Source organism: Diceros bicornis, chromosome 25, assembly GCF_020826845.1.
Source record: "Diceros bicornis minor isolate mBicDic1 chromosome 25, mDicBic1.mat.cur, whole genome shotgun sequence".
Taxonomy (NCBI): Eukaryota; Metazoa; Chordata; class Mammalia; order Perissodactyla; family Rhinocerotidae; genus Diceros; species Diceros bicornis.
Window position 1 is genome coordinate 19,605,581 of NC_080764.1, and position 144,179 is coordinate 19,749,759.

A 144,179-nucleotide genomic window follows, 5' to 3' on the forward strand; every position below is an offset into this window, starting at 1 on the left:
TGTTGAAACGGGACAATTTTGTCTTTTTTAATGGCTGAGTAGTATTCCATGGTATATATATGTGTGTGGTTATGTTTTTTAAAAGAGTCCTTATCTTTTAGAAATACATGTTGAAATATTTACAAACGAAATGATAGGCTGTCTGGGATTTTTTTCAAAATAATCCTGGGCTGGGGGCAGGGGAATGGGTAGAGGTGTAGATGAAACAAGAGTAGCTGTGAATTGATAATTGTTGAAACTGAGTGAAAAGTCCATGCAGTTCATTACACTATTTTCTTTACGTTGGTATTTTATTGACAAAACTTTTTAAGAAATTCTTTGGAATGAGTTTTATAATTTTGCTTTTGAAATACTTAAGTGTAAGTGACTCATTTAATTTGGCTATAATTTCTTAGAAATTAGTTTATATTTTGGAATTCTTTCTAAGTGAGAAAGTAATGATAACAACAACAGTTAGTACACATCTAGTTCTTAGGATGTGCCAAGCACTATTCTAAGTGTTTTGCTCATTTAATCTTTTCAACAGTCTTTAAGGTTAATGGTATAATTATCCCCATTTTATATATGGGATTACAGAAGATGAGGAAACTGAAGCTCAGAGAGATTGAATAACTTGCTGGAAGTAACACAGTAAATGGAGGAGCCGGAATTTGAACACAGGCAGTTTGGCTTCACCGTCCATGCTCTCAACCACTATGTAAATCTACAAATCATTTTCCAATACAAGGAAATTTTTGTGAATACTAGACGGAACAATTAATGAAGTTGACATAAGGGGATGCTTCATACTCATTTAACATTTATTAACTTACGTTTTGAGATTTTTCTCTCTGTATTTTAGAGCGATACTTTTTTGCAAGGTCCCAAATATGTTCATAGGACCCAAATATCTCACAGGCCCTATGTCCGGGGCCTCTCCTGTCCAGTGTATAAAATAGCCCGAGACCTAGGGCAGGAAATGGGTGAGTTCTCAGGTGTTACTCAAGTCTGATCCTCTGTCTCTGCCCTCTCTTACCAAACTTGCTGAATTTCGGTCCTTGACCCGTCCTGCAGATCTCCAGATTTGGTCAACTTTTGCTGTCCGTCCTGGTTGTTTCTATCTGTCTGCTTCAGTGTGTCCATGGCTCATCTTCTGCAGTGGACTGCAGTCCATTTTGATCCTTGATTCTATCTTGATCAGCTGATATCTCTTTGCCCCTAAGGAATGTGCTTTCTCAGTCCCCACCCCCCACCCCCACCCCCAGCTCACAGGGTTGGCTGGCCATCCTTTGGTCAGAATTCACAGAATCCAGCCCAAAGAAATGTCATGAGATGGACAGGGCACCTGTCACCTCAAACTTTCTTCCCAATCCCTATTTATCAGCTTAGTTTATGCCTGAGGACTTTGAAAGTTTCTATCCAATGGGATTCCTGGAGCTAGCTTCTGTGTAGTGATCACTGGGTGTGGCAATAGTTTAACTAGTTGGCAATAGAAAAAACAGAAAGACCTGAACACAGTCAGCTGGTGAGCTCCTCCAATACTGGAGGCAGGCGGGTTCCAGGACAGTGGGCTCCCTCGTGCTCCCCAGTCATTTTGTCGTGTGTCTTATTTTCCACTTCAGGCTGTTCTTGGCATTAATTTTGATATCACATAATCTGCCCTAAACCTTTTGAGCCAGGGGGAAAGGACAGAGTATCATTTGCCCTGGGCCCTCACCTGCTGGGGAGAGCTCCTAGCCATGAATCCTCCCCAAAGATAACTCTGAACATAGGCTAAGCATGCATTCCAAGCATTGTTAATGAGAATTCTGTAGGTACCAAGAAATTAAAAGATAATTATGGACTGACTCAAAGATCAAAAGAGCAGAAGAACTTTGAATTTCCAAATCAATTTTTCCTCCAAAGTATATATTTAAAAAAATCTTTATTGGCAGCAAGCCTGAAGGGTTTTGGTTTTGTGGTCTCATGTGTAAGCATATAGCCAACTCCAAAGGCTAAGCTCTGGTAGCATTGGTTCCATCTTTCCGTAGTGAATAAATAAAGTGCCACTTGTTGAATTGCCTCTATTGGTCTCTGCATTGCTCCTTTATCCTTGGAAGTCTCTGGAATTCAAGAGTTGGCCTATTCGATCCTATCTAGTTTAGGAAATTTAAAAATGGCCTAAGGCAAATAAGACCCAGAGCCAGAAACACAGCCTGATATCTTAGCTTGTGAATGTTCTTGTTCCTATTTGCATCATTCCAATGAATAGAGGGCTGGTACACCCACGAAGTTTCCTACAGCTGTTGTGATGTGAAATAGTTCAGGATTGTGCTAGGCAAGGGTTTTCTGAGCCTGGTGGTGGTGTGGGATGGTGGCGGATGAGTTAAAATGGAGAATAAGGTATGACAGGTGTGTGAAGTGGACTGAGCCACCATGATGCACGACTTCAGTCTAAGTAGATGGTGCTCCCTGGTGCACCACCTGTGCCCTGGGGTCTAGGAGAGTGAGGGAGCTGTCACCTCACCGGCCCTGTTGAGTAATGTCCTGGCAAAAAGATGAGCAGTCTTTACCCATTTCGTCTACCCAGTGAGTGACGGCTTCTTTAATTTTCAGGATCTGTTTCATTGTCCCATCCTCCCTGAAGCTTTCCCTAACACCACACCTCACCTTGGAGAGAGTTAACAGCATCATCTTCCGTGTTGCATCTCTCCTCTCAACACAATTTGTTCATTGCATGTACCATACTGAAATTGTAAGAATTAGGTGCTGTCTCCCTCGCTAAATCATTTTTTGAAGGCAGGAAACAGAGCTTGCTTTATTCATATTTGTAATCCCAGTGCCTGGCACATAGTAGGCACAAAGTAAATGTTTGTTCAACTGCACCAAACGCAAAGGATGGTTTCATCATTTCTTCCATTCAGATCTAGAGACAAGACAAGCATTTCCTAAAGTGTGGCCCACAGAACAGCAGTCCTAGAGAAATGCTGCAACCAAATTATCCCCGTCATGAGAATCACAATGCACGTTACATACTTCAGGCTCTACGAAGTCCTGCAATTAAAAAAATTTTTTTCAACTTAGTTTTGAACTCAGAATTTCCAAATTCATTCAAGCATGGGATCCCCCTTCCCTCCATTTTTTGGTAACATAACATTTCTACAGACACTTAAGAAACATGGTACCAGAGCATCTCAATGTGTGTGAACCAAGCTCTGTTCATGATCCTCAAATCCAAATTTGAAGGCTGTCTTTTTAGTTTGCCCCTAGAAAAAACCATTTTATTTATTTATATATTCATTTAACCAACATTTATGGAGTATCTGTTTGTGGGTCATATGCTGGAGATAACAAAAGATGCCCTAGTCTTCCAAGAATTCAAGGTCAAGATAAGGAGACAGAACTAAACAAAAAATTACAACTCCACCTTGATGGCCGATGCCACTACTTCACACTATTCCAGGTCATTATTCACGTTGAAGTCTACATCAGCTGGCAGGGAGTGGGGAGAATTCACCTGGCCAGGCTGTCTCAGGCTGTTTGTGGTGAAGAACCAGTTGGTTTTTGTGATATTGTGATTTATAATTAGAAATATATATTTGGTCTTTCTAAAACTCTTAGAATTTCCTAAGTCATAAGAGGATAAATGTGTCTTGATATTCACAACAAACCCCTTTCAACCACACCTGAGTTTATGTCAATGAGGTGACTTTTGGAAAGCCCCTAAGGATGGGGGCTTGTGAACCCACCAGGTGATTAGAGGGTTGGAACTCTCAGTTCCCCACCCCCTCGTACCCCTACTTCAACCTCCAGAGAGGGGAGAGGGGCTGGAGACTGCGTTCAATCCCTAACGGCCAATGATTTAATCAATCATGCCTGTGTAATGAAGCCTCCATAAAAACCCAAAAGGACAGGGTTCGGAGAGCTTCCAGGTGGGTGAACATGGAGATGTGGGGACAGTGGTGCTCTCGGCGAGGTCATGGGCGCTCCACGCACCGTCCCACATGCTTTGCCTTGTGCTTCTCTTCTATCTGGCTGTTCATCTGCTCCCTTTACAATATCCTTTACAATAAACTGGTAAATGCAAGCAAATGTTTCACCGAGTTCTATTGCTCCAGCAAGTTAGTTGAACCCAAGGAGGGAGTTGTGGGAACCTCAGATCTATAGCCTGGGGTCAGAAGCCCCAGTGACAACCTGGACTTGAGATTGGCGTCTTGAAGGAGGGGGGCAGCTTTGCAGGACTGAGCCCTTAGCGTGTGGGATCTGACACTATCTCTAGGTAGACAGTGTCAGAATTGAGTTGAACGACATTTGAGAATTGCTTGTTGGTGTTGGAAAAAAACACACAATGGAGTTTTTCTTTTTCAATCCATTGTGAATTGATACCTTTGCAAAATATATTAGAAATGCATTACTAAGACAATGTGATAACTGACATAAAGAAAGACATATAGATCAATGGAACAGAACTGAGAGTAAACCTTCATAGTTATGGTTAATTGAGTTTCAACAAGGATGCCAAGACAATTCAATGGGGGAAGTAGTACTCAACAAACGGTGCTGGACCAACTGGGTATTTACATATAAAAGAATGAGGCTGGATCCCTTGCTTATACCACACACAAAAATTAATTCAAAATTGATCACAGACCTAAATGTAAAAGTTATTCTTAGAAAAAAAATATAGGAGTACATTTTTGGAACCTTGGGTTAGGCAAAGCCTTCTTAGATAACACCACCAAAAGCACCAGTGACAGAAGAAAAAAAGTAGATAATTGTATTTCATTAAAATGAAAAACTTTTGTGTTTCAAAGGACATCATCAAGAAACTAAAAAGACAACCCATAGAATGCGAGAAGATATTTGCAAATCATATACATCAGATAAGGGACTTATACCCAGAATATAAAAAGAACTCTTACAACTCAATGATAAAAAAAGAAAAATAACCCAATTAAAACATGGGCAAAGAGTCTGAATAGACATTTCTCCAAAGAAGATACACAGATGGCCAAAGATGTGAGCAGGGTTTAGGAAAGCCAGGAGACAGTGTAGTTGCCGTGGGGTTATCAACAGCAGGAAAGCATTAGCACCCCTAGGTCTGAAGGAGCAAGAGGAAGACTCTCCAGAGTCTATGGAGAGAAGCTGAACGGAGAGGGCTGCCCAGAAAGGACTGTGGCCTTTGGTAGAGATAGGTAGCCAACCCACAGCTTCCAGCAGGAAAGGAGCCAGGGAAATAAATACCCCAACCCTACTCTCTTCCCATCTTTGATCTCCTGCTGGCACCTCCCCCCATTGGCCAAACCCCAGAGTAGAGAGCTTGAGTTCCAGAGTTAGAAGAAATTGGTGGAGACAGGTCTGGGCAGAGGGGAATACAGTCGTCCCTCGGTATCCTCAGGGGATTGGTTCCAGAACCCCGGCAGATACCAAAATCCAAGGACGCTCAAGTCTCTTCCATAAAATGTTATAGTACATGCATATAACCTATGCACACCCTCAGCATACTTTAACTCATGTCTAGATTACTTATAATACCTAACACAATGTAAATGATATGTAAATAGTTGTTATACAGTATTGTTTACGGAATAATGACAAGAAAAAAGTCTGTATGTGTTCAGTACAGACACAACCATTGTAAGCCTTTCTGCTTGTGACTGGTTGACTCCACATCATATGGAGGGCTGACTGTATGTGATTTAGGGAGCAGGAGGCAGAGCTAAGATTTGTGCTGTGGGCTACGGGCATGGAAAAATCAAAAACATTAAGGTGAGTAGGAGGGTAGGAACAGGGAAGTTGTGGGTGGGGAACAAGACGTACTGCTGATTTAGATATAAGGTTGCTCATTGAGCACCAGAATGTTCTCCGCTGGGCAGATCCAAGGTGTAGTTCAGCTGGGAGCAAAAGTGGTTTAAAAACTGTTATGCTGGCTCTTGACTGCTTTGCTTCAAGTCTTGCCCTAGGTCAGAGGTCAGCAAACTTTTTCCTAAAGAGACAGTTAGTACGTATTTTAAGTTTTGTATCGCAACTACTCCACTGCCATTATAGTGGGAAAGCAGCCATAGACAATAAATAAATGAACTGTGTGGCTGTGGTAAACACAACTGTAGTTCTAAAAACAGGCAGCAGGCCTGTGGGTCACAGTTGGCCAACCCCTACCCTAGACACTTAAGAATTTTTTCATCATTTTGCCTTCAGACAGACTTCTGATGTATCTATTCGAATGGGCCTTTCCCCAATTCTGGCTTCTAACAGATAAACAATCTGGTCCCCTTTCAGAGTACCTGGCATGAATGAGTCAGCAGATTCTGCTTTAATTCCTACAGACATCCAAGAAAGAATGCATGTGAAGCTGACTAACCACTAATAAGGGATACGGGGCAGGAATTTCCAGCTCCAACATCTTGATTTCAAATATTTTCCTGAAAATATGTTAGGTTAAAGGAAGGTTTCCTGGGGCTGGCCCGGTGGCATAGCCATTAAGTTCGCGCGCTCCGCTTCGGTGGCTGGAGTTCACAGGTTTAGATCCTGGGTGTGGACCTACGCACTGCTCATCAAGCCATGCTATGGCAGGCCTCCCACCTATAAAGTAGAGGAAGATGGGCACGGATGTTAGCCCAGAGCCAATCTTCCTCAGGAAAAAGAGAAGGATTGGGAATCAATGTTAGGTCAGGGCTAATCTTCCTCACCAAAAAAAAAAAAAAAGGAAGGTTTCCATTTCATGCCAGGATCATACCCTAGTCTAGGGAAAAGCAGATTGAGCTTTGAAATCATAAAGACCAAGTTCAAAAACTGCCACTTACTAGCTATTTGGACTTGCTGAGTCAGTTTACTCACCTGTAAAATGGAGATAATACTTACCTCATAGGAAATGATAGCGATTATTATTACAAAGGATGACAAAGTATGCTCATACTTACTTTTTTTCTGGCTCATTCTGTTCTACTCTCCTTTTGAAGACTATTGGTTCTTAAAGTTTGTTCCCAGTCTACAGGCTTTTCATTTGGGTTCTCTAAATGCTCCTCAGGAAATCCAAAGTGGATCCCAGACCGTTTATATATTCATTAGGACTCTGATTGCAAGCAACCGAAACTGAATTCAAAGTAATGCAAGGGGAAAAATAGAAAGGTGGGGTGACTTATCGGGTACTGGAGTGGTTCTCAGAATTGAAGAGCAACGATTCAGCCTCAGGAAAGCAGGAACTATGTAAATTCAGGGATTTCAGAGACTGAACTCATATTCTCTCTCTCGCTCTCTCTCTCTCCTTTTCTCTGCATTTCTTTTCTATGTGGATAAGTATTTTTCTATACTTCAAGGGAGGTGCCAGTTGAGAACTCTGGGTCCCAGCATGGCTTCACCACCTAAGAGGAAAGGAAAGTCCTTTACTTCTTCTTCCCCTCTAACTAGATTTTAAAACCCCATGAAGTGATCCTGTCTGTCCTGATTTGGGTCACATGCCTACTCCTCGAGCTAATTACTGTGGCTGTGGAGGTGTGGTACCATGATCTGCTTAGCTTGTGTCACGTACCCACATAATATGATTGGCTCCACCCACTGGTTGGAGTGGGGAAGAGTAATTGCCCCAAAGAAGGAGCGTGACGTTAGCTGAAGAAGGGTGGAATGGCAGACAGATACGAGCTATATTCATAAGCGATGTCTGCTCTATTAACCATACTGACGTCACAGTTTTTCCAAGTGTCTGCTGTGACTGTAGCACTAAGGTCCTTAGAATCGTCTACAGGACAAACACAGCCACCTGACTCCTGCCTTGTGGTTGGGGGCAGTGGGGAAGGTTGTCAGAGGAGGGGGCCCTGAACAGGCCATCTGGAATTAACTTTGGGTAAGGTACAAAGTCGAGATTCCACCTAATAGTTTTCCAAATGACCAGGCTAGACCTGTAAAAGTTTGATTCTAGTACCATAAAAAAAAATTTCTTCAGCTGAAAATGTTAAAAATGAAGGTCCAGTTCACAGCGTCTCCCTTTTTTGACCTCCTCTTACAGTGTCTCTCACTCTCTCTGTACCTCCCCCTTCCTTGGCTCTCTCTTGCATACTAGCCTCATCTCCCTAATTATAAGCTTTGTACTGATTTCTTTTGTACTGCGTATCACCTGGGGTTGGGGAGAGGTGGGTATGTCTATTAACTCAGGTGAAAAGAGATGGCAAGCGGGATCGCAATGGACAAAATTAACTTCCGCTTGGTGGTTGCTATGTCTGGGACCGTACTAGACACAGGATATGTTACTCAGGACTTCAAGGAACGAAAACTCAACTAGTCCCAGCTCAGGCAAAATGGAGAACCAGAGACCAGAACTCTGCAAAGACTCTCCTCCGTCTCTCCTCTCTGCTTCTCTCTGTGTGCTGGCTTTCTCCCCAGGGCTGGTGGCCAGGCCGGCCACAGCCACCAGGCAGGCTCCTCCCAGCCTTGACACCAGAGAGACTGACACTTGCTCTCCTTGGCGTCAAGTTTACAATCCTGGGAAAGGGTTCTCACTTGGGATGGGTTGGAAAATGAACCAGCATCAGTGGCCAAAACTCAGATCCGTCTTCAGAGGTCAGGCAGGTCACATAAATGTGAGAGATAGCCTGGGAGAAGCCAAGGGTTGGGAGGCTGGGGCAAATGAAAGTCATGACTCTCCAGAGACTTAAACTCCTCCCTCCCCACTCCAAATCTTATATAAGTGAAATAAAAATATGCGTGCTGCCTTCACAAACCACACTGGCTGGGTAGGGGTTTGTAACCTTTAAACAGGAAGATCTCAAGAATTTCTTAGCAATTCTGCGAATGAATCTGTGACTTTGATTATACGCAAACAAAGGTGGGAGAAGTCTTTCCTTCCAGAAAGACTCTGTTTCAGAAGGATAATTAAGGGGGGGACGTGCCATGTTGGGAGCAGCAGTTTGCAAGGCATCCTCTACTACATTTCATAAAACTCAGCGACTTCTCAGAGTGAGGTCATAAATGACTTTTTTTTTTTTTTGTGAGGAAGATTAGCCCTGAGCTGACATCTGTTGCCAATCCTCCTCTTTTTGCTGAGGAAGATTGGCCCTGGGCTAACATCCGTGCCCATCTTCCTCTACTTTATATGAGACGCCACCACAGCATGGCCTGACAAGCAGTGTGTAGGTCCGCGCCAGGGATCCGAACCTGTGAACCCCGGGCCGCTGAAGCAGAGCACGTGCACTTAACCGCTATGCCACCAGGCCGGTCCCCACAAATGCCTTTTTTAAAAACTTTATCACAGGGCCGGCCCCGTGGCTTAGCGGTTAAGTGTGCGTGCTCCGCTGCGGGCGGCCCGGGTTCGGATCCCGGGTGGGCACCAATGCACCACTTGTCGGGCCATGCTGAGGCCGCGTCCCACATACAGCAACTAGACGGATGTGCAGCTATGACATACAACTATCTACTGGGGCTTTGGGGGAAAAATAAATAAATAAATAAATTATTAAAAAAAAACTTTATCACAGTCATGTAAATTCAGTCTGTGCTTAAAATTTTGTATCCTTTGATTGGATTGGGTTCTCATTGGACTCAATCAGTGTCAGTCACAGGCAGGCTGGTGGGAGGGTCCCTAACTCCGAGGCAGAGGAGGTATGGGGGTCCTGGAGGTCCAGAGTGACCTCCACAGAGCTGGCCGGATAACTTTGTCCAGGTGCTTGTTGGAAGTTGGAGTCGGGGGGTGGGGGCCACTCATTTGATAATTCATTCATTCCGTAAACTTTCACTCAGCTTTGAGCCAGGCACTGTTAGGTGCAGAGGGTGCAGTGATGAACAAGATAGACCTAGTCCAGCTCTCACAGAATCTACATTCCAGAGGAGGATGTGCTTTAGTGAACAAGACGGATGTGATTCTAAGGCTTGGACTTGGAGGATTAGGGAGGGCTTCCTGGAGGGGGTGATATCTAAATTCTGAAGGATGTGTAAGTGTCAGCCAGGCAAATGGCAAGGGGTGAGGGGTCAGTGGCCAAAACTTCCCAGGTGGAATTACCTATTATGCAAACCAGGAATGTGCTTAGGGACCAGCAAAGTAGGGATATGAGAAAATGAGGGGAAATTCTTTTGGAAAGAATTTGATATTGAAAAATATATCAGAGTTCCCATTTTGGAGAAAGCCAGAACTTTGTGGGACTTCCATCCATGTATTTTGCAGTGAAGCATCCTTTTTATTTTGAAGTACATATGGGAGAAGCAGCATCATATAATCTTTTCGGTACTTAAAGCCACTAAAAATCCTCAGGAGCTGTCCTGGACCCAGAGGTGGGAGGGAGGTCTGTGGCTTCCCATTTCCTCCCCTCTAGGTAACTCCCTCAGCAGTTCCTTCTCCTCCAGGGCTCAGCCTGCCTCATCACACCTCCCTTGTAGGACTATTCCCTAGAGTCCCTATTAAAATTTACTGCCTTGTTACGCCTTCCCCCAGGCACCTCTAATTCACAGTGAGATGGGTGTTAATGATCACATAGCATATAAATTACTCCCATAACTGGGTAAACCAGATAACCTTCAAAGATGGCATGATTCCACTGTAATAAAAAAATTAATAACTGTTACACTTCCTAAGTACTCTCAATCATTCTTAATTTTGATTTCTTTTTCAGTCATCCCCATCTCAATAATTATAACCACGACAATAATGGCTAACAATTTTGGCCATTTTTCAATGTGCTGGGCACTCTTCTAAGCTCTTTATACTAACTCATGCCTCTCAACAACCCTATGGGTTAGACTGTTATCTCCAAAATGGATGAGGAAAGCCATCACTTCGCAGATACAGAGACTGGGCCATGCAGAGACTATGTAGCCTGTGAACCCAAGGTCATTCAGCCGGTAGTTGATTGCACCAGGATTTCATACCAAGCAGTCTAGCTCTAGAGTCCATCCCACTCTCCACTCAAGTTACCCAAGCCAACCACCCAAGAGTACACCTTATTTCTTCACTATTCCTTTTGGCACCAAAGTGTTCTAGCTCTAAAATGTATCGCCAATCCATCCACCACTCTCCATCTCTCTAACTCAAGCACTAGGAGAGAAGAAACCACCCATGAGATCTCATCAAGAAATGAGTTCCGTGAGAGCAGGGACCTGGTTTGATTCCCCACTGTCTCCCCAGGGCTGGCTGACACATTGTAGATATTCAGTAAAAATGGACTGAATGAATGATTTCCTGACTGAAATCAACAAGCATGCATTGAGCACCTATTCTGTTTCTCAGAGAAAACTGTTGACTTTCAACAGATTTGCTTACAGGTTTTCTCTGTAAGTATTCATATAAACATAAACTTACAAAATTGGGGTCATATTATATACCTTTTTGTAGTTTGCTTTATTCTCAACACTCTATTCTGAACATCTTCCCATGTTATTAAAAATTCTTTAAGATTTTTAATAGCAGCATAATATTCTATTTCATAACATACTTTAACCATTTTCAAATTTTTAGACAATTAGGTTGTATTAGTTATCTATTGCTGGGTAACAAATTACCCCAAAACTCAGTGGCTTAAAATGACAAACATTTATTATCTCATAGTTTCTGTGGGGCAGGAATTGGGGAGTGGCTTTGGCTCAGGCTGCAACCAAGGTATTGGGTGGGCTGCAGTCACCTCAAGGTTCAAGTGGGGGAGACTCACTTCCAAGCTTACTTGGCTGTTGGCAGAATTCAGTTCCTTGCTGGCTGTTAGCTAGAGACATCAGTTTCTTTCTCTCTAGTTAGATAGATGATTGATTGATAGATAGATAGATAGATAGATAGATAGATAGATAGATCTATAGACATACCTATAGACATATCTATATGTATATCTATTTATTTGTATCTCTCTCTACATATCTCTGTATCTATCATCTATCGATCTGTCTATCAAGAAAGGGTACCCAAGACAGAATTCATAGTCTTTTCATGATCTAACTTTGCATGGCGTACTTTATTCACTAGAAGTGAGTCAATAAGTCCTCACTCCAGGGGGGGTGATTACACAAAGATGTGAATACCAGGAGGCGGGGATCATTGGGGACCATTTTGGAGGCTGCTTACCACACAATTTTCCCCCCAATTTCTCTACTACTAACAGTGCTCTTCTGAATATCTTATTACCTAATTATTATCTTGCTACCTGCATTACAAATTACTTCCTTATGATACATTTATTGACTAGAAGGGTAAGAGCATTTTAAAGTCTGCTAACGCACACCGACTAATTGCTTTCTAGAAAGCTTCCCATCCTCAGGGTATGGGAACACCCATCTCACCACATCTTCATCTTTGTCGTAAAATTCTTTGTGTATTTGATAGATTTCTCCTTCTTTTGATTTGCATTCGAGGGTAAACCTTTTTTCCCCCACATGTTTATTAGCCATTTGTATTTTTTTCTTGTACGAGTTTTCTATTTTATGTTCTTTGCTCATTTTTCTATTGGAGATTTATTGTTTCCCTTATCAATATGTATATGCTTCACACATAAAGATATTAACAATAGGTAGAATTTTTTGGGTAACAGTTTTATCGAGGTATCATTTACATACCATACTATTTACCCATTTAAAGCTTATAATTTGGTGTTTGGTTTTTTTCCAGTGGCTTTTAGTATATTGACAGATTTGTGCAACCATAGCCACAATTTTAGAACATTTTCATCACCTGCAAAAGAAACGCCATGCCCTACAGCTGTTACCCCCTACTCTCCCATCTTCTTCCCCAGCCCTAAGCTGACCACTAGTCGACTTTCTATCTCTATGGATTTGCTTATTCTAGACATTTAATATAAACGAAATCACATCCTGTATGGTCTTTTGTGTCTGGCTTCTTTCATTTGGATAATGTTTTCAGGGCTCATTCATGTTGCAGCATGTATCAGAACTTCATTCCTTTTGATGGCTGAATAATGTTTCATTGTATGGATATACCACATGCGTTTATCCACTCATCAGTTGATGGACAGTTGAGTTATTAATACTTTTTGGCTATACGAATAATGCTGCTTTCAACCTTGTACAAGTTTTTGTGTGGATATATTGTTTTCATTTTTGGGGGTATATACCTAGGAGCAGAATTGTGGTGTCAAATGGCAATTCTATGTTCAACTCTTTGAGGAACTGCCAAACTGTTTTCCACAACGGCTGCCTCATTTTACATTCCCACCAGCAGTGTGTGAGGTTCTGATTTCTCCAGGTTCTCAATGCTTGTTATTATCGGTCTTTTTTATTATAGCCAAACTAGTGGGTGTGAAGTAGTGTTTCACTGTGGTTTTCATTTGGATTTCCCTTATGATTGATGATGGTGAGCATCTTTTCAAGTACTTATTGGCATCTGTATATCTTCTTAGAGAAACGTCTATTCAGATCTTGTGAATGGTAGGATTTTTATTAAAGAGATTGGAGCCAGAAGGAACCCGTCATGGGACGAGATTGAGGGAGTCCTAGGTTTGGGACTTGGCTCCTCCCCTACTAGCGGGGTTATTTCTGGGTTTCTTAAACTCTGAGCCTGTTTTCAAGTCTTTTAAATGGAGATAGTGACACCCACTTCATAAGGTCATTGCATAGCCGAAATGAGAAAACATGTGTGTAGCATTTAGCAGACCACCTGATACACAGTAAACACGCATTAAAGGGAGCTATTTTATTTATTTAAAAGGTAATAACATGATAAGAACTATTTTTTCAGGAAGATTAATCTGGCCATATTATATTAATAGATTAAAGAGAGATTGCAGACACGGGCACCAGTTCAGAGAAGACCCAACAGTTTAAACAAAAAGCAAATGAAAGGAGAAAAGAATTTTTTCTGACATTCTTTCCTATTAAAGATAAGTTTTTCCTCCGGTCTTTGGCCTGAGCAGCTCTAGAAAGGAAAGTGAGGGGCTGGCCCTGTGGTGTAGTGGTTAAGTGTGCACGCTCCACTGCTGGCGGCCCAGGTTCGGATCCCGGGCGTGCACCGACGCACCGCTTGTCAGGCCATGCTGTGGCGGCATCCCATATAAAGTGGAGGAAAATGGGCACAGATGTTAGCTCAGGGCCAATCTTCCTCACAAAAAAAAAAAAAGAAAAGAAAGGAAAGTGATCCTGTTCCTTTTTTAGGTCAATCAATATTTTAATCATCTTTGGATATTAACTCATCTAATCCATGGGGAAATAGTGATGAATATATTTTGAATATTTTGATTAACACTTCATAATAACTTGAGGAATTTTAAATATATTTATTAACTCTGTTTCCCTGGAGAAAGATGACACACAAGGCTTTGGTAATTTCAAGGTCATTTATATTATCAATTAAAATATGTATAGTTTTATCCAGTGCCTGCTCATGCAGTCATTCCATCCACGTCTATGGAGCTCCTACCGTGTGAGAGGCACTGTTCCAGGCACTGAGTATACAGTGGTGAACACAAGGTCTTTGCACTCAAGGAGTTTATATCCTAATAAGGTGAAATATTAAAAATCCATTCATTCAACAAATATTTATTGAGTACCTACTATGTGCTTGGGATACATTGGTGAACAAAATAAGCAAAATTCTTATCCTTATAAAGCTTACATTCTAGTGGGAAGAGACAGACGATAAACCATAAACAAAATAAGTAAAGAACTCTACAGTTTGTTAGAAGGTGATAAGTGTTGTTGAAAAATAAAATAAAGCAGTTAAGAGAGAATGGCAGTAGGGAGCTGGAATTGCAATTTTTAGATAAGTGATCAGGGTTGACCTCATTAAGAAATGGAAGGAGTATGTGGATATCTGAGGGAAGAATGTACTAGGCAGATGGAACAGCTAGTGCAAAGGCCCTGAGGCAGGAGCATTCCTGCCAGAAATAAGGACAAGAAGTGGAGTGAGCCAAGAAGAAAGCAGGAGGAGATGAAGTTAGAGGGGGAAGTGTAGAGGGAATAGATCATAGATCCCATGGGCCTTGTCCAGTGAAGAGGCCACCATTCCTACCGGAAAGAAACGCATAAAAAGTGCTGAATATATTTCTTGCCTAGCAAATGACAGCTGTAGTGTAAGGCAGAGTATTTCTGAACAAAGAAATCTGTGGTCTTATACAGTGTTTGGGAAGCGAGGGGTTCAGAGATTAGCACTCTTAGAAGCTGCGCGGTTTAGAGATGACCTTACCTTTGGCTGAGGAGGCAGGATTCCTGGAGTGTGGCTGTTGCTGAGGGCTGACTTTCCATAGCAAGGGGCTGTCACTGATGGGGAGGTTGTCATCGATTGATTAAAACAGATTCTGGTGGTTACTCGTATTATGGCCAAAGAACAATTAGTCTTTTCCTTTGTTCAGCCTGGAATGAACAAACTTGTCACTCTCTGCTTGCAAGGCCACCGTAAAGTCTTTGTCTTTTACTCTGAGGGAAGTGGGGCATTGTTAGAGATTTTTGAGCGGAGGGGTGACAGGATCTGACTTACATTTTCAGAGGATCCCTCTGGCTGCTGGCTAGGCCAGGAGGACAAGTCAGGAGGTCACCACAGGCATCTTGGTGGGAGGAGATGTGGCTTGAACCATGGTGGTAGTAGCGGGGGTAATGAGAAGGGTTCCCATCTGGGATATATTCATAGACAATAAATAAACAAGATAATCCAACTAGGCTAAGTATATTGGAGTGAACATAATAATATTTACCTTCCCATCGGATGATATGACTGGATGACATTTTAGGGAGTAACCAGGTGGGACTACTTTAGGAGGGGCGAGGGCAAGCCTCTTTAAACAGGTGAGACCTCAAAGATGAAAAGGAGCCAGGAAGACCTTAAGGCAAGAGCCTGGTGTGCGTGCGTGTGTATGTGTGTGTGCAGTAGAGCTGAAGCCAGTGTGTCTAGAAGGTGGTGAGGTAGGGCTGGGGCAAGAGGCACAGCTGGGGTGGGAGAGGGAAGCAGAAGCCAGATCTTTCCAGGCCTCCAGCGCATAGAATGGGTTGAGAAGAGAAGGGCAAGAGCAGAATCAGGAAGTTGGAAATGGAGACAATGCTATAATAGACACTGTCATCATGGGAATTCTATGAGGCCTCATTAAAGTAATAAAGTAAAATCCAACCGAGAAGTCTTCATGTGCCCGGGATCCTTGTTTTATTGTTTGTGGAATTATGACTCATATAAATGGTGGTATAAATTAAGAGGCAGCTGTGTGTATAAATTAAGCGCTTCTTTTAGGAAAAAGAGTCAATCACCTGTCCTCTGACCTTTAATGTAAAGTCTAAGTTAGTCTAGATAATGTCTTTTCCAAGCTTCAGTTGTGAGCCACATCTCTCTCTTCCACTGTGTGATCATGAAAAATGGTTCACATTTATTGGGGCTTCCTGAATACAGGTATAAAAGGTACAGAGAACACAGCTTGTCAAAGCAGGACGGCCCGGGATTCAACTGCACAGGGGATGTGGACTGGTCCCCTGTCTCCTCGAGTTAGTGCCCAAGGGTTAGGAGAGGGCTCTACTCACCTTTGCAGCCCTGGGGCTCCTAGCACAGTGCCTGGTAAACAGTAGGAGCTGAATAACCTTTTTGCTGAATCTGAATTAAGCATTTGGATTAGATCAACGGTACTGAAATAATATCATATTAACTCAGAGAAAGCCGTCATCTTCACATCCTTTGGTTCATCATCCAGTGTATGGATTAGTCAGACTTCTCCCTTTTCTAGGACTTCCTTTTTTATATTTCCTGCCTTTGAGCACATCATTTCACTCCTAAAACTCCACTTTAGCAAACACATAGAGAAAGGAAGGAGTTTAAACGCAGGCCACGTTTACTCCTTTTTAGCCAACAACAGTTTTAAAAAGTTTGATGGAGATTGAAATTCATGTCATATAAAGATCTTAAGATAACGGGCCAATTGTTTTTTAGGGCTTTCTATGTGCATTTACTTTGGGTTAATACCAAACGATCCTAAGAAGTAGCTAGTATTACTACTCCCATTACAGAGGTGCGGAAATTATCACGGAGAGGTAAACAAATTTGGCCAGGGTCACAAGCCAGTAAGAGGGGGAACTGGAATTCAAATCAGGTCGTCTGATTCCACAGTGGCATTGCTGCCTACTCCTCCTGGAATAATTCGGAGGCTTTTATTGTCTTTGCCTCCCTATTTGCTCCAGAAATGTTAAAATATGCGAAGAAACAGTAGGAGCTCTATAAGTAAAACATGTCTATATATTTTTAACGATTAAAACTGGAAAGTTTAATGTGGCACCAGACCACTTGCTTAGTGGTAGCAAAGGGAAGGCGATTCCCGGCTCCCGTGGCAGAAATCCTGCCGCCCTGTGCAGTGAGGGTGTCTGTGATGGTCGCAGCCAAGGGATGTCTGACCCAGACTGCAGTCAGGGAGGGACAGCGGGGGAGCTTGGCTGCACTAGGGCAAGAACGGGCCACGTGTTCTTGCAGCCCAGCTGTCACCTGGCTGGGAAACGTGGTATGTCAGGTTGCAACTACTATGGGGGTGAGGGGAACAGGAAATGGAACATTTTAAGGTCAGGGTGAAGGCTGGCTAGACTGACCAACCTGTTAAACCTGAAGGAGCGAGTTGTATCTTTAGATGAAATCTGAAAAGCTAACGGCCGAGCTCAGTGACCAAGCGAGAGGGAGCGCAGTGCATCTGGCAACGTTAGCAGAGACACAAGGAAAACACGAGGTGCTGAAGGCGTTCCAGGGGGTAATCGCCGTTCAAATCCACCGCGTGGCTCGGGTGTCGCCCTGGCCGGCGGCTTCTGCCCTTGGTTTCCCCTTAAAAATCCAGGCGCAGGCAGCTGCACTCAGGCGGGTGAGACACTTCCACGTGGGGGAGGGCGGGGACTGGAAAGAGACGGAGGCCGCAGAAATCACGCGTCGCAGAGGCCCGGGGAAACACCGTGGGAAGAGAGCCCGCACAGACCTCCACGGCGAGCCCGGATCCGGGGCCCTGGAATCCCTCCGCCGAGCAGCAGGCCGCCGGCTCTGCAGGCTCGCGCAGCTGCGGCCGCTCGGCGGGGCGGGGCGGGGCCGGGGGCGGGGCCGCGGCCGGGGCGGGGCCGGGGGCGGGGCCGCGGCGGGCGGCGCGCGGGAGGCGCGGAGGGAGGGTGTCGCGCGGAGGGAAGCGGCCCGCGGCGGAGGGAGGGGAGCCCGAGTCCTGGAAGCGGAGCTCCGCGCTGGGACTGGTTCCTTCGCAGCCATTTTCTGTCCAACCAAACAGCCGATTGGAGACGGGAGCCAACCAGGGCTGCATTGGAGGTTTGTGTCTCGCTTCGGCCAATGATCGCTCCTAAACCGACTCCACTTTAGCTCGAATGAAATGTCCGTCTCCTCCCGGCGCCGTCCCCGCCGCCAACGCCGCCGCGGCCGGGGCACTCGCCTCCCGCCCGCCCGCCCGGGCCGGGGCTGCGGCCGGGCCGGCGCCTGCGAGGCCGCTCCCGCTGCGGGCCGGCGGGGAGCGGGCGCGGGCCGCGGCGCGGCTCTTTGTGCGCGGGGCCGAGGAGCGGCGGGACGCGGGCCAGGCCGCCTGCTGCTCGCCGCCGCCGGGCTCCGTGCCCGAGGCCGAGACGGGGGCGCCGGGGCACCGTCGGGCCCCGCTCTCGGCGGCGCCCCGCCGGCTCCATCTTGTGCGGGGAGCCGGCCGGGGGGCGGGGGGCCCCGGCCCTGCCCCTGCCCCGGGGCCCGGCCGCCGCGCGGGACCCCCGGGGAGCGCCCCCCTTCCGCCCGCCCGGCCGCGGGGCCATGGCGGGCCGGGCCGCTTTGTCCGCCCCGGCAGCCCGGGCGCCGCGCGGCGGGCGGGCGGCGTTGGGCGCGGGCCCGGGGCCTGGGCCGGGCGAGCCGGGGGGCTGCGCGCCAGGGGCGTCCGGCCGGCGCGGGCGGGACTGACAGGTCGGCGGGCAGGGCCGTGGGGTCGGGGCCAGCCCGCGCACCTCCGTGCGAGGCCGTGGCGAGGAAGCGAGGTCGCCGGGGGGAAGGCATGGATTTGGTGTCCCCGCAGTCTGGCTTACACGTAAAGAATGCAGCCATCTGGCGGCTTGCGGTCCCTGGACTTGCCCCGAAGGTGGGAAGGCAGCCTTTCGGGTTGGGCTGAGGTTTTAATCTTAGGTGGGAGGCGGGGAGGGTATGCCGGGCCTTAGGAGCAGTAGTCTCCGAGAACAAAGAATTACAGAGCACCCACAAGTCGTAATCTCGCCCAGAGTACTGTAACAAGGTAATTTAAACAAGGTTAGGTAGCGTGCGACCTTTAAGAAAAAATAGCGTCCTGCTAAGACGCATGGACCGCACAGTTCCATGTTTCGTGGCCACGAATCACCGGGGTGGCTTGGGCTCTGTTAATATGGAAACTGATCAGCAACGTAAAGTGATGAGATAAACTGATCAATATAAGTGGCATTAATAAATAGGGGTTTTATTTGTAGAGTGTTGAAAGTTTAACCAGAATTCCTTAAAAGGCAATTATTCCTTCCCCGCACTGCTCCTGTAGCTTAATTTAAGGATCATATTGATGCAAAACTCTGGTTGTTGATGCCAAAGAATGGAGGGTGGAGGAAGGGTCTGCTGCTTTTCTTGGATACAGATTTGCATTTCTTCAAACATTAAACAGATGTATGCATTCCCTTGAGCTTTCACATATACCATAACCTGCCTTTAAGAAAATATATACCATATGAGGTGAGAGTGTTTTACTTTAATGTACTGAATCTAAATATATACTGACAACTATTTGGGGGAGTAATTGTGGTGAGCTGTGGCCCACCTCCCCAAGCAAAATACATAAATACATACAGTTCCTATATTTTAAGTGTTCTGAGGATTTTCTTTCGAAGACAGCCTTAAAAAAATAACACTTCTGGCTACAAAGAAGGAATTTTCTGGGCAGTTTTGGGGTTAGAGGACAATATTTGAAAAGAAATTAGAAATTGTTTTTAACATTATAGCAGAGTAGACATTGTCAGCCAGTCTTTGCTGCCTGGACCCTAATGAGGGCATTTTTAAAAAATCCAATTCAGTGGCTACAATTTTTTCTGCTATTTACTAGAATTCGTGCTTGAGTTCGTATCAGTATTTTTTTCTTCCTTTAAAATTAACCCTGAAAGGATATGTTTTTGTCCCCCCAATTTACTTGTTTCACTTGAAAAAAGGAAAAGAGCAAATGAGAAATGAAGATTATAATGTTGTAATTGACACCAGTTTATTCAGCTGTTTATGCCTTAGAGCAAGAATGAAGTGCTATTCAGATGCAATTTTAGTCCAAAATGGTGGTGCTTTAAAATGATAAATGAAGGTCTTAATTGGTTGTGTTGTTCTATGTATGTTCTCTGGGCAGCGTGTATCTTCTTTCTGGAAAAATCTGAGATATTTAATCTAAAAGCATTATACTCTGAGATAAATTTTTCTCCCCTTTTGAGCTTTTGGAATGCTGAATCTCACTCTAAAACATTAAGAAAACCATCACCAAAAAATTAAGTTGATAAGTAGAGTGTTTTGTGTCTTGGGTATTAATATTTTAAGGAGTTTAGATGTGTAATTTTTGGTCTCTTGCATATTATATAATTTGGTGTGTTGTGATGAATATTTATGATGAACATGACTAAATTCAGGGTTATGATGGAAAAGCAATCCCTCCCCCCTGCCATGGAATTAACTTTTTTTAAGTTCTCCAAAATATATCTTCCAATTTAACAAACATTTATTGGGTGCCTGCTTTTGCACCATTTTATACCCATGCATTCCCATGAATAATAGTAGGTAAAATTATACGTGCTTTTTAAAATTTTACTGGGAGGAAAGCCTGTAGGTTATATGTTTTTACTACTAATAGATGTTTATTTATCTCTAGATCGAAATTGGGCAAAGATTAGACACCTTTTTAGACAGGTGTTCTTAAACGCTACTGACAACACGAATCTGACAGTATTTCATGACAGTAAGTATGTTTTACCATTTTGTTGTTAATTAGATTTGAACAGTAATTAGCTGGAAACAAAATTATAACTGCTTTATGTTGGAGATTCCTGACAGAATGAATGCCTTTTAAGTCTAAACAGATAGTACCTCTACTCATTCCTGTTGCTTCCTTCTTTGTAGTGACTTGCATGTATTAAGTGTTTCCTGTGGGCCCCTAAGTGCTGTAGAAGCTACAGAGTGAAAAGCTTGTCACCACTCTTAAGAGGCTGTCTGTTAAGCTGGTAGGGCGTTAGCTGAATTGAATAATTAGAGGACAGTTATTTGTGGAATGGAAAACACTGGTTCTAAGGGTGGCACAGGTGAAGAGAAGAGAGGTGTGGTAGGCCTGGGTAGTTGGGAATGTCGTGGAGGGAGCCTGTAGGTCTCCAACTGAGCCTTGAAGGATGAGTGGGATTTGGATAGGAGGAGGGACCACCAAAAGCAAAAGCCTGAAGGTGGGATGAGTGACTTATGTTTAGAGGATGTGGGATAGACGTGCGTCGTCCAAGTGAGGATTTCACAGGGTAGTCTAGTGAAGAGATAGCATTTGGCCTGTCTGGATACTTAGTTCCGGATCTGTTACTATATCTGTGACCTCAGGCATGTCATACCCTCCTTGAGCCATGATTGCCTCACTCCTAAAATAAAAGAACTGCACCTGGGGATCCCTACGTAAGGCACATTCTAGCACTGAGATTTTTATCAGCCCTGAAGATAAGAGTTAAAAACACATTTAGTTAGATTAAGTGGTGGATCCACTCATGGAGAGCCATGAAAACTAGGTTTGGATTTGATGCCAAAGACCTTTAGAACCGTTATAGATTCAAGAGCTATAGAAGCAGTGTTTTAGGGAGATTAGTCTTAAAACAACATGTACCTTGGTAGGTTGGGTAGTAACCCAGTGGAAATAGAAAAGGTGGGGTATATCCAGAAGTCATTTTAAAACAAGTAACAGATTAGGTAGAGCTTGAAGGAGATGGAAGAACCGAAGAAGACACTAATATAATTAGCCTGGAAGAGTGAAAGGGTGGTATTATTCTTAATAGAATTGGAATAGTTGTAAAGGAGATCGAGGCACTCTCATCCATTGCCTCCTTGTAGGGGACGGGGAAGGTTTCATTTTTCAATATCTTAAGTTTGCAGTGATGGGATATCAACATGTTAAAGGCATGGCTTGCTTGAGTGGTAGGCAGGATATGGTTGTAGATTTAGGATTTATGAGCATAGAAGTGATATTTAATGAGTTCATTAAGAGAACAAGGGAAGAAAGAGAAAACAATAACCTTGGATAAAAATAATAATTAGGAGGTGAGGAGGAAAGAATAAACCAGGAAAGAATATTGCTTTGGAACTCAAGAGAGAAGAGAATTCCAGACATAAATGTGGGGTCAGCAGTGGCCAGCACTGAAAAAAACAGTCAAGGAGGATGCAGGCAAGATCATTGGCAACTTCTAAGAGTGGTTCAGTGTCGAGTGGAAAAGCACATGTCACGGAGTTTAAATAGGAATGAAAAGCTGGGTAAGGACTGTCAGGGTGAGAATGAGGGCTAGACAAGTGTGTGGAGCAGAAGCAAGGTTTTATCTGTCTATCTGTACTTCTGTGTGTTTAATGAGAGAGTCTGAGTGTTTAAGGAAGAGTGAAGAAGCTGGTAAGGGGGACTGAAGATACATTAGAGAAGAGGAATCTTTGCATTACTTCTTATCTTCCATGAGATGAAAAGGAATGTGATCCAGGGAACAGGTAAAAGGGCTGATGTGAGAGAGAAAACCCTTTATGCCTGGAGAAAATGGTGAGAACTGTTTTTGAAGAGCAGTAATAACAAGGTTACGTTTGCTGAGTTCTTGCTGTGTAGCGTGCTCTTTGCTAAGTGCTTTGTATGCAGTGACTCCACTTCTCATAACAGTTGCATCTTAAACATGGAGAAGCTGAAGGACAGGGGGTGGTGAGTAAAGACACACAGCTGGGAAGTGGGGGCCTGGCTCCAGCCCAGGTGGTCTGTCCTCAGAGCCAGTGCTCCTGCTAGCTGGCCCCAAACCAGGGCGCATTTCTTACTGTTTTGCAAATACAGTGCTTGCTGGAGAAGCCACTTTAAATGTTTTCAATATATAATCAGTAGACTTAGAATTGAGAGGGGGCAAATCAAATATTTAGGCCTAAGGACTATATGAGAAACCGTCAGGAACAAATACTGTAAAGTACTTGGCATCGGGGACTCTGGATTTCAGTCCCATTTACCGTGTCACTTTTGGCAAGTCATTAGCCTCATGCAACCCCAGCTTTCTCACCTGCTTCACAGGGGCGTGAACTTGTATGAGATATTCAGAAAGTGTTCAATAAATGTTAAACGTGTTAAAGAAGGCACTCTTGACTGCATTTGTGCAACAGATTATTAGTAGAGTTTAAATACTGCTACATCAAAAAATGGTAAAGATTTTTTGGCTTAGCCAGCTGACCATTTATTTCACACGGTATTTTAGAGAATAGTATTATCGGTTCAGCTAAATAATTAGAATAGTCAGTAAAATTAATTTAATGTGCTGTAACTACTCTTTCTCCATATTTATCAGTTCCCTCTGATCTAATGATTCATCAGTGTACCCACTCTCTTGTCCTACGTGTTCTTCCCTCTTTGTTGTCTGGCTGGAATCCAACACTTGAGCTTCTCTGTTCTTACACCAGCCTGTAAGTGTCACAGCTGGACATACTGGTGCCACCGACATTCATGGTCACCAACTCCAGCTAGGCTCTCAGCATTGCCCAACCCTGCCGTTCCTTCCTTTCCCATTCTCTGCAGTGACAGCCATCTGTCTGCCCAGGGGTAAGAATCCCAGCATTATCCTTGGTCCTTCCTTTAGCTCTCAGTCGGTTACCAAGTGTTGATTTTACCTCCTAAAAAGCTCTTTAGTCTGCTTCTCTTGCGCCTGGACCAGATCCTGGGAGTGATCGTCAGCTTGCCTGAATTCATGCCCTCACTGCAGCATAGGGTTCTTCTTGGTCTTCTGACCCCCTCGTGGCTCCCCTCCAGGTCATTTTCTACGCTGGACTGTAGCCAGAGTCATCTTTTAAAAAAGAAATCTGATTTGCAGTCTTCTGCTAAAACTCTTCTTTGATTTGCTGTTGTCCACAAGGCACTGCCTGATCTAGCCTCTACTTAGCTGCTTCCAATCCCCCGATACTGTATTTCCCTGTTTGCTTTGCCTGGAACACTCTTTTCCCATCTTTCTTTGCCTAACTGATTCCTATTCATCTCTCAGTCTCGGTTTAAATGTTATTTCCTAAGACAGCCTTCCTTGACTCCTCAGACTAGTGAGGTCCCTTTGGAATAAACTCCTAAAGCATATAACAAAACATCTTTGTTTTCCTTAGCACTTGGCACTAATAATTAGTTAATCATTTGTAATTATTTAATAGCTATATATAACTATATATAAGTATATATGTACTGAGTACTCCTATTGTACTGTGAGAAGTCTTTACATGGTAAGTCCTGTTCTCATCCCACTTGCTCAAGGTCTCATAGCTAGTAAGTAGCAGGGATTTCAAACCAGGTGATCCGATTCCAGAGCCTGTGCCTTGGAAGTACTAGTAGGCTACGCTCCCCACGCCTTCCTCCTGCCCCCAGTTTACGTAATATTTGTCTTCTCTGCAAGATGAGGACGGAGACCTTGTCTGTGTTGTTGACTGCTTCATTCCCAGCACATAGCACGGACCTGATAATACTTGGTAAATATTTGTTGATTAGCTTACTTACAATCTATAATCTGTTTCGTAAATTTTGATGGGAAGTTTTAGACCTAGAAGAAAAGCTTTGGATGCATCTAGCAAGTGTTCCCCCTCATTCTTTCTATCTGTAGGAGAGTGGCTAGCATACTGTAAGCATCAAAGGTGAGGGTAATCTGTTGAATGGAAGGTACTAAGTGCCTTGGGGATTCAAAGAATGGAACACTAATTTTTGGCTTGCTGAGTGGTGTAAATCAGAAACATTTCTGGAGGATGAGGGAACACTGAGATTAAAGTATGGGGCAGGATTTTCATGGTAGAAAGAGAGAGGAGAGGGAGACAGAAGATGTGGTGAAATGACAGAAAAGCTAAAATTTGCAGAACCACAGACACATACAGCTAGGCAGATGATGTGCAGCTTATCTTCAAAGGAGGGAGGAAGAGATCTGACATCTCCTGAGTACACTGTGTGCCTACCAGCAGGTTTCTGTTCCCTGTGTAAATCTGACAACTAGAAGACTGAGGTTTAGAGGCTAATGCTATTAATCCAAATGATAATCTTGCTGCTAATTCCAGTGCATGACAAGATAATGTCATTGAAACTTTTTGCCTTTAAGACTTTTTTTTTCTGTGAGGAAGATCGGCCCTGAGCTAACATCTGCCAATCCTCCTCTTTTTTTTTTTTTTTTTTGTGAGGAGATCAGCCCTGAGCTAACATCCGCCAATCCTCCTCCTTTTTTGCTGAGGAAGACGGCCCTGGGCTAACATCGGTGCCCATCTTCCTCCACTTTATATGGGACGCCGCCACAGCATGGCTTACCAAGCAGTGGGTCGGTGCGCACCCGGGATCCGAACCAGCGAACCCCGGGCCGCCGCAGCGGAGCGCGCGCACTTAACCGCTTGCGCCACCGGGCCGGCCCCCAATCCTCCTCTTTTTGCTGAGAAAGACTGGCCCTGGGCTAACATCCATGCCCATCTTCCTCCACTTTATATGGGACACCACCACAGCATGGTCCGACAAGTGGTGCGTTGGTGCGCACCCGAGATCTGAACCGGCGAACCCCGGGCCGCCGCAGCGGAGCGCGCGCACTTAACCGCTTGCGCCACCGGGCCAGCCCCACCTTTAAGGTTTTTTTAATGTTATATTTATAAATTAATTAATCTCCCAGATCCTGGTTGTTTGAACAGTGTCCTCATCAGCTAATTTAAAAACACTCATGGTATCCTGTGGACATTCATTTAGCAAAGAATTTCTGTTACTGTCACCCCCCCAACCCCCCAAAAAAAGATATGTTTCCAGTTGTAGGTTCTGAAACAACCACTCTGGTCCTGTCTCCTGGACCTTGATCTCCCTTGGGGCATTGTAAAAACTAGTCAATTCACACTATCCTAATTGAGCTCTCTTTCATGGCTAATAAATCCATCATCCTGTCTATTTAGGACTACCCGCCTAGTATTTTTTTAGCATTTTAGGATCAAAATAGCATTTTGGGTTTGGGTAATGTTTCACATTCATTTATATTAGCCATTTAAGGTAGGAAAGGCGATATCGTTACTTCCATTTTATATAGAAATACATTTAGCTGGTAGGGATGCTTGTTTTCAGGGATCAGTAGGAGAGTCAGAATCACAGCTCACTGACTCTGTTTACTTCTTGCCACTGAAAAGGTCAATAAATAGGTACCCTGTACTTTCACAAATTATTAAAGGTAGGTGAATTCTATTCTCTGCCCCCTTAAAACAGCCGTTTAAATTATGGAAATGTATCTACAATTAAATTAGATACCACAGTCAACAGATGCATCAAAGAAATGCCATGTTATTGAAGACTTGGAAAGTAGCTTGGTATTTTAGTATTAGATAAAAATCCAACAGCGATGGAAAAGAAGACATGTTACACAAGGACTCAAATATTGCAATTAATAACATTAAGTTTGTGCTGGGTCCTGGGCCTTGATAAAAGATCACGTGTCTCTTGATTTGGCCTGAAAGCACATCTAAATCACACTTAACTTTTGCTACACTGTTTATTCAGATAATGCATTTAAAATTTTTCCACCTACAAATAGCCAGTCCCTCATTTTAAACAGTATTATTTGTAAAGCAGAAAGACTTCCAGGATTTGCCATGTTGGTGAAATGGAATGGAGCCAGGTGAGGGCTTACAGTTCAGTTTTTTCCAGATTTTCCCTTTTAGAATTCTTTTAGCTCTGAGCAAAGTGAATGAAGCCGGCTTCTTTTCAGATAGTCACTTTAACTCTCACTCTTGTTTGTGGGTACACTTTTCCTACCTTTCTATGCAGATCTCTAATCTCCCTGACCCCTCCTTTTCTTTTTTCTTCAAAGAATCAAAAGTTTGAGGGTGGGGGGAAGAGAAATCTAACCTTGACTAGAATTAAAGGTAATGGGCTTGTTCAAAATGTGCGTGTATTTTTGGGTTGCATGGGTACAGACTTGTACAGGGAATCCATATGCTTCTTATACCAAACAACAGTTTGAACCAAGACATTGTCTATTGGAGAACTTCTGTGAGACCACAAAGAAAGTTTGCAGCAGGAGTAAAAGGGTTTGCCCAGGAATATCAGGCTTTAGCAGGAGAGCTGAAGTGGTGGACATAGGTGACTTCCAGGCGACTACTTGTCATTCTAGGGGTAAGTGAGGTTGTAAGTCAGGGTTGCCTGTACTATATATAGCTGAGGATTATGTAATTGAAAAGAAAGAGGTGTGTGTTTTAGATTCATTTCCTTGTTTTGTTTCCCTGTTGGTCTTACGCTTATCACTTATAGACAGTGGATAGGGGACTCCTGAATAGTTGGCAGATTATCGAAAGGTTTCCAAATCAAGAAATATAAGTGGTTTCTTTTAGTGAGCTTAAGGCTATGAAAAATGTGATTGACCCATCCTGTGACAGTTTATGAGCATTGAATCTATTATGTTTTTTAGACAAGTTTTATTGAAGAGTTGAAAAACTGTGTTTCCTCATAGATGGATGGTGACAGTACTACAACAGATGCTTCTCAGCTAGGAATTTCGGCAGACTATATTGGAGGAAGTCATTACGTTATACAGCCTCATGATGGTAAGAAAGCCACAATTGGAAATAAGTTCACAAGTAGAAGCAAAAAGTGGCAATTTTATTAATGTGATATTATAGGTTACTTTGTCTTTACAGGAAAAGTAGCAATCTTGTGTCACAGTTCAGTGAAGGTCTAAAAAGGTATAACATGCTATTTGTATTAGAAATAGTCTTCAAAAGAGTGATGAGTTCTAGAAAAGAATTCTGTAAAAGTATGCCTGTTTAAAACTGGTACAGTTTCCTTAAAAATTTGTTACTGATTTCCTATTTGAGTACTAAATATGGCAAATTCTTATTCACTTGATACAGTAAATAAAATAGTTCTTTAAAGGGTGAGTGCTAGCTATTTAGTACCTATGAACAGATAGTACCTATGAACAGACTTATTTTTGTTTTTCATTCAATATTAAATTTGAACGAGGTCAGGTATCAGAATAGCAGTATTATGTTGGCCCAGCAGAAATAATTTACTTTTGTGGCATTCTGATTTGTAAGATTAAAAAACGTTAAGATATATTTTTGTAGAAGACAATTGGAGGGAAGTAATTAGTTACTTCATCTTACAATAGATACTCAAGTTAATTTTGATAACATCATTTTAAACACATAAAAATGTCAATTGAATCAGCTTAAGTGCCTTTCTTATTTAATATATAAAGAGTGGGAAGTTTACTTACAAGATACTGCATTTGGTCATAAAAGGATATTATTGGTAATCTGAAAGCTTCAGTTTTATCTAAATCTATATAATTTGAAAATTTCATTTTTTCTAAGAATGTTGGATCACTGCTATAACTTTGTTCAAAAACAACTACTACATTAGTAATAGTCCAGTTGGGTCAGTAATACTCAGGTCCAGTTTGTCCTTTCTGTTTAAACTTGGCTTTGGATAAACGGATAACCTCTTAATCTAGCAATATTCAAGGAGCCATAGGGCAAGGTCTGTAAGTTTTATAGCTAAGGCATACAGCATCTATTTATGAGCACCTCCTCTTGGGGAGGTGTTATATCAGGTCCTAGGAAGGACACAAAGCTGACCTCTGGCCTCAAGTAGCAAAAATCTAGTGGGGGTAGTGGGAAATACAAAGAATTATCAGATGTGTCAGAGAAAAGACAGAGTGGCACTTCTGATACTTTGTGAAAGGAGAGAGCACTTCTGAAGTTGCTCTGGAGACGTTGTTGAGCTTTTTGGAAAATGGGTAGGTAGGATTTTAGTAGGCAGAGTTGAGGCTAAAAGTATTATAGGCAGTGGGTTTGAAATTAACGAGTAGGTTTAGTTCTGGCCCTGAGAAAATTGTGAAAAGAACTGCTATCCTAATCCCTAAAAAGGATTACGAAATGAAACTGAATGGTTCTTATCCTAGATCAGTTCAGATAGTCTTCTCTCTCTCTCTCTCTTTTTTTTTTTTTTTTGCTGAGGAAGATTAGCCCTGAGGTAACATCTCTTGCCAATCTTCCTCTTTTTTTTGCTTCAGGAAGATTAGCCCTGAGCTAACATCTGTGGCAATTTTCATCCACTTTTTTTATACGTGGGTCATCACCACAGCATGGCTGACGAGTGGTATAAGTCTGTGTCCGGGATCTGAACCCGTGAACCTGGGCCACCGAAGCGGAGCATGCCAAACTTAACCACCAGGCCACGGGGCTGGCCCTAGTCTTCTCTGTCTTGAAGTAAAAATTATGAGAAGCTTTAAACCTAACTTATTTTTTCTTTAGATACTGAGGACAGCATGAATGATCATGAAGACACAAATGGTTCAAAAGAAAGTTTCAGAGAACAAGACATATATCTTCCAATTGCAAATGTGGCGAGAATAATGAAAAATGCCATACCTCAGACGGGAAAGGTAATGTAGAGGAGAAATTTAACAAGGGGCTTTTGGGAGGGGGATGTACAACTACATGAATACATAGTTCATGAATACAGTTAGCTATTTCAGTCATTCAGCCTTTCAGCAAGTCAAATATTTCCTTCAGTTCTGCATACTTAGTTACTGGATAGTGTTCTATTTTCTGTTCTTCCATGTCCCCAAATGCTTCCTCCTCCCCCACATATTGGAAGCAGATAAAATAGAATTAAGAATCTTTTTAAAAATAGGTGCATTGTCAGAACTATCAGGTTTGCACTTACGATGCTGTAACTTGTATAATGTTGCAGCAAAATTGGGTCATACTGTACTGATGGATGTTGTAAGGATTTAAAAAAAATCCTTATATTTGGAAACAACTGTTTTTATATAATTATAGATATTAAAGTACATTTAAATTCAACTGGTATGATTTTTTTAAGTAGTTTTGTCTTAGAACAATTTTTATTTTATTTTATTTATTTTTATTTATTATTTTTATTTTTATTTATTTATTTTTTTTGTGAGGAAGATCAGCCCTGAGCTAACATCCGTGCTACTCCTCCTCTTGCTGAGGAAGACCGGCTCTGAGCTAACATGTATTGCCAATCCTCCTCCTTTGTTTCTTTCCCGAAAGCCCCAGTAGATAGTTGTATGTCATAGTTGCACATCCTTCTAGTTGCTGTATGTGGGACGCGGCCTCAGCATGGCCAGAGAAGCGGTGGGTCGGTGCACGCCCGGATCCGAACCCAGGCCGCCAGTAGCGGAGCGCACGCACTTAACCACTAAGCCACGGGGCCGGCCCCAGAACAACTTTTAAAAACTCATTGTCACTCTACTCATCACTTGGTCTGAAATAAAATTCATACTTTTTATATTTTACATCACATAATAAACTTTTCTATCATTTTATTGTAGCTTATAAAGTACTTATGAAAGTAATAAAGCTTATAAATAAATATATTATTAAATACATCGCCAAGCCTAGAAGTTCCAATTTGAGAGGTCCTCCTTATGTTTTAAGGGGAACAAAGCACAACTGCTGATTATTGCTGAAAGAGGTTAGGCCTGTGCTGTCCAGTACCGTAGCCACAGCCACAGGTGGTTGCTGAGCGCTTGAAATGTGGCGAGTCTGAATTGAGATGTGCTGTAAATGTAAAACATAAACCAGATTTTGAAGACTTAGTATGAAAAAAAGAAATAAAATATCTCAATTTTTAAATTGATTGTGTGTTTAAATGATATTTTGGATAAACTATCTTATTAAAATTAATTTCACCTGTTTCTGTTTTCTTTTTTAGCATGGCTACTAGAAAATCTAAAGTTATATATAAAGCTCACATTATATTATCTTGTTTGACCACATTTATTAAGTAAAGTCTGGTTTACTTTTCTCCAGGATGCAAAATAGGCCTGGAGGTGAAAGGCAGTATGTTTAAGCAAGGATTTTGAGAAGTGGCTTTGGAATGGTATGGTTTAATCTGTTAGCGTTTCACTTTCAAAGCCCAGACCCTTAAGAGAAGAATTGTTTTTAGAATGAGGTGGCAGGTGTGTGCTGCTTTAGGTAGGCTTTTTAATAAACTCAAAACCTGTACCTGACCCTTTGTATCTCCAGTGGTAAAAATGTCACCAGATGTCATTATTTCACTCCCTCTTAAGCCTTACGTGAACTCAGTGTTGTTTTTTTTTTTTTTAATTTTCTGGTGTCCTTATTCATGGCAATGCTAGGGCAGTGAAGTGCTATCTAAGCCTGTGGCCCACAGTATACTCCATACATGGCGGGATGGATTTTCTTGGGGCTCTTGCTTAGCAAGAGTTTTCATCTTTATGAGGTGGTAGAGACATCCAGTGGTTGCTTTTATACCTAAATTATGTCTGTTTTCTGTGAATAGCTGTCAAGGCTTCTCTCACTTGGTTCAAGTTTTTAATCTCACTCTGAGGGTTGGAATTTTGATAGCACAAATTGTGTTAATGTTGTTAGCACATATTTCAAAGATTAAAGGTTAACAGTCATAAACTGACATTTGTATTCTTCTGAATAGCCTTTTATTTTTGCAGGTTGTTAGGAAGGTGATGATTATATTCCCTGCAAATTTACCTATAATTCCTTTCTTCAGATTGCAAAAGATGCCAAAGAATGTGTTCAAGAATGTGTGAGTGAGTTCATCAGCTTTATAACATCTGAAGCGAGTGAAAGATGCCATCAGGAGAAACGGAAGACAATCAATGGAGAAGATATTCTCTTTGCCATGTCTACCTTAGGCTTTGACAGTTACGTAGAACCTCTAAAGTTATACCTTCAGAAATTCAGAGAGGTAAGTACAGTGTCTTCCATTACGCTTTTAAGAAAATAACATACACTGTTCACTAGCTTTTTTAATGTATTATTTGTTTAGAAAAATCATTTTATAGCAAATTACATAACATTTCTCAGAAGTAGCATGTAATCACGTTACTGTACTTCAGTAGTCTTTCCTTGCTCCCTTTCTTACTAATGACAGCACAGTATGTAATGATCAAGAGTGTGGACTCTGGATTCAGACCACCTGGAGGCTGAATCCCAGCCCTACCACACATGAACGCTGTGACCCTGGGCAGATTATTAAGTACTTGGTTTCCTGGTCTATAAAGTGAGGCTAATAATAGTACCTACCTCACAGAATTATCAAGAGGACTAAGTAAAATAATCTGTGTACTGCACCTAGCTTGGCGTATAATGAGCACTCAGTGATGTTAGTGCATGCTATTGTTATTCATTTAAAAGAGCTAGCATCTCAAAGGTTGGGGCCTTTTAGATAAGAAAAAGAGGGAACTGTAACTATCTTTCTTATTATTGATTGAATTCTTCTACATTTCCTATTTAGTTTATCTTTGCCTGTGGTATGAATTTTGTGAAAATGAGTTGAGATCTGTATATTTATTTCCATACTCCAACTTGGGTGTCAAATTTACATTTCTTTCAAAATATTTTCTTAATCTTTAGTGTTAGAATACCATTAAATTAGTGATACCTGCATGGAATGATTAAAGTAGGGAGAGAATGTGTAAATTCTTCACAGTACTTTTCCAAATCTTCAGCATCACAGAACCTTAGAGTGGATGGAACTTAGAGGCCTTTGGTCCAAACAGTAATTTTGATTTAGGAATTTTAAACTTTAAACTTTTCTACAGTACTGCCCAGTTGGCTAAGAGCTGTATATATAATTAAATGACAACTTGGATCATTTGTAGTAGATTTATAAGCTGAATATTTATAGTACTTTACAGACTACTTCATCTGTAAGTGGAGTTCTATTTTCCTTTTGATGTGTGAAATTAGAATAATTTTTTATTTTTACCCATAAATATTTTAGATTTTCTAGGTCATTACTAACACTGTCTTGTGATGATTACTGCTTATATAAAAAGTTAGCATTTTGAAAGGCCTCTTCATGTATAATTAACCAGAATTTAATAAATTAATAAATACTCTGTGTAGTGTTTGTAATAATAGAAGCTCCTAATTTTAGGAACTAAGCACGCATTCTCATTTAGAAAACAGTTCCTTTTGAATACCAGGGATTACTTTTTCCACTTTCCTTCCCCAGGCTATGAAGGGAGAGAAAGGAATTGGTGGAACAGTCACAGCTACAGATGGACTAAGTGAAGAGCTAACAGAAGAGGCATTTAGTAAGCAGGGTTATGATACATTTATGCAATTAAATTTGTTCTTACAAGTCACATAGATTGTTAGCAGTGATTAATACTAAATGTCTGTAGTGGTACTTTTGGAATATCAGCACTGAGTATTTTGACATAGCAGTCTTTTGAATAGTTCTTACTAGTTCATGCCCTTATGCTTGAAGTCAGTGAGAGATAAGTGTAGAAATTTTAATTCTGCAGACATTATAATCTTTCACCAATAGTTCTGACTGATTTCCATAGCCCCTGGTTTTTGGTTTAAGATTCACATGAGACAGGAATGTTGAGAATTGTAGTTTGTAATATTAAAGTCTTGTGATTTAAATAAATTTGAACTGAAAGTTTCTTTTTTAAAAATTGAGTATCATATTGTCATATTGGTAAAATAAAAGGCATATGGTGATTATATTTCTCATATGAAATTTATATGTTTTATAATTTCTCATATGTAAAATGTATGCTGCTTAGTTATGTAAGTGTTGGTCCCAGCCAAGCCTTATGGCATAGGTCTACTGTGAATGAGAAACTCCATCCAGGGGCCGGCCTGGTGGCGTAGCAGTTAAGTGTGTGGGCTCCACTTCAGCAGCCCAGGGTTCGCAGGTTCAGATCCTGGGCGCCCACTGATGTACCACTTGTCAAGCCACGCTGTGGCGGTGTCTTATATAAAGTAGAGGAAGATGGACACAGATGTTAGCCCAGGGCCAATCTTCCTTGGCAAATAGAGGAGGATTGGCATTGGAAGTTAGCTCAGGGCCGATCTTCCTCACACAGAAAAAAAAAAAAGAGAGAAACTCCATTCAGTCTTTCTGCAGCTTTGTGTACATGGGCAGTTAGCTAAAGTACACTTTAGAGAAGTGAGGATGCAGAAAATTGAAAAATGCAGTAGAAGAAATGTGCTTTTTAGGGAGCTTTTTTTTTTTTTTTTAAATTTTATTTATTTATTTTTTCCCCCCAAAGCCCCAGTAGATAGTCGTATGTCATAGCTGCACATTCTTCTAGTTGCTGTATGTGGGACGCGGCCTCAGCATGGCCGGAGAAGCGGTGCGTCGGTGCACGCCCGGGATCCGAACCCGGGCCACCAGCAGTGGAGCACGTGCACTTAACCGCTAAGCCACGGGGCCGGCCCAGGGAGCTTTTTTTAAAATGGAAAATTTGGGGGTTTATGATTTTGCCCAAGATTACATTGATAAGTGGCAGAATGGTAATGAGACATTAATGGCGCAACTTTAAGGTCCAGGCAAGAAAGTAGCTGCAGTTCTTTTCCTGCTTTGACTCTCTTTTGTCTTGTAGCTAACCAGTTACCAGCTGGCTTAATAACTGCAGATGGGCAACAACAGAATGTTATGGTTTACACAACGTCATATCAACAGGTACATTACCTTCTTTGCATTTTAAGGTGTTTAAAAAATTGATTATATCCATTGATTTTTATCATAGGTGCTTAATTTCAACACATTGTTAAGAACCTGATAGACTGAAGGTTGTTAAAAATTGTTTTTTCAAAATATAAACTGTATAGTATTCTTAATGGTTGAAAATATGTATACACATGTTCATATTTGCATAGATCTCTAGAAAGATACACATTAATAAAGTAGCTTTCTTGGGTAGAGAGAATGGAGATTGGAGTGGGAAGTAGACTTATTTTTCATTTATTGTTTTTATTCATTGAATGTTTATAATATGCATATGTTATTTTTAAACTAATTTTTCTTTAATTCTGCTCAATTTAAATTTTCTAATCTTAGATTTCTGGTGTTCAACAAATTCAGTTTTCATGATCTGAAGAAATGATGGAATGGGGAGTGTAGGGAAATGCAAGAATCTGTACGATTCCGGAACAGAGACGTTAGAAGGAAATGACTGGTGAAGGATGTCTCTTTGTATATTAAATAGCTGTAATGTAGCTTCCCGATGCTTGACTAATTGAGGTGTTAATTCTGACTTGAGAATCTTTTTCATGAATGATTTTAAAGAAAAATTTGGATTTTAAAGGTATTAAAATATTTTTGTTTTGTACAAGAGTTTGTTGCTCTGTATGACTCCTGTATGCATTGTATATTGCAATTTATTACTGTCAGAGATTTGTAGACAGTTTCTTATTTTCATATTGAATCATGTTACTTTTGTAATTCAAGTAAGCAGCTGGGTTAATTCATGATGTTTGCCCTTTTAATAAAATATAAGGGTAGAGTTCATTTTGAATGCAAGTTGCCTTTATTATAAATTTGAGTTTGTCTTGGTTATATAATATCTTGCATGATAACCTAGCTAGATTTTTAGCATTTGCCATATTTATTAAAATTAATTTTTTTGTAAAACATTCATAGCTTAAGCAGCACCATTTTTTAAAAAATGTAATTGAAAAATTAAGTGTGAATGCAGAAGCAAATATTGTCTGCCCTATTAAACTTGGTGCCCATTAACAGTGTTTACACTGTTCATTATGCCTGTTAAGATAGTTTTAGTTTATTGGAGCTTTTGTTAAGACTAGATTTGTTTATGAGTTACATAATTATGAGTGTTGGAATTCATTTACATTTAATGTAGTTCTAGTGCTCTTGAAATGGTGCCCCTTTCATTTTGTATATGATTTTTCCAAAGCATATCTTCAAATACTGTAGTATCCTCTTCCAGAAGAGGAATTTTAGTCTGATGGTAAATGTCCTCATTTTACCTTTTTAATTGAAATGTCAAGTTTCCCATTATACTATGGGAACCAGGAAATGTGAGGTGTCATTCTGTGTGTTCCGACCTTTCTTTGCATGAGTGAGTGAATGAAATGGAAAATAGAGTGAGTGCTATGAATGGTGTGAAATATAAGCCACCAACATCCAGTGTGCTGTCTTGATCTTTGCAATAAACTAAACTTAGATACTATGTAACTTTGTATAATTTAGTAGTATGTACTTGGGTTGTTGCTTTTTTAAATGTTGGATTTGTATTTTCTCATCTCTTCTTTTTGACGATAATAATTAACTTGAGTGTTTTGTTGTTTGTTTGGTATCAACAATTGCTATTGTATAGTTTGCCTAAAAGGGAGTTTGAGTGACTGTCATCTTGGAAGGACACTCATATTTATAAGGTAGAAGCAATTTCCCAGATATAGCTGAACAGAAACATTTACTTTGCCAGAAGAAGCCTTTGGGGGCATATTTGGGCTAATCTGAGATTAATAACTCCCTCACTACCCTCTCATTTAAAAAATAATCTTTATTACAGAGAATTCAAATAGGCCAAAAAAAAGGGGTGGTTAAGCAAAATCAACCATTATCCTACTTTGTTGAAATTACCAGTGTTAATATTTTGGTAAATATCATTTGTCCTTTTACTTTGCTAAATATGTATATTTTTATAAAAATGGGCTCATACTTGCCTACTGTTTTGTAACCTGCTTTTTTCACTTAACAATATATTGTGAACATCTTTGCCAGGTCATTACATAGTCTTCTATTTTTATTCATTTATTATTCTGTTGTATGGCTGAACCTTAATTTATTTAATCCTCTAATGGACATTTTAACTATATCCATATTTTCACAGTTATAAACAACACTTCACTGAACCTTGTGTACATCCACGACTGTTTTCTTAAATTATTAGAAGTAGAATTGTTGGGTTAACAGAGATGCAAAACTTTAAGGCTTCTGATACTTGTGTATTTTTAAATATCTTCCATTTGATCCAGGCAGTATGTCACTATATAACTGATAAAAGCACTTAGTCTTTGGTTATCCGATTCTTTCTCTACAACTAAAGACTGGGTTATGTTTAAGAATCAGATAAAAAAGGAATTAGACAACTTTACAATATATACCAAAACAAATTTCTAAATTTAATAATTTGCTGGTAGTACTAAAACTTGTAAGACTAGGTAAAATCAGGTCAACTTTGGGTTATATGGCCTTCATACTCTGAAAGAACATTGGCATGGTACGTGATCTTCTATGCACGTGAGAGGTAGTGTTGGCTTTTTATTTGGCCTATGTTGCATTTAATTGAATGTCATGTTTGCTTTCCCCCAGAAATTCTTAAGTATATAAGTTCCTATATTAACCTAAAAGTGTTTTTTTTTTTAAATAACTTTATACATATTGCTTTTATGAGTATCTAAGAGAGGAATGGGCTTCAGTGACTAAATCATGGATAGAAGGGACTTCATCCCATCTATCCTCTCACTACTTGATTATAACGGAGATGCTTTAGTCCAGAGAGAATTTTTTTTTTTAATACTACCTCCCTAATGTAATATACTTGGGTATGATGATGTTTTAAGCTATTTGTATTTTTTTTCCTCCTACAGTGTAATAGCTATGCAGTATTTTCCTTTCTTCAAAAACATGCCTATATGCCTTATTTCTGGATTGCCTTAGTGGGTTACAAGAGTACCAGTTACCTTGAATAATGCTATTGAACATAGTTATGAGGGCCCAACTAAAAGGATTTCTTCAGCAATAGCAATTAGGCATGAAAAATGAAAAAAGTTTCTACCATTTTCCAAGAATGTAATCTTGTGTGTGCAAGATTGTTTTAAAAAATATTTTTTCTTTTAGGGAAAGTTATTTTATCAATAGTCCAAAACAAGACAATATTTGTTGCTTTATGTGATAAAATACTTCTGAGTCACTCAAATTAGTGATAAGGGGTCAGATCTTTACCAAAAGCTAGTCTATTTTAAATGTATATTTTTGGTCTCCTGAAGTGGACAATTTATATATTATTTATGTAATAATATGACTTTAAGGTCAATATATATTCATCATATAGTGTGCACATGAGTAAACAATAGAAATACCCTACTCACTCTGTTTTTCTAGTATAGCTGTACAGTATAGCTGTACTATACTGCCTGAAAAATAGTTTTAATTATAGTTTCTTGTAGGGCTGGAAATGTTCCTTTGCTCACTTCACCCAGTTGAGCTTCCTCTTGCTTGTAATGCTCCAGCCACCCTGATCTCTTGGCTCCTTGTGCCAAGTTCTTTGCCTCCTCCCACCCCTCTGCCATGGCCTTAAACACATACTTCCCTCTGCCTAGAACATTCTTTTTGCCTGGCTAAGTCCCACTCATCCTTCAGGTTTCAGCTTAAACTTCATCAGGAAAACCTTTACAACTTTTGTAAAAACATACTGATCACCAAATACAGAAAATGGCACCACCCAAAACTGAGTAGTTCTGTAACACAGCCTATACGGTGGCTGCTGTCACCTTTTAGATATTCTTTCAAGACTACGTTTCTTTTAATACCTAATTTTAAGGATTTTAAAACCATAAGGCAGAATCCCTTCAAATCATGGGCCACAGCTGGCATTGGGATGGATTCATTTCTCTGGCTTCTGGCCATCACCTTTCAAGATGTAAGCTTGCCTAACTACAGTTACAGCTTTCCCTGACCTTACTCGGGAGACAGCTTCCTTTTGCACTGCATATTAAATAGATACCTGTGCAAGTCAATGTATTACAAAAACTCCTTTGCCAAGGTTAACGCCAGCAAATGTGCCAAGTAAAGTCAGTAAAATATGTGCTGGCTCTTTCTGTAGAAACAGAATGGCCACATACTAGTTTTAGGGGAGGAAATTACAAGTTGATAGGTAATTTCTCCATCTTCCACAAAAATATATAAGATGAAAAAATTCTGACACTGCAGCATAAACTCTCGCCTCTTTAAGGTATAATTTAGGTCTTTCTTGAGTGTCCTTGGGAGCAAACAGTAAGGTTTGTGCCTTTCTTTTGCACCTGTTTTCCAGGGCTCAATTTCAGAGTATATCTGAATGAAAGATATTTCTGAACCTTAAAAACTGGATAATTGGTTGAAAACAAGTTGCTGGGCAAAGACAAGTCATAACAGACAGTGCCTTTCAGCCAGAACAAGTATCCCAAGAAGGCTCTTTCATGCCTATATAATCCCCAATGTTAGGTTTATAAGAAACCAAGTCCAAATCCTTTTTTCAGACCAAAGCAATCACTAATCAAACAACACAAAGGAGTAATATTTGGGCTAACAGCCATTCCTTACTCTGGAGGAAGAGTATAACAAAAAAAAAAGGTTTCTTGCTGTACATTTCCAACCTTGCAAGTAGCAGTCCCCATACCATAAGAGTGCTTTCTTGCAGGATGGTGCAAAGGAGAGAACTAGGCATCCTATAATTCTGTATAGACTATAAATTACCATGTTTCCTACTCATATCAAGGGCAAAAAGCACACATTTTAATTTAGACTTCATTTCCAAGAGTAAGACAGTCTAGATACCCTCAATAATTCCTGGTTTACAAAACCAAATGCTGAATAAAATAAAAGAAACAATGTAAAGTAATATTAAATGTCTTTTAAAATTTATCATTGAGTTGACATGAAAGTAAGTTATCTGCAAAACTCCAAATATGAAGTGAAAATAGGAAACCTGTGAGGTAAGCCAGCACCGAAGGCTGCTTTTGCCCTGAGGGTTCTATTGAACCAGCAGGAGAGAGGGGACTGGACAGAAAGCCTAAGGCTCCCCTAGGCTGGAGTCTGGTAAGGCCACCACAGAGAAGTGGGCAGCAAGGAACCTTGCCTGTCTCAATTTTGGTGCTGTGTGGAGGGGGATAAATCATCACCACCGTCAAATTCATGATCACAGGCCAGCCCTCAAGGTTTGTGATCTGAAATCACGGAAGCTTCAAGCTAATAATTTAAAGTAGTCTTAGGTTAGTAGCTCCTTGGTGTCTGGCAGAGCAAATTCTCTCAAAGATCTCAATTTCTGTTCATACTTAAAATCCCATTTTCCAAGGAAAATAAGTTGAAAATATCAAAAAACTGAAGGGAAAATTGCACCATGAGTGGAAAACAACAGTTTATACAATAGTAGAAGCACCCACAAAGACTCGATATTGGTATCAACACAGGAAAAATTAATGATGTGTAAAGGAATAGAAGCATGGAAGATATGAATAAGAAGCAAAAGATTACACAGAGAACAAAGATTTAAAACCAAATAGAACTCATAAGAGAAAAATATAATAATTGAAAATAAAAACCCAACAAATAGAGGAGGGGAAAAAAAGGGTAAGAAAATAAAAAATGAAAGACAAGGCAAGAAGGGAGTGGACAAAAAAAAAGACATAGTTTATGATGAGGACCTAGAAATAAATCCAACTTATATTTGTAATCACAATAAATATAAATGTACTACACTATCCAGTTAAAAAGACAGATTGTCTTTGGCCTTATCTTTTAAGTGTGTCTTCTGCAAACTCAAAATATAAGGCCAAAGAAAGATCTAAGATATTCAGATAAAGACTAACCAAAATATTGCTATAGTAACAACAGCAACAAAATGAAGGCAACAGCATGCGGAGATAGAGTCACTACATAATTATAATCTTCCCTGGTTCAACTCACCAGGGAAGATTAAAAAAATTCTAAATTAGTATGCATCTAATCATAAAGCCAAAAGAAAAAGAAAGCAAATACAACTTCAAGAGAAACTGAGGAATCTATCATAATGAGATCTTGAGACTCTTCAGGAAATAAATCAAGTATAAGCTAAATCAGTAAAGAAAAGATCTGCACAGCACTACTAATAAGTTTTGATCTAATGGACAACTAGGGAATACACACTCTTTTCAAGTATACATGGAGTATGTATAAAAACTGATCACAGAATAAATCATAAAGCTAGTCTCAAATTTCAGAAAACAAATCTTACAGCTCATATTCTCTAGGGAAATGACATTAGAAATAAAGATTAAGACAACTGTAACACCCCTGGCATTTGGAAATATACTTTTAAAATAACTAATGGGGGAGCCGGCCCAGTGGCGCAAGTGATTAAGTGTGTGTGCTCCGCTTTGGTGCCCTGGGATTTGCAGGTTCAGATCCCAGGCATGGACCGACGTTCCGCTTATCAAGCCATGCTGCGGCGGCATCCCATATAAAGTAGAGGAAGATGGGCACGGATGTTAGCCCAGGGCCAATCTTCCTCAGCAAAAAAGAGGAGGATTGGCATCAGATGTTAGCTCAGGGCTGGTCTTCCTCACCAAATAAATAAATAAATAAATAAAAATAATAAAATAAAATAAAATAACTAATGGGTTAAATAGTCAAATCTCTGGAAGGATTGACCAAGAAAAAAATGAGAAGGTACAAACAAATAGGAATGAAAAAAGTTCATAACTAAAGATGTTGTGGAAAACTAAAAAGATACAAAGATAATATGGATAACAATATCAAAAAAAATTTAAACTAAGATGAAATGAAATCCTTAGAAAAATTTATTAAGTAAAACTGACTCAAGAATAATATAAAATCCTAATGACCCTATAACCTTTAAAGAAATGGAATCAATAGTTAAAATCTTCTCTTCATGACCAAATGGCTTTAAAGACAAGTTCCGATCTTAAACTCTTCTAGACAATTGAAAAACTCATTTCACGAGGCTAGTATAACCTTGATACCAAAACCAGGCAATGACAGGACGTGAAAGGAGTATTATAGGCTGATTTCACTCATGAACATAGGAACAAAAATCCTAAACAAAATATTGGCAAATTGAGTCCAGCAATGTATTAAAACACACATACACACACACACACACACACACACACACACACACGTACACACAATAACCAACTTGGATTTATCTTAGGAATTAAAGGTTGGTTCAATATTAAAAAGTCAACTACCATAATTTAATACATTGACATTAAAAGAGAAAACAATTGCACCATTTAAATAGATGAGAAAAAAAGCATTCAATAAAATTCAACATCCATTCATAATATAACTATTAGCAAACTAGAAATAGAAGAGAATCTCCTTAACTTGATAAAGGCCATTTATGGAAAAAAACAAACATACTGAACTGATATGTTGAAAGCATTCTCTTTAAACTGGGGCTATGACAAGGATGTTCATTATCAGTTCTTTTCAACACTGTACTACAGGTCCTAGCTGGTGTAGAAATGTAGAAAAAATTTTTTAAAAAGGTATAAGGATCAGAAAAGAAGAAAACTGCCACTATTTGCAGATGATATGATTATATAAAAAATTCAAAAGGACATCTAGATCCATTATTAGAACTAATAAAACTTTAGCATGATTGCTGGATCCAAAATCAGCACATAGTAACAATATATCCATAATCAGCAACAACCAGTTAGAACAGAAAGTAATTTTTAAAAAACTTACCACAGCATTAAAAAATATAAAACTCCTAGGAAGAAATCTAATATAAGACATGAAGGCCTGGAGAAAAATTATCAAAGTTTATTGAGAGATATTAAAAGAAGACCAAATAAATGGAGAGATACACAATGTTTTTGGCTAGGAAGACCCATTATTGAAAAGATATCAATTTTCTCCAAGCTGACCAACAGATTCAATACAATTACAAAAGATAATACACAAACTGGGAGAAGATATAGGCAACATGTTTAACTGACAAAGGATTGGCATCCAGAATACATAAAGAAATAATATGAATCAATGAAAAAAAGACACATACTCGATAGAAAAATGGGCAAAACACATGAATAGGTATTTCACAGAAGAGGAAACACGTTTATATATATTTTTAAAATGCTCAATATTATTAGTAATCAGGGAAATGCAAATTTAACCCACAGTAAGACACCATATAATAGGCATCCAACTGGCAAATATAAAAGACAATCAAGACCAAGTGTTTGCTAAGATGTGGAGCAATGACACTCCACCACTGCCAGTGGAGTGGAAATTGGTACAGATGCTTTAGACAACAGTTCAGCTTGACCAAATAAAACCCGCTTCTTAGAGCAGTTCTCAAATTTTTGGTCTCAGAACTTCTTTACATCCTTAAAAATTACTGAGGACATCAAATTGCTGTTGTTCACGTGGGTTATGTTTATCAATATTTACTATATTAGAAATTAAAACAGACATTTTCAAAACACAAAATTACACGAGTACATACTTGATTAGCTGTCAGAGTTAGCTGTCAGAGTGATGATGTCATCATATATCTGAGAAATATTTAAAACTCGTGAAAAACGAGACTGAAAAGGACAAATAGTATCTTAGTATTCTTATGAAAATAGTTTTGTCCTCAGACCCCCTGAAAAGGCCTCACACTTTGAAAACAACTACCCTAGAGCAGCTCTTGTACATGTGCACCAGGAGACATGTACAAGAATTCATTCATTCCCCAAATATTTACCGAGCATCTACCATGTGCCAGGCATTGTTCTAGACATTGTGAATATCTAAACAGACAAATCAGACAAATCACACAAAATCCCTGCCCACACGGAGCTTACATTGTAATTGGCAGAATGTTCATAGCAGCATCATGCATAATAGCCAAAAACTGAAAACAATCCAAATCTCCGTGAACAGAAGAACAGATAAATAAACTGTGATACAGTCACATAATGGAATACTATACAGCAGTGAAAACAAATGAAATACGGTTACATGCATAAACATGGATGGGAATCTCAAAAACAATGTCAGAAAGAAGTCACAGAAGAGTACTTACAGCATGATACTACTTACACAAAAGCTCAAAAACAGGTAAATCTAAACAACATATTATCAGGGATACATACATAGATGGTAAAACCACAAATAAAAACATGAGAATTATTAAAAAATCCAGATTAATGTTTACCTCGTGGTGTGTGAGGAGAGAGGAAAATGGGGGATTCTAGGCTTCTGAGAATGTTATAGTTCTTAAGCTGAAAGTTGGGCATATGCATGATCATTTTATTTATTTCACAACAAATATTTTAAAAGAAAAAAGAAGGTTATGTAATACATGATCAACAAAGAGAAGGAACATCTCCCCGTGTTTCAGCCACTGCTGTGCACTGCAAATCAGCCAATTATTGTAACGGGTAGGGAAAAAGCACAAGATAATATGAAGAAAGGAATGAGTATGGGCTATTCCTCACAGAAGTGACCTAGGTTCCCGTAGGGTCAGGATCCAACGAGGTGGCAGTTTGATAGGACTGCTCTGCCAAATTGCCTCAGAGTCACTGGCATGATTCTGGTTAACGGGTTACTTTGTTCACTGGGTATAATTATTTGTATAAAGCAAAGAATGAACTGATAGGTGATGCAAATACCAAAATAAACTGACAAAGACACTGCCTGTTTACTAAATTCTGTTGACTTTCAAAAGGAAAAATTCCCTTTGGCACATTCTCCTAACAATGCATTTATGTGTTAAGTACATACAGAAAGTGCATGGTGGCTATTGACTGTCTCTCCACATTGATCAATAACAGGTGCCAGCATGGTCACACAAATGCCATCATAATTTTGCAATCATGTCTGCCAAGGTCACCTCCAGCAGTGCCATTTTGCTGATTAAACAAGACATACTTAAGGTGCAATTTCTCCTGATTCAGGGAATTAGCTATAAATTTTGGTATACGATTTTAAATTTGAAAAAAAAAAATAGGTCTTGAAACATTTGCTCCATCCCCTCTACCGTAACAGGGCAGGCTAAAGTTATCATCTTGGGTTAGGGAGTTGGTGCAAGTGGTAGACTAGGCCCGGCAGCAAATGGCTGGCAACCCATGCCCAGGAAATAGGGAAGGAGAAAGTGTGTTCTCCAGGTCCAATCTCCCCAGCTGGGTCTAACACAGGGGTGCCAACTCACCAGATAGTTCCAGACCCAAAATCTTACCCATATTTAAGCTGGAATGGACAATGCCACCAGGGGGTGCTAAAGTGCAACGGATAGCAGGATGATTTTGGATCAAACAGTTGGACCTTCAGAACTCGGCCCATTCTCTTCCGTGCCATGCTGCCATAAGTGAACCATCCACACCTTTGTTACACTGGATGGTATTTATTATACCTGTAGCTTTTTCCTCCCTCTCCAACAGGAAACAGAAATTAGGAGGGAACCTTTCTCAAGTTCTTAGGTAACTTCTACTGTATCTCCTCAGATAGGAAGAGGAATGGATAATCCTTTTGGTCAGAGCTGGACATTTGTTGGACCATGATTTACTAGTGGACAGAGTTACTCTATGTTCAGAAACAAATACCAGCTGTTACCTTTTATTTTTAACCTGTATATGCTCAGACCCAAAGAGTTCTCTTTGTGCCTTCCTCACTTCTCAAGCTAAGGAATGATGTATCCTTTAGCTTCTTGTCTCTGGGTGATAAGGAGACCAGGAAGGGGAAGTAGGTAGGATGGGGGGCCATTTCCTTCTCTGTTATACCTTTCATATCTGATATGCCACCAATTCATACTTTTTGGTACTTTTATTTTCAGGGGTTATATGTAAACACCCTGACATCTTTGAGTACTCTGCAAAGACTTTTTCTTGAACCAGCAAAATCAAATAGGGAAACAGGGAATCCTTCTGTTGCATCCACAGCCTCATACCTGTGACTTCCTAGTCTTCTTTCTATCCGAGGCCAAAGGCTTCGTAACTCTGTATTCTCAAGACTCTTCAATTTGAGGTAGTGGCAGGAGTGGCAGTCAGATTGCAGATTTGATGACCTTTAAGTACCAGGCCCTTGCTCAATTTACTTTCTTCAAGATACCAAATACACAAAACAACAGAACCTCACACTCAGTTTCAGATGAACTTGCTGAGATTAATAGTCCCACAAGTGGACATTTTCCTTATTTTAGTTCTGCAGAGGACAAGAAAGAAGCAAATGGATACTAAAAAATATAGAAATCTATTTTGAACAAGGAGGCTGGTATCCTTGGATTTTATAGCCTTTTCTTTCTTCATTCAGTTTACAGAATTTATTGTTCCTCCCCAGAATGTTGTAGTTTATGTTTTTCCAGGCATGATAAAAAAACAAAAACTTTTCCTGAGTTATAGAAATAGATTAGTATAGGGACTCCCAACTATAACTGGGAAACATGGAAGGAAGGTGTGCCAATGTCATCTTGTTTTCCAGGAGTGTAAGAATCCTTTATCTTATAAGCTCGGAGGTGACAACAGTGACCTGACTTGATATGCAGCAGAATCCAGTGTGGTTCTAATGCTGGTGTTCCGTGTCTTCCAGCAGCTCCCTGTGCTTAAATAGGTAGGGAGTTTTTTCTAATGTTACACAATTGCCTATGGCTTTTCTATACGGAAACCAGAAAGATTAACTCTGGAAATATTTTTAGCTCATTTTCTTGATCATCTAATGTTAAAAATCACAATCCAGCAATGCCCAGGTGATTTTACTAAATGCTCAGATCTTTTTAGATCAAAGACTTCCTCTTGAAATCTATACATACCTACATTAAATTCCTTTTAGCCTAGTAAATATGTGACACATCCCTTCTTTATCCCAGAATTTTCTTAGGAACCTATGTAATAGCAGGGTAGGTTAAGACAAAGCTTGAGTTTGTATTTCCTCCAGAGGCTTAGTAAATCTGCTAAAATCTCTTTCCCTGTCAAAGCCTCCCTCCCAATTTGACCCCAATTTGAAAGGTGGGAATGAGAGTATGGCGAGATGAAAGGAGACCATTTTCTTTAACCATTTACTGAAATAGTTAAGTACCAGCTAAATGGCTGACATGGAAGAGATATAAAGACCCAGTCTCTGCCTCAAAGACCTACCACCTGGCAGAGGGAGAGGAACAATGCTAATGAGTCAGGGCACAAAGTTTTTAGGCTGCCATGACAGAAGATTTAACAAAGGACAGTGGAGGCACAAGAAGAAGGGGTCGAAGCTACCTGGAAATGGAGTATGTCAGGAAAGCCTCATCAGGTTGGCAACATTTGACCTGAATCTTGAGAAACGGAACAGAGCCAGGCGGGAGTGGAAACAGGACTGCAGGCAGGAGGAGGCACACAAGAAAGGTAGAGAGCGTGGGGTCACAGAGACCACGAAAACGCGCAGGTGTCAAGGCAGCGGTTACAAGTTTCAAATGACTAGATTAAATACAACGAAAGAATACACTGGATTTGGGAACTGGGAAGTTATCTCTGACCTTTGCTAGAGCCATTTTGATGAAGTAGCAGGATAGAAGCCTGGCTACTGTGAATTAAAATGGGTGAAAAGCATAAAGAAAAAAAAATTAAGAGTAAATAGAAGACAAAAAAGAGGTGACAACAAGTTGAGACTGCTTCTTGGAGCCATTTGCCTTTTTACTTTCAAAGGAATGAGTTCAGCCACAGTAAGGGTTAGACAGGCTTTACATTTCTATAAGAAAATGACTCCCAAACACAACCCACTAATTTAAAAACAAGTTTTCAGACACAATCCATTCTTTATGAGACTGCCTATATTATTTTAAGCCAATGATATAAAATCAACATTTCTACAGATTTACTCTACCATCATTAATTTTTCTTTCATGTAGTTCAAAATAAATAACACCTGTAATTGCTTATGGTAGAAAAGGTGCTTTATTTTACATATCATTGGTACACAATACATAAAACTGCCTAAAATCAGTCTTGGAAAACATAACTGTCAGTTATACCTTAAATGGTCAAAGACCAAGTCTATTTTGCAAACTATTTCATTTATGATCAGATGACTACAATAATTTTAAATACTAATAATCTCTTCATATCCAATGGTACAAATGATTTGTATGCTACAAGTGCTGCAATTTTTAAAAATAAAAATATCTTCAGTAATAGTAGACCATATCTCTAACCAGAACAAATCTTTGCTAGTCTACAAGTCTTTGAAATAATGGATCAAGTTTCACCTTCTTACAGATGATAATATTTATGTGATTGGGTTATAGAGCAGGGGGGACCTCACACATGCAATCAGATTATTTCTGTTTTTTTTTTAAATGCAGATACAAGTTTATAATATCCTATTTCTAGTTAAATTGCCAAAACAGTTTACTAAACTAAAATGAAGCCAATACAATATTTCAGAAAACATAATTCTAAGAGCATGCAACATCAAAATATTTTTACTATATATGCGAACCAAAGTTGCAGAGTCCAGGAAGAGGACTGTGGCACAAAGGCTTGTACATCTGAATTGCTTATTCAGCTCGGAGGAGTAAAGAAAGCAATTTAACTCTGTAAATCTTACAAAAGATATCTGCATGATATAGCCCACTACTACTCAAAGGGATCTTCACTTAGAAAATGTGCAAATCATAAGAAGCTAAATGCACTTCTCTTGTTATTTACCCTAATCCATTCTATTCATGAACACACAGCTCAAAGATTTCTTATTAACTATTAACGTCAAAGCCACAGAGATTTCTCAGTGGCATCTTTCAGTCACCAATCTTATCAGAGAGATAAATGTGACTAGTGCTTAATGTACAAATGCCAAAAATAATAACAGAATCTGGGCTAATTCTCAAAGCAAAAACATTTGTTATTTTAACGAATCCCTTGGTATAGAAAGACTGCCTTTCTTTCTAGAAAATAAGACATACCTTAGAACCACAGGTTCATATTTACCTCCTGGTCTAGAATACTAGAGGCATTTAAGCAAAGTAAACTAAACCAAATACTAAATAGTATAAATGTACACATTCAAACAAATATTCTATTCTTTGCTTAAAGTCAACTTATTCCTTGTCCTTAAAAGAAGTGCTTCAAGATGCAAATCGTTAATTAATGCAGAGAATAAGGGGTTAAAAGCCAGATCTTTTCCTAATAAAGCAAATGGATCATTAAAATAATTGGGCTTAAAACATATAGTTACTATAACTTTCCATTCTTACTCTTTTTATAACTAAACACACACATACACAACAAACCCTAGCATTGAACGTGTGCAAAACTGCTTACCATTTATTTTAACTTTGGTTATTATTTGTTTAGACTATATCAGACATATTATGGAAGCTATACAAATGATTACAAACATCATAATGAGGTAAGTTAAAATTCTACTAGTGCAAAAAGCAAGCATATGCCAAAAGCAAAGCATATGAGTTAAACAAATGCAGAATGAAGCTCTCACCAAGGGAGGTGCTGGGACAACAAACCAGAGAAGCTCCTTGTAAACATTGTTTGTAAAGTACACATTTAAAGATGAAAGATTCATACAGCCACAAAAAAGGTATTCTAACAACACCATAGTAGTGCATTTATTTTACCTTTAGAGTTTGGAAATCACCCATGACGTGTCTAACAGTTTGCATATTTTCTTCAAGAGAAACTTAATTCGTGAGACACATTAATTACAAATACTGTAGTATAAAAACCCCAGTTCTTTACAAAAATTATATATTAAAATATTCTATACACTTTAAATTAGTAACTGGAACATACATATATATCAATTCTGCACAATTAAATCCATCTTTGCTGGGAGTATTATACATGAAGTTTGAGGACATAGCTACTCAGTCAACCTAAACTGGCATAAGGTTACATGGTGTAAAAAGACAGACTTGTGCCCCTGCAGTTACCGCAGCTCTTAGTTTGAAATATCTTTTCTGCAATTATTGCTCTGTATATTCATTCCAGATTTGAATAGGCAGTGGAACTATGAAATTCCTAAAAGGTTTAAAACAAGTTACCTGTAGCAGAATATCTATAATGCCTATCTGCATCTTTAAGGTTGTAATGGAACCTGAGTAAGCTGTCTAATGCTTATATTTCAGTTGTAAAAAAGTTTATACAATTTCGAGGTAAAAACAATGCAAAAATAAAACATTTAGAGCATTTACAAAAATCTTACAAATGCTTAAAACATTATTTCAAAACCTGTGTCCTGTTAAGGTGCTTCTTTCTTTCTGCAATAAGGAGGACATACTTGAATTCTGGATTTTAAATTATGAACATTTTAATCTCAGCAAAAGCAAAGTTAGAGTCATTAAGACAGATATGAAAATGTTCAGGGATACACTTCACTTCTGATGAAAATACAGAATTTCAGTGCTGAAAGGGACCTTAAAGGTAAATTCTTTTAACTCTCTCATCTATTAATGAGGAAACTGAGGGCCAGATAAGTTAAGTGCTTTGGCCAAAAATACATTCCAATATATCAGCCTGGTCTGAATCAAGAAAACCCATTATTCTTTTTGTATTTTGCCATGATTCTTGGAAAATAATAGAAATTCTAAAGCAGAATTTCTGAACTTGCCTCTTTCTTTTTTAATTTAAGCTCTGTGCTAATTGTAGGTAAACAAAGAAATGAATCAAACGGCTACTAAAATCAGTATCACAAATATTATCCAGTAGAAGACAACTGTTAGAGGACCACTGCTCATATAGAATAAAGTGAGAGGGAGAACTCAAAGACAGGGCCTTTACAATGTGTAGAGAACATTTACCATATAAGACTGCACAGTGTACAACAGCCAGTTACTAGAATCATCTCAATAACTCTAGGATGACTGAGTTACATGGCCTTTATAAAAGATATTGGAGTAATAAAGCCTTCTAGTTTTTATCTTAATTTTACTATTTTCCTTTATAAAAGAGCTATAACTTTAAGGAAGAATCCATATACTAATTTTCAGAGAGTCTTTGCTTCTTTTCTATTTTTATTTGGATCTAGAATTGAGCAAATACATTTTAAGAACAATTTACAAACTCAAACTCATAACTGCCAGAAATACAGTCAGAGAACACTCTTTTAAATGACAAATCTTCATAACCAGTTACTAATAAATAATCATCACAATAGCTTCAGTAAAAAAAAAATTCAATTTAAAGGTGCTTTTTTATTGTTACCTTGAAGCCATCGAACTTGTGTAGCTGGTCCATATCCCTTTTCATTCTTTGCTGATATCCTGAACACAATGGCAGGCCTGGATGTATAATCAATATGTGCATTTGCAAGTTGCCCAGCAGTTACTATACATGAAGTCTTAAGACCGCAATAAATCCTCATAAACACAAGTTGACTTGGATTATCTTGAATTTGTGCTGTGCGGATAGCCAAGTAGGCTGAATATTCCAAAATATTTCCAGAAGGTGAAGTTGGAGGTTCCCAGGAAAGATGGATACCCTCAACATTCTTGAAGAGACGGGAAAAAAAAAAAACAGGTAAAGGTTCTGAAGTTTTCTCTAATATCATTTATTATGTTGAATCTATCTTTAGAACACAAAATACTGCTTTCCGCTAAAGCAATTACATTAGATGTTAGAACTTTTATTGTTGATTGTTAAAAATCTACCTTCATTGAATCTATAATATTTAATTTATGCCCACTTTTCAAAAACATAACTAGGCTTAGATGTCTGCCTGTACTATGCTAAGAAAGGGATTTTTCTTACCTGAAAGCAGACCTTTACTTCTCTAAGGAGACACAGGTCCTTAGGATAAAATATAATTCAATTTCACGTGTTCTATTAAAATTCTCTAGCACAAACTCTTTGTTTGCATAATAAGAACAAAATTAATATTAAGAAGCATACAGATTTCCCTGACTTTCTGTAATTTGGATGCTGTAATTCTGCTTGAAATCTGGTCCTTAAAAATATCAAGAGTGATTAGCAAGAAATATTTTTTAACTTTTAATTCACCCCTTTTACAGATCTCTCATTTCATCAGACACTAACAAGAATCTCGAAACTCACAGTTTTACTTCACGTACAAAGTTTCAATAATTTAAATCACCAAGTCTTGAAGCTGACGTCTCACCTTTGAAATTCTGACTGCAGAAGGAGCTCCAGGAAAACCAGGAATACAAGTTTTAAATTCACTGATTTTGCTGAAAGGGCCGATTCCACAACCATTGATGGCAGCAACCCTGAATCTGTATCCTGTGCCTGGAGCAAGATCTTGTTTCTTAAGTAAACTGTAGTCAGGTACGTCTGCATTTCCTATCTAAAATGTAATATATGCAAAAGTCAAAGAAAAGGTGCAATTAATTATTTTTTCATTAAACAACAAAACTTTTAAAGAATGAATTACATTATAAGGTTCTAGTTCACATTACTTATTTCCCTCTTTCACACATGGAATGAATCCTCCAATACAAAAGCAAGTAAGCCCATAAATTGGTGATTCTTATCCAGAAGAAAAGTGCCCTTTCCAGTTGAGAATCACTGATTTTAAAAAGAAATGTAAGGGTATTCTGCACATGAAGAGTATGAAGGTAGAAAAAAATTCACAACCATTATAAACAAAGTAACAACTATCCCATCTCCATATAAACTTAACTTGGAGTAGAAATCTCAGAAGACTTACTGCCAAATAGACTAGCCAGGAACAACACCCTTTGGACATAGGCTAGCAAGCCTGACAGAAAAGGAGTGACTAGCATGTAGTATAGAGCATTTTAAAATTAATTTAATTTTAAAATTAATATTGGAGCAGATATTACATATTCTCCCAAACTAAGTCTCAGAGAGGTTAAAGCGACTTATCCAAGGTCACAATGTTGAGCAGTGAAATGAATGATTCAAATCCAGGTTTACTGGCTCCAAATTTTATGTTCTTCTTTCTTTTGGGAAAAAACGGTAGCTACTGGGCCCTTAGATACGGATATTTCCTTATATATATAATCAAACTAAAGAGAAATTTCATTAGGCATAATACTAACAAATTATTAACCAGGATTTCTATTTTTACCAAGATTTGGAAGAATTCAATATGAAAAACAGGGACACCAGAAGCAATATTAGAGAAACTAAAATATAATGATAAATGTTATATTCTCCATTTGTGCAGATCTTTGGGAGATTCAAACTGAATATCTATTTCCTTGGCAATTCCCTCTCTGAAATTCTCTATTGCAGAAAAAAATTAGTTCAATATGCTTTGGAGCTTTATCTATTTCATAATTCTCAGAGGGTTAATGTCTCATTTATATATATGAGGTCCTCTATAAGGGGCTTCAGAATTAAGGAAAAATTAGATTATGTTCAATGGCCTACAGGGGCTTTTAAATTTTTCTAATTGTGAAATCAAGAAAAAAAAAGTTCTCGGTAAGAAAAAATGTTCCATTCTCTAAACACACCAGGTAACAAAATTAGAGATATTTCAAGAAATCCTTATCTATACTGGCCAGACTATTATTTATGACTCAAAATTCAGCCTAGTGGTTGTATAAGATTTTTTAAAGGACCTGCCTGTGATATATTCTATAAAAAGAGCCTTAAAAAAGAATACAAGATAACTAGGTATATAGAACTCTCAATTATAGATTGTGAACAGATCCCAATTTCACTCATTCAAGTGACCTGAATCAGGGTTATACAAAAAAAATCTCATTCTTGAGGTTATAACTCACAGTGTAGAAAATATATCAATAGCTACCTTTGAGATGCTTTGCTTCCCTTTTGGCAGCAAATAAAACTGGCTCACCAAAGCTGTATTATTTTTAAAAATTCCTACATCACACCACTGTCGTTCTCCTGCTTTCATTGTGGCCACTGGATTTGAAGGAGTTTCTTTCTAATTTCAGAGAAAGAAAAATTTATGAAGACTCTTATTGAGCATATACAAAATGTCAAGATTTAATAAATCCATGCAGTGATCTACAAGTAGGTATATGGGTAAACACTACAACATTAACAGCTCATAAGTAAATAAACTCTTAACAGATTAGGTCAACTGACAGTGAAACAGGGATGCCAATTCAAACATAGGGAGTGACAGGCATTCTCCAAGTCAGTAGCTCTGTACTATCAACCTGGCTGGAGTTAGCATGCTTTCCAATCAGTGATATGTTAAAATGCCAGCTGTTTTATAGAACATTGTCATTTCAGAGACTCTCTCAGAAAATATAATCCCTTTAGTGTGACATTACAACTTGCTCCAAAAGGAGCTAATAAGAAAAAATTCATTCCAAGCTGGCTTATTTCTAGATTCAAAAACAACTAGCAGAAATTCAGTGATCTTTGCACTTGAAATACCTGTGATTCTCCAAACCTAAAAGGAGAAAAGATGTTCAAAACTAAAATGCAATTTGAATATACTTTAGTATATACTAAAGAGGAGCAAATCAAACAGTTTTACATTTTTTACCTTGCTTTAAGACAAATAAACTTTCTCTACCTTAAGCTACTTTTAGTGATAAGTGAATTATACTTATCCCTGGAACTAACCTTTTTAAGCCATCTTCTTTATAAATGAGACACTGTTTCCAGAAGCTCAAAACAAATGTGCACTTCAGTTATTTATTTCTGTCTTAAATATATAACAGCAGAGGTACATGCTTATAATTCACATTATTTGTTATTTAAGCTATCACACATGACAAAGTGAGATAACTAGAGTCTTTAAGGTTTAAAAAAAGGAATAGCTTTAAATTTGTTTTCATTTTTAAAGTTGTAAAAACTCTCTTCAACAACTTTTATAAAACAACTGGCTCCAACTAAAATAACAAACACCACTCTGGCTGAGGCACTGCAAAATAGATTTAAGAGGAAAAAAGTCCATTTTAATAATTCTTCTCTGAGAAGAATCTAAGAACAGTAGGACTTAATTAACATTCTGGAAAGGTGAAAGCTGATGAAGGGTAAATATACAATCAAAATTCATAAAATTATGATTGAAAGAAAACTAAAACTATAGGTAATTATTGAAGAATCTAAAAGGTAAATATTACGTCAAATTAAAACTCTTGCTCATAGCAATGCAGTTGAAATGACTGATAATTTAAAAATAAATTAAAAAGTATATACACATACACACACATGTATTATCTTTATATTTATCTAATTAAGACAATCTTGGCATATTTGTGAGGCACATTCTCAGCATTTTAAGTTTGGTGCCATGCAGACCAATTCTGGCCTCCCATAAAACAACCTAATGTCAGAGATTACTGGGCTACCCTTACAGGTATGTCTAACTCAATATTGCAATATTCTGGTATTCTCCTATGAAGTAGCTAGCAATAGAGCCATTCAAGTTATATGTTCCATAACATGTCCTTTTATTCTTTAAACCATTAATGTAATTTACATATATATGTACACACGCACATATTTCTCATTATGAAAGTAACACATTTTATTACAGAAAAATGTTGAAAGCATAAAGAAATAAGAATTATCTGTGGCCCCACAACCTGGAGAAAGTCATCTAGCATTGTAGCATGGATGTGTGTGGACTCATGGGAGAGTGTGAGTTTTTGTATTCTGTGTATTTTTTAACAAAATTGGGACCTTGGTATATATATATTATTTTTTATCCAGCTTTTTTCATTTAACATCAGACTGTGAACATTCTCCTATTCAACCCTTCATTTCTCAATCTATGTCAAATCATTAATAGAAGACACCCAAGAATCTTTTCATAAATTTCTACTGAAGTTGCTCAGCATTTAAAGCATACTTAACCATCTGTAAACATGTATCATCTCCAGGTCAAATACTTACAGAAAATGGCAACACTGCAGCATGTGCCTCTACACGGCTGATCTTAGTTGCAGGCAGTGCACATGTTTCATCAACTAAAAATTAAACAATTCATCAGATAAGACTTACATAATCACTTATCAAACAGCTACAATAAAATATAATTTATAAATATACAAAAAGCAGCCAGAAGGAGAAAACCACAATAATTAGAAATATGGACCCCTCTAACTCCAACTAATTCACAAAATTCATGTCTCAAGGGTTTAATGACTAGGCTAGAACTTCAGAGAATGTTGACCAAAGATGAAACACAATTCCTATTGCTAAAGAATAAAATGAGAAGTTACAAAATCAGAAATCAATCAAGCTGGGAGAATTGTTACTCCATAGTCTAGAACTAATCTTTTCTACGGAAAAAAATTTGCTGAATATCTTCACTGTAGGAAAGATACATTCTGATTGTATTTCAGTGTGTGCTGATTTAAATATTTTATGAAAGGCAGCAAAAAGTATATTATATAATGATTTTAACTGAAATGCCTTATCTGTTTATATATGATTCAATCCAAGATGAAATGCAATTCCCATCTAAAACAAATAAGTTTGATGAATTTATATACAAAAATGGTTCAAAATACAGTATGTGAAACACATTTCAAACCTTCAGATTTGGTACTGAATGTTGTTAGTGAAGTTTCATCTTTAACAACTGCCCCATTTGTACTGGATGATTCAGTTTTAATGGTCTGCTGGGTTACCATAGTTTGTGCGCTGGCAACAGTACTGGATACAGAAGTTTCAGGGATTACTGTTCTTAAGTCCAGGCAACTACTTAGAACACCTATATTTGCTGATGTGTGAGGACCTAAAATTAAAGGGAAAAGATCAAATATTAACATAATACCTACACATAATTGTTGTATCTTATAGCTCTTGTCATACAATTCTTCATATTCTCAATTTTAAAATCATACACGTGAGCGCTGCAAATGTCATTCATATGAATTAGGCATAAAATGTTTAGAAAAATTAAGTGCACTATATCCATAATGGATGTCCCACTGCTCAGCCCCTTCCTCCATTCTAAACACTGAATCATTGTTCTCCAACTCTACTAGATCATAGATCAAAAGGCCTTGCCCTCCACTTTAAAGATTTTATTTTATTTATTTTTCCCCCCAAAGCCCCAGTAGATAGTTGTATGTCACAGCTGCACATCCTTCTAGTTGCTGTATGTGGGACGCGGCCTCAGCATGGCCGGAGAAGCGGTGCGTCGGTGCGCGCCTGGGATCCGAACCCGGGCCGCCAGCAGCGGAGCGCACGCACTTAACTGCCCTCCACTTTAGAGAAAAAAACTAGAGGTCATCAGGCATGAATACTATCAATTTTCTGCCTTCTCCTGCCCTAAAGTAGAAACATATCGATGATTGTGCCATCTTCTCTGTCTTCCATTTCAGAGTATAAGCTGACCTCTCTCCTAAGGAAGTTTAATCTGTCCTCCTGTGCTCCTGGTCCCATTCCTTCCCCCATGTTTTGGGACCTTCTTTCATCAATCTTCCTCTCTCTTCAAGGTTTTCAGATTCTTCTTCAGTAGTTTTTGGCCCTCAGTCCATAAACATTATCAAGTCTCTCAAGCAAAAAAACATGCATCTTCCTTGACCTCACAAGTCTTCTCCAGTCACCATCTCTTCTTGCTAATTTCTTTCAGAGCAGTCTCTACTTCCCTGACCTCCCCAAATTTGGTTTCTAGCACATAGTACTCTAAGGAAAGGGCTCTGGCAAATGTCAATGATTTCTAAGTGATACTTTTCAATTTTCATCTACTTGACTTTTCTGCATGTAAACAATGCTGACCACATATTTCTTTTTGAAGCTGTTTCTTTCTATAACTTATATTCATTCATTACACAATATTGAAGATTTATTATCCACCAGCCATTGTGCTTGTTTCTATAATGGTGAAACAAAGCAGGCATGGTTCATACCTCATGAACTTACAGTCATGCGGTAGAGAGAGACATGCACACACAATAAACGTATAGTCACAAATTGTGATGCTCACAACAGAGGAAAAAGAATATGACACCAATCTTTTAGGTTCTTTCCCTAACCTTCTAGGAACCCCTGTTCAATCTCTTTAGCTGGTGTCTCTTCTTCAAATGACTCTTTAAATGCAGGCGTTCCTAAGCCCTTTCTTTTCTCCCTTCACATATTTTCTCTGTGCTTTAACTACCATTCACAAATTATACATCTCTCAAATACATATTTCTGGGGCACTGTGCCAGGTGCTGGGAATCAAGCAGTGAACAAGTCAGACAAGGTCCCTGCTCTTGTGAGCTGACATTTTAGATACCCTTAGCTTCTAAATTTATACTTTCAGCCAAGAACTGCCTCCTAGACTCCAGACCTAAGTAACCAACTGCCCCTTAGAAATCTTTACCATATGTTCATCAAGTGCCTCAAAAACAGTAAGTTCAAAGTTGAACCTTTTTCCTAAATTTGTTCTTGCTCCTATATTTCCTATCTTGATGAAGAGAATCATCACCTATCGAATGTCCAACACAAAAAACTGGGAGTTGTGTTCAACTTATTTTTATTTCTCATATCCAACCAGTTTCCAAGTCTAACAGACGCTCCTTTCTAAAAGTCTCTAAAATGATGTATTCTCTCCTCTCCATCCCACCCACTGCTTTAGCCTCTATGCATTTCTTAGAGTCCTAAAGGAAACCCCTAACACATCTCCCAATCATTTCCTACTATAGTTCATCCTGATGGTGAGGCTAGGGTGTTCTTCCCCCCAACCAAAAAAAGAAAAGCTAATCGTGTTCCTCTTCCACTTTTGAAACATACTAGCTACTCCAACCTGCAGAGAAAACGCCCAGTCTCCTCTTGTTAACCTGAGAGTGGGTAGCCATTCATTCACACATTTAAATGTCCACGGTGTGCCAGAATCATTGTGCAACCACTTGGTTTTCCCACTTGCCTAGTGTTAATTTCATCCAAACTGCCTTACAGTGTAGGATTTAGAGTGCATTAAGACTCTGAAATCTCAAAGCTCATATTTGTTTTCAAGAGCATAAACTTTTTTAAAAGATAGACACAGGGCCCGCATAGTGGTTAAGTTCACGCGCTCCACTTCAGCAGCCCAGGGTTCACGAGTTCGGATCCCGGGTACGGACCTATGCACTGCTCATCAGTCCCACGTACAAAATAGAGGAATATGGGCATGGATGTTAGCTCAGGGCCAGTATTCCTCACCAAAAAAAAACATAAGACATAGAAAATCACTATAGTAAAGAAATTTAAATTGCAGTCCAGAACCAAGCTTTTATGATTTTGACCAAAAGATTCCCTTACATCAGAAAATCAATAAAAAAAAAGTTCTCTTCTTCCACAAGTAATGAAATGAGAAAAATTATAGGAAGTTATTTTCCTTGAATATTTTTATATACCATGGACTCATAAAAAAATGGAAATAAAAAGAATAGTCATCCTGTTAAGTCCAAATCATTGAAGAGGAATTAGATTTATATGAGCTGTCATGATTTTTTCAAATTAAAGTCACATGTCCCTGCATCAGGGATATATCAGAATGAGATTTATAAAATAATTTAGATATTGAAATCAGAGGCAATGCTTAACATACCTCAAATGACATCAGAATAGTCAAATGAACTTATTTGAAATAAAAGGATCACCAAATTACAAGCTATCCCATGAATGCAATGGACTAATCAACAGCTCTCATAAATAAACTATCTTTCTGAGGATAATCCAATCACTTGCTAAACATTTACCAAGCAACGACTATTTACCAGGCATGGATCTGGGTGCTGGGGACATAGAGGTAAACAAGACAGAGAAAACCCCTGCACAAAATAAGTAGTTTCAGATAGTTATAAGTGCTAGGAAAACAGAGTAATGAGATAGTGACACTGACACACTGGCTAACCTCAAATGTCATACAAGAGCTTGACTCATTTAAATTCCATAGGTCATAACTAATCTTTACTATTGACTGGTGCTTGCTTGGTGTCTTGACATCCCTCTACCTAGGGTCAATATGGTAGGTATATTATTATTTTGAAAATGGATCAAAATCATAGAACAATTACTTTTTCAAAGACTCTAAAATTCCCCACCATTATTATAAAACACTTGAGCTTTATTTAAAACGTCATCTTTATACCTTCAGTTTTCCTTAGCATATCCACCACACAACTATTATGATTAGAAGCATTAGTTGCCAAAGACGAATGTAAAATGGTATTAGAATCAGCTGATGCTTTGAAATCTGGTTTGTTTTTCACTGAAGTTCCTTTCACAGCTGTATGTTCAGTTTTTCCACTGTTCATTGTATCATTGATCTATAAGAAATAAAACAGTTTACTGTAGCAAGCAACATTCAAATAGAAATACATATAAAAAATAACTTACAACTTAAAATGCAAAATAATTTACAATTTAAATGCTTTTGAAAATAAGTTTATCAAAATATAAAACAGTTTAAATTATACTCAATTTGTATAGGATTATTCTTTAAACTTTACAACAGTTTAAAAAAACAATTTCTTTTCACTTAATCGCCCTTCTCAAAAGACCAGTTCTGAAGGGGAAAGGGAGGGTATATTTTGAGGCAAAAAAAAACCCCTACATTTTTACAAGTGGTAGTTAGCATTCAAGTAAATATGTATGTAGCATAGGAGATAACACCAAAGCTACTGAGTTTAACATTCTGGTCAAATTTTCTTAACAAGGTCAGACATGTATACTAAAGATCTGATGACTCCTAAAAGTAAAATCTCAGTTATATGAAACCTTCAAGCAAATGAATTATTCTGTATGACTAAATTTTCCATATAGATATCAAGATTTAATACAAATACATACCAGTATTCTTTACCATTAAACATTTTAGATAGGAATCTTCCTAAATACATTTTTCTTTGTCTTCTTAAACACACTACAATATAAACACACTTTGTCTTCTTAAACACACATTTAAATTTTTTGATAATTCAAGTCATCAATGTTCACACTCAGTTATTCAGTTCAGTTATTATATAGCAATACCTATAGGTCTACTGAACCACAAAAGTGATTTGACTTCATTCAAATACCCCAATATTGCTGCCCCTTTTTAGGTACCTGTTTTTTGTTACCTTTCTGTCTCCATCTTTATTGTCAATTACAACTATACTGTCAATTATAATTTCTCACAGTTCTAAGGATACTTGTCCATAACATGCCTTGTACTTCTCTTCTGATTGATGGTGATAGTGCTACTGTTAATAAATGATGAAAAGGACAGCTGCAACCATTAGGGAGCATGATACTACGTGACAGGCACTATGCTACATATTTATAAGTCTGTATCTCATTTAATCTTCAGAAGGATTCTATAAATTGGGTAATACGACCCCTAGCTTACAGATGAAAAAAATGAGACTCAGAGATCTTAAATAATACACCCACAGTTAGGCAGACAGTAAGTAGCAGAGCTACAATTTGAACCTAGGTTTACTTCACTCCGAAGTCTCCATGTTATAGTGTCTCTAATGTGCTCTTTGCTTAAAAAGACCAGTATCAGATATCCTAGATATCTGATATAATATCCTAGATATTACACTAGAATTGTATGAAACAAGAATAAATAAACCCTGAGATTTTTGGCTAAACGTAGCAGATTAGACACATGTTGCAGAAGACTGCTCCAAAAACCCAACTCAAATGATCATAAAGGAAGAAAAAAAAGTATAAAGGTCTATACTTATAAGGAAAAGGAAAATGAGAAGAGACAATGGCAGGTAAGAAGATATAAAGCAGAAAAAGCTGAAAACTGAAAGCCTGTAGGTAGAAAGTCACTAAGAGGCAAACCATTTGTGCCAGAGTCCAGAAAGGCTTGGGAATTGGAGACATCAGGTTCTTTGGAGCCAGAGGTGCAGAGTGCAAGTAAACGCCCATCAGACGGAAGACTGCATAAAAAGTGGTTGTAGCCCCGGCTCTCCTCTTCCAGTACTCCAAGCCAGACAAATTCCTCTCCCCCATTCTAACTGAAAATGGGAAATAGGCAGAAAGGTTGAAATGCGAGGCTCTGGACTATGGTACAGTGTTCTTCAGGTGAGGGCGGAGGAGACGCACCCATTCTGAAAATGGGGATTAAGTGAAAGTCTGCATGCTGAACAGAGAGACACCACCCACCGGCCCATTCCCTCACTAAGCTCCCAGAATACTAACAGCCAGGCTTATAACCCTTAGGCAAGAGGCTGGAGAATTCTCAGGGGAAACTCACTGGTCCAAGAGAAAAGACCCACAGATACTGATATTTATGAGTCCCCACCCAATTATCCTCCTTAAGGTCTACTAATCAATAAGCCATGCCCATATGCATAGACCTTCTGCTATAGTCTGAATATCTGTCCCCCCCACAAATTCATATGTTGAAACTTAACCCTCAAGGTGATGGTATTAGGAGGTAGGGCTTTCGGGTGGTAATTAGTGCCCTTATAAAAAATGGCCCAAGAAAGCTCCCTTGCCCCTTTCACCACGTGAGGATACAATGAGAAGTCAGCAGTCTGCAACCTGGAAGAGGGTCCTTACTAGAACTTGACCATGCAGGCGCCCTGATCTCAGACTTCCAGCCTCCAGAAGTGTGAGAAATAAATTTCTGTTGTTTAAAAGCCACTCAGTCTATGGTATTTTGTTATAGCAGCCTGAATGGACCAAGACATCTTCCAAGCTCCATTTTAATGCCTCACTTTAAACATGAAAGGACAGTCAAGCATTACCAGACATTTGATGACAGCCTGTAACATGAAAGTCCAAGACCAAAACAAATTTTAAAAAAAGGAACTTGAAAAAAAGAAATATTGCTGAGAGCAGAATATAACTTCAAATTTAAAAAAAAAAAGCATAATTCTTAAAGAGATAAGGAAAGATATTATATTTATGAAACAAGAATAAGATGCTATAAAAGAAATAAAGAATAATATAAGGCTTTTAGAAGTTAAATATGTGGTTGAATATATTTAAAAATTGGATAGAAGATTTATAATATAAATAAAAATTTTCAGAAAGCAGAATGGACAGAAAGACAGAAAATAGGAAATAAAAAGTAAAATCAGAGGATTAGTTCAAGAGGACCATCATTCAATTAACAGAAGTTAAACAAAATGAGAGAGAGAAAATGGAGGGAAGAAATAATCAGTAATGAAAGCTATGAATTTCCAGAATGATGGGATCCATTGAGTGCAGAGCACAATGAATGAAGACATACACTCCAAGGGACATCATTGTTGAAATTTCAGAATACTGGGAACAAAAAGAAAAAAATTAGGTCACATACAAATGATCAGGAATCCAAGTGGCATCAGACTTCTCAACAGCAACACTGAATGCTAAAAGACAGTAGGAAAATGCGCTTAAATTTCTGAGGAAAGAGTTTCCGGTATGGAATTCTATAACCTAGCCAAATTACCAATCAAATGTGAATAGACAAAAGGCATTTTCAGATAAGCAAGATCTTGAAAATTTTACCTTTCATAAACCCTTTCTCAGGAAACTACTAGAGGGAGTGTTACAACAAAATAAGAGAAAACACCAAAAAAGAGAAAGAAATGAGATCAAGAAACACGGGTTCTAACACAGGAAAAAGATAAAAGAAAATCCCAATATGAAACAAATGAAAGTTCTAAGATGACAGCTGTGTAGCAGGCCTAGAGAAGAACTAGTACAGACTAGAGCTCAAGACAGAGGGCTCAGGAGGGATGGTTTCAAGGTGGAGCAGGGGGGGAGAGAAACTACCTTATACGTTTGAATATTTTGAGAGAAGTTTTATAATTTTGTTGGAGAATTTGAGTAGGAATTAATGACAGACAAGAAAAAGAGTAAGCAAATGAAAAAGTGAGGCAGTTAACAATCCCAGGAAAAACAAAAAGTTACATGAAAAAGGAACAATGCTCATAGCATACTACATGTTATCGTCATAACGTAAACATGAAATAAGAATTCAACTAAAAATATTTAAAGGATGTGGGAAGGGGAAAGGAAGGAAATGGCAATATTTTAAGAGATCATCAAATCTTCATTCTCCATTATTGAAAACAACTGATCTAAAACTAGAAAGTCATGACGTGGCAGCATAAGGATTTTATTTAAAAGCACAAAGGTAGATACCAGAAGAAAGCTAAAATAGTTGAAAGTAGTTGTTTCTGGAAAGGTGGAATCAAGAGCAGAGAGGGACAGAGTATGAAACTATTGTTCTTCATTATAAACCTTGTAGTACCATCTAAATTTGTAAGATATATACATAAAATATATATAATCAACATATAACATATGTGTGTGTGTGTGTATACGTATGGCTATTCAGAAATAACTGTATGGGCTTTACTTGTTACATACCCTTCCTGACATACTATAGCCTTTTGTGCCCCTTACTGATCCTCAACCATGTTCAGAACCTGTGAGCCTATACCTACCTACATCATTTCCCTTGAAAAGAGTCTACTGTGGATGTAGATAGCAGTTTGCCAGATAAAAACAGCTTAAATCCTAGTAACTTATTCATTAGTCTCCACAAATACCTACTGTGAAGTATTTCATAAAGAAATAGCCTCACAAACAAAGGTGGTCAACCTAGCAACTCATATTCTTTGGTAAACAAAATATATAGTAAAGAAATATATTTCATATACATTTTTGGAGCACATCTTTAGAAATTTAAAACGAATGTGTCGGGGGCCGGCCCCGTGGCTTAGCAGTTAAGTGCACGCGCTCCGCTGCTGGCAGCCCGGGTTCAGATCCCGGGCGCGCACTGACGCACCGCTTCTCCGGCCATGCTGAGGCAGCGTCCCACATGCAGCAACTAGAAGGATGTGCAGTTATGACATACAACAATCTGCTGGGGCTTTGGGGGGAAAAAATAAATAAATAAAATCTTTAAAAAAAATAAAAAAAAAATAAAACGAATGTGTGTATGATACTTAGAAATGTCAAAATACAGATTTCAAGATACTGTAAGTATAGATTAGAATTGATTAGCCTCTGGTGCTATGTGTAATGAGGCTAGCCTTCAATCTCTTGGGGCTAGAAGTTCTTAACTCAGGCTACTGTCACAATGATCTATGGAGCTTTCTTTAAAAACAGAGCTACCTGGGTGTCATCCTAAAGATTCTGATTCACCAGATCTGAGGAAAGGCTTGGGACTGTGTTTGTTTTTTAATCTCAGAGGTGATTCTGATGTGCAGCCAGGATTGAGAAACCCTGTCCTAGGGTAATATGTTAAAAATATTAATAAAAATTGGGACCATAACCACAAACATTCATTTACCATTATAAATTTTTTTAACTTACACTGTTAGGAACGATGCTATTACTGCCTTGTCTGTGAGGGTCCATCCTGACTCCTGTAGGAATAAGAAGGTTCAGACCAATATGCTCTAAATTAGCTTCAATAAAATATATTACAATAAAATATTTTTAGAAGTTACACATTAAAGGTTAAAAAAGTAGTATCTTTATCAAATTTTACCTGTTTTCTTAATAGTTTACTGAAATCCTTTCTGGAAAAACATATAAGATTAACTTTGCTTTTACTTTCCAAGTGCCTGTTAGTTAAAAATACTTTTGAAAAAATCTGAAATATTTTTGAAAGCTAATTAAAACCATCTCCTAAAGTCAAGTAGCATGTCAAATTAAGAAAGTACATCAAAATGAACTGCAGAAAAAGCATTCTACCCTACATGTCTTTGTGTTCTACTGCATCATAACAGTAAGACAGTCAAGTTTCAGAGTTGAAACACAACATATTTGATTTACCAGGCAAGAAACATAAAATTTCTTAAACCAGGTCTAATCACAGGTTTTTCTGCAGTAGCTTTTTTTAAAAGCACAGGAGTATACATGCTTTAAGCATGAAAATTACATTACCTTGCATATTTGGTGCTGCTGAAGAATCTGATGATGCAGCTTGGTATGGCAAGTCTGTATTCAACTGCAAAAGATAGCCCTCAACTGTAGGCACTTCATCCCATTTGACATGAAAAGAGTTGGTAGTGGCTTTGATCAGTTGTACTTGTGATGGTGCTGGTGGTTTCTCTAAAGAAAAATATTGATATTACACATTTAAATTTCAAATGCATCAACAGTTTGCCTATATAGTTTGCGTGGACTGAAGCTCTGAAAACGTCAGCAATGAGTATTTCATCTGTTTACCAAGAGGGAGAAAATTTACTCTGATAAACATACTACAGTAGGTCAAATGAAAATAGTTTGGGTTTCTGATTCTATTTATTTATTTAATTCCTTATACAAATAAATCTACAATCTAATTCCAAGCTACCTGAGTCATCAAATTCAGAAAAAATGTTTAATCCTAGAAGTGGGGGGGCGGAACCAGGTATTATATAGTTACAGCTGCATTATTTTACCTTCTTTATAAGTTTTTATATATTTATGAGCCAATTTTTGGCCAACAGCATACATGTCTGAAATACTGCTAATGTTAGCAAAGATGATTTGGACATGATATTTTGGAAAAACATAACTTCTCTGAAGCTAACACCCTCTTATCAAAACCTGCACTTCCCAAAACAGGTAATTACTTGGGTATAAAATATTACCAACATTTCTAAAACAAATAACGATCACAGACTCTTAGAACTGGGAAAAAGGACCTGAGATTATTTCCACAATATCCTTGTCCTCTTTTTGTTTACCTACCAAATCAGAGAATTCACAATTCCCAAGACAGTACATTCCATCTTTGAACAGTTACACAAGAAAATTTATTCTTCTAGTGGTTAAAATCTATAAGCTATTATTTAATCCTTATAGAACAAGTCTAACAGCTATCTCTTTGTATCTTTTAGAGTAGGGGTCAGCAAACTATGGCTCATGAGCCAGATCCAGTCTGTGCCTGTTTTTGTAAATAGTTTTAATGAAGCACAGCTACGCTCATTTGTTCATATATTCTCTATAACTGGTTCATGCTACAACAGCAGAGTCGAGCAGTTATAACAGAGACCATATGGCACACAAAGTCTAAAATATTTACTATCTGGGCCTTTACAAAAAAAATTTGATGACCCTCTTTTAGAAGATAATTAAGCCTAGTTCCTTCAACTATTCATGTAAATTCCTTCACGATCCCACTCACAATCCAGTTTATTTGTTTCTCAAACTAAGGCAACCCATATCTGAACAAAAGCAGACAAGAAGACAGGTCCAGGAGGTACATCACCCACACAATAAAAGTTACATGAAGAGAGAATAGAGAAAATGTAATGGTGCAAATCAATGCAATAAATCAAGAAAACTCCCAGAACTGAAGAACATGAGTTTCCAGACTGAAAGGGCCCAGTGAGTACACAACACAATGGATTAAAAATAGATGCACAACAAGGCACATCATCATGAAATTTAAGAACAGTGGGGACAAAGAAAAACTCCTAAAAGCTACCAGGGATGAGGGGGAAAGTTACACTTAAAAGGACTAAAAATCAGAAGTGGTTTGGATTTGTCAACAAAAACACTGTAAGCTTGAATACAACATAACAATGCTTTCACAATTCTGAAGGGTAATGACTTCCAACGTAGAGTTCTATTTCCATGCAAATTGCCAATTAAGTGGGAAGGAAGACAGAACATATTTTCAAACAATGCAAGATCTCAAAATAAATTTATCACCTATGCACCCTTTTCCTGGGATGTGTTCCATAAAAAAACGAGGAAGTAAACTAAGAAAGGGAAAAATATGGGATCCAGGAAACAGGGAATTCAGCACAGGTGAGAGGCAAAAGATATCCCCAGAAGATGATGAAGGGAGACTCCAAGATGATAGCTGTGCTTGATTTGTGGAGGGCAACCATCCCAGATTGGAGCAGGAGAAATTTCTTCAAGATGGTGAAATCTGATAGAATATCTGATGCATCTAACCATAATGAGAGAAGATTTAAACAAATAGTAGAGAGTATGGCTTGAATTAGCAGTAAATACATACAAATCTAAAACAAACAAACAGGGCCGGCCCCCCGTGGCTTAGTGGTTAAGTGTGCGCGCTCTGCTGCTGGCGGCCCGGGGTTCGGATCCCCGGCGTGCACCGACACAACGCTTCTCTGGCCATGCTGAGGCCACGTCCCACATACAGCAACTAGAAGGATGTGCAGCTATGACATACAATTATCTACTGGGGCTTTGGGGGGAAATAAATAAATAAAATCTTTAAAAAAAATAAATAAATAAAATAAAAGTGACAATTATTAATCCATAGAAAATAAAAAATAGTGCAAAGAAGGTATACACAATATTCTACATGGCTCACCTGTGAATAGTGTTTATATAGTCATAATGTAAACACTGAATATTCATCTAACAAAATTATGGTGTAATTATATTGAGAAAATAGAGGGTAGGAAAGGTGCATAGGAAAGAGGCGAAGAATGGTGGGAAGAAGAAAGAAATCCTTAACTTTCATAGCAGAAAGTGAGCATATTATGCCTAAGCTGAAAAAAATCAAAGTAACAATATATTCATGTTATATGAAGATATGAAAGTAAATACCAAAAGAACAGAGTTGAAAGCAGACACTTGTGAAGCAAGGAAAATGGGAGGAAGGTGGGAGCAAAAGACTGCTATTTTTCATAAAAAGCCTTACAGAATTATATAATTCTTTTAAATGTTACCAAATGTAGAAAGTTTAATAAAAGTGAAAAAAGGCAAGATAAAGAGCCCTCATTATCCACACCCCCCAAAAAACTGATGCCAACTTATCAGGTGGAAAAGCAAAATCTAAATTTTGCCCTTATGATTGTGGTCATGATTACTTTTAGATAGATACTCATGTCTAAAGCCTTTTTTGGAAAGGTTTATGGAAAAACTGACCATTCAGAGCTAATGTTTTGGTTTTTCTTTTTTTTTTTTTTTTTGCTGAGGAAGGTTTGCCCTGAGCTAACATCTGTTGCCAGTCTTCCTCTTTTTGCTTAAGGAAGATCTGCCTGAGCTGACATCTGTGCCAATATTCCTCTACTTTGTATGTGGGTTGCCACCACAGCATGGCCGCCGACAAGAGATATATGTCCGCATCCAGGAATCCACCAAACTTAACCACTAGGCCACTGGGCCAGCCCCAGAGCTAATGATTTTTAACCTTTTAAAAGTCACAGATCCTTTAGCAAATCTGCTTTAAGTAACATATTTGCTACCAAGAAAAATTTATACATACAGATTTTTCTTTCAATCTCAGAGACTGAAGCTTATCCTTGGACTTCAGTTAATAATTCTCAATTTCAAAGATGAATCAGTAAGTTGAATTTTCTATATTTCTTTCCGGCTTGCTAGTATGTGCTTCTTCCATAGAAAGCATTTAGTTTCTTAGTTGTTCCATTTATTGTTTTTTCAATTACCTTAAGATTAAACTGTTTTTACATTACAAAAGCAATGCATGCTTTCGTAGAAAATATAGGTAAGGAAAAAAACTTTTAAGAAAATGTATAATCTCTCCTTTTAGGTAATACTTTGATACACAGTATACCCTTCCAGATTTTTCTGTTTATACACTTTAAAAAAAAAACTGGAGTCACAGGTATGTTTTATAATCTGCTTTTCTCATATAACAACACATATGACATCTCCAGATCTGATTTCTCTACTGGCCTCCAGGCTTCTTCATTCACTCAACTGCCTACTTGATCTCCTTACTTCCAACTTAGCATGGTCTAAATGGAACTCTTAATTTTCTCCACAAGCCTGTTTTCTCCTCAGTCTTCCCCATCTCAGTAAATGGAAATACCACCAAATTATTCATGCTAAAAACCTTATCCTCCATTCCTCTCTTTCTGTCATCTGCCACACCTAATTCATCAGCCAGTTCTGTCAACAAGGACTCCAAAGGAATTCTGAATTTATCCATTTCTCCCCATCTTCATTGTCACCACTATAGTCTAAGACTTCTCTGACTATTGCAAAAGCCTCCTAACTTGTCTCCCTGTGTCCACTTTTGCTCTCCTACAATTTATTTTCTTCATAACTGCAGTGACCATTCCACAATGTACATCAGATCATGAGACCTCTCTCCTTCAATCATAAATAACTTACCATTATACTTTCAAAACAATTTAACTCTACCATGATGTTCGAGGCCCTACGTGATCTATCCTGTGGTCACCTCTGTAACCTCCATTTCTACACTGTCTTCTTTTACTCCACTCAAATCTATTCCCAAACATGCCAAGTATTCCCATCCCAGGGCCCTTCTACTTGCTGTTTACTCTTCCTGCAGTGTTCTTCCCCCAGCTTTGTACATGGATAGCATCTTCTCACATCTGTATTCCATCCCAAATGCCATCTCATCCTTTTCTGACTACCCATTCTGAAGTAGCCACCCCCACCATCACTCTCTCAATGTTCTGTCTTACTGTCCTCACATGCTTATAGAAACTGGACTTATTTTGCTAATTTGTTTGATTATTGTCTGTCATCCCCTGCCCTCACACTCTCTTATAAGTTCTTTGACAGTAGGGACATTATCAGTCTTGTTCACTGCTCTATTCTCAGCATTTGGAACAATTCCTGGTACCCAGATGTCAATCAATAAATATTCATAAATATAGATGAGTTCCATATTTTAAAATTTTTTGGTGTTGTAACACTTTTTTAAAAAATCTTTTTATTTTGGAATAATTTTAGATTTATAGAAAAATTGCAAAGAGTTCCCATATACCTTTACTTAGTTTCCATTAATCCTAACACATTTGTTAAAACTAAGAAATTAACATTGGAGCATACTATTAACCAAACTACAGGGCTGGCCTCGTGGCTTAGTGGTTAAGTGTGCGCGCTCCGCTGCTGGCGGCCCGGGTTCAGATCCCGGGCGCGCACCGATGCACTGCCTCTCCGGCCATGCTGAGGCCGCGTCCCACATACAGCAACTAGAAGGATGTGCAGCTACAACATACAACTATCTACTGGGACTTTGGGGGAAAAATAAATAAAATAAAATTATTAAAAAAAAAAATAACCAAACTACAGACCACTCAGATTTCACTTCACCAGTTTTCCAATTAATGTCTTTTTTGTTCCAGGATCCAATCCAGGCTACCACCTTGCATTGAGTCATCGTGTCTCCTTAGTCTCCTCCAATTCGTGACTATTTCTCAGTCTTTCCTTGTTTTTTATCACTTCAAAACTTTTGAAGAGCACTGATCACATATTCTGTAGAATGTCTAGAATGTTCCTCAATTTGGGTTTGTCCGAACTCTCATAGAGTGGGGTTATGGATTTTAGGGAAGAGTACCACAGAGGTGAAGTTTCTTCTTATCACATGATATGGGATGTGGGGATAAATGATATCAACATGACTTATCTCTAGTGAAATTAAGCTTGATTACTTGATTAAGGTGGTGTTTGCCAGGTTTCTCCACTGTAAAGCTACTATTTTCCCTTTCTATACTCTGTTCTTTGGAAAGGAGTCACTAAATCCACTCTACACTCAAGGAGAGGGAAATTAAGAAATTCCCCTGGAGTGGGAAGTATTGACATATATTATTTCTCCCATTCATTTTTAATTATGGAAAGAGAGGCAGTGGCATTTACAGTAAGTCTCAGAAGACAGACATTATTCGAGTAATTTACCTAAAGGAAAAACTGTATTTGTTAAATACTCTTACCTACCAGTATCAAGATACCAAAGATCCTTGCAGCAAACTTGACTATTCAGTGCTTTCTTGTAGCCATCTCTTCCACTCCAAAAATACAGTCGAGTGCCAATTGCAACAGCACAGTGTCCAGCTCTTGGTCTTGGTCTAGAATTTTTTTTATCTTCCTGAGAATCTGATACTAGGGTGGTCCACTCTGCTGTATCTAAAAATACATGAAATATCCATGACTAATCTATTGTTCTTCAACAACAAAATAACAAAAATTCTTTTATTATTAAATTTTATTTCAATAAGTAACTCTTAAAAGACTCACCCAGATTTAGGTAAGAAAATGAACTGGTACATCTCCATTCACAATCATGAGGTGAAGTCTCAATATTTTCCCCCTTATGTGGAACCCATCCACCAAAAATGTACATCCTGAACAACAAAAAAAGAGAACATAAAGTAGTTGGTTTTTTTCCCTAAAGCTTTCATTTTTTAGATTTAAAATGCTAAGAATACACTTAAATTTCTTATTTGTTGACTCAAAGCTTCATGACTATTCATTCACTTATCATCATTAGGAATAGATAATAGGAATAAGGTAATGAATAAAGTGGACTTCTTTCAAGAATTTATAATTTTCTGAAGCAACACAGAATCAAAATTATTTCTTGTTGGCCAGTTACTTAAAGTGGGGAATATATCAATTATAATACATTTGAAAATCAATATTATATGTAATATACTAAGGGTACCTCAGTCAGAAAGATACTCAAATGATCCATGACATCCAAAGTCAAATTTAGAATTACATACATATAGTAACCAAAGAGGATTAAGTTTCATATAACTTTCGTCACTGATATCACTCAAATAAAAAATTTTAAACTATGTTCCTCAGGGTCCTAGGGGCTCTTGAGACATGCCTAATGGCTGCTGAAGGAGAAAGGCTCATCAGGTAGAGTTTAGGGTCCATGTGACCTCATGCCAACCAGAAAAGCCCTATTTTTAATCCATTTTATATATTAGAGTTCCAACGAAAAACCACATTTTATAAAAGGGTTCTGCTGTTTGAAAAAAAATTTATCTTACTAGATTTTGTTTATGGCTATTTTTTAAAAAGAATTAATAAAGTTCTAAATTACAACTAGTTGTTTCCTAAAACATTGCTTTTAAGGTATAGTCCCTACACAAGTACATAATTAAATTCTATTTAAACAATACCCCTAATCCTGGCTCAGTGTTGCACAAATAAGGTAACTTATTGATGATAGCAATAGCTAACCTTTATGGAGTGCTCTCTATGTACCAGACATTGAAGCATTTGATATGTACGAGTCCATTTAACCCCATGACAACCTTGTGAAGCAGTTTTTACTATTATCCACGTTGTATACTGAGGAAATTGAGGTACAGACAGATTAAATTTCCTTGCCCAAGGTCATACAGGACAAGTACCAAAGCTGAGACTTGAATTCAGGTAATCTGGTTACGGAGCCTGTATTCTAATCATAACTCTACCCAAAGTGTAATCATTGAGTGTACATACTGAGTACATACCTGAGTACAAATCAAGCACTACCAAAAGTATGTAAAAAGAAAGTGAGTTAGGTGTGTCAAACCTGCTGATGGAGAACAGATCAGTTTGACAACACTGCCTCAAACTTACGTAATACCTACTCTGTGCAAGGCACTGTAAGGAACGTAAAGAAGCATAAGAGGCATCATGGTAAGAAAAAGGCACATAGGTATTTTAGCTTCTGCAGGCATATTATTTTAGCTTCAGTAAGCACAATTGAACATTACTAAATTCAATAATCTATTTCCAAGAAACCAGTAGCATCACTCTTCTTTGTATCTTTCTTAAGTTGGTTAAAAAAAAAAAAGGAAAAACAAAAAACAACAAAAAAAATCATACTTATTTCCTATAACACTGGCTGTGTGAAGGCTTCGTGGAAGTGGCACAGTCCCTTTAGTTTCTGGTTTTGACCATGACATAGTTTCTAAAAGTAAAAATAAGTATATTAGCAACTTGATATAATAAGAGCCAACTACTTCAACTTGCAGAATTAAAAAAAAAAAAACACTTAACCAAAACGAAGCAAAAATATTTCAAAACCATTACTTGAATTTTGTCTTAAACATTTCCAGCTGACATAATTGCCAATCCCCGAAATCTATTTATACTTTAAAATGTTAATACTTGTAAAGGAGAGGTGTACTTAGGGTGCTACCAATTTTGAATTAAGACCAAATTAGGAATTTTAAGTAAGAGCACATTGCGTAGAAGATAGTCAAAAGTGAGAGGCACACCTACCCTCCAATCATTCATTCCTAGGATTCCTTTAAAAAGAGCTACCGAAAGATTTTTCACTGATCAGCAATAACATTACTAATGCGACATTTCCTGTAGATAGAGTAACCATATAAATTTGATCATCCCCAACTGGGACACCTTACCGAGTAAAAGGGGGTACTACTGATAATTACACAGAACAATAAGCACAAACCAAGGCCATCCCAGGCAAGCCAGGACATATGGTGACCCTACTTATAGGGAGTACAGGAGAGTTACTGTCATAAATCAAACATTTATTTGTTCAACCTGATTGACCAGCAACCATTCACATTACACCTCAGATGACCCTGGGGCTGGCTACAAGGGCTAGTTATAAATCTAACTGCAACTAAATGAATACTGTAATCAAAAATATTTTCAAAGTAATTTTTTTTTTTTTTTTGTGAGGAGATCAGCCCTGTGCTAACATCTGCCAATCCTCCTCTTTTTTGGCTGAGGAAGACTGGCCCTGGGCTAACATCCGTACCCATCTTCCTCCACTTTATATGGGACGCCGCCATAGCACGGCTTGCCAAGCAGTGCGTCTGTGCGCGCCCAGGATCCGAACCGGCAAACCCCGGGCCGCCACAGTGGAGCACGTGCACTTAACCGCTTGCGCCACCAGGCCAGCCCCCAAAGTAATTTTTATAGTTGCCTTTATCAATCATAACCAATTCCTGAGTCAAGTTAAGCTTACCTAAGTCAAGTTGCCATAGGTCATCCAGGCGAGCACCACACATTCCACCAAAAACATACATTTTAGGACTTCCAGAATCTTTTTTGCAATATATAACAGCTGTGTGGGATTCTCTTGGAGAAGGCACAGTCCCTCTAGTCACTGGAATGCTCCAACCCACAACACCAGAACCATGTTGTAGCTCTAACTCATAGAAATCATTTAAATATCTAGGATATCATGAAAGAAATTAAAACATTAACATAATATATACCTTTCATTTGCTTTTTGTTTCTATTTATAAGGATAATACATGCTTACTGTGAAAAATTCATATAGTTCAGAAAGGCATTAGGAAAGCAGAAACCCCATCTCATTCATTCAACACATATTTATCAAAACTATGTGTTTATCCCTCTATGGATATCCACATATGTATAAATGAGGTATACTACAAAGGTTGCTTTGCAACTTTCTTTGTCTTCTTAAATTTTCAATCTATAATGTCATAGCAATTCCACTTTTCTACTCTAGAAACTGCCATTAAACTTCTCATCTGTGACATGGATGTTTTCAATGGTTCCAGCAAAGTGACTTTAATAGGAATCTATTTCCTATCAAATTATTACTCAAGTTTGAGGGCAAAATTAAAACATTTTAGGACATATAAAACTTCAAATTTAGCTGTGTAATTATTTTGGGAAAAATGATTCTAGATGTCATCCAGGAAAAATAAAAAGAAAACCAAGAAAGAATACATTGAATAAGAGAAATGGCAGTACAAAGAAACCAGTAATTTATAATTATATTTACATTGATGTTGATAACTGTGGTTGTGAGGTCTAAATAATCACTAAGAACAACTGACCAAAAAATTAATTTCTTCACATTATTGTTATCTGGAATAAGATTCAAGAATATATGGAACATATGGAAAAAGGGGGTAAGAAAAAGAATGCTAAAGGTATAGTAATCTATTCCCAAATATGACAAGACATTCTCAGTTTAAATGTGTGTGATAATTTCCGAGCAACTAAGTGAAGCACAGAATTAGCATGTGTAACTTTCAAATCATTAGAAGGAAAGGAAAGAAGAATCAAAGAAAAACAACAAATCAAGAAAAAGTTAAAGAAAAAAAGGAAAAATAAGCAAAGCATAGTCTACAGAAAGCAATTATTAAGATGGTTAGAAAAAAACAACACTATAAACAATATCAAAAGAAAAAAGAGAAACTTAAATTTGGTACACATCACAGAAAAAGATCAAATTTTCTTCATGTAAAAGAGCTCCTACAAAATCAAGATAATGACCAATCACACAATAGACATAGATAAAAGGATATAAACTGACAGTTCAGAGACTGGAAATAAAAATTACATAAATATGTACATATACACACACAGACATGGATATACAAACACATATACACACAAATGTTCAACCTCATCACAATTTTTAAAAATCTAGCCAAAGCAGGAAAAGGGAGGTGGAGGGAGCAACAACAAGCAGAGTAGATGGAAGCCATAAAATACAAGGGCAGGAAAAACTTCCCTATTATAAGACAAAGTCTCTTGGGGGTAAGGGGTGTGTAGGGGAAACAAAATAAAAGAACTCTGAATCCAGCTATAAGCTATTAATAGCAAGGATGATATTAAAACTATTTAACAATTGATAGGGCATAGACATAAAAAGATCAGAATGGATCCCTGCCAGTATGCTATACCAGTTCATATTGGTTAGTTGTTAGTCCTATTTACAAAAGATAAGTCTACAACAAAATAATACACACAGGTTGAAAAATTAGATATACAAGGAACAAAACACAAATTCACAATCACACTGGGAGATTTTTAACATGTCATTCAGAAGTAGATATGACCTAGAACCACAAAATAAAAAAGCTTTGAACAACATTGATTTAATAAAGAATCTTGTACCCAAACAGTCAAGAGTGACAATCTTTATGAACCCTTCTGGGATAATCACAAACATTGACTGTGAAATAGACCACAAAGAAATCTCCAAAAAGGAGAAAACTCACAGAACACTTTTTTGACCACAATATAATAAAACTAGATATTAGCAACAACAAGAAAACTTTCCATTTGGAAATTTTAAAAAATTATGTCAAATTGCTTTTGGATTAAAGAGAAAACAGAAATTAATGACAATAAGAGCACTACATATCAAAACCTACTGAACATGGCTAAAGCTGTAACCAGAGGAAAATGTGTAGCATTTATTAGGAAACAACACTGAAAATAAATGAACTAATAAGTAGTCAAATTATTAGAAGTTAGAAAAAAAGGTTAGAAAAAGCATTCAAACTAGTAGAAGTTTAAAAGTTAGAAAAAAGGAAAAAATTTAAAGAAATGAAAAAATCAAAGAGAATAAGTGAAAAAGAAAAACAGATCATTAATAAAACTAAAAATTGGTTCTTTAAAAACACCAATAAAATAACAAACCATCAGAAACAAACCATTAGAAAAAAGAGAAGATAACACATACATTTAGAAATGAGAAAAGAGATATAACTACAGATACAGAGATTTTAAAGATATCCAGAGAATTACCTTATAATTTTTATCAATAAATTAAAAAATCTAGATAAAATGAGTGATTTTTCAAGGGAAACATAAATTATCAAAATGATTCAAGGAAAGGTAGAAAATCTAAATAGATCAATAACTATAAGAGATATAGAAAAGGCAGTCAAAAATCCCCCCCTAAACTATAATCCTAGACAATTAGGGAAATTTCTACTAAATATTCAAGAAATGACATTATTTAAGTATAATAAAAGATGGAGAGTGGCCCATAACCTCAGAACATAGCCCCGATTATGTTTCCAGGGATAACATAATCTTGACACTCAAATCAGATTAGAATAGCACCCTACTTCCCCAAATAAAGACAATACAGGCAAAATCACTAATGACTATAGATAGTATAAACAAATATTAGCAAAGCGAATTCAGCAAAGTATGAAAAGAACACTGTAACACAATAAAGTGGGGTTTAACCAAGAATAAAAAGGTGGCTCATATTTCAGAAACTAATAATATATTTCACAAAATTAATGGATTAAAGGAAAGAAACAGTAAGCTCATTTCCATACCTGAAATGAATCAGAACTACCTCAACACACATTTTTGGTGAAAAGGAGAGCAAAAAACTAATTGGCAAACTAGACATTTAAGAAAACTTTCTTAATCTAATCAAAAGCATATACAAGAAACCTACAGCAAACATCACCATTAATGATAGAAGAGTAAATATGTTAATGAAACAGAATAGAGTCTGAATGAGAGTTGACAAATTTTTTCTGTAAAGTACCAGATAGTAAATATTTTAGGCTTTGCAGGCCATAAAGTCTGTCACACCTACTCAGCTCTGCTCTTTTAATATAAAAGCAGCCAGAGACAATATGTAAATGAATGGGCATGGCTATGTTTCAATAAAACTTTATTAACAAAAACATGAAGCAGGCCAAATCTGGACCACCAGGTGTAGTTTGTAACCCCCAGTCTAAAGAGCCTAGAAAAAGACCCATTGATATGAGGATTAAGGTATGACAGATACAGGACTTCAAATCAACAGGAAAAAAACATGGCTTATTTAATAAATGGTGGTGGGAGAATTGGAAATCCACTAGGAAGAAAAAGTAAAAAGCCTCACACTAGTCACAAAAATATATTCCAAATGTATTAATGTTTTAAACATAAAAAACAAAGCTGTGAATGTACTAGAATACAGAAAAATTATTTTTATAATTTTGGGGATAGGAGTTTTCCTAACCAGAAAGCCATAAAAGAAAATATCATCAAACTTGATAAAATAAAAATGAAAACCCTTAAAAAAAAAAGGCAAACAGAAGACTTGGAAAAAATATTTGGAACATATGAAACAAAATATATAAAGAACCTCTAAGAATCAACAATAAAAAGAAAAACTGAAATCCATGAAAATATGATTAGAAATAATAAATGAATTCAGCTAGGTCACAGGATACAAGACCAATATACAGAGATCAACTAACTGTATTTCTATATACTAGCAATGAACAATCCAAAAATGAAATTAAGAAACCAAATCTATTCACATCATTGAAAAGAATAAAAAATTAGGAATAAATTTAACAAAATAAGAGCAAGATTGTACACTGAAAGCCTCAAAATATTGCTGAGAAAAATTAAAGAAGACCTAAATAAATGGAAAGACATTTCATGTTCATGGATTGGAAGACTCAATATTAATAAGAAAGCAATTCTCCACAAATTGATCTATATATTCAACACAATCCCTATCAAAATCCCAGCAGAACTTTTTGCTAAAACTGGTAAGCTGGACCAGCCCCGTGGCTTAGCGGTTAAGTGCGCGTGCTCCGCTGCTGGTGGCCCAGGTTTGGATCCCGGGCACGCACCAACGCACCGCTTCTCTGGCCATGCTGAGGCCGCGTCCCACATACAGCAACTAGAAGGATGTGCAACTATGACATACAACTATCTACTGGGGCTTTGGGGGGAAAATAAATAAATAAAATTATAAAAAAAAAAATAAAAAAAAAAAAAATAAAACTGGTAAGCTGATCCTAAAATTTACATAGAAATGCAAAGCACCCAGAATAGCCAAAACACTCTTGAATAAGAATAATAAAATTTGAGAACTTACATCTTCCAATTTAAAAACTTAACTACAAATCTACAGTAATCAAGACAGTGTGGTACGGGGATAAGGCTACACATATAGATGAATGGAACAGAACTGAGAGCCCAGAATTAAAGCCTTACTTTTATAGTCAATTGATTTTCAACAAAGATGCCAAGGTGATACAATGGGAAAAGGACTGTCTTTTTCAACAAATGCTGTTGAGACAACTGGATATCCACATGTACAAAGATGAATTTAGACACTTACTTTACCCCAGGCACAAAAATGCACTCTAAATGAATCACAGATATAAATGTAAGAGCTAAAACTATAAAACTTTTAGAAGAAAATAGAGGAACAAATCTTCATAACCTTGAGATAAGCTAAGAGTTCTTAAACATAACACTAAAAGCATGATCTGTAAAAGAAAACTTGATAAATTGAACTTATCAAAATGAAAACCTCTGTGCTTCAAAAGATACCATTAAGAAAATGAAAAGACATGTGGCCGGCCTGGTGGTATAGTGGTTAAGTTCAAACACTCTGCTTTAGTGGCCCAGGGTTCACAGGTTCGGATCCTGGGTGTGGACCTATGCACCATTCTTCAAGGCATCCTGTGGCAGGTGTCCCACATATAAAGTAGAGGAAGATGGGCACAGATGTTAGCACAGGGCCAATCTTCCTCAGCAAAAAGAGGAGGATTGGCAACAGATGTTAGCTCAGGGCTAATCTTCCTCTCTCACACACACACGAAAAGAAAATGAAAAGACAAGCTATAGCCTCGAAGAAAATATTTGCAAATCACACTTCTAATATTTACAAAAACAAACTTGTATCCAGAATATATTAAGAACTCTTACAATTCAATAATAATACAAACAACTTAATTTAAAAATGGGCAAAGATTTGAATAGAAATTTCACTAAAGAAGAAATATGAATGGCTAAAAAGCTCATGAAAAGATGCTCAACATCATTGGTCATTTGGGAAATGCAAATTAAAACCACAATGAGATACCACCTTATACCCACTTGGTTGGCAACAATCAAAAAGACAGACAATAACAAGTGTTAGCAAGGATATGGAGAAATTAGAACCCTCATACATTGCTGAGGGGGATGTAAAATGGTACACTTTGGAAAACAGTTTAGTAGTTCTTAGGAAGCGAAACATAAATTTATCATATGACCCAGCAATTTTACTGCTAGATATCTAATCAAGAGAAATAACTACATGTCTATACAAAAATTTGTATGCAAATGTTCACAGCAAAATCACTCATAAAAGCTGAAAACTGGAAACAATCCAAATGTCCATCAACTGATGAATGAATAAACAAAATGTGGTATATTCATACAATGGAGTACTACTTGGCAATAAAAAGGAAGAAACATTTGATACATGCTAGAACATGCTTGAGGGCCCAGCCCAGTGGCGCAAGCAGTTAAGTGTGCTCCGCTGCGGCAGCCTGGGGTTCGCCGGTTCGGATCCTGGTTGCGCACTGACGCACCACTTGTCAAGCCATGCTGTGGTGGCGTCCCATATAAAGTGGAGGAAAATGGGCACGGATGTTAGCCCAGAGCCAGTCTTCCTCAGCAAAAAAGAGGAGGATTAGCATGGATGTTAGCTCAGGGCTGGTCTTCCTCACACGCACACACAAAAATAAAATAAAATAAACTCCTTAAAATTAAAAAAAAAAAAAAAAAAAGAACATGGTTGAACCTCAAAAACATTACGCAAAGTGAAAGAAGATAAATGCAGAAAATCACATTTACATGAAATGTCCAGAAAAGGCTAATCCATGGAGATGAAAAGTCGATTAATGTTGTCTGGGGACTGGGATGGGAATCAGGACTGACTGCAAATGAATAAGAAGTTTCTTTTTGGAGTGATGGAAATGTTCTAAAGCTGGATTGTGGTCGTGGTTACATAATACTGTAAATTTACCAAAAGATCATTGAATTGTACATAAAAAAGAATGAATTTTATGGCATATAATTTATACTTTAATTTTTTTAAAAAGAAAAAAGACCAAGGATATGAACGATTTCGGAAAAGGAATTGCAAATGTCCAATAAACACAGTTAATCAAGCTCATTCCTGGTTTTAAAAAAAATTAAAATCCATGAAATATATTTCACCTATTAGTTTGGCAAAAACTAAGAAATGTGAGACAATTCAGTATGTCCCAGGGTGTAGGCACTCTCGTACACAGTTATTAGGAGTATATAATGGTTCTGTGGAGCTTGATTCAGGAGTACCCAGCAAACTTAAATGTAAATAACCTTTGACCTCCCCAATTCCAATTAAAAGCATCAATCCTACAAAAATATTTATACATGTGCAAAGACTATAATAGCAAAAAATGGAAATATCTTGGGCTAGCCCAGTGGCGTAGCAGTTAAGTGCACGCGCTCCGCTGCCGTGGCCCCGGGTTCGGATCACAGGCGTGCACCGACACACCACTTGTCAAGCCATGCTGTGGTGGTGTTCCACATAAAGTAGAGGAAGATGGGTACAAATGTTAGCCCAGGGCCGGTGTTCCTCAGCAAAAAGAGGAGGATTGGCAACAGATGTTAGCTCAAGACTAATTTTCCTCACACACAAAAAAAGGAAATATTTAAATGTCTATTAGTAGGGGAATGGTTAAATAATTTGCATAATTCAGACTACTTTTCACCCTTTAAAAAAAATTAAGGTCAATCTATATCTACTGCCATGAAAAGACCTCCAAGATATACTGTTAAAGGAAAAAAAACAACAAAAACAAGTAAACACCCTAAACCAAAAAAACAAAAAAGGAAAAATCCCACTTGTATAAAAGAAAATACATGTTTGTGTGGAGGACTGGATTAACGTTCCCAACCATCCTCTCCCAGGAAGCAGAACATCCATCCCTGGACCAGTGACTCAGGGCCTGGCCTTACAGCTTGCTTTGACCAATGGAATGTGAACAGAAATGAACGTGCTAGCTTTCATCAGAGGCTTTAAAAAGCATCGCATGTATCTACTGCTCACTCAAGCAGCATAAACTTGAGAAGCTTGTCCATTATATACAATAACCTAACAAAAACTGACTAATACAATGTGTTACATGAAAAAGACCCCAAAAGATGCATATCAAATTGAACTATGTGTTTGCCTACGTTGGGGGTCAGTGATGTTGTGAGAAAGAACTTTATATTCTTTCTAATTTCTTGAATTTTTACAAGTTTGTATCAAAAAAAATCTGTTAATGGAAAAATGAAAAAAGATATGCCCTAAAAGTATCTGGATTAGTGTGATGGGATAATTTTTTTTTGCCTTTTTCTCTTCTCCAGTTTCCAAATTTTCCATGATGTTTTAGTATATGTTATTTTTAAAAGTTTGGGGGAAAAAAACAGCTAAGACTCTAAGATCCATTGAATGTAGGTAAAAAGACACATTATAATGGTAATAACAACTACTAGACTATATGCTGTCGGCAATTTGAAAGTGGTTTGAAAATCATGCCAATGATCTTACTTAGCCATCACAACGACACTGTAAGGTAGGTATTTAATCACTCCCATTTCACAGTGAAGGAAAACAGGCTTAGATTACTTCCACTAAAGGACACACGATAATCAGTGAATGAGAAAACAGCCTTTTGGACTCTAAATCTCCAAATCCTGAGTGCTATAATGACAATGTGATCAAAACATTATGTGAAAAGAGGCAGTGATTAATTCTGTTGGGAAAAAGGAGGAGGGGATTAGTTCAAAAAGTATTTGCTTGTGTGAACCACTCCAACAGCTTCCTGTATGAAAAATGAAAATGATGGCCTTCATTTTATAGTCAAACCATTGTCACTAAATTCCCAGAGAAACTTAACTTGAAAAATAACCAATTGTTACTTTCACTATCATTTATGACTTAACTAAAATATGCTATGGCTCAATATATACAAATGTGTTCCTACAAGTAGTTATATTAATATCAATTTAATAAGATGGTTTCTGATTAGAAAAGGCATAGTTTTGGAAACAGATATATACACACACACACACACACACACACTCCAGGGACTAAGGAAAACACAAATGCACACAAATTTGTTCATTGGTCTGAAAAAGAGTCTGCATACCTGGGAACGTTATTGTTAGAATCTTCACTTTCATTTGCCAGGCCACCAAACAAATAGCATTTGTTACCATATAAAGAGAAGCTATGTCCAAGCCGAGGACAAGGAGGTAAACCAGAAGAAGGGGGATGGGGTTTCACTTTTTTCCATAACCAACGACTTGCCTAAAAAAGAGAATAAATACACTCAGACAAAATTAGGAAAGCATTCTTATATTGTCAGTAGTATAACATCATACCAATACATTTTAATCCAAATCCAATCAGAAAGCTCCAATAAGCTACTTTGGGGACAGATGACAAGTAAGCACATAACTTCTAGAATTAAAATAAATGTTCCAATAAAAATTCAGTCTAGTTTTCCTTATTCACAGATTTCCACAATGGCAAACTAAGCTTATAATAATAAACACTAACAGTTCTAAAATATTTTCTAAATGAAAAATTAAATATTATGTATAGCTTTAAAATTAATGTAATTTATATATTCTTATTTTCTGAAATTAGATATCTATGAATGGTATATATTTTAACCTTTAAATAAGCATAAAGATCATTTAACAAATCAAACACCAAAACTCATTCTCTGTCCATGAATGCTTTCTTTATCTAAAACTATTTTTGAAATGAGTTGCTTATAAATAGGTATAATCCACATACATTTGCCAATTACCAGACGCCCTCGTGATCACAGACCTGGGAACATATGCATAGTTCAGGAAGAAAATTCAACTAGGGCTGTCACAGAGGACTCTAAATCTGGTTTAGTAGAGAGTCAAATTTAGAAAGGATATATAAAACTGTTACCCCTCTTTTGTATGTATTGCCAGGAAAAAAAAAGTGATTATTAGTGTGAGGGTAACAATTTCTATAACTAAGGCAGAGGTTTTCAAAGTACGGTCTGGGAACCAGCAGCAGCAGGTGGGGAACTCGGGAGGAATGCAAACGGTGAGGCCCCACTACAGACAATACAGACAATACTGATTAAGAAACTCTAGGGGCAGGGCCCAGCAATTTGTGTTTTCACAAGCCCTCCAGGCTAAAGCTGAAGAACTACCACTAAGATACAAAAGCCTAAACATACAACATGTACAATTGATACTAACAGATATCCTAATGTAACAAATGTTGCAGTGGGTCTTGAAAAAAGACTTACAATAGAAACGTTGGTTTTTTAATGAAATGGAAACACTTTCTTTGAAACTATAAAATGTGAAGCTCACACTAAGTATGTTAATAAAATGCTTTGCAATCTTTCTAAGAATTATGAGCAATATCATTAGTAAAGCTTCAAACTGAGATAAAAATTTGAAATAGACTTACTTGTAATTCATATAACTCATTGCTGTATCTTCCATATTCAACCATTCCCCCAAATACTAATATTCTGGTACCATCACAGACAAATCCATGGGCAGCGCAGCCTGGAGGGATGTCTCCTCTAACAGCTGGTAGGAACCACTGATTTGTAACTAGTTGCCAAAATAAAATTATAATAAACAGTTACCACAAACCACGAGTATGTACTTTACACGTATCATCTATATCAGTGGTTCTTAATTGGGGATGATTTCACCCCCCAAGGGCAAATTAAAAAATCTTAGTTGTCATAACTAGAGTAAGGGGCGGGGGGCGTGATACTGGCAACTAGTGGGTAGAGGCTAGGGATGCTGCCAAACATCTTACAATGTGCAGTGCAGCCCCCTACAGCAAAGAATTCTCTGGTCAAAATGTCAATAGTGGTGCTGTTGAAAAACCTTGATCTATATCATTTAATTCCTATAAAAACCCTGCTTGGTAAGCATCATTATTTCCATTTTACAAGTGAAAATCTGACATGGTTTAGTAACTTTAGCACTCATCCTGGGTGACCAGCAGAGCAAAATTCAAACCAGATCGAACTTATTCCAAAGCTAGGGTTTTTACACTTTACCCAATTGTCAAATAACTTCTTAACTTTAAATAGTGGGGTGCCAGGAGGAGGAGAAGGTGACAAAATAAATTTCCCCTACACCACTATTTTATTAACCCTTAAATGACCACTGTGATTAAGTTGTTTGGTCAAAGAAAAGTTATTGATCATGACATAGACTCAAAATTCAACAATCAGCCTTACACCATGGAAACAGCTTTCTCGCGAAAACTAGCCTATTTACAGGTGGGAAAAATGAAATTCCAATCCCGTTTCTATTCCAGGGAAGTACTCAAAGGCAGGGCCTCCCTGCCCAGGGGTACCTGTGATTTGCAGCGGTGCTCAAGCTGCCAGTCCTCTGTCCCAGCGCTGCCTGGCTGAGCTTGGGCGCACACACCCAGCTATGCAGAGACAGGCGCCCGTCCACCAAGCACCACTTCCCCGCCAGTTAAGAGGGCTATACCCATGGGGCAAAAATCTGCACTGCCACCTACTAGATCCTGGGCCGTATTGGGGATGAAAGTACTAGAAGGCCTGTTGTTTTTTCTCCTCACCCCCCCCCCCCAGCCCTGGATTCTCTTCTTCCTAAGGAAGGGAGGCGAAGACGGGAAAGGCCCGCAGGAGCTTGGGTTGGGAGTCGGTTTTGTTTTGACAGGGGAGGGACCTCGGAGCCCCGGAGTGGGCGAGACTTCGGGAAGAGGCCCAGGCGGGTGGAAACAGTCTCTCTCGCCTCCGTCTGCCAACAGGGCTGCGGCGGGGGGGTTCGGGACCGCCTGCCCGAGGGCCGGTTCCGGGGAACGGAGCCGCCTGCCGCCACACCGCGGGACCAGGGCTGCCCGGCCGAGCCGCGCTCCCCGCCGCCGGCCCGAGGAGGCAGTGACCCGGCGGTGACAGCTGTCAGGGCCCCGGCCGCCGTCTCGCCTCCCCTCCCCCTCCGCGGCTCCCACAGGCGGGGCCGAAGAGCCGCCGCCGCGCCTACCCGTGTTGTAGACATGCAGCTCGTCCGCGATGCCCTCGTTGCCCCCTCCAAAGATGATCATCAGCTCCCGGATGGCCACGGCCCGGTGTCCGTGCCGGGCGCGGGGGACCGGCCCCGTGAAGGAGGAAACCCGCCTCCAGTTGAGGAGGCTGGGAGCCGCCATCTTCCCAACCCCCGCCCCTCTGCCCACAATGCACCGCGCGCGCTCGGGCGCCGCGGCTCCCGGGGGAGGGCGGGGACCCGCCTCCAGCTGTGCGCCGGCGGGGGCGTCACGTGACCGGGCGCCCGGGGCCAGGCTGGAGGCCTGGGGGGAGCCCCGCCCTCACCCCCGGTTTTAGGGTGGAAGGACATTTCCTACCGGCCAAGTCTCCCCTCCCCACCCAGAGCCTTCCGTTTTGTATTTGCGGGAGAAGGTACAGCGTTTTCCTTTATGGCCACTTCCACTGAGCATCTAGGATGTGCGGGCGAGTCAGACCCTTTAAACAATGACAAGCCGGCGGGAGAAAAGCTCGTGTCGAGGTTCGAGGTGCCGGAGCGGGAGGAGAAAGGGCAGTCTGCCTCCGCGGAGGGGAGACGTGCGTGCCCGGGGCCCCGCGGCGTCGGGAGGCCGGCGAGTGCGGGAGGGAGCGAGGCTGGACCGCGCTGCGCCGGCTCTGGCTCAGAACACGGAGGGAAGATCGGAGCTTAGCCTGCAAGCGCAGATCAGGTGGATCAGGTTTTGGGGGTGCCAGGTCGAGAAGTTTAGGAACGGTGAGCCGCGAAAGATTTTTTGTTTTGTTTTCTTTAAGCAGGTGGGAGATTCTATATAGATTTCTGTTTTATTACTAGCTAACATTTGAAGGTCTTCCATTGCCAAGCACAGTCCTAATTACCTTATGTGTATTAATTAATTTGTATGATGCTCCCAACAGTTCAGCGAAGTGGGTACTGTTGTCTCTCCCTTTCGTGGATGGGGAAATGAGGCACAGAGAAGTAAAATCATTCTCCCATGGGCACACAGCAGAAAAGGATTGGGACCAGGATTCAAACGCGGGGCTTCTGATTCCAGAGCTCCTGCTTCTAACCTCTGTACAATACACAGTCATATGTAACCCTAGTAAGGAGGGGCTGCCTTGTGATCTGGTCCTACACAGAGCGAGTCACACTCAAAGAGATACAAGTCCAGCAGGAAGAAAAACAAAAGAAAAAAATGAAAGCAATTTAAATCCCTGCCTCACATGCTCAAGAAGGTACCGAAGGGGGAATACACACAGCATACATCAAATTTCCTAAAATTCTTTTTTCTTCGTCTCTTATCACTTTCAGTTTCTCTCACATGCCTGCCTCATGCACCCTGCCCCAACTCCCTCAAACTTCTCTACCTTCTCATCCATCTAAACTTTCTAGAGGTGATTCTCTACCTTTTTAAAAGGGGTTTTCACTATTCTTCACTATTCTTTCCAGCTCGTACTTCTCAAGTTCTTCCTCTCACTGATTATTACCCCAATTTGATATTATGGTCAAAGACAATTTGGGAAGGGAGAGGGAAGATGGCTGGGAATGAAGAAAGGAAGCTATGAATATTTATGTATTAATATTTTTTTTGGTCACATACATAACGTGGGCTCTTAAATGTTTCTGTTATAAAGCTATTGTGTATCTGAAACAATACTGGAAAAGTTGGGATAAAGCAATGTTTTTCATAAAACTTAAAATATTTAATTTAAAAAACTGTACTTTATTCTGAGAGTTTGGTGTTAAAATGTCCTAACTTTGATGAATGATGCTGTAAGCAGATGGTATGTTTTTTGTTTTTATGCCCTTCCAGCAAAAGACAAAATTAAAAATTGCAAACCCAATGTTCATATTCAAATTAAGAAACAAAACAAATCTGGTTTATGATATTTGAAAGTCTGAAAATCCCTGAACGAGGCAAAATATTAAGACAAGAGAGATTACAAGTTATAACTGGTTGCTTAGAGAGGAAGTGTGTATCAGGGAGGCAGTGTGTATGAGTTTCCTTGGGCTGCTGTAACAAAGTACTACAAACCGCATGTCTTAATACAACAGAAATTCGTTGTTCTAGAGGTTAGAAATCCAAAATGAAGGTGTCAGCAGGGCCATGATCCCTCTGAAACCTGTAGGCGAGAATGCTTCCTTGCCTCTTTCTAGCTTCTGGTGGTGATCATCACTCCTAGGTGTTCCTTGTCTTGTAGCTGCATCACTCCAGTCTCTGTCACCATCATCACATGATGTTGTCCCTGTGTGTCTGTCTTTTCTTTTTTTATAAGTTTACCAGTCATGTTGGATTAGGGCCCATCCTAATGACCTCATCTTAACTTGATTACATTTACAAAGACCCTGTGTTCAAATAAGGTCACATTTACAGGGATTGGGCATTAGGACTTCAACATATCTTTTTGAAGGACACAATTCAATCCATAACAAAGTGCTTAATCCAATGGGAAAGATATTTTACCAGAACAGCTTTGACTCAGCTCTGCCTAAGTGAGGAGTCTAGAATAGGTCCCCAGTTCTCAAGAAAGCTACCTTCAATCTTTGAATCTACAGGAATGGAAGTTAGCACCCAGGAGGAGAGTGTAGAAAGGGAAGAGAGAGGCAGAATAGCTCCCTGAAGAAGCTAACATTTAAGAGGTAAAGACAGAAGGAGGCACCCAGGAAGGAAATGCAGAATGAGTAGCCAGAGAGGTCAAAGGAGAACTGAGTGAGGTGATGTCAAAGAAGCCACGTGAAGGGGGTTTCACAGAGGCGGAAGTGGTTATCAAAGCCAATAGCAATAGAGAGGTCAGATAAGAGAAAAATGAAGTGTCTGTTGGATTTGCAAATTAGGAGGTTATTTAGTGACCTAGATTAAAATATTCAGTGGAGTGGGAGGAGGGAAGCCAGAGAAAATCGAAGAATGAATAACAAGTAAGGAAGTACAGATAACATGTGTAGTCTACTTTTTGCAGAGACTTGCCCATGTAAGGAAAGAAAGAACAGTGGTTGGAGGGGAGAAATGGATACAGGACAAGCTGTTCTATTATTTTGCATGGATGAGACTTGAGCGTGATTGTGGGCCCAGAAGAAGGATCCAGTTTTAAAGGAAAGACTGAAGGTACAATAGAGATGCCTTAGTCTGTTTGAGCTGCTGTAACAAAATACTACAGACTGGGTGGCTTATAAACAGCAGAAATTTATTTCTCACAGTTATGGAGGCTGGAAGTCCAAGATCAGGGTGCCAGCATGGGCGAGTTCTGGTCAAGGCCCTCTTACAGGTTGCAGACTGCTATCTTGCTGTATCCTCACATGGTAGAAGGGGCAAGGGAGCTCTTTGCGGCCTCTTTTTAAGGGCACTAATCCCACTTGTGAGGACTCCACCCTCATGACCTAGGCAACAAAATACCAAAGGCCCCAGTCACCTTGGAGGTGAGGATTTCAACATATGAATTTGTGGGGGACACAAACATTCAGGTATAGCAAGAGAATGTGTCATTTGGAAATGCCTTCTGTCACAAGTAGCGAATATCCCATATATACTGGCTAAATGAGAAGGCTCTTAATTATCCTGCACAAGAAATCTGGGGTAGGTGGGTCCAGGGTTAGTTCAGCAGTTCAGTGGTTTCATAGTGCTGGGTAGCAGCTCTGAATTTCTGAATTTCTCTTGACCTTTCCTTTGTGGTCATAAGAAGACTGTTGCAGGGGCCAGCCCCATGGCATAGCGGTTAAGTTCGTGCACTCTGGTTCGGTGGCCTGGGGCTCACCATTTCAGCTCCTGGGCACGGACCTACGCCCCATTCATCAAGTCATGCTGAGGTCGCATCCCACATAGAAGAACTAGGGGGACCTATAAGTAGGATATACAGCTATGTACCGGGGCTTTGGGGAGAAAAGAGAAAAAGAGGAAGATTGGCAACAGATGTTATCTCAGGGCCAATCTTCCTCAAAAAAAAAAAAAAGAAGAAGAAGGAGACTGTTGCAGCTCTGAGCATTGTGTCCTCACACAACCATGCCCAAAGGCATGAAACAGGAGGACAGCCAGCATGAGGAAAAGCATCTTGCCCAGAAGCCACCCAGCATACTTGCCCTTAGGTTTCATTGGCCAAAACTGGGGTATTTGGTATATTAAGATTACGTTAGCTGTAGTGACCAACAGAAATACCAAATAATAATGGCTTTAAAAGTTTTTTCTGGGCCGGCCCCGTGGTTTAGCGGTTAAGTGCACACTCTCCACTACTGGAGGCCCGGGTTCGGATCCCAGGCATGCACTGATGCACCGCTTCTCCGGCCATGCTGAGGCCGCGTCCCACATACAGCAACTAGAAGGACGTGCAACTATGACATACAACTATCTACTGGGGCTTTGGGGGGGGGGGGAGGAGGATTGGCAACAGATGTTAGCTCAGAGCCAGTCTTCCTCAGCAAAAAGAGGAGGATTAGCGTGGATGTTAGCTCAGGGCTGATCTCCCTCACAAATAAATAAATAAATAAATAAATAAATAAATAAAACTGTTTAAAAAAATAATAAAATAAATAAATAAATAAAAGTTTGTTTCTCTCATATAAATGGATTTTGGAGGTGGCAGTCCAAAGACAGAGTGGCGGCTCTATTTCACCAAGTCCTCAGGCATATATAGACTTTGTGGATTGGAATTCCTCCTTCCAACTCATGGTCCAAGATGGCTGCTCCAGCTCTAGCTGTTGCATCTACATTCCAGCCAGCAGGAAAGTGTAAGGGAAAGGAATGTTCCCTCTCCAGAACACATTCAGGAATTACACATATTATTTCTGCTTACAGCCCATAAACCAATATTTAGTTACAAGGCCACAGCTGGTTGAAGGAAGTTTGGGAAATGTAGTTTTTATTTAGAATGGCCATGTGCCCAGCTAATATTCAAGATTCTGTTACAGAGAAAGATGAGGAGAGCAGACACTGGGGGTCATCTTGCAGAAGGGTAGCTACAGGAGTCTGGGAAAGTGGTTGTTTGTTTGTTTTCAGCCCTTCAACAAATGAGAAGCAGACAAGGAAGAAGATGGAAATGAGAGTTGGGCAAGCTAACCAACTAAGCCGGCCTCAGGGAGAGGTGAAACTTGAGGGAGCAAGATCCTGGAGGATCAAGAAAAGATGGATTCAGAACTACATGTCGATTTACATGTATAATAATGTTGAATATATTATATTTCTATATTATAAATTATGTAAATATTTATAATCTATAAATATGTAATAGAAAACAGAAAGCTCTATTGGACAACGCTGCTTTAGCCTTTTGAGATTACATTAGAGAAAGTACCTTCATCTCTCACCACTTTCTCTCCTTCACTCCCGTCCCCTGTATCAAACAGCCGTCATATACCTGGACTCACAGTATTGCAAAGGGGTTAAGATCCTGGGATTCAGGATTCAATAGGCATAGCTATTTACTAGCTATGTGATCTTGGTCAAATTATGTATCCTCTTTGAGCCTCAGATTCTTGTCTATAAAATAGGGATGATAATAGCATCTATTTTTTAGGGTTATTTTGAAGATGAAATGAGATAATATATGTAGAATACAGGCAGTCCTAGCTTTATATGGTAGTACAGTTCTGTAAAAATGACCACTCAAGTTGAAACCCTGCAAAGCAATCTTAATTCTCAATGGGAAGTATTACAATTGTTCTGTGATCTTTAAAAATTTCTGTCAAAATATTTAAAACTCTCTTACTGTTGGTTTTAAATGTCTATGGAAATGAAAAAATTATTAGACCTAATATTTATTTGTTACACTGTAATTTAAAACATTAGACACATTGAGAAATAAATGTTTTATTTTTTGGTATAAAACTTACCAGGAGTAGTTTGAGCAGTGCTTACCTTCTTGTCATATAACTTTCTGTATGGAGTGAGCATCTTTTCTGTGCCATAGCAAATTGTCACACTCCTTTCTAAGTTTGGATCAGCTTCCCATATTTTATGCATTGCACTTTCAATGTCATGCAGTATCTTTGAGAGTTCCTTTAATGTGAATTTTTTGCCCATGTCACTTCCTCTGGAGCGTCTTCATCGTTTTCATCACAACCTCTTTCCTCATTTATGTTCATAAATTCACTTGTGCTAAATTTTTCTGGCTGCTTATCTAGAGTTGAATAGTGACAGCATCATGCCGTGGCCAGCTATTTCTTCTCTCCCTCCATTTACCTTTGATTTGAACTTCACTCCCACTATTATCACATTTTGTTTCTTTGCCACACTTTTATCTTTGTTGGCCAATTTTATTATCCATTTTTGTAAATATTACATGGGTTTATCACTGGGAATTAAGGAAGCAACACAACTTCATGCTTCGCTCTGTCCATAAACTGAATAACAGATGTCCAGTGACCAATCACTGACAGACTGTCAGAGAAGTGACATGATTGGGTGCTGATCATGATGTGGATCTGATATTTGCATAGTAATTATGTGAACTGAAAATCTAGCAGCAAAGTTTGTACTTATGCATTTACTCACAGTTAATATATTGTGGTAACAGATTTGTTGGGGGACTGATGTTATTAAACTAAACCATGGTAGCTGAAATTTGTGCTGTTGCCATGCAAAGCAAAGACTGTGCTGCACTGGTGCAGTGCCTGGGCTGTAGGAAGCAGTAGATTGTTTTACTTCTATCATCATCATCATTTTCACTATATTGCTACTGTTTCTACTCTTCCTCCTAGGCTATAGGCCACTGAGGAGTCAGCCCGAGAGGGAGGGGCTGGTGCTGGGAGGTGGCAGACAATGCTGTGTTTTCAGCCAAGAGTATAAATTGCCTTGTCCGAGGGATACCTTAATCTCACTTGAGGCCTCAGGCCAAGGGTTTATAGGCAGAGGTCTGAGAAGGGGTTTGGGGAGTGCCAGCAGGTAGACAGAACTCAACAACAGAGAGCCTGGGCAGGCACTGTTCCCAAGAGGAAGCAGATTGTGTCTGTTCACAGATCACAGGGCTCCGGCCATGGGTCTTGGCTGAAGCGGCAGGCAAGGCATGGAGAGGGCAGCTGGCAAGAGCAAGGCAGGATTCTAGGCCAGGTAGAGCCTACACCAGTTACCAGAACAGGGATCTGGCACAAGAGCCAAGAAACAAAAACAGTCATCTCGTGGGAGACAGGGACCCCAGGTGCAAAGAGTCAGGTGCAGGAGCAATGGCTGCAGCTCAGGGGGCGGCAGGGAAGAGCCCAGAGCACCTGAGCTCCAGACAAGGAGATGATCCATCATTGAGCCCCACCGGGCAAAAGAGAGGGAATTGAGGCTCCTGTGGTTGTAGTTCCTGCCCCATGTGGGTGATCTTGGAGCCCAGCCCTGGGAGACAGAGGCAATGAATAGAGGCTTGTCAGCCTGACCCGGTGTAGTGATTACTGTTGCTAACAGAGTGCTTCCTCCTTTCCTTCACTCACTTTTATCAGCCTTAATAGATTTTATCTAAGACCTTATCTACAAAGTAATACACTCAGCCAAGGCAGGCCCATTGAGTAAGAGGAAATGATGAACTTTGGACTTGCAACTAGTAAGAAATAGACATGGACTAATAATGACTCAGATATACATTGTGTTGACTAATGATACCGCAAATTTAAAATGTATATAGATCACAAAGGACTGCTTTCAGGCATATAACTGAGACCTGACAAAGTGGCTTAACCACATAAGCGTTTATTTTCCTCACATAGTTAGATGTCCCATAAGCAGTTAGTTCAGGGCCCCCAATGCCATCAGGGACTTAGGCTCCTCCTACGTTCTTGCTCTGCCCTCCTTAACAGGTGCAGGGCTGCGGGCTCACACCATGCCGGGGAACCCTAGCCACACTGTGCAAGGATATTTTCCATTTGCTTATACAGATCTACTCTCCACTCTTCAACTTATTCAGTGCCCTGAGAGGCTGACTTATATGTACTACATCACGTGAGCTCCCCTGTCCTCTGACTTCCGGTTGGGTTTGGCCAATGGGAGGCACCACCAAGAGGAGATTGTAAGGTTGGGGTAATTAGCCCCCTAGTCCCTTTTGTGTGGGTCAACACAGGCTGCTCCTGTGGGGCAGCCTTGTCCATACAGCTGCTTTCTCCCAGTCCTGTTAACCATTCCCTTCCCTTGCCCTTCAGGGCTAGAGGTGGTAATGGCTCCCTGCAATTGCTAACCCCAGGCTATTGCACCATCTCTTCATGATGTTTCGCTAATACCAGCTACACCTTTTCAAATGGCGCCTTTTTTCAAAGTCTCCACCATTAGCCTACTGGAGTGAGCGATCTGTGTCCTGCCAAGACGCTGACTGACTCAACGCTGCAGTCTGTGCAGAGCCTGTGTGGCCATATGCCCCAGCACAGTGTGGGCCTTTTCTCCTCAGAACTGCAAGATGGCTGCTCCACCTCCAGGCATCGAGGCTGGATTTCAGACAGGAAGAAAGGGCAAGAGGCGCCAAACAGCTCTTTGCCAGGAGAATAGTAGCTTTCTAGGAAGTGGCAGACAGCTGACTTCTGCTTATATGTCGCTCTAGCTGCAGGAGGTCTGAGAGGTGAGTATTTTTAACTGGGCAATTACTGGCCCAAATGAAAGAGTGTTTCTATTTGAAGGGAAGAAGCAGGAGGGTTATTAAATAGGCCACCAGCAGTGTTTGCAACATCATATAACTCATTTAGATTTTTTTTTAAGTTACAAATAACTTACTGTTACAATTCCCTTCCCTAGTTCATACCTTGGGGTGTCTTCATGCAATAATAATAATATTAACTTGATTTATTGAGCTCTTCCTGAGTGCTTTACACGCGTGATGTCTTTTAACCCTCACACGAGTCGTTTGAGGCTTCTCCACTTTATAGACGAGGAAACTGAAGGTGAGATTTTCAGTAATGTGCAACTATAATACCTGAGCAAACATCTAGGTCTGTCTGTCTGTCTGCAGAGCGTGTGCTGGTAGCCACTGCACTTACCAGAGTGTCCCTTATCTTCTGTGTCTCTTTCTGTTCTTCTCATTTCTTCCACAGGGAATAATCTGTGCATACACTGTGGAAATCTAGGTCATAAGTAATAAGCCTCTTGCATCCTCAGAACATGGCCCAGCAGAAATAAAGGAGAAAGAATCTGGAGTTGGAGACAGTAGAGGGGCAGGGAGAAAGTGTACAAAGAACAAAGACCAGAGAGATTTGGGTCCATGTGGAAATTAATCAGAACAGCAAGCAGAGTCCGTGAACACAATGTAATTACTATTTCAATTCCGAGTCCCCCTGTTAGGGGCTTTGGTTGTCATACTCTCTGAACGGACTTATCCACCAGCTCTTACACTGGGGCAGGCATTCTGCTAAGTGCATGAGAGATGCAAAGGGGGAGAAAACCCAGTCTTTGGAGGAAGCTGAAATGGGCAGGAGCCAGCTTGGAGTGCTTTCCACCACGCTGCTGCTGCTCCTGACAGCACGTGATTCTGGAAGGGCAGTTTCAAGCCCTGAGCCAAGAAATGCTGATATTTTTGCTCACGTGGGTACTATTAGGACTGGAGCAGGAGGAGTTAGAGCACCATACCCTTTGCTGCCGCTGAACCATCTGACTTCCCACCAGTGATGGATGTATACAATGTATCTTTGCTGCCACCAAAGATATATATCTCACAACCATGCCTGTTAGCTAAAACATTGAGTAGAGTTGTGGTTTAAAAAGAGTACAACTTGCTGAGAGTAAAGAGAGAAGAGGAATAGCATCATGTCAAGCCTGCTCCAAAGAAAAATGACACACTTGCTGGATTGTGTGAGGGCTTTAGGACAGGAGTACATAAGGGAATGCCACCAGGGCAGCCAGTAAGTTTATACAAACAGTGACTTGTATAGACTTGGTGCTGAAGGATGACCAAGTGAAGAGTGCAGTCACTGTGGATGCAACTGAACCCTAGAGCTGCGGCCCAAAATCCTACTATTTGAAACGTGCCTCAAGTAAGAAACAGTTGAGAAGAGCTGAACAGGAATTGCAGTCCTGGCTTTATTACTAACTTGCTTTGGGAACTTGGACTTCAACTTGCTCAAGCCTCAGTTTGCTCATCTGCGAATTGGGGCAAACAACATCTGCTCAACTTCCCTAACAGGAATGTTGTGAGACTAAAATGAAATAGAAGATGTGCAAATGCTTTGTCAGTGTTCAAAGTTCTATACAGGTGGGAGCTATTCAGGATACTCCCACTGCCCAAGTTCAAGTCTGAAAAAACCCCACTAAATCCTTTAGAGCTGCACTGTTCAGTATAGTAGCCACTAGCCACATTGGCTATTGAGTACTTAACATGTGACTAGGGCAACTGAGGAACTGAATTTTAAATTTTACTTAGTTTAAATGAATTTAAATTGAAAAATTGATGCTCGATTCAGTCATTGGAAGACTTTTAAGTGTACTTGGAACAAACTGAGTATGTGGATGTACTTTTTAAACTGCAAATTTTATAAAATCAAAATACATCAATTGTTTCTGATGAAATTTAGTGTTTGAATTTTTTTTCATTTATTTATTTATTTATTTTTTTAAAAGATTTTATTTATTTATTTATTTATTTTTCCCCCAAAGCCCCAGTAGATAGTTGTATGTCGTAGTTGCACATCCTTCTAGTTGCTGTATGTGGGACGCGGCCTCAGCATGGCCAGAGAAGCGGTGCGTCGGTGCTCGCCCGGGATCCGAACCCCGGCCGCCAGCAGCAGAGCGCGCGCACTTAACCGCTAAGCCACAGGGCCAGCCCTAGTGTTTGAATTGAGACGTGCTGCAAGTGTAAAATACACACCAGATTTCAAAGATTTAACACACACACACAAAGAATGTAAAATGCCTTGTTAATAATGTTTTATATTGATTACCTATTGAAATAATATTTTATATATATTGGGTTAAATGAACTATATCATTAAAACTAATTTCACATCTTTGTACTTTTCTTAAAGTGACTACTAGAAAATTTAAAATTACAATGTGGCTTGCATTATATTTCAATTAGGCCACACCACTTTAGAAAGAGGTTGTGAGCAGAGGGCTCCTCATTTCCTTATGGGAACTAGGGAGAGAGCCATGGCAGAAACACATTCCATGATCCCAGGCAAAGTGCTGGCACATTTCCTGGGTTTCTGAGAATCAATGGCAGAAGAACAGAACAGCACAGAGCTGGGTGGGGTTGATTCCCCGCCTGATTCTTTTCCATATTCAGGCACAAAACACACCATCTTGAAACTTCTGCCACTAACTATCATTGCCTTGATCAGATGAGAGACCATGGTTCTTATCTGGGCTTTGATTTGGGGACAACAGCGTCTTAATGACCAAGAGATTTCAGAAGCCAGCCAAGAAGATATTCTTAAAATCACTATGAACTTAATTTTTTCACTTCTGCTGTTTCAAAGTTTACCTTAGACACCACGTATGGTAGAAATTCACCCTCCATGCGTTTGCTTTTCTCTGATTTTAAATCTTTTCCTGCAGAGCAGCCTTGTTTTCGAAATGCTCTGCACACAGACTGCTGGAGGAGGATTCAAGAGGAAGTCTGGCCCGTCCCAGCCGGCCTGCCAAGCACATCTGGAAGTGTTTTCGGCCGCCTCACTCTGCCAGCGCAGCGCCTGGATTCCCAGCTGCTCCGCGCAGGAGTGGAAGAAACCCGAGCTGCTCCAAGTCAACGCAAGCACAGAGGGGTGGGGAGGGGGAGGAATACTCTTGGAAACGTTATATTGGCCTTGCGGCTCCCCAGCCCTTTGGGGTTTCCAATGGGATCTTAGAAGCAGCAGAAGCAGTGTGAAGGGCAGCAGCCCGGGGCCAGCCACGATTTGAACGCTCTGCCCTGCAGCTCTTCTGGACCGAGGAGCCCAAAACCCTGCCTTCACCATTCACCAGGTAAACGGAAATCTACGTGCAGCATGGCAGCCTTTCCATTTTACCCTGGCCCGCCCGCAGCGCGCCTTTATTTTGCTACAGATTCCAAAAAGTAAATCAGACTTAGACCGTCCCACACAAACTTTGCCTTCAGGAGCCCCCAGCCGCTGTTTGCAGCATTCCAACGGAGCCTTACTGTTCATGGCAGCAAATCCAGGATATTCAATGTGCAAGTTTTTCACACCCTCGACTGCTTTTCCAGACTGGGGTTTAACCCCTCCCCCCACCCAAAATAGTGTGACATGCTCTTTGCATCAGGTTTTGAGCATGGAAATCAGTGGTTAGCTAGGACGCAGATAAATGCTAGCATTTAATGCAGGTATGTTTCTGAGCCACAAAAGATTTAATTGAGCTGTGCTTCATGTTTTTGGAATCTGTCCTAGGCTGTTCTGAGGGCCTCGGTCCCCCAAAAAAGGAACTGGCAGTTGTGGAAATCTAAATGAGGCTTATTGTAAATACAATAGTCAAAGCGTTTGGGTTGAAAATGCTTTTTAACATTCAAAAAAATGTTATGTTCACTTTATAAGCAAATGTAATACATTGGATAAGCCTGATATAGCCTGATATATATATATATATATATATATATATATATATATATATATATATCAAACTTATGACGTAAGTTAAGAAGGGGTAGTAAGCACAAGAGTAAAAAGTGAGAGAGGAAGAAAATGTGATGATATCTGAACATCTGGATGTGCTGTGGGAGAAAATCAGTCCTCTGCAGCCAGATATCCAAAGTGACATTAGTTTGTTTGTTTTGTCTTTTCTTCCCAACGTCTTGGTGTTGCATTTCTGTGTAGTATCCTTTTTGTGTTATGTAATGGAATTCCAGCCCTCCATCTCATGCAGTCAGCAGGAGAACAGTGCAGGGCAGTGGTGAGAACACGGGCTCTGGGGTCCTACTCACCAAGTTGAATCTATCTATGCACTACCACTTCTAAACTTTATAAACTTTGACTCTTGGTGAGCTATTTAACTTGCCTGGGACTCTGTTTCCTCAAATGTAAAATGGGAATTAAGTGACACCATATGTCTAAAGGACATAACTCAGTGAGGCCTCAGGGGAGGTTAGCTTCTCTGGTGGTGCTGATGACGACGATGGTGATGATGAAAATGACCACACATCCTGCATCGGGCAGCAGCCCTGCTTTTGACACGTGTTCCCTCTGATACTCTGGTCATCCAAGTGTTCCTCATGTCCTCACATGCTGTCTCTCCAGGACCCTGCTTTCTTCCTTCCTCCTTTCAAACATGTCTCTTTCTTTTTTTCCATTCTGGCTCTCTTTATTTCTTCTTTGTTCTCTCTCTTTCCTTGCTGAGAGAAAGACATGCTCATTAATCCACAGCCCTCATAGTTTTCATTTCTAGTTCCCGTGGAGAATGATACTAAAGCCTTCTTTTGTTTCAGCATTTATGAAAGAATGTTCTGAACAAGATAGTCTCACGGGAAGAATATACTCTGTGAACTATATCACCTTCTCAGAAATCTCAAGGCATAATGGCATTTTAAAGGTCCTGAGAAGTCCCGCAGTAGAGAAATCTGCTTATAGTTGTTTAGCAGAGTGGTTCCCAGTTGACCTGTGAACCATTTTATCACATAACATCAACACATCTCAGAGCACACTCTACTATATCCTATTCTGGCCACATCTGTTTTTATTTGGTTCCTCTTATGGACAGTCTACTTCATACCTCCCCTGGTGAATACCCAAGGGGACGTCTTGTTCTTCCTTCCCTAGTTAAGGGCATAAGATTGATCACATGTGCCATGTTGATATATGGAAAATCTGGCCTAAAGTGGACAGCAGGGACCAGCAAATTTTCTTCAAAGGGCCAGATAGGTGGCTGTGCAGACTCTGTGGTCTCCATTGAAATTGCTCAGATCTGCTGTTGTAATGTGAAAATAGCCATAGACAAAACATCAAAGAATAAGCCTGGCTATGTTCCTATAGAACTTTATTTACAAACACTGGTGATGGGCAGGATTTGGCCCAAGGGCCATAGTTTGTTGACACGTGGTACAAAGCCATTTTGGGAGAAAATGACTCATTCCAACACAGGAAATAGCAGAATGGGTCCTCCACAAACTAAGGACTCCCACATCTGGCTTCCCTGTCCTGTGTATTTTGATGGATCTTGAGTAAACCTTTCAAGCGATAGCAAAAACCAAAAAGGCCAGAGACGCTTTGTTGGAGGCCAAATTCCGGAGTCCTGATTTTTTTTTTTTCCCCCTCTCTTTTCTTCTGGTGAACTCATGCTGTTTTCCTGTTCACAACTCTGCAGCTTGCATGGTTTAAGATGAAGTACTCTATTGAATGTGTTTTATGCAGGTGCAAACTTCAGGGTTCAAGTCTTATGGAGTTAAGTTAAATCACAGAGATTATGTTAGTTGCTTGACACATAGTGATAACAATCAGCAATGGAAAGTGGTATGAAAGTGGTTAAGAATATGAACTTAGAACCAGACTGCCTGCGTGTGAAGCCTGGCTCTGCCACTCATTCGTTGTGTCACCCTTTGCAGGTCTCTTAACGTCCCTGAACTTCAGTTTCATCATTGGTAAATTTGGGATAATAACCTTATAGGGTTGTCATGAGAATTGAATTAATTAATATATGTAAAGGTCTTAGAACAGTGCCTGGCATATAGATGTTGCTGTCTAAGTGTTACCTATTATTGTTATAGGTTATTTAATTTAATCTGCAGAACATCCCATTTTACAGATTGGGTTTTGTAAGTTGCCCAAGATACACAGCTAAGACATGGGGCAGAACCAGGACTCAAAGTCAGCTCTACGTAATGACAAAGCCCGTGATATTTCCACTCAGGTACATGCTGTGACAGATTTAAGTCATTCAACAGTACCTTTTAGCTCCCTCCTCTTTTATCTTCCCTTTTGATTCTCAGGTCCTTTCCTCTTCCTCTGCACCTGAACCCATGGCAGACATGATTAGTCAATCACAGCTCCCCACCCCCCACAACATCTCATGATGGCTTTAGATTCCTTCTCAATTTAGCAATACTGAAAGCCCCTACCAATTGATTGCAGTTGGCATGTAGAATAAAACTTAGGGGCTCTGATTTTTGGAATATTTTTCTGGAGTCCTTCCCACTTTTGCCTTTTCTTCCAAGGCAGAACTAATCCCCTTAGCCACTGCCAGGTCTTAAAACATTCTTTCCAGATTTGGCTACAGGCCCAAACTCTTTGGCACCTGGTAAAGTAGCTCCCCATGCAAGGCCTTCAGGGGCCTGTTTTTAAGCTTAACGGATACTTCTCCGGGTCCCCAGCAGGTCCAGACCAATTTGGTAAGCTGTCCTCTTCTTCCTAGTCACAGGCCCCAGGACCTCAGCCTACTTTTCTCCCCGCTTTGAAGTTGCCGCTGTCCAGTGCCTTGCCTAGGGAGTTCTTCCCTCCAACACTGGCTGCGGGGTGACTCCCCAGCTCCATCTTTCTTGCTGTCTTCAAGACAAGCCTACAGACTCTTTAATGCTACGTGCTTGACTATTTATTACTACAAGGGAACAACACGGAAGTTACTCAGCCTGGGAAAGCTTACAAAGGTGCAGAGGACACAGTTCTGGGGCTCCTTATTGTGATGGTGTGAGAAAGGCCAATAAGAAGATCAGAGCCCTCTGCTTTTATCCCTGGAATGGGACCATCAACAGTCCCCTCCCTCTGCCTTTCTTCCTTAGTGAAGGTCTACTGACCCCTTTCTTCCTGGGATTGAAGACCACAACAAGAGCCTCTTTCCCTTTCTTCCTCTCTCCTGTTTCTCACTCATTCATTCCGCACACATTTACTGAGGCTCACAGAGGTGGGTAAGCCACAGCCCCGTCCTCAATCATCTCCTGAGCTGGCAGAGGAGACAGGCACACCCATAGTACTAGATCACAGTGTTCTGAGTACAGGGATAGGGACAGGAATGGTGATCAGGGGAGCACCCAGGCGGGGTAATCAGGTGAGACTTCCTGAAGGAGGTGATGCCTGAATGGAGTCTTTAAGACACAAGTAACAATTTGCTGGGGAAAGAAGAGGGGAAAGGGCATTCCAGGCAGAGGGGACAGCATGAACCCAAGTCCAGAGGCAAGAAAAGCATAGACTTGGGTGCGGAAGACAGTGGAGGGCTGGAGACTATCCTCTAAGCAGTTCAGCTTAGACAGAAGGCATAGCACGGAGGACCTACGGGCATCTTAAGCTCCAACCTTAACCTTGGGGTAGTGGGGTCCCAGTGAAGGGCTTTAGGCAGAAAAGGGACACTCAGAGTTGTGTTTCAAATCAGTCAGTAGAATTCTACAAGACAACCGGCTTGTCTTCTTCAAAAAAATTAAGGTCGTGAAAAATAAAAGGCAGTGTGGGTGGAGTGGGACTGATCAAAAGTAAAAGAAACTGAAGTGATGACAACAAAACTATAAAAGACAATATTGGAATAATGGGGGAAATTTGAATATGGACTGCTTATTGGACGTTAATAAATTATTGTTATTTTATTTTTCCTAGGTGTGATAATGGCATTGTGGTTATGTGAGAGGATATCCTTGTTCTTAGAGATGCACACTGAAGTATTTAGGGGTCAAGTGTCATGATGTCTGATATATCTGTCTTTCTATCAGAGAGAGAGAGAGAAATAAGAAAGCATATATGGCAACATGTTAGCAATTGGTGAATCTGGGGTAGGGTATGTGAGAATTTATTCTTTCAACTTTTTGGTAGACTTGAAATGTTTCAAGTGATAAGAAGAAAAGGAAAATCAAACACAAAATTAAGAGTACACAAACAGCATGTATATTTAAAATTAATTTACTATAATTATCAAACAACAAAAATAGTCGCTATGGCAGTTGTACCCATGACAGATTGGGGAAGGAGAGGGAGCAGAAATTCTAGAGGCAGGGAGGCCAGGTGGGAAGTTACTGCAGAGTCAGTGAGTGAGATGAGGCAGAGTAGAAAGGAGAGGGATGTAAGAAACACTTAGGAGGTGACATTTAGGAATCAGTGATTGATTGAATGAGGGATTAGGAGGGGGAAGTTGAAGAGGAGGCTCAGAGAACACCAGAGGAGAAGCTTTTCTGGTGGAGGTGCTGGTTTCAGTTGTGAAATATGACGTTTGAGGTGCTGTGTGACATCCTAGGCGAGAGGGTCAGATATTCATCCCTTCAGTCAGTAAATATTTTTTATTCATTTTTTTTCTTGCTGAGGAAGATTAGCCCTGAGCTAACATCTGTGCCAGTCTTCCTCTATTTTTTTTTTTTTTTTGTGAGGAGGACCAGCCCTGAGGTAACATCCAATGCCAATCCTCCTCTTTTTTGCTAAGGAAGACTGGCCCTGGGCTAACTAACATCTGTGCCCATCTTCCTCTATTTTATATGGGATGCCGCCACAGCATGGCTTAATAAGCAGTGTGTTGGTACATGCCCGGGATCCGAACTGGTGAACCCCGGGCCACCACAGTGGAGCGCACACACTTAACTGCTTGCACCACCGGGCGGGCCCCAGTCTTGCTCTATTTTGTATGTGGGTCGCTGCCACAACATGGCTTGATGAGTGGTGTAGGTCCGTGCCCAAAATCCAAACCCATGAACCCAGGGCTGCTGAAGCGGAGCACACAAACTTAACCACTACGCTACAGGGCTGGCCCCTGTAAATATTTTTGAGGAATTAGAAAAATGGAGTTGCCATTAACTGAGCTGGAAAAGATTATGGGAGTGCATGTCTGGGGTGGAATATTAGGAGCTCAGTTTTGGACCGGTGGATGTCTTCAACTGGAGATGCCAAGTGGGCAGTTGGCTTTAGGAGTCTGGAGTTGGTGTGGGAGGTCTGGGCTGGAGACAGTCATGTGGGAGTTGTCAGCATGCAAATGGTATTTAAAGCCGTGAGACTGGATGAGGTCTCCCAAGGAAAGAGTTTAGAGAGAGAAAAGAAATCAGGAACTGAGTCCCGAGGTGTTCCAACATTTAGAAGTTCAGGAGACAAAGAGAACTAGCAAAAGAGACTGAGAAAGAGCAGTCAGAAAGGCAGCGGGAAAGCAGCTGAGTGTGGAGTCCTGCAGGCCAGTGTAGGAAGTATGTGAAGGAGCAGAGAGCCGGCAGGTGGTCTGCACTTCCCATGCATCCTGGCCTTGGCCCCCCATAGGAATGAATCCTGTGGTGCGTTTCCTTGCAGGCAGGAACCACGTTAATCCAGAATATGCTCTGCCAGGCTCTGTCCCAGACATTCCAGTTCCTCTTGGCCCCAGCTCTCCGCCTCTTAGTCTACGCATTCTGAAGATGTCCCTCCCTCCACTCCCTCCAGCTCTGGTCCCTGACCTCCATCAGTTTCCTACCTCTTTACAGCTCTGATCCCTCCACCAAATCCACACATTCAGCTCGTATCTAGGAGCTGCAAACATTTCTTGAGCACCTACTTCATCTATTAGAATGCTTTTGACTACAAGTACCAGAAACACCGATTTACAGCAGGTTAGACAGAAAGTACCGCCATCAGAGATGAGATGAAATTGTAAACAGGGAGAGAAGGATGCCAAACAGGCATGCCGAACCTTTATACAATTTCATAGTTTTTAAAAAAATTAATAAAACAGGCTTTCTTTTAGAAGTACATGCTTCTCAAGGAATCCACTCCTGCCTTGTATTCTAAAAGTGGCTTAAAGGTTTCCTACAAGAATCTGCTTCAGAAATTTCCGTCCTTAGCTCACCACTGCTGGGCCTTGTAATTAGATGTGCCATTGTCGGTTTCCTGGAGCCTCTTGTTTCATCTGAAAGAGATTTTAGAGTTGGCAGCATGCTGGACAGGGGAAAGATGAGCCCCCTTCTCAGATGAGTCAGCACTTAGTATTTCTCTGCTTCTGGCGTGATCTCGGTAGTTACAGTAACCGACCATTCAGGAGCCAGCAGACCAACCTTGACTGTGAGCTGTGAAACTTCATCAGCACACAGTGACATCTGTCACCTGCTTCCTGGGGTAGCCAAGATAGCCCTTCAAGGGCTCCAGCACCTTGTGGTTAAAAAGCATAGGCATTGAACTCAAAGAGTCCTAATTTTAAATCCCTGCTCTGCCGTTTACTAGCTGTGTGATTTTGAGCAAGTTACTGAACCTCTCTGAGCCAGTTTCCTCATTGGAAACTTGGAGATAGGAATATATTCACCTGAAGATGTGGTAAGAATTTAAAGAAGGTAATGTACCTAAATGGTGAGCATAGAGCTGGGCGCAAATGAAGCTTTCAATAAATGGTGGCTCTTATTTTTATCTAGGCTTTGCAAACTTCTCCTCATATGTGCACACCATTCTGCCCACAGGGAATGTATTTGAAAGGACTCTTGTTTGCAAGACAGTGAACCTCATGTCAAAGCAATGAAAGGAAAAAAGGGGAATTATTGGCTTGGCTCACTGGGACACCCAGGCAAGAGCTGGCATCGAAGACTCGAGCTCAAATCCTTCTGCTTTTCCCCTCATTCTCTCCTGTGTCCCATTCCTCCTGTAGCCTTCCTTAATGGAGTGGCGGGAGGGAGCATGTGGTCAAAGACCATTCTGGGCTTACATCATCTCAAAAAGTTAGCTATTCAGCTAACCATCTAAAATCGTAAATGGATAAAAGTTCCTGAAACCAGTCTCAGAAGAATCCTAAGTAGTGTGCTGTTTTGACTCGATTCTTTCCCAGGTGCAGATGTAAATGCACTCAGAGTTCCTGGGTGTAGAGTCTATATCCCGGGAAAATAAAAGGGACATTGTAGCTGGCTCTTTATAGTGATTTAAAGATTTGAATCAAATTCCTATTGAAGAGTTTCCCTAGACCACTGCCAGCAAGTCCTCACAACACTTTGGTTCACAAAGAAAACTGGGAGTACTATGACATGCTGCCTTTCCTGATTGCCTCCTGCAGGCTGTCTCTGTGGTGTGGCCAGTCTCTAAAGGTTACTATTCCCTGCTTGCTGACTGCTGCCTCCAGTCAAACGTCAAGTTCAGAAGTTCTTTTGAAGGACCGTAGTGAAGAAGGATCAACTTAATTTTAAAATAAACTTTGAGTTTTCAAGACAAATTGTTATTTATAGCAAATTAACTTTTTTTTTTTTTTTTTTAAGATAAAGGAAGTCAGTTTCCAGCACCTTGTCTGATTGGCAAAATGCCACAAAGAAATGAATGAACATATAAATGTGACAGACTTGAATATTAAATTTTCAGACTAAAATGAATTTTATAATCTAAAGTTCTTTTCTAATGGTTAAACTTAATTTTTTCATCAAACCTGCCCTGCTGTCCTCTGCTTCTCCTAATGCGCCCTGTTTATTCTGATGAACATATAAGGTGTTGTAATAAGCATATAGATAAACTGTGAACTGGGACAACCAGGAAGCAGGGTTGTTACAGGTGTATTTTAAGAACAGAGAGTTTGTTAGCTTTCTTGGATTTCAAGGCACAAATAAAATTGTCCAGAATCTTGTGCAAAGGTAGGATTTGAATGTGGGGAAATGTTTGGTTGAATTTTTCATGATGTTATCAGCCCTTGTCTTGCCTCCTTAAGCTTGGTGCCACTTTGAGAACATTGCTGAATCTTTATTTGGTGATATCACTCACTTTTTAGCCACTGATGGCTATCCAGATCTATAGTCCTTCTCGTAGGAAGTATTGGAGAGAATCCAAAACCTGAGTTGAACCCTCTCTTCCTTCTTTGGGCCACACTTCATCCTCTAGATTCAAACTCCTTGACAGATTTCAAGTCTCCCTTTGGACATCCTGAAATTAGAATGAAATATTAAAGAAAAAAATCAGTTCAGTGGAAAGGACAGTCATCTCAACAAATGGTTCTGGAACAACTGGATATCCATATGCTTAAAAATGAACTTTAACCTATGCCTCATGCCATATACAAAAATTAATTCAAAAGGTAAATATAAAATATAAAACTACAAAATTCTCAGAAGAAAACATAGGAGAAACTCACCATGGGTTAGGCCAACAGTTCTTAGGTATTACACCAAAAGCATGATCCATAAAAGAAAAAATTTGATGAATTTTCCATCATCAAAATTAAAAACTTTTGCTCTGCAAAATCAGTTGTTAAGAGAATGAAAAGACAAGCCATGTACCGGGGGAAAGTATTTGCAAATCACACCTTCAACTAAGGACTTGTATCCAGAATATATAAAGAACTCTCAAAATTCAAAAATAAGAAAATGACCCAATTAAAAAATAGGCAAAAGATTTTTCATTTTTTTTATTGTGAGGAAGACTAGCCCTGAGCTAACATCCAATGCCAATCCTCCTCTTTTTTGCTGAGGAAGATTGGCCCTGGGCTAACTAATGTCTGTGCCCATCTTCCTCTACTTTATATGGGACGCTGCCACAGCATGGCTTGACAAGCGGTGTGTCGGTGCGTGCCTGGGATCCAAACCTGTAAACTCCGGGCCACCAAAGCAGAGCGCACGCACTTAACCGCTGCACCCCCAGGCCGGCCCCGGTAGACAAAAGATTTAAGCAGACACTTCACTATTGTATTAGTCAGGGTTCTCCAGACAAACAGAACCAATAGGATGTATGTATATGTAGAAGAGATTTATTATAAGGAATTGGCTTGTGTGATTATGGAGACTGACCAGACCCAAGATCTGCAGGGTGAGTTGGCAAGCTGGAAACTCAAGAGAGTCAATAGTGTAGTTCCAGCCCGAGTCTGAAGATATGAGAACCAGGAGAAGTGATGGTGTACCTCCAGTCTGATTCTGGCAGGCTCGAGAGCCAGGAATAGCATATGTTTTAGTTCAAGTCAAAGGTATCAAAAGCCAATGTCCCAATTCAAAGGCTGTCAGTCAGACTGAAGAAATTCTCTTTCTCGGGGGACAGTCAGCCTTTTTGTTCTATTCAGACTTCAACTAGTTGGATGAGGCCCACCGACATTAGAGAGGCCAATCTTCTTAACTTAGTCTGCCAATTTAATGTTAATCTCATCCAAAAACACCCTCACAGAAACACCCAGAATGTTTGACCAAATATCTGGGCACCCCATGGCCCAGTCAAGTTGACACATAAAATTAACTATCATAACCATATACAGATGGCAAACAAACACATAAAAAGATGCTCAAGGGATGCCCTATGATCCAGCCATCCTACTACTGGGAATCTATCCAATGCACCTGAAATCAACAATCCAAAGAGGCTTATGCACCCCTATGTTCATTGCAGCATTATTCACCATAGCCAAGAAGTGGAAGCAACCTAAGTGTCCCTCGACTGACGATTGGATTAAGAAAATGTGGTATATATATACAATGGAATACTACTCAGCCATAAAAAAAGACAAAATCGTCCCATTTGCAACAACATGGATGGGCCTGGAGCGTATTATGTTAAGTGAAATAAGCCAGAAAGAGAAAGACAAACACTGTATGATCTCACTCATATGTGGAATATAAACCAACACATGGACAGAGAAAACTGGACTGTGGTTACCCGGGAAGTGGGGGTGGGGGGTGGGCACAAGGGGTGAAGGGAGTCATATATGGGGTGATGGACAAACAAAAATGTACAACCCAAAATTTCACAATGTTAGAAACCATTAAAACATCAATTAAAAAAAAAAAAAAAAAAAAAAAGATGCTCAAGGGACTGGCCCAGTGGGGTAGTGGTTAAGTTTGCATGCTCTGCTTTGGTGGCTCGGGATTCACAGGTTCAGATCCCAGGTGCAGACCTACACACCGCTCATCAAGCCATGCTCTGGCAGCATCCCACAAAATAGAGAAAGATTGGCACAGATGTTAGCTCAGGGACAATCTTCCTCACAACAAGAACAACAACAAAAAAGATGTTCAAGTCATTAGGGAAGTACAAATTAAAACCACGGTGAAATATACCTATTAGAACAGCTAAAATAAAAAGTACTGATAGGGGCCAGCCCAGTGGTGCAAGTGGTTAAGTGTGCACGCTCTGCTTCAGCAGTCCGGAGTTTGCAGGTTCTAATCCCGGGCGTGTACCTACGCACCGCTTGTCAAGCCATGCTGTGGCAGCATCCCATATAAAGTAGAGGAAGATGGGCACGGATGTTAGCTCAGGGCCTATCTTCCAAAAAGAGGAGGATTAGCAACAGATGTTATCTCATGGCTGATCTTCCTCACACACACAAAAAAGTACTGATAATACCAAGTGCTGGCAAGAACGCAGAGCAACTGGAATTGTCTTACATTGCTGGTAGGAATGCAAAATGATACAGCCACTTAGGAAAACAGATTGACAGTTTCTCATAAAGTTAAACACACCTCTACCAAATGACCCCAGCAATCCCACTTCTAAGTATTTACCGTAGAGAGGTGAAAAGTTTAAATCACACAAAAACTTATAAACAAGTGTTTACAGAAGCTTTATTCATAATCACAAAACACTGGAAACAATTCAGATGTCCTTCACTGGGTGAATGGATGAATAAACTGTGGTACATCCATCCAATGGAATACTATTCAGCACTAAAAAGGAACGAACTATTGATACACTCAACAGCACGTATGAATCCCAAACGCCTTATGCTAAGTGAAAGAGAAGAGTCTCAAAAGATTGTATACTGTCTGATTCCATTTATGTGACATGCTGGAAATGGCAAAACTATAGGGACAGAGGACAGATCAGTGGTTGCCAGGGGCTAGGTGTTGGGCAGGGTCTGCCTACGAAAGGGCAGCACAAGGGAATTCTTTGGGGGTGTTGGAATTGTTCTCTATCCCGTTTGTTGTGAGTATTACAAGAATTTATGCAAGTGTTAAAATTCATCGAATGATACACCCCAAAAAGTGAATTCTACTGTAGGTAAATATTTAAACATTTAAAAGTCAACAAGTCAAAAGTTGAAGCTTAGCTGATAATATGCCTATAATAAATTACACGTGTCACAGGAAGGAAGCCTACTTAAAAAAAAAATAAAAAACAGGTATACCGAATATTTATTATACAGCACCATTTGTGCTTCCCTATGTAAAGCGCCCTTTCTAATTATGGAAGTTAGCAATAGGAAATTTATAGAAATCCAGGAGACTACAAAGAAATTACCTTGTCAGCATGTATCAAATGTCTTGGCAGAAAAATAGTTCTCATAAGGCCAATTCTTCATTCTCTGAAGAAGCAGTCGGCCTCTTCTGTTAAAAGAAGTTGTTCCTGGAATACGTCTAGTTGATAGGCCTCTTGGAATTTGCCCTGAATTTGTCTCATGCAAAGCCAAGGGCTCTGGGTAAAAAGTAAAAAGTTGGGTTGGTAGAATATGAGAATGGTTCGATACATGGCAGCAACTCTCCTTGCTAATCAGAATATAATGCAGTGTGTGTGTATTTAGAATCTCTGGTGCTTAACTATTTGTTTATTTGTTTTATTATCTACTCGATAATACATTCATGTGATTCAGCATTCCGTAGGTGCCAAGGCTGCTGTTTATTAGAACACACCAGTCGGGTCTGTTCCAGCCATTTATAGCTGGTGCCCATTTTAATTGATTGGTGCCGAGGGCCATATTGGTTATTAAATAAGTTCAACATAAGCCCTGTAAGAATATCAAGTGAAAAATCTCCCTCTGTTTTGTATCCTGGCCCCTCCTTTATTTTCTGTAATCTGCAATTCAGAGGCAGAGGACTTTTCAACATTGGTTTATATGAAATTGCAAAGAGGTGGGTATTTTAATTACTTCCAACAGTGTATAGCAATGCAAAACAGGGAAATCTTATCTCAAATCTGTCAGTAGCATCCCTCCAGTCTTCTTTGAGGGCTTTAGTTTCCGTTTGTGCCCCTCGCCTCTGGCAGTCACCCTGAGAGTCAGCCGCCCCATCCTGACGTTTGCGTGGGACCTGTTTCTCAGCCTGCAATGCATGGCCCTGGAGCATCACGCCGTGAGCCCCAGGCTACGAAAAGCCTCAGGACAAACCTGGCAAATCTTCTCAGAGCAGCAGTTTTTCTAGATGGTAAACATTTAAAACATCACTTTTTTTATAACATCTTAACCTAGATATCGGTTGGGTCAACCTAGCCCAGGGGTTCTAACCTTTAACCTGGGGTGCACAGACCCTCAATGTGTCCATGGATACATTTCAAAGGATTTCATGTACTTATATGAAAAAAAATTATATATCTTTATTTTCACTAACCTCTAATTGAAATTGAGCATTTCCTTCAATTGGGAGTGACGGCAACAAATCACAGAAGTAACTTCATCACTGGTGGAAATCAGATATTTTCATATCACATTACAGTTGTCACAGATACCTCACATTTTTTAAAGCTCATCACTACTTCAAGTTACAGTAATTATTAAACCTGTTAATAGTTCTTATTACTTAATAAAGAAGCATATCTATTGCTATATCACAAATTTGGGTTTTTTCCCCAATATTCTGATGGCTTTCTTTTCTAAAATTTTGTAATTGGTTTTATTTATAATGTAATGTATTTTTTAAGCTTTTAAAAACATTATTCTGGGAAGAGGTCTATGGGCTTCACCAGACTTCCAAGATATTTATGTCACAAAAAAGATTAAGATTCCTGCCGTCTGCCATAGATTTGGAGATTCAGATAAAATTAACTCACCTTTCCCCCATCCAATAACCCCTCCAAAAGTCCTACAAATTCCTGATGGCTTACATTCTCATTTCTGGTGCCCATAGAACTTTCTGTCTCAGTTGCTTCTCTCCCCCATGCTGTGTGTTCAAAATGGGGAACATGGTCCCCTTCTCTTGACTTCCCTCAAATGCATTGACACGTGTCTTTAGATCCAAAGGGAAAAGCAGTGTGGACGTAGGTGGGGATTCGAAGGTGCCAAGGATGGTAGAAGACTGTGAACTGAATATTGGACATCCCAGTTCTTGAAAAGTCTCTGAGGCTCACCTGCCACAGGGAAAGAAGTTTTCCTGGGCGAGTGGCAGCCCCTGCCATGCGATCTTTCTCCTCCTCACATAGTGTTCTTGGGCTGCTGCCAAACTCCAGGATCCCAGCTCATCATTTACTCAGACCCATGTAACACTTTCCTGTTCTCATCTCTGCCCATCCCATCTCTGCACAAAAGACTCTGATTTCATAACAAGAGTTTTCTCCCTGAGGGGAACTCTGCTAGCAATGAAAGGAGCTATTATTTTCCTACCTTCTTGCACAATTGACATGAATTTGAAGGTAAGACAAGAAACTTGTAAGATATTTTGAGCTCTTAGTGGATGACTTTGAGCGTTCCCTCTCCTTTACCATCAGAATTCCTGTGGGAATGTTTGAAAGACATTGCTTTAGGACTTTAGTGAAGATAAAGACTGATGGAGAGGATTACATGCATTTAAAATAAAATGGAAACTCCTTTACAGACCCTACAGTTTGTCTCCAGCCTCTTCAGGCCAGTCTCTCCCTTAGTCCGCTGAGTTCCGGCCACATTGACCTTGCAGGACTTAAAATACTCAGAGCTCTTCTCAGCCACAGAGCCTTTGCACCTGCTGTTGCCTTTGGAATGGGATGCTCTCCTGCATTCTCTCCACTGGCTCCAAACGCTGTCTCCTCAGTGAGGCTTTTCCTGATTTCTCTTCCTGCTGCACTCTCCACCTCTGTTGATCTTTATCCCAGCATCTCTGTTGTTTCCTTCATATCACTTACCATAATCTAATTATTTTATATGTTACATTTTAATATCTGTTTTCCCCATGATGATAGGAACCAGGACTGATTTGTTCCTTGGTGCATCCGCAGCACATAGCACAGTGCTGGGCTTTTAGTAGGATGGCAATAAGTACTTACTGAATGAATGCTGAATTGAGTGTAAGGTGCACCCCTCTCAGGGATGGTTCTGTTTTCACAAGGGATTCCTGAAGATGTAAAAGCTTCCTTATCAAAGGAATGAAGTTATGATAGCATAAAATTGGCATAGGGTTGGTATTTTAGATCAAGGAGACCTTCTTGTGTGACATTTCTTCTAGTTAGTACCATCTAATCTGCTAACTCAGAGAGCGGACAGGATTCTTTTTGGAGAAGGTAAAAAAACTTGAAGACAGAAAATTACCTCTTGGGGGGCCTTTGTACGATTTGAACAGCCAGAGAAATCAACTTGGAGAAGTGAGCTATACATTCAAGACATATTTAGTTTCTGAAATTCTAGGTTCAGAACGGTAAAGAATGATTGGACAATTTGCCACATATCGGAGGGTTAAAGTCATAGTCCCTGATAATTGTATGATGACTTCTGGATTGATTCTCTTTTAAACAAAATTTTGTTCTTTAATCCACAGGTCGCAGTTTTTATCTACGTGAACACATGGCTTTGTTACGAAAAAGTAAGATTACAACTTTTGAAAATCATGATTAAAAATAGATATTTTAGAGGACTGTTTTGATGCTGGGTCCCCTCAGCATCAAAGAGATTTTTTTAAAAATCTCTGGTTTTCATGGATAATTTTCCCATAGGCAATGCTTGGAGTCATCATTTCAGAATGATTCCTATGCAAAGTTGCTAAGTATTTTGTTCAAAGGTGGATTTACCATGAGAGGGGCCATACATCTCTATAAAACTTGCACATATAATTTATTTTCTCATTTTAAATCAACATTCATGTTCCTGCCTGATTTAGCATTTGTAATTTTATATTGTTATTCTTCAAGAGCCATCTCAAATTATATAATCTTCAAACCCCATCAAAACCTGGATTTGCCCCTGATTTTAGATCCAGTGGCTTATCAATCTGGGAGAAACATAATAACCTAATTGTGTTACTGTTACCCTCAGGGTAGAGTTGCCTGATGTAGCAGATGAAAAGACAAGATATCCAGTTAGATTTGAATTTCAGATAAACTGAATAATTTTTTAGTATAAGTATATCCCAAATATTGCATGGGACATACTAATACTAAAAAAAGTGTCAGATGGTAATAGACATTTTAATCAGATGTATTGATAAACTGTAGAACTTTCTCCCTTGTCTTCTGCTTCTCTACAGTTTTATTTTAAACTGAGTTTAGTATCTGGTTGTCTCTGGCTTAATCTGATAATCTAGAAAGGCAGAGAGGAGCTGGATGTCAGCAAAGTACAACCATTGCACCACGGAGTGTAGCTCTGGAAGGCATCCGTGGAGATTGTCCACTTTCTTCCTTTTACAAATATGAAGACAAAGGCCTAGGGGCCAGAAAGTAGATCAGTATAAGGCCAATAAATGTAAATATCTCTGTGCTCAAAAATAATAAATAACAATACACAACAATTGTCAAGTCTTTATTGGGCCTACATTGCCTTTGTTAATTCCCAAAACACCCCTGTGAGGTAGTGATTATTATTACAATCCCCATTTAGCAGATAAGCAAACTGAGGCTTAGAGAAGTTAAGTAACCTGTCCAAGGCCACACAGCTAGGAAGTGGTAGAAATGAAACTTGAGTCTGACTGTAAATCCAGCCCTTTCCCCTTATACCAAGGTTTTCCAAACTGAAGACACTTGGGTACCACATATGGCAATGTGCTACCTTCTCAATTTTTCATCATCTGTGTTCCTTCTGTCCTATGCATGACTTACTATTTTCTTTAAATTGACTCATTTAAAAAATTATAACTGTACTTTATAATAGAAAGTGTATATCCTTACTGTAAATAGAATAACAGTTATCTCCTATCATAAAAAGAAGGTGATTGTATAAATATGTATGAATAGAATAATACTAATCAATTCTGGGTAGCTTTTTTTTGCCTGCGTATGAAATTAGGACTGATTTCTCACGCTGTGATTTAATGTTACTTAATGCTATGAACGTGAACCTCCTACATCATCTTGTGTACAACCAGTGGTCTGTGCTCAAAACACAGTCCTATACCACCCTGCTTCTCAGTAGATCCCAAGCGCAAAGCATCACTGTTCTGGAACAGTTGGTCCTGGAGGCTTAGAACTGGAAGAGGTATTGGGTCTTCTAACCTCTTATTAGCTTCTTACTACTTCTAACCTCTCCTTGTACAGCAAGAATTTTCTGTACATCATCCTTGACCAGTGGTTGAATGAACTGAGAAGCTGCTGTGTTATGATGGCTAAGAACATGTACTCATAATAAGTACTGCCTCATCATAAGCATTATGTAAATGTTGGCTATTGTTTGAAACAAAGTATTCATGCACAGAAAGTGGCTCCAAAGGCAGCATCATGTAGTCATTAAGGTTGTAGCCTCGGCCATCAGACTGCCTGTGTTTAGCCCAGGATCTTCCTTAAACTACATCTGTGTATCCTTGAGCATCAACAGTATCCCAGGTTAACTCTTTACTCCATAGGCTATTTCCTTGAAGAAGGGTCCCAGACCACCACTCCTATGTATGTCAGGGAAGGCATCTCTCACATGGCTATTCTAAACTTTTCCACAATTTCAGCTTAATAGGTTAAACTTGAATATGTTTCTGTTTTTATTTCAGTTAATCAGGTGTTGCTGTTCCTTCTGATTTTGACCCTCTGTGGGATTCTGTATAAGAAAGTTCATAAGGGGACAGTGCTCAGGAATGAAACAGGTATGCAAAGTGAAATAAGTCAGTCACAAAAAGACAAATACTGTGTGATTCCACTTACATGAGATACTTAGTCAAAATCATAAGGACAGAAAGTATAACGGTGGTTGGGTGGCTGGAGGGAGGGGAAAATCGGGAGTTATTGTTTAATGGGTATAGGGTTTCAGTTTTACATGATGAAAAGAGTTACGGGGATGGATGGTGGTGATGGTTGTATGACAGTGTGAATGTATTCAATACCACTGAACTGTGCACTTTAAAATGGTTCAGATGGTAAATTTTATGTTGTGTATTTTACTACAATAAAAAAATATTTAAAAAAAAGAATGAAGCAGGTAAGCAGGAATGAAATCTGTCAAGATGGGATACTAGGAACACGGTTTAAGTGTGTTCCTTCAAGTCCTTTCAGTAGCTGGCTTCAGAGAGAAACAAAATTTGGTCAGCTCCCAAAGACCTGCTTGTAGAATATCCACCCAAGGCCAACTTTTCAGTTGTGTTCTAGAATGATCAGTGCTACTCAAACTTTAGCACATGTAAGAATCACATGGAGGGCTTGCTAAAACACAATACTGGCCCCAGGTTTTGAGTCAGTAGTTTTAGGGTGGGGCCTGAGAATTTGCATTTCTGATAGGCTCCCAGTTGATGCCGATGCTGTTGGTTCTTGGACCACACGTTGAGTGGCCTGCTCTACCTCCATTTCTTTGGAGTCTCTCAATAATTTTGCTTATGAAAATTGCCCTCTCTCTTTTCTCCCTGCTGGTTCATTCCCATTAGCACACAAACAGCCTCATAACTCTCAACTTAAAGAAAGATCTTTCATTGACCCTATATCCCCTTCCAGCTGCACTGGGGACTTCCTCCTCAGGAACGAATTGCTTATGGCACCTTTACAACCTCCAAACACACAGAGCCAATCCACACAAAAATGAAGAAGCACTGGTAGTATGTTTATTATATTTTTAATTAATTTACTTTTTATAGTAGTCAAGCAAATATACTCATTTATGAAAAATACAGAAGAGAAAAATATTACCTGTAGCTGTAGCAGCCAAAGACAAATACAGTTAACATTTTGATGCATTACATACATTAATTCCACTTTTTTTTTTAAGCCAAAGGCTTAGGCACTGGACACATAACAGTGAACAAAACAATGTCCCTGTTCTCACAATGCTAACTTTTTTTTTTTAATATAAAAAATTCATTGAAAAAACAAAAGCATGTATAATCTGGTCTACATGAACATCAGGAGCATCTGGAAAGAGAATGATTTCCACACAAAGATGTGTATGCAAATGTTTATAAGGCATTATTCATTGTAGACCCAAACTGGAAACAATCCACATGTAGACTAACTAGTAGATAGATCAACAAAATGTAGTATATCGGTACAATGGAGTACTTTTCAACAATAAAAAGGGAAAAACTACTAATACATTCTACAGTATGGGTAAACCTCACAAATATTATGCTAAATGAAAGAAGCCAGGCCCAAAGACCACATATTGTATGATTCCATTTATATGAAAGTTCTAGAAAAGGCAAATCTGTGGAGACAGAAGACAGATCAGTGGTTGCCTGGGGCTGGGAGTGGGAATGGACTGACTGCAACCAGCTTAAGGGAACTTTTGGGGGTGATGGAAATGTTCCAAAGTGGGATTGTGGTGATGGTTGCACAACTGTATGAATTTGCTAAAAATCATTGAACTGTATACTCACAATAGGTAGATTTTAAGAAATCTGTATTAGTCTGCCTGGGTTGCCATAACGAAATACCACAGACTGGGTGGCTTAAATAACAGACACTTATTTTCTCACAGTTCTGGAGGCTGAAAGTCCGAGATCAAGGTGTCGGCAGGGTTGGTTTCTCCTGAGGCCCCTCTCCTGGGCTTGCAGACAGCCGCCTTCTTGCTGTGTCCTCACATGGCCTTTTCTCTGAGCTCACATCCCTGGTGTCTCTTCCTCTTCTTATAAGAACACCAGCCATATTGGATTAAGGTCCCACCCTAATGGCCTCATTTTAACTTAATCACCTCTTTAAAGGCCCTATCTGCAAAGACAGTCACATTCTGAGGTACTGGGGGTTAGGGCTTCAACATATGAAATTTAGGGGTACACAATTCAGTCCGTAACAGTATCTAAATTATGCTTCAACAAAACTCTTTTAAAAGAGAGAGAGAGAGAAAGGAAGTCGTACAAGGTCAAATGTTGTCTGAACTTCAAGCTCTTTACTGCTCACACTCCATGCTCTGCCCATAAACCAACACATTCCGTCAGCTGATCCCACTGCAAGCTCCTTTCTCCACAGAAAGAAATGAGTAGCTTTTATAACAGCTGGTAAAAGAACTATAAGGAAATGCACATCCTGACTGATTAATCAGCTATATACTGATAAACAAAGTGTTTGCACCACACGAATGGATCCAGTATCACATTTTTATCCCATTCAGTGTTAAAATAAAAAAAAACAATGAGTGTTATGAAATACCATTCGAAAGAATGTAGTGTTGACATGGAAAGATGTCCATGGTATGTTAAGTGGAAAAAGCAAGTTGCACAAGACTACGAAAAGTATGATTTCATTTTGGTTTTAAAATAATACATGTATGTGGTAGTTATCCTTTTGTATTTACACGAAGAAGGGTTTGAGAGGCACACTGGTAAGAGAGGTCTACCTTTGGAATAGGGGTGGAGAGGTCTGCAGAAAATAATCACTGTTTACCGGATACTCTTATGTTTGGGCTGGAATTTTTTCAAGAAGTGCATATTAATTTTTTAAATAGACTTTATTTTTTTAGAGCAGTTGTAGGTTCATAGCAAAATGGAGTGGAAGGTACAGAGATTTCCCACACACTCCCTTCCACTACACACACATAGCCTCTCCCGCTGTTAATGTCTGGCACCAGAGTGGTACATTTGTTACAACTGATGAACCTACATTGACACATTATCACCCAGTGTCCATAGTTTACACTAGGGTTCATTCTTGGTGGTGTGCATTCTATGGGTTTTGAGAAGTGTATAACGACGTTTATGTTCAATTATAGAATACAGAATAGTTTTGCTGCCCTAAAAATCCTCTGTGCTCTGCCTATTCTATATTAATTTTTATAATTTTAAAAACATTAATTCAAAGAACTAGTGTCATACGATAATGTCCAGAGGCCCTGTGAAGTCATGTGCTAAAGAAAACATGGTGCCATTCTGTGTAATCTGATAATTACGTTCCATGTAATCTCCTGATAATTTCCTTGTGATTAGCAAGCTGGTGATTCACTCCTGGCCCATTTAGGGTGAGGCAGGTTTATATGTTTGGCTAAAATAATTCTGATTTGAAACGGGATTCAAGGATTTGGCATTGAGAGAGCAGACATTTCACCTCTTCTATGGATGGGCATGGTTTGATAAGAGTTGCTTGTGGGGCAACATAATAAATTTCCCGTCCAATCTGCTGTCATTATGATGTTTTCTAGAGATTTTATGGGCACCAAGTGGCTTCCCATAGCTAAACCTTTTAGTAGGTTGGCTCAGGCACCAGTTGGCACAATGGATCCAAATAGTACCTTGGATGATTCCCAAAGAAGCTGCAAAGGCAGAGCATTGGTGAAGAATTTACAGTTGAAAAATCTTCCCACCCTTTCTCCAATGTGCCTTCATCCATCATTCTGTCCAGGGAAGACTTCTTGGCAGAGAGCAGTGTTTTCGGCTTAGGTTAGCTCCCAGCTTCTCTGACTGGCAGAGGCTCTTACAAAGTGTTGGCAGTGTGATGTGTCTGCAGCAGAGCTGTAAACTCAGTGTTTGACCCTCTCTTGGGGTGCCCCTCTCTCGTGGGGACACCTTCCTCCTACCTCATTCTGCCCATCGCCTGATAAAGACCTCTTCCTGAGCCTGACAGCCAGCTACTGCTCCAGATTTTCAACTCTTCCCTCTCTTTGCCCGTAAGAGTAGCCTATGAATCATTCCTCCAGGACCCTGTTCTGTAAGGCCAATGCATCGGCTCAGTTTAGTTCATTTCAGTAAACTTTCATTAACTGCTTGCTAGGTGCCAGACTCAGTGGGGATAGTGTAATGAGCTTATAGTCTAGTGGAGGAGACAGACACATGAATAGATTCTCCCCATGCAGTGTGGTAAGTGCTCAAGTAGAGGTATCTAATAAATTCATCCATCCATCCATCCATCCGAAATGTACTGAGAATCTACCATGTCCCAGGCGCTGGGCTAGCTGCAGAGGATAGAGATGAACAAGGTACTGTCCCAGCTCTCATCGAGCTCCCAGTGTAAGAGGAGAGAGAGGAAAGACATGCAACCAAATAAACTACAGTGCAGCTGGTAAATCCACCCACAAGCCAGGACAGAGTGAGCATGGATGAGAGGGTGAACTAATTTGTGTAGGGAGAGCTATTAAAGGCTTCCCACAGGATCTGATGTCTGTACTGCATTTGGAATGAATATGTAAGTGTAGGATGCAGGAAAGGATGGAAAGTGCATTCCAGGCATCAGGAACAGCATGTGCAAAGGCATTGAGATAAGGTACAACATGATGCAGTATTCAGGGAACCACAAATAGTTTGTGGAATTGCTGGAATAGAGGGAGATGAGGCTAGAGAAATGAGCAGGGACTGGATCCTGAGGGACCCTGTGTGCCAGGCAAAGGAATGTGGCTTTACCTTATAGGACCCACTAGAAAACCTTAAGCAGTGGAAAAATGTAGTCAAATTGTGCATTTTAGGCAGATAACTTCACTGCCTGCAGGTAACCTGCCACATGATTAGGGAACCTCCCCAGATGACAACTTGGTCCAAAAGGAACAATACCTTAAGAAATATTTTATTTTCTGTTTATAAAAGTAACCCATGTTTACTTTAGAGAATTTGGAAAATACAAAAAACACAAATATGGAAATTAATGTAACTCATAATTCTGTAAATAGACATAGACCCATCTGAAATATGAACTTATTGAATTGAGATCAAATACTAGAGAGAATTTGGTGTTCTTTTCCCCCTTAACATTATACTATGCGCATTCTTTCATGTCAGTAAATATACCGTGAAAACAAAATTATTCTAGTGGTGGAAATTTGGAGGCAAGCTGGTGGAAGAGATGTAGGAGGAGAAGGAAAAGGCCCTTCAATGTTTCTTAAATTACACAAAGCACAGCATCTGGTGGTTAGTTTAATGAATGTTTGTTGGATTAAATATCAGCTAGAACTACCCTGGGTCTGCGTGATAGAAATTTTGCCAAAAGATATCTGTAAAGAGAGAGAGATCTAAGTTTTAAGTAAAAATTAGATGGGCATTTGATAGTGGATACTCTACGTACTGATAGTGATTATTCTTCATACGTGAAAGTTGAATTATGGTACCAAAATATGATGTTATGACATCAGTATTTTATATCATAGCCAAGGCTCAAAAGAATAACTCATTATTCATCTTGTGTGTTAGTCATGCTCTCTCATTTACCTCCCTTCTCTTGCTGTCAACTTTTGAGACACTTACCAGAGGGTGGATAAGAGAAGGAAGATGGCAAGCAGTCTATTTTATAGCAGCATAGGCAGGGGAGATATTCCCCTTCAAGGGAGAGCTGAGGAGTCGAGGAATTGTTGAATCAAATGAGGCTTTTCAGTTCTTCACATAGTTTTCAACTGTGTGTTTGTGTTAGGGTATCCGATTGGCTTCCGTAAGAGAGCTCCAAAATAATAGCAACTTAAGCGAAATAGTTTATTTTCCCTCTCAAGTGAAAGTCTGAAGGGTCAGTTCCACAATCATCCAGATCTAGATTCCTTCTATCTCATGGTTTTGGTGTCCCGAGAGGTAGCTTCCATCTCATGGTCCAAGGTGGACCTGTCATCATGTCAATATTCCAGCCAATGGGAAGGGGGAATGGAAAAGGGAAGGGTAAGCAAATTCCGTTTAAAGGCAAACCCGGTGGTTGCACACAGACTTGCACTAACATCCCGTTGGTCAGAACATGATCACATAGAACTGCGAGGGAGTCTGGGAAAAGCATTCTTAGTGCTTGGCTATGTGCCAGCTAAAATTCCAATGTTCTGTTTTTAAGAAAAGAAGGAGAGACTGGATATTGGAGAACAATTGGCAGTCTCTTCGACACTATGCTATCTTCCCCCGAGTGTGGAAGACAAGTTAACGTGGCTTTACTGTACAATTCCTTCATGTTCCAAGACCCTGATTTTGATGTTTCCAGATGATGACTCTGAGGTTCCTGAGGAAACGGAAGATGAGATTCCTGTGGTGATTTGTGCAGCAGCAGGGAGAATGGGTGCTGCTATGGCTGCCATCAACAGCATCTACAGCAACACTGATGCCAACATTTTGTTCTATGTAGTTGGCCTCCGGAACACACTGTCCCGAATACGGTAATTTGTGTACTATAGACTTTGGAGTTTCCTACTTTCTTTTAATTTTCCATATCTTTCCTTAAATGGGTTCCCTTCTTTTTTTGGTTTGATAAGTGTCATTCAAATAATGAGGGGATGACCTGAGGTTTACTTGGTCACCTGACACACGTGTTGTCTAGCTAAGGAAATTTCAGCAAAGCCCCATTAATCTGGTAGGGCGCTGCATCATTCTGCAGAAGTGAATTGTCTAATGAACTAAAGAATCCCAATCTTTAAGCAGTTTATATGAAAGTCTTTCTTTCTAAAATGGTTTCTCTTTTTTCTGCTTTCTTAACCTGAGAGAATATTAATATTATATAATTTTATTTTATATAATTTAATTATAATTTAAAATAATTTATTTTAATATGCCTCAGAATCATCACAAATTATAATTTTTGAACTGCAAAGAGATCTCTTTCCTATCACACACCACACTAAAAAATAAATTGGAGTTGGATTTAAAAGTAAACAGAAAATCACATTTAAATGTATTATAAAAATGTGAGATAACTGTATAATTTTGGTATCGAAGGTGACTCCCTGAGCCAAAAAATCATAAGAAAAAAACTAACAGATTTGACCGTATAACATTTAAAAACTTTTAAATGATGAAAAACGCTGTCAGTAAAATTAATCACATAATATATCAGGCAAAGTATTTTCAACATGTATTATAGATGAAAGATTACTATCCAAAATATATAAAGAATTCTTACAAAAAAAATTTTAAACATACAGGCATCTAGTAGAAAAATGAGCATGGAATACAAACAGACAATTCAAGAAGAAAAAATATAAATGGTCAATAAATATGAAAAGATGTTCCATGTTACTAATAGGGAAATGCAAATTAAAACAACAGTGACATATAATTTTTCAATCATCAGGATGGTAAAAATTAAATAGGACAACACTATCCAGTGCAGGAAAATGGACAGGCTTATTCCTTGTTTCTACAATGTACACTTTGTAAATTGGTAAAGCATTTTGAGAGGGCAATATGGCAATATCTATTAAAACATTATATGCATATATAGTTTGACTCACCATACCATTTCCACTGCTAGGAATCTGTGCTACAGAAATTCTAGTAATATTGCCAAAATATATGTACAAGAGTGTTCATGTCAGCATTATATGAAATAGTAAAAAAGTTGCTAAGTGCTTAAATGTCCATCAATGGAAGAATATTTAAATGAACTATGGAAGATGATCTGGCTATTAAAAAAAAAGAAGACAATCCGTGTACACTGACATAGACAATCCCCAAGGCATATTGTGAAGTGGAAAATGCAAGTTGCAGTACACCTCATAGAGTATGATCCACTTTATGAATGTCTTTATCCGTTCAGGCTGCTATAACAGAATGCCGTAGACTGGGTGGCTTATGAACAATAGAAATTTATTACTCACAGCTGTGGAGGCTGGGAAGCCCAAGATCTGGGTGCTAGCAGATTCCATGTCTGGCGAGGGTCCACTTCCTGGTTCATAGAGGGCCACCTTCTTGCTGTGTCCTCACACGGCTGAAACAGTAAGGGAGTTCACTGGAGGCTCTTTGATAAGGGCACTAATCCCATTCATGAGGGCTCCCCCATCAGGACCTCATCACCTCCTAAAGGCCCCACCTCCAAATACTATCATGTCAAGGATTAGGTTTCAACATATGAATTTGAAGGGGATACACACATTTGGTTTATAGCAATGAAAATCAAAACCTCCAAACTATAAATATGTACATGTACATATATGTGTTTCTGTAAAGAAAAAGACTCAGAAAGATCTTCAGCTGTTAACAGTGACTATCTCCGGGGAGGAAGGAGGAATTGGGGAAAGCAATGATGAAAGGAAGGAAGTTCAAGGTATTTCCAGTGTTATTGCCATCATTTATAAGGAGAATATATTTATGTATGACTTTTATAATTAGATTTTTTGCTCATAGCACCATTAGGAGGTACTGAAATATGTAAGACATTTGCTCCTAATCTTAATGCTCCTTGGCTGCTGTGGGTTTTGAGGGCTAATGTGTACTTTCTAGTTTTCCTGTCTCATTTCTCACTCTTCTGTCATTTATTGTTGTAGATTATTCACTTAGCCTGCCATTAACAGCCGTTTAATTATCTGTGGGTATGAAAATCAGATAACCAAACCCAAAAGGAAGGCATATATAATGTGTGCTGAGTAAGGGTTTGTACTTGAATAAAAGGCATGAGCTTCAGGACTTTATGACATCTGAGCAGGGACTGTTTCTCAGTTCTTAGTTGTCTAGTCCACCACCCCTGTTTTAAAATATTTAAAAAACTCTTTACATTGAAGTATAACACAAAAAAAAGAAAATTGTATGAATCCTGTGTACACTTAGTGCATCACCACAAAGTTAACAAACCCATGTAACAACCACCACGCCAGCACTGGGTATGGTCAGTCTTTTCAATTTTGTCATTCTGATGGGTGTTCAGGGTGTCTCATTGTGGGGTGTTTTTTTTTTTTGGGGGGGGAGGAAGATTGGCCCTGGGCTAACATCTGTGCCCATCTTCCTCTACTTTATATGTGGGACGCCTGCCACAGCATGGCTTGATAAGCCGTGCGTGGGTCCCCGCCCGGGATCCAGGCCTGCGAACCCTGGGCCACCGAAGCAGAGCACACGAACTTAACCACTACTTCACCGGGCCAGCTCCTCATTGTGCTTTTAATTTGAGCTTCCTTTATTTCTTGAGGTGGAGCACTTTTTTCACACATTTCTCAGCCATTTGGATGTGCATGTTCAAGCCTCTTGCCTATTTTTCTGTTGGTGGTCTATCTTTTTCTTATTGACGTGACTGTTCCCCCCATCCCAGCTTTATTGAGATATAACTGACATATAACATTGTGTAAATTATTGATTTTTATGGTTCAAATTTTGCAGATGTAAATTTTGCTTAGAAGATTTAATTCTTTGGTTGATTTTTAATCAAGAAAAAATTCTACCACCTGTGGCTTTTGTCACTGGAAATTTTATTTTGAGATTACTTCTACCAAGAATCTTATTGTGAATTGGATAGAAGACAGAAGTTCTGTAAGACTGAGAAAATGTAAGGGGAGAGGGCGGGAGAAGGAGGCAGAGAAGGCGGGGATCGAGGACAGACAGAGAAGACTGAGCGACAGAGACAAGGAGACAAAGGTAGATTCAGATCATGCTTGTAGTCAGGACAGCAGAGTGAAAATGATTTCAGTCAAAGCAGAAGGTTCAGAATGTCCTGCTTTATAACCTCACAGAGCTGTGAGCACATGGCGCAGACAGTTCCGGCAACCACAGATGCTGCTTTATAAGAAGGAACGCATTTGGTTTTTCCAGTTTCCTGTGGAGATTATGTGGATCTGGGGAGATATTTGTTTATTACTATTTTGCTTCATTTCCTTTGCAGAAAGAGTTATGTGAATGGAGGGAAAAAAAAAAAAAAAAAAAAAAGAAAGGAAAGATTTGAAGCCAGACCAGATGGGGAAAAAAATCAAGAGGGATTTATAGACTAAACTCTACTAAGGTTACACACATCTTATTTTTAACTTTCTAAGGAGGCAACAGATTGCCTCTGAGGCAATAGGCAAATTGAGGAAAGGTTGGAGGTGTGTATGAGAGGGTTTTTTTTGTGTGTGTCATCTCTTTAGAAAATGGATCGAACATTCTAAACTGAGAGAAATAAACTTTAAAATCGTGGAATTCAACCCTACGGTCCTCAAAGGGAAGATCAGACCAGACTCATCGAGGCCTGAGTTGCTCCAGCCTGTGAGTAGGAATCACGCATGTGCTGGGGACAGTTCTCGGTGAGACCCTTGTTCAGTGTGGAGCACTAGCCACCGGGATGCAGACAGAATATTTTTGAAGCCTCACAGTGTTAGATTTCCCCAAACCCTGCTTACTTATAATTTATGAGCCACCTGCTGCAGAAAGGGTTTAAGATGGTTTACATAAACATACTGAAGCTATTAAAGAAGAAATGAAGCATAAGAAAATGTAGGATGCACTTCTGTATGTGAATATCCCTGTGGGGTGGGGGGGAGGGGCCAAGTAGTAAGGCCAAGAAAAAATATTCCCAACCCATATGCTGTGTGTGTCCTGTGACTGGATATTAAATTCAGTTCAGAGGATCTAAAGGCTAAAGAAAAACAGTAGCCTGATGGATTATATACTTCATAGTATCGACTAAGATAATATTTGCAGGAGACACCAACTGCTTTCCTGTAATTGGGAATCTTAAGGTATTTTATTGCAAGAGTTCTTACAAAAGGGACCCTCTCCAGGACAGAGAGTGGTGTTTTTGATGGCAGGTTTACAGAAAATGCAGATTGTTACTTAAATCCATCCTTGAAAATTTACGAAATTCTAAGCCCTCTATCTAATGACATGAACTTTTCCCAATTCCAGATATTTATTATCAAGAGTGCTGGCTGAGTTGGGACTTGGGATTAAAGAGTGTTGTGGGTAATAAAACTTGAAGACTCCCACTCTCAGGCCTTGCTTCTCTGACTTTTTCTGGTTCAAGGAGCTAAGTGGTTGAACCTGTTGAGATGATGCCTCTGTGTGTGTGTGTGTGTGTGTGTGTGTGTGTGTGTGTGTGTGTGTAAGGCTGATTTAGTTGACAGCAGTCACATTACTGAGTGTAGAGGAAGGCAGGCAATTTGTGGCTCTGTGACTCCCACTGCAGCAGTCCAGAGAGATGCAAGTGGTAACAGTTTTAGCAGTGGGGGAGTTGGATCTAGGAGAACCGCTGACCAGCGCTGGTCCCCATCCCGGGGCCCAGGTAGGTTGGGCACCAGGAAGCTCGGGCGAGGCACATCTGCAGCCTCTGTTCTACTCTGTTCCAAACCTGGAGCTGAGCAGAGGCCGTGCTCAAAGCCGACCCTCCAGCACCCCAGGAAGACTCTGAGCCAAATGCATCTTCCCACCATCACTTCTTTTGTTGTTTTAACAGCTGAACTTTGTTCGATTTTATCTCCCTCTGCTTATCCACCAACATGAGAAAGTCATCTATTTGGACGATGACATAATTGTACAAGGTATACTCGCCGAAGGCCAAGAACGTGCAGAGAAGGAGCAGCTGATAAGTAGAACGACTGTCTCTCTTCATTTTCAAAATAGCTAGCTGCCCAGTGATTCTGACTCCTATTAAAGTTGGGCGTATTGTTGTCAATTCGGGAATATTTGGATAATGGGTTGATACTCACTTTCCGGGACAATCCAAGTGACTTTCTGAGAGCCACTCTCTGATTGTCGAAGTCTGTAAGAAATAGCTTGATAGCCTTTCCTTTCTCTACACTCCTAAAACGTTAGGAGAATGAAGTCTCACTGATGACATTCTTGGAAGTGAGCTAAGTTTTGGTGTTTAAATGTTGCCTTCTCTCTCTCCCCATGCAAATCAGATAAGCATTGGTGTGGTACCTACATAGCAACAGAAATAAAGAAATTTGACCGATGCCCATCTGAGCTTATTACCAAGTGGCTGTTTAAATTGAATGAGCTATTCTTATCGTTCAAATTGCTAAGCCACTTGAAATCAGGGATCATGTACTTTTCCTCCATAGCAAAATCAGAGACTGTTTAAGCTCTAAGGCTCCATCTAACCCTAAAACAGATGCGATAGTATGTTAACTCCCGGTGTTTCTAAATTCAGGTGACATCCAAGAACTGTATGACACCACTTTGGCCCTGGGCCACGCGGCAGCCTTTTCAGATGACTGCGATTTGCCCTCAGCTCAGGACATAGACCGACTTGTGGGGCTGCAGGTGGGCACACTGTCTCAAAATCCTACCTTCACCCTGCTGCTCTCGCCCCTGCTCCTCCCCGCAACTCACAGGGAGTGTAACCTACACCTTCAAGAACCCCCCAGTCTGGACTGCTGGGAGGCAGAACAGCGGAGGGCCTGGGCTTCCGATTCACAGCCCAGCTCGGCTCCTTACCGACTCTGGGGCAAGTTACGTAACCCTGCAAGTCCCACTTTCCTTATCTGAAACAAGGCAACGGTAATACCTATTTTGTTGTGTTTTTGTGAGCTGTGATGAAATAACATGATGTCAAAGTGTCCGGTATGTAGTAAATGCTCCAGAAATGACAGATTTTATCTACATCACTCGTAACCACACTCCGCATCAGAGATGGTGTTTTCTGTAAAAGAGACTCACTGAACCTTTGGTTTTATCTATTTTCAGAGTTTTGACCATCGCTTTTCTTTCCCCCTTTCAGTAGAGGAAAATAGTGATTTTTTTCAAGAGCTCCTTACCCTGGTGGAAAGGAGGAAAGTTGAAACCATATGTAATATGAAACCAAAAGAATGGCTTTAAAATACAAGAGACTATTAAGAATCAAATGCTGTTCTTCAAAAAAAGTTCCAGGAAATAATTTCATATGTGTGACATTTAAGATGTGACACACCTTAAGGCCTAGGTTCTGGGGCCAGACCCGACTTTGTCAAAATCTTGGCGCGATCACTTAGTCGCTTTGTGACCTTGGGCAGGTTGCTTAACCAATCATTTTCTCCCTCATTTGTCAAATAGAGGTAATACTAGTACTTCCCTTGTAGAGTTATGGTGAGAATTAAATTAGTTAATACGTGTAAAGTTATTGCTTGCAATTAATGAGGTAATGCATGTAAAGTTCTTAGAACAGTGCCTGGCACATAGAAAGTGCTCAAGTATTTCCATTACTTCCGTGTCGTATTTGAGCATCACACCAAGGTGGATTGTGACAGCTACAGGAGTGAAACAGTATGTCCTGCCTCATATTACATTCATTCAACAACTACTTACTGAGTGCTTACTACATGCCTGACACTGTTTTAGATACTGATAATACAGTAAACAAAACTAAAACTCCTGCCTTTGTGTAGCTTACATTCCAGTGGGAAGAGAGAGTCAGTAAACGAGTAAACTATTTAACAGATGATCAGGTGGAGGTGGGGTTGTGTTTTAAATTGGGTGATCAGGGAAGGCTCCACTGAGATGGTGTCACTGAGCCTACACTGGAATTGAGGGAACCACCTAAGCAGATATTTAGGGGAAAACATTCCAAGAAGAGGTAATGGCAAGTGTAAAGGTCCTGAGGCAGGGGTGTGCCTGGTGTATTAAAGGAACAAGGAGGTCAGTGTGGCAGAGGGATCAACGGGAGAATAACAGAAGTTGGAGAGGTAGTGGGGGCAGGTGGTGTAGGGCAGGGCAGGCCACTTTAGGAACTCTGCTTTTACTCTGAATGAGATGGGAAGACATTGGAGGGGCTTTGAGCAGATGAGTAACAGAGATAGAGTGGAGTTGAAAAGGGTGGAGGCAGGGACATGGGTTAGGAGGAGCTTGCAGAAATCCAGTGAGTGTTAATTACAGCCTGGACCGGGAAGGTAGCAGCAGAGGCAGTGAGAAGTGGTTGGCTTCTGGATATATTTTGGAAGATAGGACCAACAGGATTTGCTGACAGATTTGGATGAAAAGTGAGTGAGAAAGAGGAATCAAGGATGACCTAATGACCCTGGGTTTTTTGCCTAAGTAACTAGAGGGATAGAGTTGCCACTAACTGAGGTGGGGCAGGTTGCAGGTAAACAGGTTTGGGATAAGACTGGGATCAGTTTTGGGATGTAAGTTGGAGCTGCCTCATTAAGCATCCAGAAGGAGACATTATGAGTTGGCAGATGTAGCAGGAGTTGGAAATCCAGAGGAGAGGTCAGGGCTGTCTCCACGGATAGTATTCGGAGCCATGAGACTGGATGATGCTGCCTAGGGAGCTGGTGCTAGAGAAAGGAACAGGTGCTGGGAATGAGACTAGGGGCACTCAGCTTCTAGACGTTGGGGAAACAAGGGGAAACCAGCAACGGGCATTAGGAAGTGGCCAGAGACACAGGAGGAAACCCAGAGAGAGTGCACAGTGGTTTCAAGAAAATGATCATTTTCCAGAAACAAGATCTGTTGTTCAGAAGCATGCGTATCCTGTTCCTTTCTAGAATACATATATGGGCTATCTGGACTATCGGAAGAAGACTATAAAAGACCTTGGCATAAGCCCCAGCACTTGCTCTTTCAATCCTGGCGTGATTGTTGCCAACATGACAGAATGGAAGCACCAGCGTATCACCAAACAACTGGAGAAATGGATGCAAAAAAATGTGGAGTATGTGTAGACCTCTCTGCTATTTTTCCATGCTTGGGAACAAAATTATTCAGTTAATTTTCTATGCATAGCTCAGGGGCTAGAAATATTTCACAGACATCTTAAGTTGGATTTGCTCACAGAGGAATGTTGAGAAAGAAAAGGGGGCAGTAGATGAAAATGTATTCTCAAATGATATGTCAGAGGGAGCGAGATCCTGCAGAATTCCTTATTATACAAACTTTTCTAATAAATTGTTTAATAATGTGACTTTACATCTCCCAGAATCCTCATGAACCTTTTCCACTGAAAATCATTTATCCTAGTCAAGTTTCTCCTTCTTGTACAGATTTGTTTTTAATGTTTTTAAGGATTATTTTATAAAGTCAACTTTGTCTTTTAAGGTTGCGTTTTTAAAAATTTATCATTTTTCATTATCAAAGTTTTAAAATAGAGAAAAGAGGGGCCGACCCCGTGGCTTAGCAGTTAAGTGCAAGCGCTCCGCTACTGGCGGCCCGCGTTCGAATCCTGGGTGTGCACCGACGCACCGCTTCTCCAGCCATGCTGAGGCCACGTCCCACATAGAGCAACTAGAAGGATGTGCAACTATGACATACAACTATCTACTGGGGCTTTGGGGACAAAAAAGGAGGAGGATTGGCAATAGATGTTAGCTCAGAGCCAGTCATCCTCAGCAAAAAGAGGAGGATTAGCACGGATGTTAGCTCAGGGCTGATCTTCCTCACAAAAAAAAAATAAATAAATAAAAAATAAATAAATAAAATAGAGAAAAGAGAAATAACTCTAACACAACCACTATTATCATGTCATTGTATTTCCTGTCCATGTTTTTTATCTGGATATCTTTAATACCATCATAACCTGAATTTTTGAGTAGGTATTCTAAATAAGGGAGGATCAGAATTTGATCTTCTACATTTGCCATAAAAAAGGCTGAGAGTTAAAATGGCAAAATATTAACACTCTGTGAATCTGGGTGAGACATGGGAGTTCATGGTATTCTTAAAATTTTGTGTAGCTTTGACAATTTTCAAAATAAAAAGTTGGGGAAAAATGAAAGACAACAGTTGTCTTCTACAATGAGAGACGGTCTTACATCTTTTAAAATTATTCGATTCTACTTTATCAGAGTCTGTGGGGCTCCAGGCCAAGCGTTGCTTTTCTATTTCGTTTCTTAGGGAAAATCTCTACAGCAGCTCCCTGGGAGGAGGGGTGGCCACCTCCCCAATGCTGATCGTGTTCCATGGGAAATACTCTACAATCAACCCCCTGTGGCACATAAGGCACCTGGGTGAGTATTTTACAAAAACAAAGCAAATGTGCATTTTATAGATCCAGTGAGGACCAAGGTGAGGACAGTGTGCTATAGCACCAGGTCCCTCAATTGAAATCCTCCAGGTGACCTTGGACACTTTATTTAACCCTCAGTGCCCAGATTCTGCAAATGCGCTGATAAAATGTTCACCTGAGGGGTGTGTTTCTAGGAATTCATGAAAACCAATTAGACTCATGCTTTATAGTATGTGCTTGATAAACATTAACTATTGTTAAGATAGAACTTTCATTGTCAAAACTTTCTCGCGTGCCTTTACTGCCCTCTTGCAGTAGCCTACAGTGGAGAAAACCAAATAAATTAGCATAATGGCTTTCGAGGAATTTAGATAGCTGGTAGTTTATCTTTTTATTTTTTTATTATTTTTTTTGGTGAGGAAGATTGGCCCTGGGCTAATTAATATCTTCCTCTACTTTATGTGTGGGATGCCTGCCACAGCACAGCTTGACAAGCGGTGTGTAGGTCCAAGCCCAGGATCTGAACCTGCGAACCCCTGGCCGCCAAAGCAAAGCGCGTAAACTTAACCACTATGCCACCGGGCTGGCCCCTGGAGTTTATCTTTTAAAAGGAAGTTGTTTACTGACTGTCTACCATGTGAGTCCCTTAACAGTCTTTTATCCACTCTTCACTACAGGAGTACAGGCTCTAGAGTATGGATGGGAATCCCAACTCTGCTATTACCTATGATGTTGGGCAAGTTACTCAACCTCTCTGTGCCTTAGTTTCTCCATTTGTAAACTGAAGCTAGTAGAACCTTGTAAAGTTTTTATAAGGAATAAATTACCTCTACATGTAAATTGCTTAGAACTGAGCCTGGCACTGAAGACACTGACATTCATTCAAACACATGGCCACAATCCATTAGCCAAAACCACTGGGCCAGACCGGTTTAGAAATTTAGAAAGGTTTTGAATTTTAAAAAGGTAATGTGGTGCATATACTTATGTTATGTAGTACCCTGAGTGGGACCTAGGTTTTGCTGCCAAAGAAGTTATTAAGAATGTTTTTGGGGCCGGCCCAGTGGTGTAGTGGTTAAGCTCATGTGCTCCACTTCGGCGGCCCGAGGTTTACAGGTTCGGATCCGGGGCGTGGACCTACACACTGCTCATCAAGCCGTGCTGTGGTGGCGTCCCACATACAAGATAGAGGAAGACTGACACAGATGTTAGCTCAGGGACAATCTTCCTCAGAAAAAAATTAAAAAAAAAAAAATCCTTTTGTTTTCAGATATTTTGAGATTATTTTAGAATTGGAGACATATTTACATCCACTACAACTGCCAAGAACTGGGCTAGGTTTTGTGATAAAGGTGAACCTTATTTCTGATTCTCAGAACAATACTGCAAGGTGGTATGGCCCTTACTCACCCTTTTAAAAGAAGAGACACACAAAACTGTGGAAGCTGGATTCCTGTCTCCTCTGAATGATTCTGTAGATTTGCTTCTGCCTCATTACCAGAATCTTCCCTGATTTTCCTGACCATCTGTATGCACATAAGAGTGACACAGGGAAGTTAAGGATGCTAGTGTTCCGTCTGAATTGATTTATAATAATGTTGGGTTCACTGTCAGGTCAAATATCAACATTTCCATGTAATGAATGTGCACAAAATCCTATTCAAGTAGATGGTCTATAAAAAATGTGTAGGAACAGCTATGAGGAGCTGAGATTGATAAGCTTAGAACATTTTATGATCTTGGGACAGGGACTTAGAATTACATCTTATGAAATACCTAACTTATTGACAAGTAGGAAGGGGCAGAATCTTCCCAAGGGACAGAAGTAATTTTTCTTTGTAGAACAGAGCTTCTATCTGTGCTGAAGGTTTTGCAATCAGGGATGGTCTGCAAAGCAAATCTACAAGGAAATCATTTGAAAAATGATTTGGTTTTAGAGTGTTTTGGAAGCAGAAAGCAATGTAACACTAGTGGGTACTAAGTTTGAGTCTCAACATGTTGGCTTAAGATTTTAAAAATTTATGAAACATATATAGCTAAAAGCAAAACCGCAAGTCCCTACAGAACTCTTCAGCCATGGAGCCGAGAGATGATGTCCGACTTAGTGGAGACTGCTCACATGAAGGCATTTCCTTTGTAGAGATTCTCTGGAAGCTGATATTTATTCCAATTATGCTACTATAGCCTGAAACACTCAGCTCCTCTTCTGCAATTGCCTTCACAGTTATGTTTATAGATAACAGAAGATAGGGTTTTTGGTTTTTGTTTTTTTCTTACGTCATATGTTAAACTAGAATAACATAACTCTAGCTAGTCACCCTCTTTTTACTCAATGGACTTTCTATTGTTTTTTAAAAATATCGAATTTTCTTTAATAGAAAGAAAATCTAACACCATAGAGGATATTAAAAAAAAATTACATTCAAAAGATCTTAATGTACTTCTGGAAGAGATATTCTAAAAATATTCTGAGCAATGGTAATATTAGGGTAAATGCATAGTCACTAAGTGATTACTTACGAGGGGAATAATATTCAAATGGAGATGGCTATTTGTTAAAAAGTAGATCTTATTCTTAGTTACATTTCATATGGTAAAAACAAGACTATTTAAAAGAAAATGTTGCCATATTAGGGAGGGAAAATGTAGAGAAACAAGAACTTCTATAAACTCTGAGTGGGAAGGAAACTGATTCAAGTGCTTTGGGGGACAACTTGGCAATCTCTTATCAAAATTTAAAAGGCACACACCCTTCAATCTAGCCATTCTACCTACAAGATTTTATCCTACAGATATATTTGTATACACGCACAGGACATGCAGAGAAGACTGTTCAGTGTAGCACTGTTTATGCTAGTGAAGGGATAGAAAGAAACTTACTGTCCTTAATAAGGAAGGAACTTGCTAAATAAATAATCATACATCCACTCTAGGCAGTCATTAAAAATAATTCAGTAAATCCACATGTGGTACTGTGGAAAGTTTCCTAAGATAGTAGTTTTAAAAGGCAAAGTACAAAAGAGATACGTATATATATACACACACACACACACACACACACACAGAGACATACATACTGGTATATGGTAGAACATTACTGGAAGGATTTCATGAGACACTCTAACAGTGGTTATTTTGGAGATTTAGGGTGGGTGGTCAATTCCTCACTGTGTACTCTCTGATTTATTATTTTTTTTTACAATGAACTTGTATTCAATTTTTGATATAAACATTTTATTTTCTAACAAGTCTATTATTTTCTTCTAAACACGATGAAGGCTGGAATCCAGATACCAGATATTCAGAGCATTTTCTGCAGGAAGCAAAATTACTGCACTGGAATGGCAGACACAAGCCTTGGGACTTCCCTAGTGTTCACAACGACTTATGGGAAAGCTGGTTTGTTCCTGACCCTGCAGGGATATTTACACTCAATCACCACAACAGCTGATATAAATCGACATTTTAAATATTTCCTGTATAAAGATGTGGAATTGTCCATTTGTAGCCTACTAAAACACTGTTCTTTATGAACAGTATCTTTGATACATATGATCCACAATATAAAAAACAAAAACTACTGTGTGCAAATAGTACTTTGGATCATATGGGTATTGATTTACTTTCTTAAGTACAACAGGTGATTATGGAAATCAAGATTATGTGAGTGAAATATATTGTTGGAAAAAAATAAACCCATCTAGGTTTTAGAAATCAATGTGCTTAACTCTGAATGGCAATCATATCCACAAATGTTTTTTAATTTCTAAACGTATTTTTCACCTGTAGGTATTTTTTTAATAGGTTACCAATCTTCTCTTTTGTAAAATATATTACATTTAAAAAACATGGATGTCTGAAAAAATAAAATATTCATAGATTTTTAACGATTTTCATTATATATATTATTCTACATGTTAAATATAATAGAAGGTAAATTGGTCTTAGGTTTAAAGGGGGAAAGAATACCAGTTAAGTCTTGCTACAGGAAAACCTGCAACTTAAGGATAATCATTCTTAATATTTTTTATTGTAAAAACCATCAGACTTTCAAAAGAATTTAAAAACTTTTTCAATATTATTTGATGAAAAAGTCTCATATTGTCATGTAGAGGATATATCAACATTTACTACTCATCTGTTATATGTAATGAAAAACACCAATATTGTATGCTCGGAAAATCCTCAAACCCATTTTTCAGTGAGCGTCCATCATAATTTAAAGAGTATATTCTCCACTCAAAAAAAAATCTATTTTAAGGCTACAATTGTTATATACCAAAACAATACCTAGTTACATGCTTTACATAGTCCCATGAAAAAAATAATTCGATTGCTCCTAATCCCTGATGCAAGGCACTTCAAAGCACCGGCACAAAACATCCATGTAAACAGCAGTACAGTACATGATTTAAATAACATGAATGGCTTACACAGTTTGACCTAGACTAAAGGAAAAATAAAATCCATCATAGCCACAGCTAAAAAGCATGTTAAGATTCACAACAAGCATTTGTTTCTCTTATTATAAAGAGAAGAACAAGCCATACAACCTCTTAGAAAAAAAAAAAACCTCATAAATATTTTCATATTGAAAACCAGCATGCTCCCTGGGTATATATGAAATCAGAATATTCAGAAGTGATCAGGAGTAAATGCAAAGGGCATTTCCGAATAATATCCACCAGGCCTAGTAGTCTGGACTCTTTGTAGCACCATGGAAAATGCATTAGAAAATCACTAAGGTACATACTTCTAACTAACCTTGCCATGAGGTTCACTTAGTCCACAGTAACAAACAGCAATGATGCAGAGAAAGAATATTTTAAATTACTGGCTTATTAGATTTACCTGGTAAGAAAAATTCTGCATTATGTATTTTAGTACATCTCATGTACATAAAGCACCAGTTTAAATAAGATTATCAAACACTTCCAGCACCTAGTTGCCTCAGCCTGAAAGTTCATTTCTCATCACTTTCCATGACATAAAGCCAAGGGGGATAAAATTAGAATGGTGCTAGATATTGAGAGAGAAACGCAGTTCCTTCTCTATCAAATACATGTCTCTCAAGTAAAACACAGATGAAGTAACAAAATTTAAAAGGTCTACTGCATTTTCTGGAACTTACTGTCCTAGCAGAATAGTTTCTGCCTACGAGAGGATTAACACACAGGGGTGCAAGGCCAAAGCCAGGGCCCCGTGCCCTGTTGGGTGAGGCCGGGTTAGCCTTGCTACTGCAGGACCACGTTCTACGCTTCTGCTACTAAGAACTCGCAGAAACGCTCTCCACTGGTAAAGCAAAGAGGTCTGCGTGTGAATACCACTGGGGGAGCCCATCAAACCCCGCTAACAACTACCAAATGAGACTCCACTGAGGGTTAACCTTGTGTACGAAAATCAACACATTTGCCTCTTTACCAGTGGTAATTCTTATTATTAACATGCCCTTCTTAGGCATAAAAGGGATAATGGTGTTATCTAGGTTTATGCGCAGTTAATAATCAAGTATAAATATTCAGACTCTTGCATTTTAAAATTACAGATTAAAAGTGACACCCAAAAGAAAATCAATTTCTTCATAAATGAAATATAGTTTATAAAAAGCTGGAATGATGGTTAATTCAACTACAAAAACTCATATACCAAAAAACCCTAGTTTTTCCTTCCAAATGACTTAGGTTTGTACAGTTGATTCCACCACACAACTGTACCATGATTACATCACCAGAGTAAAATACTAATAAAACACTTCAGTTAGCACACTGAGGGCCACTTCTTGAGAGCTGCATTAAAACTGCAGGATTTAAGCAGAGCTGAGAAACACCCTTCTTAGGCACGGTTTCCTTCTTCCTGTTCCTGTGTCCCACAGTGATTATTAAAGGAAGGAATCTGGTCTGTAAATGACTGGGTCATCCATTGCCCATTTGGAATGTCATTGAAAGTTGATTCTCCATTGTCAGCTGTGGGGCGGGAAAAGAATGTTAGTTTATTCTATTGAAAAGCTTTAAAAGATCAAACTAGGAGATTTCAACAGTCCAGTGAAGGAGAACTGTTAATAAAATAGTTAAGGAAACTTCTTGAATACAATGTAAAGTTTCTGTTCTATTTTCAGATATAGAACTGATAAATCCTCATTTGTTATTCAAGGGGGAAAATGCAACTAGGATGACGCGGAGTTAGTGACTTAAAGAAAATGAGCTGTAAAAGTTCGTACAGTTAAACCTTAAATAACCATCAAATTTTCACTATAAGTGAAATAGATTTTCATATTACCATTACCATTCTTCAATTTACTCTCTTTAAAAACCTTTTTTTCTCAATACTGACAAAACCAAGTCTTTGAAAGGAACAAACATGGAGGGGAACATACTCAGCCCATTTGAAGAAAAGCTGCAAGGTTCACTATTGCACGGATTTTCATTATAAGCACCACCATACGCTGCTTCATAACCCGGATCATATTTTTCTTCCTTAACAGCCATCTTCTTTGCATCCTCTGTGAGGAGGGTAAAAAGGGATTTAAAACTGATTTTGTACAACAATTTTGAAAATAGCTTTATTCAGAAATCATCATGAACAAATCTTTCTCTTGAATGTTCACATATACTGAGATACATCTTTTGTTATAATCTTTTAAACTCTTTGTAACATATACTAAATTAGCTCACAAGAACTGTAAAAGCCTATTAGATTTAATCTTAAGTGGGCTACTGTTTCTTATATCCTCAACATCTGTAGGAGTACCCAGCGTAGATAGAAGACCTTGGTAGAAGGAGATTTTAATAGTGACTAACATCCATTATCAGAGCACTCTGGCTGCAAATATAATTGTTTTCTTTCCTCCTGCTTTTAAACTCACAAAATACTTTCTGTAATGTGTATATATACATTATATATATATATTATCATGTAATATACATGAGATGAATAAAAGGAGTGATAATTCTAACATACCTTGGGCCATCTGTAGGTCAAATGTATATTGCACCTCTTGAACATCTGTGTTTCGTTCAATGCCTTTCAACTGATCTCTTAAGTCTTTCAGCTTAATGTAGTAATGAACTTTGTCCTGGGCTCGAGGAAACTGGGCACATCTTGCACTGGATGATGGCATAACATAGCAGAGCTAGAATCATAAAATTTTATAGTTACAGAAATCTTACAATTCTATTGAATCCACTCATATTGAGATTAGAAAATTTATCTTTCTTTGGGTTAATAACTTGATACTTATCCCACATCAGTATATGCAAAATCAATGAAAGCAGTTGTGCTTGAGTTCAAATTTGTAATATTTACTTACGACAAAGTCAATACACGAAAAACAATGAGGCTCCCCCAGTCGACGTTCATCTATCAACTAACAGTCTTTCTTTTAATAGTAAGTATTCACAATTCAAAAGGTACAAAAGGGCATATAAGTATACAACAGAAAGTCTTCCCTCTCCATTCAGTCTCTATCCACCTAGTTCTCTCCCCCAAGGGCAATCAAAGTTGCTAGTTCCAGAGGTATTCCATGAATGTACAATCAAATGTTTCTGATATACGTACTCTCCCTCATCCCTTTAAAAGAAAACACAAATGATAACATGCTCTATTTTCTATCCTGCACCTTGCCTTCTTACTTAATGTATCTCAGAGAAAATTCTGTAGCAGATATCTAAATCAGAGTAAAAAGAGCTTCCTGTTTTGTTGTTGTTGTTGTTTTTTTCTGGTGAGGAAGACCGGCCCTGAGCTAACATCTGTTGCCAATCCTCCTCTTTTCGCTTTAGGAAGATTGTCCCTGAGCTAACATCTGTGCCAACCTTCCTCGATTTTACATGTAGGATACCGCCACAGCGTGGCTTGATGAGCAGCAGTGTGTAGGTCCACGCCCAGGATCCAAACCCACAAACCACAGGCTGTCAAAGTGGAATGCACAAACTTAACCACTACGCCATGGGTCTGGCCCCCAAGCTTCCTTTTTTATAGCTGTGTAATACTTTCATATTTATTTAACCAGAACCCAACTGTGGGCATTTAGGTTGTTTCCAATATTTTAATATTATAAGCTGTAGTGAAAAAGTTTATATATATTCAATTTAGAATATGTGTGAGTATATCTGTTGCATAAATTCCTAGAAGGAAAATGGATAGGGAAAAGGACATTTGCAATTATCATTTTGGATGATGGTGACAAACTGTCCTTCATAGAGCGTAACAAAAAATGGAATTTCCAGTTGCAATTTTTAAGTTGCCCTCCATACCATGTATTACAGAAAAATATATATTATATATTTATTTTGTTTTGTTTATGCAGCATTTAGAAAATCCTGATTCATAAAGAAATACAGGTACAAATGCTACCAGGTTTTGTAATAGCACATTTTCCAATTTCAAGATATTCTTCAATTCAAGTGATCCAGAAATTTGAAAAAGTAGAGCTTCTTTGTTTCAAAGCTGAGTCACTATCAATAACTGTGAATATTTCATGACAAAGAATAAACTTGAAAAGATAAAAGCACTCACAGCTCATTGTAAGAGCTAGAACTACCTGTCATGATATGATTCAAGTTCATTTATTATTGCACTGTGATCACATATATCCAAGGGATGGACCTGAGCCTCATCTGGCATTTCAGGGACAATGATGCAGTACTCCACAGGAAGCAGTGAACTCACCTGGACAATTTTACCCAAGTAGACAAGGGTAGGCCTGAATTTAAAGCAAGACCAGGCTACAACCTACTTTATCAACCGCATATTTATAAGAAGTTAAAAACAGAAAGAATTTAAAAAGAAGTTCAAATGTTATGTAGGTGGCAGAAACTTTATTCTGAGCTCTCCACAATAACCTGTCAGCACACCAGCTTCTTCATCATTTAAAATGTCTATAACACATGCGTCTGTGTATGTGTGTTGTTTTTTAAAAAGTGGTAAACAAAACTTAAAACTATATTTAAGAGGCAAAATTTGAACCGAAAGTCTGCAGAAGCTCTGCAGAAATGACGGAGTTTGAACACCCTGCTACTTCATGATGCCTTTGTGTCTAAGACAATTGTACCAAGTGCCAGTCAGGTTGGATGCTTGTCTGCAACTGGCTGTACTATTTATATGGCTCTAAGGTGAAACTAGGCTAAGATAGAGAAACAGGGGGCAATTAGCAGTGTTACTAATCGGGATCATGTCTATATTTACATATACGTAAATATATATGTATTTACACAACTGAACAAGAGCTAACTCCACTGGAATTTGACAAGTATATGCCATTAAGTATATTTTGAATCTAGTATGTGAGCAGCTCAACATAACATCATTAAGACATCTATCTGACAAATGTTTCTTTTTTTAATAAAACTATAACAGTATCTGAATTAATTTGCAACTATTAGTTCAAGTTGATATATAAACATCATTCAACAAAACACAGTGCAGTTTTTTTCATGGCATAAATTACAATGGATAATAAATAACAATGGACAAATAAAAAAGAGAAGCTAGCTAAAAAAAATTTATGTTTAGCTGATTTACAAATGTAATTTTAAGGACTTACAGTTTCTGTGTCTGGGATCTTATGGGGTTGAAGTCCAAATTCTAAGTTCTTAACCTTTACTCCAAAAACTTCTTTACTAAAAATTTCATAAATACCTAAAATGAAATATAAACATATTTACATTGCCCATAACGTTAGCAAAGAAAAAAGATAAAATTTAGAAGTAAATCTTACATTTTCCATTAAACACTGCTATTCGTGGCTGATATTTCTGTAATTTCTCCACTAGAATACGTCCTCCTTCACGAAATTCTTTACTAAAATTGAATTAAAAAGTATCACAATACAAGACTGGAAATATTTATAATATGCTAAATCCAGATAGCTTTCAATAAAAGATCTATCCATATATTTGTTAAGCTCAGCTTGCACTAGATACATATGATGTTCGTAGAGTATATGAGGCACCAGCATGGTCAAGGTTCCAACCCATAAAAATAAATGTTACACAATTACCTGGAAAGATCCTTGCTGCCCGGTGTTGTCCTTTCCACCATATTGGTAAATCCAATACCATACTTCCCTGGTAAAGTGTGATCATCCATATGGTTCAGCTGGACCTCACTCAGCCCTGACATAAACAGACACTTCCCTGTGAAAAGAGTTCAGCTTATTTCAATAGGTCAAAGGTTTTTGCCTCATGAATTGATGTGGTAGTTACATTCTATTCTTGAAATTAAAAAAAAAAAAAAGATTTAGGATATTTAAAAAATTATAACATAGGTCAAATACCATATGAGGCAATTACTGTGTGCTGGGTACCATGCTAAGTCCCTTGCATGGATTATCTCATTTAATCATCCTAACTACCTTATGAGATATTACTATTATTATCTCCTCTCCACAGCGGGTTAAGGTAAATGCCTGTGGAGAAGACACAGCTAGTCAATGTAGGACACCTTGAAACTGTTTCTTTTCCTTTCTAATAACTGGTGATACCACCACCTGCCCCTGGAATACGTCAAACAGATGAACATTCACCAGTGGACTCAGAGCATTCAAACACCTCGACAGTGGACAAAATGTCAAGTTCAAACTGCTCTAGAAATTTTTTTTTTTTAAATAATGGAGACAATGTCATGAGTTCCAAAAACATACTACTATCATTTGCCTTAAATGCTTTTAATATTACTCTTAGATAATCAACTAGTATTTCCTGAGGTCCAGTATACTGCATGCCTTGTTCTAGGAGGCAGTGTGAGGTAGGATGACTCATACAGGGGACAACATAACAGTCCCTTTACTTGGTTTTAAAGCTCACTCTACAAGTCTGAGGGTCTTTAATGCTATTTTCTGCCAGAAACGAAGTATCTGTAGAGAATGTCTCCAATCACAGTATTTTTTAACTATGACAACTTGATTACCAATGATCAATGCATTTCATCTCTCCTAGGAAATAAGATGAGTAGAAATCTGGAAAGGTCAGTATTCTGTCTGCAGTGGCACAACAATGTACTACTGCTACTATGTCTGTAGATAACAACTAAAAGAAAATCATTAAAAGAAAGTAGTACAACTCACCTAAACCAATTCAAGCAGAAGAGAAAGTAGTCCTTTTCATGCCCCTCCACTCTCGTACACCAAAATGTTAACTGTGACATATCATTTCAAACCTTTGATTTTTGTGTATACACACATAGAAAACATGTATGTATATTTACAGCTATATACAGCCTCTCTTTTTAAAACAGAATTTGGTTAAAAAAAAAAAAAAACCCAAACTATTAACAGAGATATCTAGTTTAAAAGTAAAATAATAAAAAAAGTAACAACTTACAAAAATGGTTTCCAGGTCCAGGGTAATGATGCCCTTTGTAAGCAGCCATTAGTCCTGGGTTTATGCCAATCTATAACACAAAATGTTTATGCATTTTAGTCTTGAAAAGTAGGATTTAAGCCTTAAGCTTTCTGTGGAGGAGTGGCAGACAAAGCTGAATTTATTAAAATAAAAATTTAATCCAGCATCATAAGCAATATTGTTTATCGATTACCTACTCGTGATCTGAACCAAGTATTCCATTTTGAGGAAAGAAATTCCCTTTGTATTAACAGTTTTCCTCTTGTTTTTAAAAACCAGTTTGACTCCCTCATGTCCCCAGTCCCCCACCCCCACCCAACTGAGCTGGAGAGAGGTCCTAGAGCAGTCAATCAATCTGAGCCCAGGTCCAGCCACAAGTCTGCTTCTCAACTCGCAACAAGCAGCTTACCCACATCATCCATACAGCTGTTTGCATACTGATGTCTCTTACAGTTACAGACAAAAATTAAAGTTCAAAATCAGTGTCATCATTTACGGAGAACTCACAGGTGTCATGCAATCTATGCATTATTTTATTTAATTGCAACCCTATGAGGGAGGTACTATTCTCCCTCCTGTTTCACCAATGAGGAAACTGGTGTTTAGGAAGGTTAAGGCTTGTCCAAAGTCACATCCACATGGCATCACATCCTCCTAAACACACCCATATAATACAACCTCATGAAGGTGACACCACATGCTACCAAAAGGATTCTTAGAAATGGTTCTTTTCAGCAAAATGCTATTTGCAAGGATAAAGGTTAAGTAAAGTTCATCCACCAATACTATTTATAAGACCAAATGAGGACAAAAATCCTTACAATCACAATGTCCAGATTGAATGTCAAAATGTCCGGGAGAGTCTTGGTCAAAAGTTCAGCTTCTGAAATACCATTAAAACGGTCTACTTTTCTTTTCACTTTAAACGTGTCTGTAATTTTTTCTTGCTTTTCTTTTGATTTTGCGGACTTGCCAGATTTTTTGGCCTCAGCAGGCTTTTTGGGTTCCACTGGTTTTTTTGGTTCTGTTGTTCTGGGTTTTCTTTTCCTTCCTTTTGGAGTCTCTGAAACACAATGGATGTATTAATGCAGAAAGCCATAACTTACAAACTTCAGGCAGCTTTCCCCAAAAAAAGCCACCCTTTCAACATCCTTTTTTCCTTTCTCTTCTATTTCCCAACATCAGTCTCCTCTGTAATATCTTCCCCTTCCTTCACTCTAGAAATGGTTCACGTGGCCCCATCCGCCACCCTCTTCCTCTGCTAACTGTTCTTGGGATGAAATGTCCATAATAATCACAGATTGATTTTCCACACACTCTAACCTGGCACCCTGGCCTCCCCAGGGATACAAAGTATCTATGTACCATTTTATAGGAATTCTAAATATAAATACATGAATAGTTAAGTAAACAAATGAAAGAACAGATAGAAAAATAGGGAGGAAGGGAAACACTTTAACTCAATTTCTCCATAATTTCCAGCAGTTGAAAACCTCCACGGGTTTGTGGGCTTGCTGTAGAGATCGAGTGTATATTCTGTTCCAAACACAGCCAAGGAGGTGAATTTAGAGGTTGCTAAGGATGAAATCTCTGGGCTGGCAGTATTTTTCAAAAGGCAGGACTAGGAATCTGATTTTAGGACCTAAAGCAGTATCTCAATCTTGGCACTACTGACATTTTAGGCTGAATAATTTTTGGTTGTGGGGGGGTCTGTCCTGTACATTATACAATGATTAACAGCAACCTTGGCCTCAATCCACTAGATGCCAGTAGCACCCTGCCAGTCATGACAATCAAAGGCGTCTCCAGATAATGCCAAACGTCCCTTGGGGGGTAAAATCACACCTGGTCAAGAACCACTAACCTAAAGTTACCCAACAGGAAGCTACCCAATAGGAAGCCTTGGTTTCCTTACTCTTAATTCTTTAACATCTCTCTTAATTTCTTGGGCCCCTACCCCATTCTACTACTATTTGGCGTCTCCCCGCCTGAGCCTGCCATCTTTCCTCTCTTCTACCTCACACTGCTTTAGCCACTCCCTAGGCCAAGGGACCCACCTCCATTGGCTTGTAGCTGGG

At 39.3% G+C, this 144,179-nt stretch overlaps 4 protein-coding genes across 7 annotated transcripts in view; 2 read left to right on the plus strand and 2 right to left on the minus strand.

The window, feature by feature from the left end:
* Positions 1-18,024: 18,024 nt before the first annotated feature.
* NFYB (nuclear transcription factor Y subunit beta) lies at positions 18,025-35,342 on the plus strand. 3 transcript variants are annotated; one of them, XM_058568538.1, is made up of 8 exons: positions 18,025-18,133; positions 20,715-20,801; positions 27,526-27,619; positions 29,333-29,463; positions 31,581-31,778; positions 33,051-33,132; positions 34,435-34,514; positions 34,893-35,342. In XM_058568538.1, the coding sequence occupies exons 2-8, from the start codon at positions 20,796-20,798 to the stop codon at positions 34,923-34,925; spliced, it is 624 nt and encodes a 207-aa protein (XP_058424521.1). In that variant the 5' UTR covers positions 18,025-18,133; positions 20,715-20,795; the 3' UTR covers positions 34,926-35,342. The 3 variants fall into 3 exon arrangements, 2 of the variants coding, with proteins under 2 accessions (XP_058424521.1, XP_058424520.1); XR_009223944.1 differs by lacking the exons at positions 18,025-18,133; positions 27,526-27,619; positions 29,333-29,463; ... (2 more) ...; positions 34,435-34,514; positions 34,893-35,342 and adding an exon at positions 18,143-19,085 and having other exon boundaries at positions 20,715-20,796; XM_058568537.1 differs by lacking the exons at positions 18,025-18,133; positions 27,526-27,619; positions 29,333-29,463; ... (2 more) ...; positions 34,435-34,514; positions 34,893-35,342 and adding an exon at positions 18,157-18,935 and having other exon boundaries at positions 20,715-20,796.
* An 8,561-nt stretch (positions 35,343-43,903) lies between these two features.
* Positions 43,904-85,787, minus strand: HCFC2 (host cell factor C2). Its single transcript, XM_058568539.1, has 15 exons — positions 85,616-85,787; positions 84,048-84,196; positions 82,729-82,889; positions 73,995-74,203; positions 72,878-72,962; positions 71,288-71,394; positions 70,988-71,176; positions 65,249-65,416; positions 64,673-64,725; positions 59,508-59,685; positions 55,980-56,183; positions 55,337-55,410; positions 53,268-53,405; positions 51,648-51,833; positions 43,904-51,020 (listed from the first exon to the last, which is right to left on the minus strand). Exons 1-15 carry the CDS (start codon positions 85,776-85,778, stop codon positions 50,706-50,708), a joined length of 2,379 nt encoding a protein of 792 aa, XP_058424522.1. The 5' UTR covers positions 85,779-85,787; the 3' UTR covers positions 43,904-50,705.
* An 11,254-nt stretch (positions 85,788-97,041) lies between these two features.
* GLT8D2 (glycosyltransferase 8 domain containing 2) lies at positions 97,042-134,638 on the plus strand. 2 transcript variants are annotated; one of them, XM_058568541.1, is made up of 10 exons: positions 97,044-97,448; positions 112,708-112,752; positions 114,859-114,951; positions 121,157-121,328; positions 124,995-125,112; positions 126,299-126,383; positions 126,998-127,110; positions 129,309-129,475; positions 130,654-130,766; positions 134,044-134,638. In XM_058568541.1, the coding sequence occupies exons 2-10, from the start codon at positions 112,734-112,736 to the stop codon at positions 134,214-134,216; spliced, it is 1,053 nt and encodes a 350-aa protein (XP_058424524.1). In that variant the 5' UTR covers positions 97,044-97,448; positions 112,708-112,733; the 3' UTR covers positions 134,217-134,638. The 2 variants fall into 2 exon arrangements, with proteins under 2 accessions (XP_058424525.1, XP_058424524.1); XM_058568542.1 differs by lacking the exon at positions 130,654-130,766 and having other exon boundaries at positions 97,042-97,448; positions 134,044-134,224.
* Positions 134,639-134,742: 104 nt separating this feature from the next.
* Positions 134,743-144,179, minus strand: part of TDG (thymine DNA glycosylase) — an 18,742-nt gene continuing 9,305 nt past the window's right edge. Inside the window, exons 3-10 of the mRNA XM_058568540.1 lie at positions 142,923-143,164; positions 142,081-142,150; positions 140,760-140,895; positions 140,478-140,560; positions 140,304-140,398; positions 137,723-137,894; positions 137,139-137,264; positions 134,743-136,728 (exon numbers count right to left, since the gene is read on the minus strand). Coding sequence (XP_058424523.1) covers positions 136,598-136,728; positions 137,139-137,264; positions 137,723-137,894; positions 140,304-140,398; positions 140,478-140,560; positions 140,760-140,895; positions 142,081-142,150; positions 142,923-143,164 — 1,055 coding nt within the window. The 3' untranslated portion in view covers positions 134,743-136,597. The remainder of the gene's footprint in view (positions 136,729-137,138; positions 137,265-137,722; positions 137,895-140,303; positions 140,399-140,477; positions 140,561-140,759; positions 140,896-142,080; positions 142,151-142,922; positions 143,165-144,179) is intronic.

Bases quoted from the DNA above. Each gene is read 5' to 3' on its own strand.
- NFYB (XM_058568537.1), top strand. From the start codon at position 18,195: ATGTCCGTCTCCTCCCGGCGCCGTCCCCGCCGCCAACGCCGCCGCGGC. The intron at 18,936-20,714 runs GTGGGAAGGCAG...ATTTATCTCTAG, and splicing joins TCCCTGGACTTGCCCCGAAG to ATCGAAATTGGGCAAAGATT.
- GLT8D2 (XM_058568541.1), top strand. The intron at 121,329-124,994 runs GTAATTTGTGTA...TCATCTCTTTAG, and splicing joins AACACACTGTCCCGAATACG to AAAATGGATCGAACATTCTA. The intron at 125,113-126,298 runs GTGAGTAGGAAT...TTGTTTTAACAG, and splicing joins GGCCTGAGTTGCTCCAGCCT to CTGAACTTTGTTCGATTTTA.
- HCFC2 (XM_058568539.1), bottom strand. From the start codon at position 85,778: ATGGCGGCTCCCAGCCTCCTCAACTGGAGGCGGGTTTCCTCCTTCACG. The intron at 71,395-72,877 runs GTATGATTTTTT...TTTGTTGTTCAG, and splicing joins GCCAGTGTTATAGGAAATAA to GATGTACATTTTTGGTGGAT. The intron at 53,406-55,336 runs GTAAGTATTTGA...CTCTGAAATTAG, and splicing joins CTGCAGTGTTGCCATTTTCT to AAAGAAACTCCTTCAAATCC.